This window comes from Bombina bombina, chromosome 3, assembly GCF_027579735.1.
Source record: "Bombina bombina isolate aBomBom1 chromosome 3, aBomBom1.pri, whole genome shotgun sequence".
Lineage (NCBI taxonomy): Eukaryota > Metazoa > Chordata > Amphibia > Anura > Bombinatoridae > Bombina > Bombina bombina.
In genome coordinates this window covers 173647280-173791458 of record NC_069501.1, presented here as the reverse complement: position 1 = coordinate 173791458, position 144179 = coordinate 173647280, and the positions used below count along the sequence as shown (strand labels likewise).

Here is a 144179-nt window from a genome sequence, read left to right as displayed (position 1 = left end):
AAAAAAGTATATATATATATATATATATATATATATATATATATATATATATATATATATATATATATATATATATATATATATATATATATATATATATATATATAAATATAAAACAAGTCAATAAGACATCACATTAATGGTATATAAGGTAATAGTTTTTAAGCATGTTATATTGTTCTGTATAGATTTCTGCTATACTGTGCATTTGAAAAAGGGAACGTAATGTCCCCAAAACTTCATGCATCCTGCTTTTAATTGGTAACATTAAAAGTTATATTTTACTCCGAAATACCAGTGAGTGCCTTTTTTCACCTCTGCTACTTATATATATATATATTTCAGATGTACAAAAAAAGTCAGTGTCTCTTTTTTTAAAATTCAGTTACCAATCAATATTCTTATACAAAGGCATAATGTGGAAACCAAATATTTTAACATAAGGATCAGATATTGGCCGGATTTAGGAATTTGTACCTGCGTTATGCTTAGAAACATATTACAAATGTCATATACAATAGTGCCACTAGAGGTCACTATTGTATCACAGCCATCAGTCCTGATTACAAACCACTGTTATTTTTTATATATACTATTCCCTGAATAAAAAAAAAAAAAAAAAGAATTTAGAGAACAGGCTCATCCATACTAGATTCTAATTACAAAACAAATATTCTGTATCTTGTAGCAATTTGAAGCTAACAATTTGGAGTGGAAACAATAATGATTACTGCAATAACATACTTTACAGTAGTAAAACAACAATAAAAGTGCAAAATAATTGACACATTATACTACATTCCAATTTTTTTTAAAAAAGGGATAATGTGGTTGCTTTTTAAACACTTCAATACAAATACACAAGCTTAACAGTCTAATGAGAAGTGTAGAACTGCTATTTATAAAAAAAACTGGTCAATTCCTCCTCAGTGGTGCTGAGGGTTACACCAAAAATGATTGGAGGACACGTGATCCCAGGCCATATTGGAATGGCTCCACTTTAACCCCTTCAGTGCCAGTGGTGACACAATTTAGTTTTTTATAATTTTGCTGTGTACTCATTTGGCTTTCATTCTTGTCTATATGTGTTTATGTACACAGTAAATATTACAGTATATAGTAATTTTGTTTCTAGATTAATATGTAATGCAAATAAATCAGAAAAAAAACATAAAACTGTGTTTTGACAACTGAATATGTTTTCTGAAAATAAAGAATAGGTTTTTTCAACCATAAAAATACCCATCCACTAATTTAATTTAGTAATAATATTTTTTTTTTCATTTAAATTATTTTTTAAGTCCATTCTTGACATACCGTTGAGTACATAACAGTAAAGACAAAGAAAAAAATAGTAGTTAAGAATATACCACATCTCCAGAGTATACAGATACCAGACCTGTATAAGTTTTCATAGCAAACAGGCTGTAAATAATCTGTATGTAACAGGCTTCTGTATGCAGTCTATTGCTACAAGGGCTTAAAGGGACACTGTACCCAAAATTGATTCAGATAGAGCATTAAAGGACCAGTAAACACAGCAGATTTGCATAATCAACAAATACAAGATAACAAGACAATACAATAGCATTTACTCTGAATTTCAAATTAGTAGTAGATTCTTTTTTAACACATTTTAAAGTTATGTATATTTCCACTCCCCCTGTACCATGTGATAGCAATCAGCCAATCACAAATGCATATACGTATAGTCTGAGTTCTTGCACATGCTCAGTAGGAGCTGGTGACTCAAAAAAAGTGTAAATATAAAAGACTGTGCACATTTTTTCTAATGGAAGTAAATTGGAAAGTTGTTTAAAATTACATACTGTATCTGAATCATGAACATTTAAAAAAACCTGAGTGTCCCTTTAAATTTTAAGAAACTTTCTAATTTACTCCTATTATCACATTTTCTTCATTCTCTTGGTATCTTTATTTGAAATGCAAGAATGTGGGTTGTCCTTGCTGATTGGTGGATAAATTCATCCACCAATAAAAAAGTGCTGTCCAGAGTACTGAAACCAAAAAAAGCTTAGATGCATTCTTTTTCAAATAATGATAGCAAGAGAACGAAGAAAAATTGATAATAGGAGTAAATTAGAAAGTTGCTTAAAATTGCATGCTCTTTCTGAATTACAAAAGAAAAAAATTGGGTTCAGTGTCCCTTTAAGAACCCCCAATGTAATATGAAATGCCATAGGAAACTGTGCACAAATTCACATAATGGCAGGCACCATACTGAGTACATAATCTGTTTTTATGCCCTTAAAGGGACACTGAACCCAAATTTTTGTTTCGTGATTCAGATAGAGCATGCAATTTTAAGCAACTTTCTAAATTACTCCTATTATCAAATTTTCAAAACCTGTATCCAATCTTGAATCTCTTCCAGAGGGGACTCAACAGAACTTAATTCTGACAAAGAATCACAACAAAAAGCCAGCAGATCCTGCTACCACTGCAATGCTTATCATAGGTTGAAAAAGTAGTCCCCCTTGAACAGAGACCCTCCTCAGGACAACCTTCAAGGCTCCTATCCATAGGGTCCTTGAAGGAAGTGCTATCCTCCAAAGGAACGGTGATTCTCTTTGCTAAGGTAGCGATGGCCCCATCTACTTTGGGAACTGTATTCCAGGAGGAGGAGAATGTTTAAATTTTCTCTTGCGTTTCCGCGCAGGTGGCCAAGCTCCCAGCACCGCTGAGACCGCAGATTGAAATTGTAAAGCAAAATCTGGAGGCAGTGCAGCAATGCCGAAAGATAGCGGCAAAACTAACTACAAAAATGTATACACAGTAGCACTCTTCACCATAATTACCACTAAAAAGTAGAATCAATTTGTTTCCCGATAGGAAACAGAGGATATGAAGAAATGTGTGTGCATTAGGAATGTAACATATTGAGTGCCTGATAGATGGGAACACATGGAAGTTAAAAACAAAACGTTATTAGTTAATATTTAAATTTAGAAAGAACAAAATAAAAACAAGATAAATAGCACCGAGATAAACAAGTACTACACTAGTATACTTGCTATAATTATAGTGGGTTAATTGAATTTGGTAATACACTTGAGCATATAGGCTAACCACTTTATTAATAGCTGGTATGAGAAAATTGTAACCTAACAGTCACTATTAATGTGGGTGAAAAACGTGATTATCACTGTAAAGACATCATATACAGTGAATCCCTCTCTAAGTTTACAAATAGCCCCATTGAAATATCAAAAGGCGGTTGTATTGCCAGATTGTAAGCCATATCTAGGTTTAAATATGTGTGCACTATCACAATTTTTCTTCGTTCTCTTGCTATTTTTATTTAAAAAGCAGGAATGTGATGCATAGGAGCCGGCCCATTTTTGGTTGAAAACCTGGGTTATGTTTGCTTATTGGTGGGTAAATGTAAGCCTCCAATAAGAAAGCGCTATCTATGGTGCTGAACCTAAAATGGGCTGGCTGCTAAGATTTACATTCCTGCTTTTAAAATAAAGATAGCAAGAGAACGAAGAACAATTGATAATAGGAGTAAATTAGAAAGTTGATTAAAATGTCATACTCTGTCTGAATCATGAAAGAAAAAAATTGGGTTCAGTGTCCCTTTAAAGTGAATGTCAATAATAAGCTGTCTACTCCTCAATACTAATTCGCTATATGTTTGCAATGTAAACCGCTATGTTTTTTTTTTTAAATAATCATCTTTTGATATTATAATTTATATAATAACTTAGCTACGTCTTAAACTGGAACTCCTCCCATCCTTGACTTCCAGTTTTCGGAGTCCTTTTCTTACAGAGCATTGCCTCCTGCTATCTTACGTATCAGTGAAGCGCGCTCCCGAGGAGAATCAAATTAGCGCATGCGTTTTCAAACACGCCCTATGTAAATAAAAAAACAGAGGGCCCGATCCGATATGCAGCGTCGCCCGCAAATGCCGGCGATGCTGAACTTTGCTCTGGTTTGGTATCCTATATACAGCGTAACCTAGAAGTTACGCTCGTATATTTCTGCCGTCGCCCATAGTTTTTTGGGCCATAGGCAGGTATACCAAACCAGCGCAGTTTGGTATCCAATATACAGCGTAAGGACTTACGTGGCGAAAATGGAGAAATCTTACTCCATTTTCACCTTGCCACAAAAAGCAGCCGTAGTAAGCCTTACGCTGTGTATTGGAGCCCCGTAACTCCCTCCCTACCTTGTATTCACCCAGCCGGGCAGAACTCTTCATCCGATCCGGGCGATGTCTTCAATCAAGCGACAAAGAAGTCTTCTTCCATCCGGCGATGTCTTCAAGCAAGCGGCATAGAGTCTTCTTCCATTCAGCGATGTCTTCAAGCAAAGCGGCATCTTCAATCTTCTTTCTTCGCTCCTCCGCCGCGGAGCATCCATCCGGCACGATGACATCCCGACGAATGAGGTTCCTTTAAATTATGTCATCCAAGATGGCGTCCGTTGAATTCCGATTGGCTGATAGGATTCTATTGAATCTGATTGGCTGATTCAGTCAGCCAATCAGATTTATCTACCTTAATTCCGATTGGCTGATAGAATCCTATCAGCCAATCGGAATTCAACGGACGCCATCTTGGATGACATCATTTAAAGGAACCTCATTCGTCGGGAAGTCGTCTTGCCGGATGGATGCTCCGCGGCGGAGGAGCGAAGAAAGAAGATTGAAGATGCCGCTTTGCTTGAAGACATCGCCAGATGGAAGAAGACTCTCTGCCGCTTGCTTGAAGACATCGCCCGGATGGAAGAAGACTTCACTGCCGCTTGATTGAAGACATCGCCGGATGGAAGAAGACTTCACTGCCGCTTGATTGAAGACATCGCCCTGATCAGATGAAGAGTTCTACCCGGCTGGGTGAATACAAGGTAGGGAGATCTTCAGGGGGGTAGTGTTAGGTTTATTTAAGGGGGGTTTGGGTTAGATTAGGGGTATGTGGGTGGTGGGTTGTAATGTTGGGGGGTGGTATTGTGTGTTTTTTTCAGGCAAAAGAGCAGTTTTCTTTGGGGCATGCCCCGCAAAAGGCCCTATTAAGGGCTGGTAAGGTAAAAGAGCTAACTTTTTAAATTAGAATAGGGTAGGGAATTTTTTTTATTTTGGGGGGCTTTATTATTTTATTAGGGGGCTTAGAATAGGTGTAATTAGCTTAAAAATCTTGTAATCTTTTTTTTTATTTTTTGTAATTTAGTGTTTTTTTTTTGTAATTTAGTTTAGTTTATTTAATTGTATTTTAGTTTAGATATTTGTAGTTTATTTAATTTATTGATAGTGTAGGTGTATTTGTAACTTAGGTTAGGATTTATTTTACAGGTAAATTGGTAATTATTTTAACTAGGTAGCTATTAAATAGTTATTAACTATTTAATAGCTATTGTACCTAGTTAAAATAAATACCAAGTTACCTGTAAAATAAATATAAACCCTAAAATAGCTACAATGTAATTATTAATTACATTGTAGCTATCTTAGGGTTTATTTTATAGGTAAGTATTTAGATTTAAATAGGAATATTTTAATTAATAATATTAATATTAGATTTATTTTAATAAGAGTTTAGTCAGGGATGTTAGAGTTAGATAGGGTTATTATACTTAATATATATATATATATATATATATATATATATTATAATATAATAACGATATTAACTATATTAAGCCTAATATAATTAGGGTTAATATAGTTAATATATATAATATAATAACTATATTAACCCTAATATAATTAGGGTTAATATAGTTAATATAGCTGGCGGCAATGTAGGGGGATTAGATTAGGGTTTAATATAGGTGGCGGCGTGTAGGGGGATTAGATTAGGGGTTAATACATTTATTATAGGTGGCGGCGGTGTAGGGGGATTTAGATTAGATGCAAAAGAGCAGTTTCCTTTGTGACAAAGCCCCGCCAAAAGCCCTTTTAAGGGCTGGTAAAAGAGCAGTTTTCTTTGGGGCATGCCCCGCAAAAAGCCCTTTTAAGGGCTGGCAATAGAGCAGTTTACTTTGGGGTAATGCCACGCAAAAAGCCCTTTTCAGGGCTATTTGTAGGGTTAGACTTAGGTTTAGTGGTAGGGATAGTTTAGTATTTTAGGGGTTAAATAATTTAATATAGCTGGCGGTGGGGTAGGGGGATTAGATTAAGGGTTAATTAATTTAATATAGGTGGCGGCAGGGTAGGGGGATTAGATTAGGGGTTAAATAATTTAATATAGGTGGTGGCGGGGTAGGGGGATTAGATTAGGGGTTAATTAATTTAATATAGCTGGCGGCGGGGTAGGGGGATTAGATTAGGGTTTAAATCATTTAATATAGGTGGCGGCGGGTTAGGGGGATTAGATTAGGGGTTAAATAATTTAATATAGGTGGCGGCGGTGTAGGGGGATTAAATTAGGGGTTAATAATTTTAAAATAGATGGCGGCGGGGTAGGGGCTCACTTTAGGGGGTAGGTAAGGTAGATGGCGGCAGGGTAGGGGCTCACATTAAGGGGTTATAGATTTAATATAGCTGGCGGCGGGGTCCGGGAGCGGCGGTTTAGGGGTTAATAACTTTATTAGGTGGCGGCGGGGTCCGGGAGCAGCGGTTTAGGGGTTAATACATTTTTTATTGTTAGGATAGTGAGGGGGATAGTGGATAGAGGGTTAGACATGTCGGGCTATGTTTGGGAGGCGTGTTAGACAGTACGGGTGATTTCATACTTTAGTCAGGTTTTGTAGGCGCCGGCAGTTTCTAAAGTGCCAGAAATTTGTACTTACGCAGATTTCTGGACATCGCTGGTTTGTCAGACTTACGGCACTTTAGCATCTGATGGCGCCGTATATAGGATAGCTCGAGTTGCGAGCTGAAACTGCGGGCGGCGGGGGTTCCCTCGCTTGCGCCGCAAACTACGTTGCATATCGGATCGCGCCCAGAGTATTCAATGAATGTTTCCATTCATTGAATACTTTGGCAGCAAGCAAAAGAAACATCTTTTTTTCTGATCCCAACATCGATCGTATAAATATATTAAAAGCTTTGCGCATGCGCTAAACGTTGCATCGATACTTACTTTCCGCTTTTACTGAACGCCAATGTAAATATGATAGTAAAAGCTTTGCGCATGCGCTAAACGTGGACGAGCATGGATTATGAATGACAAATTGTTTATTGAACGAATGCGCAGTTTGATCACGTGACGTGTGAGAAAAAGGGGCTGGACACCATGGGGTATGATCTGTTATTAGATATCTTGGGATGTCAATCAAATTAGAAACGAGGGACAAGATGGCGGGCGGAGGATGAAAGTAAGCGAAATAGGTTTATAAATCCTTCGATTCTGATATATTATTCAATTTGAGAAAAATGATGACTTAAACTAACCTTTATTTTATTCAAATAACAAGATGAGTAACAGAGGAGACAGTGACTTTACATCCACTTTAAGTTTAAATATCTGCTTCTGATAGATAAACAATGTTAAATAACTTTTGAGATTGTGTAGCAAATATGTATCAAATCGTTTGCAAGTGCTCTGGGATTTTTCACATTGCTATGAACTGTGATATTAAATTCATTATGTGTAAGTATACAGCTTTGATATTAGTATCTGGCTAGTAAATGAGGGGGGAAATCAGAAACTACAATATTGCAGGTGTCTCAGCGATATTATAGATGTTAAGGCGCTGTTGTTTATGCAAAAGTGTCAGCGTAAGTATGGAGTCTATAAGAGACCAATTAGACAAAATGCCAATGGCGAAAACAGCTGGTAAATTCTAAATAAGATAAACCAGTTTAATATTCTGCTGCCTGACAGTCCATACTAGGATTAACTGTAATGTAAAACGAGTTGTATATATGGCATGCCAATAGCTTGGCTTAAGTTGTTTAGAACAGAAACAGATCTGAAAAGGTGCATAATTGCCCACATTATATGGTGCTAATACTATCTAAATTGTTTCCACACATATAAAAATTAGGATCCCATATTCCTCTGGCTAGCTCCCTGACATGGTTCGCAAATGAACACTTTTTCAAAGGTGCGGCAATGTCAACTGGAGGCACAGGGAGAAGGGTGGGCCTAGCGCCCTGCTTTAGATCAGGTTTAGCCAGTTGAAGGAGTGGGGGAGGAGGAGAGTGGCATTCATGGGAATCCAAATTACTAGGGCCTGCAATCTGTGGTAAAAAGGTGATCCCAAGGAAGGATATAGATAACTGAGGGCTAGACATTACAGAATGTGACTGCAGCACAAAGGAGAGACAGGTAATGCAAAGCTGCTCTGGTGGAAAAACCACATTGGATTTGCAGTAGTTAGCATTTATTTGATTTCCAACAGCTTTTCAACTGAGCCCCCATCCCCTCAGTAAAATCATCAGTTCCACGTTGCTCCATCTCAACCCCACAATTCCACAAAGTAACTCTCTATATAAAAAAACCCCCAAACAGCGTAGGATACTTTAGGGAGCTCATAAAGAGCCAGTGGTATTGTGGAAGTTGGCTGATAATGATCCCCGTGTGATAGAGAAGCTCCGGTCAGAGTGTCTTACCCCCATCCACTGAGTGAACAGAACAACTTCCTGTCACAGCCGAGCACGGGAAGACAGAGGCGAAGTGCGTGCTGTGCACCCTGTAGTGGGAAAAGATTAACTACTCCCCCTACAGGCTGATCCCAAAATGGTGCCAGTATAAGGGTTTGGAAAGTCTGAGAACTATCTCCACTTATCCAACCGAGTCCACAATAGAAGGTGCAAGCTGCGCTGCAGTGTAGCGCTACACAGGGAAAGGCTGACATGCAAGTGACTGGGGAGACAAGGAAACACTTCCGTACAGTGCCAAACACTAAAGCCAATTCCCACTCCTAACTGAAAAGGGCACTAGCCATGGATGTTAGGAAGAAAGAGTGCCATAAATTGAGTAAAGAGAACCCTGCAAGGGATCCACAAGTTCTTTTTTTATAGGAATATTTGAATAAGCGACTGTACATGAAATCAGATATACAGATAATTAAAGGGACATAATACTTATATGCTAGATCACTTGAAAGTGATGCAGCATAACTGTAAAAAGCTGACAGGAAAATATCACCTGAACATCTTTATGTAAAAAACATAATTTATGCTTACCAGATAAATTCCTTTCCTTCCGGATATGGAGAGTCCACGACTTTATTCCTTACTGTTGGGAAATACAACACCTGGCCACCAGGAGCAGGCAAAGACACCCCAGCCAAAGGCTTAAATATCCCTCCCACTTCCTCATTACCACAGTCATTCTGCCAAGGAAAGAAGGAAAAGTAAGAGAAACATTAGGTTATAAATGGTGCCAGAAGAATAAAATAAATAATAGGGGACCGCCCATAGAGAAGAAAATACGGACGGGGGCAGTGGACTCTCCCTATCAGGACGGAAAGTAACTTATCTGGTAAGCATAAATTATGTTTTCCTTCCTAAGATAGGGAGAGTCCAAGGCTTCATTCCTTACTATACCCAAGCTCCAGAGGACACTGAATGAATAACAGGAGGGAACAAAAAGAAAAAGGCGGACCCTATTCTGAGGCCACAGCCTGCAAAATTGTAAAATTTTGAAAAAGTATGAAAGGAGGACCAGGTAGCCACTGCTCTAGTGGAATGAGCCATTATCCTCTCAGGAGAATGATGCCCCGCTGTCTTGTAAGCTAAGCGGATGACACTCCATAACCAAAAAGACAGAGAAGTCGAAGTAGCCTTCTGCCCCTTACGCTTCCCGAATAGACAACAAAGAGGAAGATTGTCTAAACTTCTTAGTAGCCTAAAGATAGAACTTCAAGTTGCAAACCACATCCAAATTGTGAAGTAAGCGTTCCTTCGATGAAAAAGGATTAGGACACAAGTAATCCCAATCTCCTGATTGATATTGCGATTTGACACAACCTTAGGAAGAAAACCTAATTTGGTACGTAAAACTGCCTTATCTGCCTGAAAAATCAGATAAGGGAGCTCACATTGCAAAGAAGAGATCTCAGAAACTCTGTGCACAGAGGCAATAGCCAATAAAAAGAGAACCTTCCAAGATAACAATTTAATGTCAACGGAATGCAGAGGCTTAAACGGAACCTGTTGCGAAACCCGAAGAACAAGATTTAGGCTCCAAGCAGGAGCCCCAGATCTAAACACAGGTCTGATCCTAATCAGAGCCTTAACAAAGGACTGCACGTCCGGAAGCTCAGCCAATCTCTTGTGCAATAAAACCGACAGGGCCGAAATCTGTACCCTCAGGAAACTAGCAGAAAAGCCCTTCTCCAGCCCATCCTGGAGAAAAGATAAGATCCTGGCAACCTTAACTCTGTGCCAGGAAAAACCATGCTCTTCACACCAGAATAAGTAGGTCCTCCACACCTTGTGGTAGATACGCCGAATAACTGGTTTACGAGCTTGAATAAGAGTATCAATGACACTCTAAGAGAAACCTTTCTTGGCTAAGACTAAGCATTCAATTTCCATGCACTCAGCTCTAGATTTTGATGAACAAATGGACCTTGTATCAGCAGGTCTCTGTGACAAGGTAACTTCCACGGAGGAGATGAAGACATCACCACTAGATCTGTGAACCACGTCCTTCGCGGCCACAATGGAGCAATCAGGATTACTGATACCCGCTCCTGATTGATGCGGGCCACCACTCGAGGAAGAAGCGGTAACGAAGGAAAAAGATATGAGTTTGAAGCTCCAGGGCACTGCTAGTGCATCTATTAGATCCGCTTGGGGATCCCTCGACCTTGACCCATATCTGGGGTAGCTTGGTATTGAGACAGGAAGCCATGAGATCTATCTTTGGCGTCCCCCACTTGCTGCATATCTCTGCAAACACCTCAGGATGGAGAGACCATTCCCTTGGATAAAGGATTGCCTGTTGAGAAAATCAGCCTCCCAGTTGTCCACATCCGGAATGTAGATCGCTGACAGCAAACAACTGTGGGCCTCCGCCCACTCCAGAATCTGAGAAACTTCCTTCATCACCAAGGAACTTCTCGTTCCTCCATGATGGTTGATGTAAGCCACAAGGTTATATTATCTGATTGGAATCTGATAAACTGGGATGAACCCAGAAGTGGCCAAGCCTTCAAGGCCTTGAAGCTTGTCCGTAGATCCAAATTATTGATCGGGAGGGAGGACTCCTGAGTCCACAACCCCTGTGCCTTCCTGGCACCCCAAACAGCTCCCCATCCGGATAGACTTGCGTCCATAGTCACAATCTCCCAGGATGGTCTTAAGAAACATGTCCCTCGGGACAGATGATCTGTACAGAGCCACCAAGAGAGCGATTCTCTCGACCGGCTGTCTAATACAATCTGTTGAGACAGGTCTGAATGATTCACTGCCTCAGCATGCACAGTTGTAAAGGTCTGAGACAGAACCTGGCAAAAGGAATGATGTCCATGCAGGACACCATGAGACCAATCACCTAGATACACTGAGCCAAATGGACTCAAGGAGGTCCTGAGGGCAAGAGAGTTGCCAAAGTTAGCTTGCAACGTCTCTGGTCAGTTAGACTTCATATCCATGAGGATATTCCTATTATAGTACCCAGGAATTCCACCCTGGTACTTGGGATAAGAGAACTCTATTCCAAATTTATCTTCCATCCATGTGATCAAAGAAGACTGAGAAGGGACTCCGAGAATTCTTCTGCAAGACGAAAGGATGGTGCTTGCACCAGAATATTGTCCAAGTATGGGGCTACTGCAATATCCTGAGTTTTGGCAATGGCTAGAAAAGCCCCCAGAACCTTTGTAAAGATTCTTGGAGCAGTAGCTAGACCAAACAGAAGGGCAATGAAATGGAAGTGCTGATCCAGGAATGCAAATCTCAGGAACCGAAGTGTTACCTGTGGATTGGAACATGAAGGTAAGCGTCCTTTAGATCTATAGTGGTCATAAACTGGCCTTCCTGAATTAAAGGAAGGATGGACCTTATCGTCTCCATCTTGAAGGAAGGGACACTGAGAAATTTGTTTAAGCACTTTAGGTCCAGAAATGGGTGGAAAGTTCCCTCCTTCTTTAGGACCATGAAAAGGTATGAATAAAACCCCAAACCTCTTTCTTCGATAGGCACCGGGACAACAACTCCTAAGGAGGATAGATCCCGAATGCACCCTAGAAAGGCATTCCTCGTTTCTGGACTGAAAGACAGATTCGAGAGAAGGAATCTGCCCCTTGGCAGATGAGATTTGGAGCCTATCTTGTATCCCTGAGATACCACCTCCAGGACCCACGGACCCTGTATGTCCTTGAACCAGGCGTCTGAAAAAAGAGAGACAGTCTGCACCCTACACGATCCGATCCCGGATCGGGGACCGCCCCTTCATGACTATTTGTTTTTGGTGGGCTTCTTTTTCTGCTTGGATTTATTCCAGACTGAGCCGGCTTCCAAGTATTCTTGGGTTGCTCGGACTTGGAGGATTGTTGTCGTTGGGATTTGTCAGAACTTTTTCTTATCTTGTGGTAGGAAAGCACCCTTGCCTCCTGTAACCATAGAAATAATAGAGTCCAGGCCTGGACCAAATAAAATATTTCCCTTGAAGGGAAGAGAAAGGAGTCTGGACATAGAAGTCATATCCGCAGACCAAGACTTCAACCAGAGCGTCCAGCGGGCTAGGACTGCAAAGTAAGAGGATTTGCATTTATGCAATTAATTTGCATGTTCGCATCACAGATAAAAGAATTAGCAATTCTCAGAGCTCTAATTCTGTCTTGAATATTCTCGAGGGGAGACTCCACCTCAATGCGTTCTGAAAAAGAGTCACACCTGTAGGCAGTCTCTCCAGCAACCTTGGCAACAGCAGCCGCCAGTTGAAACAAAAATCCAGTGTGTTGAGACATCTTTCTCAGAAAGGTTTCTATTTTCGTATTCATCGGCTCTCTAAATGAAGAACTATCCTTAAGAGGTATAGTCGTACATTTAGCAAACGTAGAGATAGCACCATCCACCTTAGGAATGGAGCCCCACAAATCCAGTTGAGAGTCTGGCACCGGGAACAACTTTTTAAAAGTAGACAAGGGGGAAAGGGAAGAACCAATTCTTTCCCATTTGTTCTTAATAATGTTTGCCATCTTAACCGGCACAGAAAAAGTCAAAGGTACTTTCCTGTCTTCGTAAACTCTGTCTAATTTAGGTATCATAGGTTCTTTAGGCAGCGTGGCCTCTGGAACCTTTAACGTAGGCAGAACCTCCTTTAATAAAAAATGCAAGTGCTCAATTTTTAAATCTAAAGGACGGTTCCTCTGCAGCAGGAGGCTTAGACGCTAAGGACTCCGACCCAGAAAGTTCACCCTCTGAGGCAACAGAGGTTAACTCATCATCGGATAACTGGGACATAATAGCTAAATCCGATAAATATTTAGATGACTCCGGGTCAGGAGAGCTATGTTTAACCTTTCTATTGCGTTTGTTAGAGCGAGGTAATGCACTGAGGGCCGCAGACACCCCCGTTTGTAACTGCGTGGCAAAGTGCATGTGGAGTGGATAATGTAACAAGGGTAGTAATCTCATGGGACGCTGGGTCCTGAGAGGTAGACGGCTCAGAGGGACTTTGAGCCTTAGCAGGCTTGTCTCCCTTCTTAGACTTTATAACGGTGTTAAAGCATGTGGAACATAATTGAGTGGGCAGGAAAACCACGGCTTCCTCACAATATAAACAGGTATGATTTAGTACAGGTGTACCTTCTAACATGTAAGAGTCCTACATAGCTCAGGTTATACCAACAGAAGGACACAAATAAAAACGTTTTTTATTATAGAAAACTGCACCTTTATACTCCCAATGGCTGGTGCACTCACCACCTCTTAGACCCAGACAGTTAACAGAGGAAATGCTCTCCTCAGGTTCAAGTCTCAATCGGAATGGAGTAATTGAACATAGACCCACATGGAGTGTAAGACAGGACTTGCCTATTATTACAAGTACAGCAAGTAATAGAAGCTGTGCAACACTTTCAAAAATGAAAGTGAAACCGGTTTGAGGGACTATGATTACGGCGTTCTGTGCCGAAACATGTCAGTCTGTTTAACTTTAGGGGTGTCTTATCCCCTCTCTCTCCATGTTTTAACTTTGTCACAATAAAGTTTATTAATTTTTAAAATTTGAGGTGCCTGGCAAATCTTTTCTCTTTTTGGACTCTCTTTTGCCACTGCTAGGCACCTAACTGCACTGCCTGTTGGAAAAGCGGACCAAGGATATAGCCGATTCAAAGACACAGTGTTTTACCCAAAGGCTAAAGATTCCCTACACCCGGTGCAGTTCACGATCACTTTTTGTATATAACACCGGAGATAAACAGCCGCACTGGATTGCGGAGTCTGCTGTGGAAACTTCCTCCGGATCAGTGGAATCACATCAGAGGCTCGGCTTCCTACAAGGACCAATCCGCAAGGAGGATTGAGACACACCCAAGTCTCAGGCACTGTCAGGCGGTTGGAGACGGCGTTTGTTCCGCAAATGGTGGACGGGCTGGTGCCCGGTAAAGCGCGCTCAAGATTTGGAAACTCCCAGGCTGCCGGAGAAGAAGCTTATTCCGCGGATGGTGGACGGGTCGGTACCCGGTAAAGCACGGCAGCCGGTGAGTGATACTAGCCTTATATGGGGACTGTCTAGTTTGTGTACCTTGCCTCTGATGCTGTACGTTGATATCTGCAAGAGGAGCACCGGGTAACAGGAATATTTGTATATGAGCATATGAGCACCACTTTTGGGTTATATTTACTCAGGACTTTTTGCCTTTACAAACTGGGACTCATATAGGGCATTATATTGGTCTGCCCCCTGGACTGCGAGGAGTTGCAAAGCAACTATATTAATTAGTTAAAGCACACATTTTTAGATGTGAAGAGCATTTGCCCTTGCAGGATATAAAGTGTTATTATTGGCTAATATGAATGTTTTATAGGTGATAACATAGATTGAGACTTTCTCTTTTTCTTTATTTATATACCAACAGAAGGACACAAATAAAAACGTTTTTTATTATAGAAAACTGCACCTTTATACTCCCAATGGCTGGTGCACTCACCACCTCTTAGACCCAGACAGTTAACAGAGGAAATGCTCTCCTCAGGTTCAAGTCTCAACCGGAATGGAGTAATTGAACATAGACCCACATGGAGTGTAAGACAGGACTTGCCTATTATTACAAGTACAGCAAGTAATAGAAGCTGTGCCACACTTTCAAAAATGAAAGTGAAACCGGTTTGTTCCAGCCAAAAACACACAGTATATCAGCCCAGGAAAAAAATCACACAAAGCAGCAGGTAAATAATTAATACACTGATTAATTAACCCCAACTGTTCAATAAACCCCCTTCAGAGGATATTAACCCTGGATCCTATCAAGGTATAAAGGAGCCACACTGTGACCCTGTTATAGCATTTTGTGTAAAAATTTAAACAATTACCTTCAGGATCCATGCTGTGGAACAGAACACAGCCTCTCAAGTGTGACAGTCTTATAGCAGCGCTCCTGACATGGGCTTGAGAGAAAGCAGGTAGTGAAACTCGTCAACACTGATTGCTTAGGAGCTGTTAGCAGTAGTCTGGATGGTTTCACAGAAAAACTTTCCCTGCATCTCCAGACCTTAACTTTCATCAATACTCTTACTGAAAGGTTGACATGACTACTTAAAACTCCAGTCCTATCTTGTAGGGCAGATACCCTTTCAGGACTCTCCAAATCTTCTGACACTGCTCTGCCACCTCCTGTGATGAAAGGCAAAGAATGACTGGGGTAATGAGGAAGTAGGAGGGATATTTAAGCCTATTTCCTAACAGTAAGGAATGAAGCCATGGACTCTCCCTATCTTAGGAAGGAAAAGGAAAATATTTTACCTCATAATTTCTTCAGGACACCAGAGTAAGGGCTGTGTAAAAGTTATTGCAGTTACTGTCCAGCTGCAGGTTAAAAAAAGGAAGAAATTACCAGCAGCCAATCAGCATCAGCAGTGCTGAGGTCATGAACTGTTTTACTGTAAATTGCCTGAGATTTCATAGTAAACTTCTTTAAACTGAATATGAAAATAGCATGAGTGTGCATGAGGCACGCTGCTCCCTTGCAAGTCCTGGGACAGGCATACTGATTGGCAGCTTAAAGTCCTTTACAATGGGGTGTGAATATTTAAGACATTTTAAAAGTAAAATATCTTTCTTTTTTACATAGAGATGTTCAGGTGATATTTTCTAGTCGGCTTTTTACAGCTATGCTGCATCACTTTCAAGTGTTTCAAAATGTGGGTATCATGTCCCTTTAATATCCCTACAGGGCACAATACTAAAGAGCCCCAAAACTATAAAAGTACAGAGGAAACAGTCCATAATATAGAGTTGTTGTTTACAATCAAATTTTAAATCGCAGACCAATATCCGGGACAAAAACTACCACTACCCTCTGCTGCAAAAAACGCTATTGAACATATCTTCATTTATATCAAAATAAGGAAATTATAAACCTTTACATGTTGACAAACTGCTCATTTTAAAAAGATTGGTGTAGCAGGATTTTGCGGTAAGTTGCTCTAATTTTTTTACTTTTTTTTTTAACATTTAAAGGTAATATTTTTCAAAACACTTAACTTCAAAGTACTCAACCAATTTACTTCAAATTTTCATCATATTTGCAAGCACCTGCAAAAAAAACCTGTTACAAAATGAAAAATACAGCAAACAAACTAGATGTAAAACTGTATGGCCATAATACAATGTAATGTTTATGAGCTGGATTCAACATTTATTTATCCAAAGTTAGAATAAAAACTTAATTTATGTAAGAACTTACCTGATAAATTCATGTATTTCATATTGGCAAGAGTCCATGAGCTAGTGACATATGAGATATACAATCCTACCAGGAGGCGCAAAGTTTTCCAAACCTCAAAATGCCTATACATACACCCCTCACCACACCCACAATTCAGTTTAACAAATAGCCAAGAAGTGGGGTGAAAAAAGGAGTAAAAAAGCACACAAAAAGAGGAACTGGGAATAAAATCGTGCTTTTTATACAAAAATCAAAACCACCATAAAAAGGGTGGGCCTCATGGACTCTTGCCAATATGAAAAATGAATTTATCAGGTAAGTTCTTACATAAATTATGTTTTCTTTCATGCAATTGGCAAGAGTCCATGAGCTAGTGACGTATGGGATAGAAATACCCAAGATGTTGAAGACCACAGAAGATTCATTAGAAAGGGAGGGATAAAATAAAAACAGCTATTTGCGCTGAAAAAATTAAATCCACAAAAAAATAAGTCTCTCATAAATTTCACATAAATTTCAAGAAAAAAAAACAAATCATAAGCAGAAGAATCAAACTGAGACAGCTGCCTGAAGAACTTTTCTACCAAAGACTGCTTCAGAAGAAGCAAATATATCAAAATGGTAAAATTTAGTAAATGTATGCAAAGAAGACCAAGTTGCTGCTTTACAAATCTGATCAACCGAAGCTTCATTCTTAAAAGCCCAAGAAGTGGCGAATGATCTAGTAGAATGAGCTGAAATTCTCTGAGACTGTCCCGCCTCTAAATAAGCCTTGTGAATCAAAAACTTTAACCAAGATGCCAAAGAAATGGCAGAGGCTTTCTGACCTTTCCTAGGACCAAAAAAAAAACAACAAATAGACTAGAAGTCTTCCTGAAATCTTTAGTAGCTTCGACATATTTCAAAGCTGTTACAACATCCAAAGAATGTAAAGATCTTTCAAGAGTATTCTTGCGATTAGGACACAAGAAAGGAACAATTTCCCTACTAATGTTGTTAAAATTCACAACCTTATGAAGACATTTAAACGAAGTCCGCAAAACAGCCTTATCCTGATGGAAAATCAGAAAAGGAGACTCACAAGAGAGAGCAGACAATTGCCAAAAGAAACAACTCTTTCCAAGAAAGTAGGTTAATATCCAAAGAATGCATAGGCTCAAAAGGAGGAGCCTGCAAAGCCTTCAAAACCAAATTAAGACTCCAAGGAGGAGAGATTAATTTAACAACAGGTTAAAAGCCTGGACAAAACAGTGAATATCAGGGAGTTTAGCAGACTTACTATGAAATAAAACAGAAAGAGCAGAGATTTGTCCCTTCAAGGCACTTGCAGATAAACCTTTATCCAAACTATCCTGAAGAAACTGCAAAATTCTAGGAATCCTAAAAGAATGCCAAGAGCATTTATGAGAAAAACACCATGAAATATAGGTTTACCAAACTCGATAATAAATCTTCCTTGAAACAGAATTACAAGCCTGTAGCTTAGTATTAATCACTGAATCAGAGAAACCTCTATGACTAAGTACTAAGAATTTCATTTCCATACCTTCAAATTTAGCGATTTGAGATCCTGATGGAAAAACGGCCCTTGAGACAGAAGGTCTGGCCTTAAAGGAAGTGGCCAAGGTTGGCAACTGGATATCTGGACAAGATCTGCATACTAAAACCTGTGAGGCCATGCTGGTGCTATCAGAAACACATGTGATTGTTCCAATATGATCTTGGAGATCACCCTTGGAAGAACTAGAGGCGGAAAAATGTAAGCAGGTTGGTAAAACCAAGGAACTGCTAACGCATCCACCATCTCTGCCTGAGGATCCCTGTACCTGGAAAGGTACCTGGGAAGCTTCTTGTTTAGATGGGAAGCCATCAGATCTATTTTGGGGAGACCCCACATCTGTACAATCTGACAAAATACATCTGGATGGAGAAACCACTCCCCTGGATGTAAAGACTGACGACTGAGACAATCCGCTTCCCAATTGTCTACACCTGGGATATGTATCGCAGAAATTAGACAGGAGTTGGATTCTGCCCAAGAAAGTATCCAAGATACTTCTTTCATCGCTAAAGGACTGCGAGTCTACCCTTGATGATTGACATATGCCACAGTTGTGATATTGTCTGTCTGAAAACGAATTAAATCTTTAGTAGCTTCAGAGTAAGCCTGAAGAGCCCTGAAAATTGCACAGAGTTCTAAAATATTGATTGGTAACCTCACCTCTTGAGGATTCCAAACTCCTTGTGCTGTCAGAGACCCCCAGACAGCACCCCAACCTGTGAGACTTGCATCTGTTGAAATCACAGTCCAGGAAGGACGAACAAAAGAGGCCCCTTGAAGAATCCGATGATGGTCCAACCACCAGGACAGAGAGAGTTGAATGTTGGGATTTAAGTATATCAACTGTGATATCTGAGTATAATCCCTGCACCATTGATTCAGCATGCAAAGCTGCAGAGGTCTCATATGAAAACGAGCAAAGAAGATTGCGTCCGATGCTGCAGTCATGAGACCTAAAACTTCCATGCACATAGCCACTGAAGGGAATGATCAAGACTGAAGGTTTCAACAGGCAGAAACAAATGTAATTTGTCTCTTGTCTGTTAAAGACAGAGTCATGGACACAGAATCTATCTGGAAACCTAAAAAGGTGACTCTTGTCTGAGGAATCAAGGAACTCTTTGGTAAATTGATCCTCCAACCATGTCTTTGAAGAAACAACACAAGTTGATTTGTGTGAGATTCGGCTAAATGAAAAGATTGAGCCAGTACCAAGAAATCGTCCAAATAAGGAAACACCACAATACCCTGCTCTTTGATTACAGATAGAAGGGCACCGAGAACCTTCGAAAAGATTCTTGGAGCTGTTGCTAGGCCAAATGGAAGAGCAACAAATTGGTAATGCTTGTCTAGAAAAGAGAATCTCAGAAACCGATAGTGGTCTGGACGAATCGGAATATGAAGATACGCATCCTGTAAGTCTATTGAGGACATGTAATGACCTTGCTAAACAAAAGGCAAAATAGTCCTTATAGTCACCATCTTGAAAGTTGGGACCCTTACAAATTGATTCAAAAACTTCAGATCCAGAACTGGTCTGAAAGAATTTTCCTTCTTCGGGACAATGAATAGATATGAATAAAAACCCAGACCATGTTCCAGAATTGGAACTGGTACTATTACTCCTGAAAGCTCTAGATCTGAAACACACTTCAGAAAAGCCTGAGCTTTCACAGGATTTCTTGTAACGTGAGAGAAAAAATATCTTCTCACAGGTCTTATTCTGAAACCTATTTGATACCCGTGAGACAATATTCTGAATCCAATGATTCTGAATAGAACTTGCCCAAACGTCTTGAAATAATTTCAATCAGCCCCTACACCAGCAGAACTGGATTGAGGGCCGCACCTTTATGCAGTCTTGGGGGCTGGTTTTGGACTTGGACTTGAGGATGGCTTCCAATTGGAGTCAGATTCTTTAGAGGAAGGAGTGGTTTTCTGTTCTCTATTCTGACGAAAGGAACAAAACCGATTAGAAGCTTTAGATTTGCCCTTAGACCTTAACTTGAGGCAAAAAAAAAACTCCCTTCCCCCCAGCAATAGTGAAAATAATAGAATCCAACTGGGAACCAAACAAATTATTACCCTGGAATGATAGAGATAGTAATCTAGATTTAGATACCATGTCAGCATTCCATGATTTGAGCCATAAAGCTCTTCTAGCCATAGAGTTAACATTAATCTTGATATAAAAAATAGCATCACAGATAAAATGATTTGCATGTTGAAGCAAACAAACAATGCTAAGCAAATCAGAGTCTTTTACCCATTGTGCTAAGCTATCCAACCAAAAAGTTGATGCAGCCACAACATCAGCCATAGAAATGGAAGGTCTGAGAATATAGCCAGAATGCAAATAAGCTTTCCGTAGATAAGATTTGATCTTCCTATCTAAAGAATCCTTAAAAGAAGTACTATCTTCCATAGGAATAGTAGTACGTTTAGCAAGAGTAGAAATAGCCCCATCAACCTTAGGGACTTTTTCCCAAAACTCTAATTTAACCACTGGCAAAGGATACAACTTTTTAAACCTTGAAGGAACAAAATAAGTACCAGACTTAGACCATTCCTTAGCAATCACATCAGAAATAGCATCAGGAACAGGAAAAACCTCAGGAGGTTTATAGACTGAATTTAAACGTTTACTGGATTTATTATCAAGAGGACCAGACTCCTCAATATCCAAAGTTATCAACACTTCTTTTAACAAAGAACGAATATACTCAATATTAAAAAGATAAGTTGATTTATCAGTGTCAATGTCTGAAGTAGGATCTTCTGAGTCAGAGAGATCCTCATCAGAGGAGGATATATCAGTATGTTGTCGGTCATTACAAATTTCTTCAGTAATATGAGAAGTTTTAAAAGACCTTTTACGTTTATTTGAAGGCGGTATACCAGTCATAGCCTTCTGCATTGCATCAGCAATATATTTTTTCATATAAACAGGGATATCATGTACTTTAGATGTTGAAGGAACAACAGATACTGTACTAGCACTAATAAACTTTTGCATGCAGAAAAGGTTTCTATCATGACAACTTTTACACACTACAGCTGGAGATATAATCTCCACTAACTTACAACAGATACAATTAGCTTTGGTAGAACTGTGTTCAGGCAGCATGGTTCCTACAGCAGCTTCTGAGACAGGATCATATTGAGACATCTTGTAAAATGTAAAAAAGAAAAAAAAAACATTTAAACAGAAATATCTTATTTCCACATACAGCAGTTTAAGGAATAGTTAATAATGCAAATGCTAAAATTGGCAAAAAAAAAAAGCAAATAGCATAGCCCTCTGAGCATAACGAAGGCAAGGAGCATATAGGAAGTGAGGTAAAATTAAAACTACATTCTTTGGTGCCAAGTATGACGCACAACGCAAAAGGAAGTTGAGAAATGTTTTTGCGCCAACAAACATCCGGAAACGACGCAACTCACGTCATAAACACAATTTTGCGCCAAACAACCTAGCGTCAACTAAGATGCAGGAAATTACGAACTTGCGACATTACAGACGCACATTCGCGCCAAAAAGATTCTCGTGCCAAGAATGAAGCAATAAATAACAGCATTTTGCGCCCTCACGAGCCTAATTTGCCCACAAGTTTTTCAAAGAAAAAACAAGTCAAATTGAAAAAAAAAAAGACTATACCCAGGTAAGACCAACTTCCTAAAACATGATTCCCATAACGAAACTGCCAGACTGCAAAGGGAAATACACATAGACCTGACTCATAGCAAATATAGGTAAAATACATATATTTAAAACTTTATACATAAAGCACCAAACGATAGCTGAGAGTGTCTTAAATAATGATACATACTTACCGAAAGACACCCATCCACATATAGCAGATAGCCAAACCAGTACTGAAAGCTATCAGCAGAGGTAATGGTATATGAGTATATTGTCGATCCGAAAAGGGAGGTAGGAGATGAATACCTACGACCGATAACAAAGAACCCTTGAAAAGATTTCCCGCGAGGGAAACAAAATCAAATAGGCGATACTCTCTTCACATCTCTCTGACAAACACTGTACTCTGAGAAGAATTGGGCTTCAGAATGCTTAGAATTGCTAATCATAGAAGAAATAATAAAAATCAAGCACAAACTTACTTCACCACCTCCATAGGAGGCAAAGTTTGTAAAACTGAAATGTGGGTGTGGTGAGGGGTGTATTTATAGGCATTTTGAGGTTTGGGAAACTTTGCCCCTCCTGGTAGGATTGTATATCCCATACGTCACTAGCTCATGGACTCTTGCCAATTACATGAAAGAAAGCTAAACAAATTCCATTATAAACACCTAGCGACACTTTATATACACTGATCCTCTAGCATCATTTAAATGAAAATGCATGCAGCTATAAAAAATTATTTTTATTGTTTATCAATTGCATATAACTAGCTACACTTAAAGAAACACTTCTTTATAAAATATGTAGTTCAAAAACATGTTTACACCTTAAAATTCAAGAACCATGAATATTACTAGACAGTTGTACAAAGTTATGATAAGGCTTTTATTTACAAAGGCACACAAATGAGAGGTTTACGTCACATAAAAAGTATATTAAATTAGGATTTTCCATTTGCTTAGTTTGCAAAAAAGCAATTTCAAGCTACTATTTAAAACAAGGGAAATAAAAGCAAACTAATGATGAATGTACTCAGAAGGTATGAAATCTTATTTTCATGTAATGTGCGAAATGGTTTACAGAATTATAAAAAATACCAGTATCCACACATAACCTAATATTTAAACAAATTTAAGATTGCTCCAAGTACCTTTTTCCTATTCAATATACTTTAATTCCACATAATTTTAGAATATTTTAGTCCCAAAATTTTAAATATTCCTAGTCAGTTATTCTATAGTATGAGGATTAAAGATTCTTGATTCTGTGTTATATGAAAAGAAGTTTATACAAAACAAACTTTAATACAAGCAATATTTAATCTCTAATCTATATTGAGTAAGGTGCCATGAATCAATAACTTAAACTGTAAAACAGACTACATAATTGTAAGAGCAGACAGGCAATATTATTTTCCAACAATTATCCCCAAAGAAATGTGTTGATGCAGGAGTCATGCAGTTTAGGAGACCAGGCTAACATGCACATATATTCTATGACACAGAGAAATAAAGTATGCTATCATTTTCTGATCATTTTCTAAACTAGACCATGTTTGTTGTTTTCCTCCCACATCAACTTGTAATTGTAATATTGTTATTATGTATTTATCCACTCTTCACAGCCGATTAGAAATTCTAGGTTCAAGCAGTGCTTCAGATAAAATGCAATTCGAATGCAAAGGTTAGTGTTTTATACACAGAATTTATATCACAGAAACGGTCCATTAGAAAAAAAAAAAATTAAATACACGTGATGATTCTTGTATCTTCTTAAAATATATATCACTCCTTTAAAGCAGGTCCTGAATGGTTTTAGTTGTAGCTATATTCAAGTTCACATAGATTCCACCAGAAGAATATTGGTTATATATACGTATATATACACACACAGACTTGAGAATGAAAAATGTTAATCTACACCCAATGCTTTAAGTTGTCGCTCAATTTCTTCATCTGAAATAGTTGAAGATTTTGAAGCTTGTGCAGATGGTAATCCTTTTGCTGCTGATGGTGCTTTTGCCATCTGTAGAAAAAAAAACCAAAAAAACCCCACAAATATTACGTTAGCATACAAATAAAAAATAAAATAAAAAAAGGGCTTGTTTAAAGGAGCATATAAAAAAAAATAAGTCCATACTGTTTAACAGTGGTTCAAAAATAAGGAAGCAAAGGGAATCAATATTTGACATCAAAAACACTTTATTTAGTATATATTCCACCTTGGATTTATTTGAACAAATGTATATATTTTAAGGTGGACTTTTCTTTTTAGCTGTAACCACCATTTAAGGTGAAATAATGCACTTTTTTTTTTTTTTAAATTAAAGCGGTTTATTTTTTAAACATATACTGTATTTTTATATTTTAACAATTTAAGTAGGATCATATACAATGCATTAAGATGTTTATTGGTGTGTTAGCTATTATTTCTTGCTCTTTTTTTTTTTTAAATTTTGGTTTGCTTAACCTTGAAAAGTTAAAACACACTTGCTAGGGTCTACTGAAACAAACTACATAAAACTAAACAGATGAATTAGTTCAAAAAAATGACACAGGGTTTAGAGAAAAATGTAAAAAACTAATTTGATTTTAAAATTAGTAAAATCTAAATGATTTCACGTTAAAAGTGATGGTAAACTCTCCTCCTTTATAAAAATAGATTGGGAATGTTAGTGATATTTTAGATGGAGTTTAATTAATCAGTTGTAAAGATATGCTATACCTTACTTTTTAATTTAATGTAGATGTGAAATTTAAATACCCCACGCTCTGCCGCAAAATTCAAAAGTCAAGTTTTCTGTGAACTAACGGTTTGAATTGTTGTTCAATTAGTGCTCTCTCCTTATGGCACTTTTGTTGTAGCTTGAGTGCTGATTGGAGAACAGTTGAAAACGTTAGCTCACAGAAAAACGGAAATGTATGCTTACCTGATAAATTAATTTATTTCTTGACACGGTGAGTCCACGGATCAGCAATTACTGTTGGGAATATTACTCCTGGCCATCAGGAGGAGGCAAAGAGCACCACAGCAAAGCTGTTAAGTATCACTTCCTTTCCCACATCCCCCAGTCATTCAACCGAAGGAAAAGTAGAGAAAGGAAGTAACACAAGATGCAGAGGTGTCTGAGGTTTACATAAACAAAAACTGAAAAAAAAAACAGGGAGAGCCGTGGATTCACCATGTCAATAAATAAATTTATCAGGTAAGCATAAATTTTGTTTTCTTTCTTTCTTAAGACACGGTGAGTCCACAGATCAGCGATTACTGTTGGGAATCAATACCCAAGCTAGAGGACACAGATAAGGGAGGGACAAGACAGGTAACCTAAACAGAAGGCATCACAGCTCGCATGAACCTTACTCCCAAAAGAAGCCTCAGCCGAGGCAAATGTGTCAAATTTATAGAATTTAGAAAAAGTGTGCAAAGAAGACCAAGTTGCAGCCTTACAGATCTGTTCTACAGAGGCCTCATTCTTGAAGGCCCAAGAGGAAGACACCGCACTGGTGGAATGAGCTGTAATTCTCTCAGGAGGCTGCAGTCCAGCAGTCTCATATGCCAAATGAATAATACTTCTCAACCAGAGAGAGAAAGAGAAGTGGCAGTAGCTTTCTGACCCTTACGTTTACCAGAAAAACAAACAATGCAGAAGACTGACGAAAGTCCTTTGTAGTCTGCAGATAGATGTTGAGCGGGCTCTTAAATTCTAAGTTGTGCAACAACTGCTCTTTATAAAAAGAAGGATTAGGACAGAGAGAAGGAACAACAATTTCCCGATTAATATTTCTGTCCAAAACAGCCTTTGGAAGAAAACCAAACTTGGTACGGAGAACTGCCTTATCTGCATGAAATATAAGATAAGGAGAATCACATTGCAAAGCGGAGAGTTCAGAAACCCCCCGAGCAGAAGAAATAGCAACAAGAAACAAAACTTTCCAAGATAATAACTTAATATCTAAGGAATGCATAGGCTCAAACGGAGCCTTTTGTAAAACTTTAAGAACCAAACTAAGGTTTCAAGGTGGAGCAACCGATTTAAACACAGGCCTGATTCTGACCAGAGCCTGACAAAAGGATTGGACATCCGGCACGTCCGCCAGACGCTTGTGCAACAGAATGGATAAAGCAGAAATCTAAACCTTTAAGAATACTGATTGATAACCCCTTCTCAAGGCCTTCCTAGAGAAAATACAAGATCCTTGGGATCCTAACCTTGCTCCAAGAATATCCTTTAGACTCACACCAATAAAGATATTTACGCCATATCTTATGGTAAATCTTCCTAGTGACAAGCTTACGAGTCTGAACCATGGTCTCAATGACCGCTTCAGAATATCCGCGCTTGGCTAAAATCAAGCGTTCATCTCCAAGCAGTCAGCTTCAGAGAAACGAGATTCGGATGAAGGAAGGGTCCCTCCTGAGAGGTAGTTTCCATGGAGGAAGGGACGACATCTTTACTAGATCTGCATGCCAGATCCTGTGAGGCCACGCAGGAGCTATAAGAATTACAGATGCCTCTCCTGTTTGATCCAAGCAATGACTCATGGAAGCAGAGCAAATGGAGGAAAGAGATATGCCAGGCTGAAGTTCCAAGGAACTGCCAGGACATCTATCAGAAAAGCTTGAGTATCCCTCGACGTCTAGCCGTACTTTGGGAGCTTGGTGTTCTAACGGGACGCCATCAGATCCAATTCTGGTAACCCCCATTTGGTTGTTAGCCTGGAGAACACTTCCGGATGGAGTCCCCCCGGATGGAAAATCTGCCTGCTCAGAAAATCTGCTTCCCAATTGTCCCCTCCTGGGATGTGAATGGCAGACAGAGAGCAATTGTGAGCTTCTGCACACTGGATGATACGTGCCACCTCCTTCATGGATAGGACACTCCGAATTCTCCCTTGGTGGTTGATGAAGACCACTGAGGTTATGTTGTCCGTCTGGAACCTGATGGCTCGGGCTAAGGCCAGCTGTGGCCAAGCCATCAAGGCATTGAAGATCGCTCTCAACTCCAGAATGTTTATGGGGAGAGAAGATTTCTCCCAAGACCAAAGTCCCTGCGCCTTCAACGAGTCCCAGACTGCTACCCAACCCAACAGGCTGGCATCTGTGGTCACAATTGCCCAAGAGGGTCTCTGAAAACACGTCCCCTAGGACAGATGTTCTTGAGACAGCCACCATGGTAGAGAGTCCCTTGTTGATTGGTCCAGAACTATTCTCTGAGATAGATCTGTATAATCCACGTTCCACTGAGCGAGCATGCATAGCTGCAAAGGTCTCAAATGGAACCAAGCAAACGGAACTATGTCCATGGAATCCACCATCAACCCGATTACCTCCATGCACTGGGCCACAGATGGACGTGTCGCCGACTGTAGGGACAGACAGGCGGACAGAAATTTGGCTCTTTTGACCTCCGTCAGAAAATTTTTAATAGATAGAGAATCTATAAGGGTTCCTAAGAAGGTCACTCTTGTAGTTGGAACAAGAGAACTTTTTCCCAGATTGATCTTCCAACCGTGGGAACAAAGAAACGCCAACAAGATCCTTGTATGAGATTCTGCTAGTTGAAAAGATGGCACCAGAATGTCGTCCAGATAAGGCGCTACTGCAATTCTCCGAGATCAAATTATTGCCAATAGAGCTCCAAGGACCTTTGAGAAAATTATGGGAGCTGTGGCAAGGCCAAACGGAAGCGCTACAAATAGAAAATGTTTGTCTAGATAGACAAACCTTAGATATTTGTGATGATCCTTGTGAATGGGAACATGCAGGTACGCATCCTTCAGATCTATGGTTGTCATGAATTGACCTTCATGAATCAGAGGCAGAATGGAGCAGATAGTCTCCATCTTAAAGGACGATACTCAGAAGAACTTGTTTAGAAGCTTTAAATCTAGAATGGGCCTGAATGTTCCCTCTTTTTTGGGAACCACAAACATGTTTGAGTAAAACCCAAGACCCTGTTCCTGGTTTGAGACAGGCACTATAACTCCCAAGAGGGAAAGGTCCTGTATACATTTCAAGAACGCCTCTCTTTTTATCTACAGATAATCTTGAGAGGTGGAACCTGCCTCTGAGAGGAAAGGTTTTGAACTCTAACCTGTATCCCTGAGAAACAATGTCGACTGCCCACGGGTCTTGGACATCTCGCTCCCAAGCCTGCGCTAACTGAGAGAGCCTGACCCCCCACTTGATGCTTACTTGGATTCAGCTGCGTGTTTCTTGGATTGCTTCCCCCTGTTCCAAGACTGACCAGGTTTCCAACAGGGCTTAGACTGTTCCTGTTTGGAAGAAGCCGGGGAAGCCAGCCCGAACAATGTCTTTCCCTTGTAAGGAATTGCCAAAAGCATAGATTTGGAAGAAACATCAGCAGACTAAGATTTAAGCCATAGCGCTCTATGCGCCAAGATAGCAAAGCCAGATATTTTGTCCCCCAACTTGATGACCTGCAAGGAAGCGTCAGTGATGAAGGAATTAGCTAACTTTAAAGCTCTTATCCTATCCTGAATCTCCTCCAAAGGAGTTTCAGCTTGCAGGGACTCAGACAAAGCGTCAAACCAATAGGCTGCCACACTGGTTACTGTAGCAATGCACACTGCATGTTAAAAAACAACAGGAACCCCCTAAAACAGTCTGATTCTGACTGAGCCACCAAAACATATGTTAAAACAAACGTTTGCGAGTAAGATCCCTTCCACTAACAAACCTCTCAAACAGTTCACACAAAGTGCCCCCCAAGCTGTCTACATCATCCTTCACACAGGAAGATTTTTGTCCCAGAGTAAAATGCAGACCCAAGTCTTAAGTGCCATAAATCTCTGTGCAAGAAATAAAAAACGGCACTTACCTGCAACGTTGCCTGTCTGAAAGGGAGACAGCACCAGGAATGAGAGGAAACCGCTCCTCACAGAGCCCTGAGAATGAGATGATGAACAGAGTAAGCCTACTCTGGCATACTATAGAAGGGCAGCAAAACTGTTAGTAAAGCGCAGTGGAGCACACCCCACAAGTTCCTAACTGTTTTAAAGCTACCACAGCCTTACTGAAGAGACTAACGTGGATGCAGCTAAACCCTAATTGAAGGGGAAGGACAGAGCAAACCTGCTCAGGCTTCCAAAATAACATAATTTATGCTTACCTGATAAATTCCTTTCTTCTGTAGTGTGATCAGTCCATAGGTCATCATTACTTCTGGGATATTACTCCTCCCCAACAGGAAGTGCAAGAGGATTCACCCAGCAGAGCTGCATATAGCTCCTCCCCTCTACGTCACTCCCAGTCATTCGACCAAGGACCAACAAGAAAGGAAAAGCCAAGGGTGAAGTGGTGACTGGAGTATAAATTAAAAAATATTTACCTGCCTTAAAAACAGGGCGGGCCGTGGACTGATCACACTACAGAAGAAAGGAATTTATCAGGTAAGCATAAATTATGTTTTCTTCTGTTAAGTGTGATCAGTCCACGGGTCATCATTACTTCTGGGATACCAATACCAAAGCAAAAGTACACGGATGACGGGAGGGATAGGCAGGTTCTTTATACAGAAGGAACCACTGCCTGAAGAACCTTTCTCCCAAAAATAGCCTCCGATGAAGCAAAAGTGTCAAATTTGTAAAATTTGGAAAAAGTATGAAGCGAAGACCAAGTTGCAGCCTTGCAAATCTGCTCAACAGAGGCCTCATTCTTGAAGGCCCAAGTGGAAGCCACAGCTCTAGTAGAATGAGCTGTAATTCTTTCAGGAGGCTGCTGTCCAGCAGTCTCATAAGCTAAACGAATTATGCTACGAAGCCAAAATGAAAGAGAGGTAGCAGAAGCTTTTTGACCTCTCCTCTGCCCAGAGTAAACGACAAACAGAGAAGACGTTTGTCGAAATTCCTTAGTTGCCTGTAAGTAAAATTTTAGAGCACGGACTACATCCAGGTTGTGCAGTAGACGTTCCTTCTTTGAAGAAGGATTTGGGCATAAGGAAGGAACAACAATCTCTTGATTGATATTCCTGTTAGTAACTACCTTAGGTAAGAACCCAGGTTTAGTACGCAGAACTACCTTATCCGAATGAAAAATCAAATAAGGAGAATCACAATGTAAGGCTGATAATTCAGAGACTCTTCGAGCCGAGGAAATAGCCATTAAAAATAGAACTTTCCAAGATAACAACTTTATATCAATGGAATGAAGGGGTTCAAACGGAACGCCCTGTAAAACATTAAGAACAAGGTTTAAACTCCATGGTGGAGCAACAGTTTTAAACACAGGCTTAATCCTGGCCAAAGCCTGACAAAAAGCCTGGACGTCAGGAACTTCTGACAGACGTTTGTGTAACAGAATGGACAGAGCTGAGATCTGTCCCTTTAATGAACTAGCAGATAAACCCTTTTCTAAACCTTCTTGTAGAAAAGACAATATCCTAGGAATCCTAACCTTACTCCAAGAGTAACCTTTGGATTCACACCAATATAGGTATTTACGCCATATCTTATGGTAAATCTTTCTGGTAACAGGCTTCCTAGCCTGTATTAAGGTATCAATAACTGACTCGGAAAACCCACGTCTTGATAAAATCAAGCGTTCAATTTCCAAGCAGTCAGCTTCAGAGAAGTTAGATTTTGATGTTTGAAGGGACCCTGTATCAGAAGGTCCTGTTTCAGAGGTAGAGACCAAGGTGGACAGGATGACATGTCCACCAGGTCTGCATACCAAGTCCTGCGTGGCCACGCAGGAGCTATTAGAATCACTGATGCTCTCTCTTGTTTGATTCTGGCAATTAATCGAGGAAGCATCGGGAAGGGTGGAAACACGTAAGCCATCCTGAAGTCCCAAGGTGCTGTCAGGGCATCTATCAGGACTGCTCCTGGATCCCTGGATCTGGACCCGTAACGAGGATGCTTGGCGTTCTGTCGAGACGCCATGAGATCTATCTCTGGTTTGCCCCAACGTCGAAGTATTTGGGCAAAGACCTCCGGATGGAGTTCCCACTCCCCCGGATGAAAAGACTGACGACTTAAGAAATCCGCCTCCCAGTTCTCCACTCCCGGGATGTGGATTGCTGACAGGTGGCAAGAGTGAGACTCTGCCCAGCGAATTATCTTTGATACTTCCATCATAGCTAGGGAGCTTCTTGTCCCTCCCTGATGGTTGATGTAAGCTACAGTCGTGATGTTGTCCGACTGAAACCTGATGAACCCCCGAGTTGTCAACTGGGGCCAAGCCAGGAGGGCATTGAGAACTGCTCTCAATTCCAGAATGTTTATTGGCAGGAGACTCTCCTCCTGACTCCATTGTCCCTGAGCCTTCAGAGAATTCCAGACGGCACCCCAACCTAGAAGGCTGGCGTCTGTTGTTACAATTGTCCAGTCTGGTCTGCTGAATGGCATCCCCCTGGACAGATGTGGCCGAGAAAGCCACCATAGAAGAGAATTTCTGGTCTCTTGATCCAGATTCAGAGAAGGGGATAAGTCTGAGTAATCCCCATTCCACTGACTTAGCATGCACAGTTGCAGTGGTCTGAGGTGTAAGCGTGCAAAGGGTACTATGTCCATTGCCGCTACCATTAAGCCGATTACCTCCATGCATTGAGCCACTGACGGGTGTTGAATGGAATGAAGGGTGCGGCAAGCACTTTGAAGTCTTGTTAGCCTGTCCTCTGTCAGGTAAATCTTCATTTCTACAGAATCTATAAGAGTCCCCAGGAAGGGAACTCTTGTGAGTGGAACGAGTGAACTTTTCTTTTCGTTCACCTTCCATCCATGTGACCTTAGAAATGCCAGTACTAACTCTGTATGAGACTTGGCAGTTTGAAAGCTTGAAGCTTGAATTAGAATGTCGTCTAGGTATGGAGCTACCGAGATTCCCCGCGGTCTTAGTACCGCCAGAAGAGCACCCAGAACCTTTGTGAAGATTCTTGGAGCTGTAGCCAATCCGAATGGAAGAGCCACAAACTGGTAATGCCTGTCTAGGAAGGCAAACCTTAGGTACCGGTAATGATCTTTGTGAATCGGTATGTGAAGGTAGGCATCTTTTAAATCTACAGTGGTCATGTACTGACCCTCTTGGATCATAGGTAAAATTGTCCGAATAGTCTCCATCTTGAACGATGGAACTCTTAGGAATTTGTTTAGGATCTTTAAGTCCAGGATTGGTCTGAAAGTTCCCTCTTTTTTGGGAACCACAAACAGATTTGAGTAAAACCCCTGTCCCTGTTCCGATCGTGGAACAGGATGGATTACTCCCATTAACAAGAGCTCTTGTACGCAGCGTAGAAACGCCTCTTTCTTTGTCTGGATTGTTGACAACCTTGACAGATGAAATCTCTCTCTTGGAGGAGAGTATTTGAAGTCCAGAAGGTATCCCTGAGATATTATCTCTAGCGCCCAGGGATCCTGGACATCTCTTGCCCAAGCCTGGGCGAAGAGAGAAAGTCTGCCCCCCACTAGATCCGATCCCGGATCGGGGGCCCTCAATTCATGCTGTTTTAGGGGCAGCAGCAGGTTTCCTGGACTGCTTGCCCTTGTTCCAGGACTGGTTAGGTTTCCAGCCTTGTCTGTAGCGAGCAACAGCTCCTTCCTGTCTTGGTGCAGAGGAAGTTGATGCTGCTCCAGCTTTGAAATTACGAAAGGAACGAAAATTAGACTGTCTAGCCTTAGCTTTGGCTTTGTCCTGAGGCAGGGCATGGCCTTTACCTCCTGTAATGTCAGCGATAATCTCTTTCAACCCGGGCCCGAATAAGGTCTGCCCTTTGAAAGGTATATTAAGCAATTTAGACTTAGAAGTAACATCAGCTGACCAGGATTTTAGCCACAGCGCCCTGCGTTCCTGAATGGCGAATCCTGAATTCTTCGCCGTAAGTTTAGTAAGATGTACTACGGCCTCCGAAATGAATGAATTAGCTAGTTTAAGGACTCTAAGCCTGTCCGTAATGTCGTCCAGAGTAGCTGAACTAATGTTCTCTTCCAGAGACTCAATCCAGAATGCCGCTGCAGCCGTGATCGGCGCAATGCATGCAAGGGGTTGCAATATAAAACCTTGTTGAACAAACATTTTCTTAAGGTAACCCTCTAATTTTTTATCCATTGGATCTGAAAAAGCACAGCTATCCTCCACCGGGATAGTGGTACGCTTAGCTAAAGTAGAAACTGCTCCCTCCACCTTAGGGACCGTTTGCCATAAGTCCCGTGTGGTGGCGTCTATTGGAAACATTTTTCTAAATATCGGAGGGGGTGAGAACGGCACACCGGGTCTATCCCACTCCTTAGTAACAATTTCAGTAAGTCTCTTAGGTATAGGAAAAACCTCAGTACTCGCCGGTACCGCAAAATATTTATCCAACCTACACATTTTCTCTGGTATTGCAACTGTGTTACAATCATTCAGAGCCGCTAACACCTCCCCTAGTAATACACGGAGGTTTTCCAGTTTAAATTTAAAATTTGAAATATCTGAATCCAGTCTGTTTGGATCAGAACCGTCACCCACAGAATGAAGTTCTCCGTCCTCATGTTCTGCCACCTGTGACGCAGTGTCTGACATGGCCCTAATATTATCAGCGCACTCTGTTCTCACCCCAGAGTGATCACGCTTACCTCTTAGTTCTGGTAATTTAGCCAAAACTTCAGTCATAACAGTAGCCATATCCTGTAATGTGATTTGTAATGGCCGCCCAGATGTACTCGGCGCTACAATATCACGCACCTCCCGATCGGGAGATGCAGGTACTGACACGTGAGGCGAGTTAGTCGGCATAACTCTCCCCTCGTTGTTTGGTGAAATTTGTTCAATTTGTACAGATTGACTTTTATTTAAAGTAGCATCAATACAGTTAGTACATAAATTTCTATTGGGCTCCACTTTGGCATTGCAACAAATGACACAGGTATCATCCTCTGAATCAGACATGTTTAACACACTAGCAAATAAACTTGCAACTTGGAATACAATTCAATTAGAATAATATTAAAAACGTACTGTGCCTTTAAGAAGCACAGAAGATCTATGACAGTTGAAAATTAATAAATTGAAAACAGTTATAGTGTAAACAACCCAACTTTAGCAAAGGTTTAATCCCATTAGCAAAGATAACAAATTCTGAGAGCAGGAAACAAATTACAGAATAAACATTTTTTATCTCAGTCAACTATAATTCTCACAGCTCTGCTGAGAGAAATTACCTCCCTCAAAATAAGTTTTGAAGACCCCTGAGCTCTGTAGAGATGAACCGGATCATGCAGGAAATACAATGAGCTGCTGACTGAAATATTTGATGCGTAGCAAAAGCGCCAAAAAACGGCCCCTCCCCCTCACACACAGCAGTGAGAGAGAACAGAAACTGTCAGAAAAAAGATTAAGCAACTGCCAAGTGGAAAAATAGTGCCCAAACATTTATTCACTCAGTACCTCAGCAAATGAAAACGATTTTACATTCCAGCAAAAACGTTAAACATAATTTCTAGTTATTAAACAGCTTTATGTAATTCTTACAGTGTAATTCTAGTGAAGTACCATTCCCCAGAATACTGAAGTGTAAAGTATACATACATGACATTATATCGGTATGGCAGGATTTTCTCATCAATTCCATTGTCAGAAAATAAAAGCTGCTACATACCTCTATGCAGATTCATCTGCCCGCTGTCCCCTGATCTGAAGTTTACCTCTCCTCAGATGGCCGAGAAACAGCAATATGATCTTAACTACTCCGGCTAAAATCATAGCAAAAACTCTGGTAGATTCTTCTTCAAACTCTGCCAGAGAGGTAATAACACACTCCGGTGCTATTTTAAAATAACAAACTTTTGATTGAAGATATAAAACTAAGTATAATCACCATAGTCCTCTCACACATCCTATCTAGTCGTTGGGTGCAAGAGAATGACTGGGAGTGACGTAGAGGGGAGGAGCTATATGCAGCTCTGCTGGGTGAATCCTCTTGCACTTCCTGTTGGGGAGGAGTAATATCCCAGAAGTAATGATGACCCGTGGACTGATCACACTTAACAGAAGAAAATAAAATCTTGATTGAAGAATCTTTAACAGACACCTAAACATTTCACCTTTTCCTTGCACCTAAGGCAAAGAGAATGACTAGGGATTGTGGGAAGGGAAGTAATACTTAACAGCTTTGCTGTGGTGCTCTTTGCCTCCTTCTGCTGGCCAGGAGTGATATTCCCAACAGTAATTGCTGATCCGTGGACTCATCGTGTCTTAAGAAAGAAATTGACTTTTGATTTGGCGGTGGAACTCGGGTAATTAAATTTTATATCTATATTAAAAAGTAAGTTATAGTGCATCTTAATTACAACTGATGAATGAAACTCCATTTAAAATATCACCAAAATTGCAGAACTGTTTTTATAAAAGGGAAAGTTTACCATCACTTTAAGTATTTACATTATTGGGTTAACTATAGTCCTTAGGAAGGCCAAAATAAGGAAAATTACTTTTTAATGGCCATATTTTTTACTTAAAAGTCTAATATGCCAAAAAATAATTTCTATAATAATTTGAGCATTTTTGTCAACAACAATTAGAAGCAACAGTGTGCAGTATATTTTCCAAAATAAAAAACAGGTAGATTTAACAAAGTCAGTATGTACCTTTCCAGAAATTTCAATGCCAATTTCATCCAGTACTTGATTTACAATGTCTTGACTTTCATCTTCATCTTCGGACGCATCAAAAATGTCATCCAATGTATCATTTACTAGAGTAGGAGAAAAAAAATGCTACATTTAGGAATATAATGAAGGATTTTGAAAAAAATATAACAGAACTTTTTATTTTGTGGCAACACCTGACACTTATTATTATCAATAATTATAACCGCCACAAAGATGTTAAACACATAGTTGAAGTCAACTTTTGATCTACTGCAAACTTTTGATCCTGAGCTAAACATGGGCGCCGATCGGTGGCTACGAATATCTGTTGTGCTCTTCATTGGTTAGGTGCCCACATTCAGCATTGGATCGACACCATATAGACTTTTTAATTGTTTAACACTTGTGAAGATTTTTCACACACACAATATCGGTGCTATAATGGTATAAAACACAACAGTGTAATAATAAAATGATTTAGTACATCAGAGCATTTTTATTATTGCTCCTTTTTGTCCCTTCAAACATTAGCTGGAATTATAATAATGTGCAGCACTATCACATTTAGGATCGGTACCTTGCATATTATTACCAGTAGCTGAATTATACCACTGGTGCTGTTAAATGACTAATAAATACTGAATACGTTTGCAGTATATGTTTTAACCACACGAATTGTATAACTGTCCAGCAAACTTCTCAGTAATGGGAGAATAAAAGTAATGGGAGAATAAAAAAAAATGTACTGATGAGGCTATGAATATGAAGCAATTAAAACAGTTCTGTGCAGATATAATGGGAATGTAATGTGCAGACTACATAAAGGAACCGTAAGAGTAGTTAAATGTGATATAATGAATCCAATGTAACTTAATTATACAGAAAACGTAATTTAACAACAAACCCACAGTCACTGTGTACACTGCACAAAACAGGCATAAAAGTCTGTTTATCAAGTATCTACAGTACCTGCAGAAGTAACACCCCATGTATTTGGGTGGGGGGGGAGTTCTGCTAAATTTACCATTTTTATAAAAATCTAAAACTATTTTATAGTTAACTTAAAATAACAATGAATTTGTGATTCTAAAATATTAATAATGATGCCTGAAACAAATGCAGTCTACCCCATGTCATTTGTTAATTTTCAATGCAATATAAATATTTTTCAGAAAACTAAAAGAATTAGCTACTTTAACATTTAAATTAAGTCATGATAATGAATGCAATCAATTATTTTCTGGCATCCATAATAAATGTAACGCATACCCAAGACTGTACAAATCAAACAATCATTTTTTTTCCCCTTCAGCACAACAAAGAGAAAATATGTTGTGCTAAATAAAAAAACATTAGAATTACACACACAAATCATACACTTTTAAAATAAAAATAAAAAAATCATGTTTAACACAATTATTACTTTCTACTAAACTGGAGGAAATATGGAGCTATTTATTACTTATTGTTTCCCTCGCGTCAGATTTATATTTCCTTAACAACAAGCCTGTTAGCCAGCAGGTGGAGGGCTTTAACAGTGTATTTGTATGTACACACACCATTATAACACTGTCACTGATATAATATGAAAAAGCTAAGTCAATTGTTAAATCAGTATTCTTTATGGAGAATCTAAGTAATAATATGGATGACTGTATAGGTTATCTGTGTGTTTGCATATGTTTGAAGATATTTTAACACAAAGTTTCTCTAGCCCTGAACCTAAGATAGTTCTACACATATTTTCAGTACCCCTTTATCTGTCTTGTTTTCACAAAACAACCACAACCACCTCTGAGAATGGGAACACTGTTTGATTTCTTAAATATAACAACATTGGTACAGTGGAAAGGGACCACTACAGGACACTGCAGAATATGCCGAGTGTTTAAAAAAAAACATAAGGTTAATAACCTGCAAAATATAAAACAAAGAAGGTGTCCTATAGACTAATACGGTTTGCCAAGAATATAGATAGTAGAAAGAAAATCCATCACTAACAAGAAAGGCCCTCAGCTGGCAGACCCCAGTTACTCCAATGGAAGCAAGGATACCCAACAGATAAATTCACAGGAATTGTGCAATTATTTGCTGGAAAACACAAAGTGAAAATTATACAATTCCAATGAGTTCACTTGGTATATACCATCTATATTAGTGGCAAACAGATATATGTACGAGGCACCATCTTTGTTTTATATCTTACAGAGAATATGCAATGCTTGCAATCCAGTATTCTTAAAGGGACATTGTACACTAGATTTTTCTTTGCATAAATGTTTTGTAGATTATCCGTTTATATAGCCCATCTGGTAGTGTTTTTGTAAAAAATGTATAGTTTCAGACTCCTAACCAAGCCCCACAGTGTCAGATGTATACATGCGTTTACAGACTTCTGCTGGCTCCTTCTTATGTTATCTGTCTTTTCATATGCAAAGAGGGGGAAGGGGGGAGTGTCTTCTCTTTCTGTTTTCTCAGTCCCTTTCACTGGTTGTCCCAGACTAACCTCATCAACAGTGCTAAACTGGGAGCTTCCAAGTAAGTTTTTAAAAAAAGTTTCATACTGGATGTTTATATCAGTATCTGTGCATATTCTTCTTTATTGTAGTGTCTATTACATGCCGTTATATGAAAATAGGTGTATACTGTCCCTTTTAATAACAGCTCTCAAGGGATGTTTTCTCCGTGAACAGAGTTTGTGGGACTCATGTTTATTACAAGTTACATTTAAGATTATATTTTGATTTGTTTTAGTCAAGTGCACACCTTATATTGTTTGATAAGAAGGATAATAATAATAATAATAAAAACACAACTCCATAGTATGCCCATTGTTTTCCAGGTTAGAGATTAGATTTCAGATCTGCAATCATTACATATGGTCCAGTCAGTCAAACTGACCCATTTTAGCTGCAAATCCACTGGTTGACCCTGAAGACAGGCGTTTTATCAAGCTATGTCTTGCTCACGGCATAGAGGCCAGCAAGGTTTATGACTATTTTAATAAACTATAGCAGAATTTAGCAGGGGAAATGTGTGCACCTATACACTACAATAATAAGATGCAAAGGCAGGATTTTACATGGTTGTAGAAAGTATTGTGTGGAAGGTCGGAATTTCAAAATTTATTTCAAAACTCATGAGCAACTGAGAAGATTAAAACATCAGCAACACTTGTTAGTAGCTTGTGAATGGCTGTACATAGGTAAGTATGCACAAGAATACAAAGGGGCTTCATGTACAAAGCAGTTTAAGCTGCTCCGGAGCCCTTGTGGGGCAGGTTCGCACATGCAAGCCTGTTTCTCGCAATGTAAGAAGCAGCTGTCAAAGACCACTGCTGCTAACACTCTGCGCCACCTCTGAGGTGGCGGAGAGAAATTACCATGAGCTCACTCAGGGTGATTGACATACCCTTCTCTCCTGTGATTGGCTGTGCAAGAGAAAAGGCAGGATTTACACACTCACTTGAATGTGCATAAGGATACATACGGGGCAGCAGACAAACAGAATCCACTGCCCGTATACCACAAAGACGAGCGGACAACTTCTCAAGTTGAGAAGCTTGTCTGCTCACCTTATAATGCATGTGGGCCAAAAATGTTAAGAGCCACAACTAGAATTTTTGGAGCTATAGTTTCCTGATTCCTAATTGTAGCAATAAGTACTTTATGACTTAATTTCCACATAATAAAAACACAAACTTACTCATCTCCTCAGTCATTTCCATTTTCATGTTTTCCTTCTGGAAATTTTGCATTGTTTGAAGGGTTTTCTGTGGATCCATTTTTTTGTTCACTGCTTGCATTGTCTGAGGAATAAAGCATTTAGACAGAATTGTAAAAACTTCTTACCACAACCTGACAAAATAGTTTTAAAAAAGCCTTTACAGAATTAACTGCTTTCATATTTTGTTAAAAAAAAAATGATGTAGAGTTTGCATTATATGAAGGGGTTATAAGTTTTTTTAATTGCTTAAAATATTTATTATTGCAAACGATAGGTAATAAACCATATGTATGCTACCTGTAAAATGCTAGAATTCTAGCACAGACCAATTCTTACCTTTGCTGTAGTGGACATTGCACCTGCCATCTTCATCTGAGAGCTCATGACTTTGGTTTGTGTTGACATGGACGTAACCTTTGAACTTACAGCAAAAGTACGAGTTTTCTGCTTACGAAGTTGCACAAGTTGCTTTGCCAGAACTCTACATGCATCTTTGTTACCCGTCTTTGCCATCTTTTTTATTTCCATTTCCTAATTAAAAACAATATATATTATTGTCTGTAAAATAAAAGTTCACTAATAGATCAATAAATTATGTCCTGTAAAATCACAATGCTTATCCAGGCATGCTGGTCAGGAATATGATCCGTAGATCTTGACATGTTTCACCTTCAACAAAACAAAATCTTAACCATTATGCACATTAAGAGCCCTTTGTGGCAGAATGATGTGTTCACATTGTAACTATTTGTAAAAATGAAATCACATTGATGCAATCCCATGTTTTCAAGACCAGGATTGGATCATGGAGGACTGTTTACACTGCTAGGCACACACCTCAGGCCAATCCTTACCTATGTCAAAGGGGGAAGCTGCAGGACGTCATATATGGTACAACGTTCCATGCCCTCCTAACGGTATTAAAGCCCAGGGCAAGGTGCAAAGGGGGTAATATATACAGGCATGTGGCCCGCCAAGTATTTACAGTTAAACTGTGTGCAATGAATTCCAGATTTTATAAACCTGGATACAGAACATTTAACTAATTTTCTAAGGTGAAACAGATAGGCCTACCAGGGCCTTCATGCAAACAACTCAAAAAAGTCTAGTTGTTAACTTAACTTGTACAGTTATTTTTATTAAAATGTGTGCACTTGCATATGCTCTGAAGCCAGCAGTAACCACTTATAACTCTAAATGGAATTTGAAATCCAATATTGTAAATTTCAAATTCCCTTTTATTTGCCTTTTAAGTACATTTTGCATAAGCCAGATCATTATAGCTTCACACCAGTTTGTCCTGTTTTGGAACATAATTGAGAAACAATTTGGTTATTGGGATGCCCCACATTGACACCACCTGCTCCCTGCAAAGTTTTTAAATACAGTGGCACTTATTTATTAATGTGCAAGCAAACAAGGTTCTCAACTTGAGAGCTTGTCCACACGGCTTTGTGGCATATGGGCAGTGGACCCTGTTTGTCCGCTGCCCATATGTACTGTTACACGCTCAAGTGAGTGTAAGGTCGTCCCCTTCCCTCGCAAGAGCAATCGCTCGAGAGAAGGGTCTGTTAATCACCCCAAGCAAGCAAGCTCAGGGCGATTTCTCTCCACCAACCCAGAGGTGGCGGTGATTGTAAGAAGCAGCAGTCTAATAACCGCTGCTTCTTACACAACGGGAAGCAGGCTAACACGTGCGAATCTGCCTCACAAGGGTTCCAAAGCAGCTTACGCTGCTTAGTACATGGAGCCTGCTCTTGCCTTTCCTGTCCTTGTTCCTTTTCTTAAAAACCATGTACAAAAATGTTTTAAGAACTTCTTACAAAAAAAAAAAAAAAATACTAATATTATGTCAGTAGAATACTAAAATTAAGCCACTGTATCTTTATGTAAATACAGTTAGTCTAGTTTAAAGTCAGTCCTGTCAGTTTTATGCAGATCTATCAGACTAATTTAAGGGACATGTAAGACAATTTTACTTTCTTAATTCAGATAGTTTTCTCTTTGTATCCTTCTTTGAAGGGTATATTTAGGTAAAATTCTGAAATGCTATATAGCAGGAGTTTTGCAACAAGTACATACACTACTTTCATATAGCATTGTTCTCCCCAGGAATCGTGCAGTAAATCCTTCTTGGCGCCCATAGGAGCCGGATTTACTGCACTGCTACTGGCTAAGAGGTGAAAACGTCACCTCTTAGCAAACAATTTTGTAAGCCGTGTGCTGCTGTAGCAGCTAAGAACGGAGATCAGTTAAAACAAATAAATCTACATGAAGTATCTTATACTTCATGAATGAAAGTCCCCTTTATTTGTTTCAAAAGTGAATCCTAGCGTTTGTAAAACGCTAGGATTTATTTTCACTTTAAGTACATTTATGTTAAATTATGCAATTAATTTTTGCTTTGGATAGCTGGAAATTATATAATATTAGAAAATATTACTGCCCCCACCCGGCTACTTCATAACACCAACCGGCTACTTCATAAACCACCCAGCAGGCAAAATGTTCAGTGGAGAACACTTTACAGAGCTGAAAAGTGTATAGCAACCATCGATGCCTAGTGCTACAGTCTCGTGCATGTTCCTAAGCCTACCTACCTGCATTTTTTCATAAGAGAAGTACAATTGGAAAGTTGTCTTTTTCTTTTTTAATTAAACGTTTAATTTGTATAATGAAAAAATCATTTTAAATAAAGCTGAAACAAAGTGGCATTTTATATAACAATTACTCAAAGAAAATTATTTTAGTGATTTAATAAAAATAGCAGAAGAGAAAGAGATTAGTGGTGGCTGGGGAAAAAATTAAGCCATGGAAATAATTAGTAAAACTCAAGGTATTTTAGCCTGTGCTTACTCTATTACATCAGATTAAATGTATTCCATAATGACCATTAAAACAACCCAAATGAATATTGTAAAAATAATTCTGATGCCCTTCACACAGTGGAATAAGATATCCTTAGCCCTTTTGTTTAGAAGCCACCCTTGATTTAACACACGTCTCATCTCTAACAAAAGGTGAACTACCTATTAAAGTAGACAGTTTTTCTACTTCACTTACCATCTGTTTTTCTTGTTTCTCCAAGGCTGCTCGATCTCTGGTTATAGCTCGTTGTGTGCCTCTCAACTCTTTATTCTGCTCCCTTATTATATCTGGGGGGGATGAAATTTGTGAAATGGCTTAGAAAATGATTCCTTTCTGAACGGTTGCTTTATTACACTATGCAGAGTAAAATGTTATAGCTTACTATAGCTACACTGACAAAAAATAAAGTGATATCTGTTATAAAACAGTAGCATTAGCAGAATACAGTTCTGCATGTAAAACGCATTAAATAAGGTACTTACAAAATCATTACAAATAATTGTTTTGAAGAGAGTTTTTCGGTCAATAACACACTCCCCCCAAAAAAATCATGTTTAAAGTACATGTAGTTATTCTAATAGCCAATCACATTTGCTTAGGCTGGTTAATTGGTGCTGCAAACGCACATTCATGAACAGATGTGCCCATATCTTGTTTACTGTATGGATGCTGTGATTTTACCATACACTCTGCTTTAATAACCCTTATTCTCTTACATAACAATATATTCTCTCTCAGTGATTTATAAAAAAAAAAAAAAACACAACACTGACATGCTAACACTGCAATGTAGAATATCCCAAGGTTATGTCCCCGGTGAGATCACCACTTAAAGGGAAACTGTACGTAAAAATGAAACCAAAATTTAAACACCTTTTTTCATGAAAAAAAAAAAAAACAAATTAAAAAGAGGGACAGTAAAAACACTTTGCATAGTGAATAAATTCACAATACTCTTCAGTTATTTATTTTGCCCCTTTCCTCTATTTAACACTGAAAATGAAGAGTATTGGAAGCGCACAACAGGCTTCACAAGCCTAACCCTCCTACAAATATCGCTGACCTCAGTAAATATTGTTAGATAAACTGCAAAACAATAGAACTATTGTTAACAAAATGACAGTGGCTTGATTTTTCTACTATAATAAGTCCTGATTGGCTCTTCCAAATAATGCATGCAGTGGGTGGAGTTAGGCTATTGAAAAGCAATTGCAGAAAACAAGGTGATAATGTATTCAAATATTTCCACACTCACCTAGTATGTGAATTTATTTCAAGAATAATATTGTAATTAGAAGAGGTTTGCTACCCCCTTAAAGCTGTAACAACGTTTCATGCTGTCCTAACAGCGCTGGGCTGTTCCGATATGAACACTATAGTTACGCCCTGAAGGTGTTAAGTAGACATGTGCATTTGTCTCCTTTGTGAGTAACCCAATGCCGAATATTGCGGCTGCCAGCGGCATTCGGCTATTTTCAGAGACAGATTTCTTCTTCTGAAAATGCAACACACTAGGTTATGTGCAAATCCCGTTATTAGTCTGCTGCACTTTCACAGGAAGAAATCCAGCTCTGAAAAAAGCTGAATGCCACTGGTGGCCATCATCTTCAGCATTGGTTTACTTACAAAGGAGACAAATGCACATGTCTACTGTTAAAGGGATACTAAACACAATTTTTTTTTTCTTTCGTGATTCGAATAGAGCATGCAATTTTAAGCAACTTTCTAATTTACTCCTCTTATCAATTTTTCTTTGTTCTCTTGCTATCTTTATTTTTAAAAAAGCAGGAATCTAAGCTAAGGAGCAGGCTCATTTTTGGTTCAGAACCCTGGATAGCGCTTGCTGATTGGTGGCTACATTTAGCCACCAATAAGCAAGTGCAACCCAAGTGCTAAACCAAAAATGTTCCGGCTCCTAAACTTACATTCTTGTTATAAAGATAATGATAGCAAGAAAACAAAGACATTTTGATAATAGGAGTAAATTAGAAAGTTGATCAAAATTGCATGCTCTATCCGAATCACAAATGTGTTTAGTATCCCTTTAAGTATAAGCTGTTTAAATTGAAACTGAAACCAATATAGCAGTATCAGTTGTCGCTAATGCACACTGGGCTTATAAGGACAACTCCTTCAGCTGCATTGGTTGAGAGGGACATGCCACTACAATCCTAGCAAGAAAATGTTGATTAATTCAGGACAAAAACACATTTTTCCAAGAACAAAAAAACTTTGATAGATGCTGAAACACACTATTGTAGATTATACATAGAGAACAACTACAATGCCCTTTAAGCAATGATCAAATCTATCTACACACAGTCTAGGGCTTAAAACATGTATTTCACTTTTAAAGGTTAGAAGTAACATTCTAGGACTGATTGTAAGGATTTACCAAGCCCCTATTTATTCTAAATGTATTAATACAATTAAAATCAGGATGTTGTTACTATGAACATTTTTTTCTTCATTTTTTTATACCACCAGCAGACGCTTAACGTTTTGGAACACTTTAAAATCTTTGCTGTTTTCAGTTTCTGAAATAAAATGATGTAAAGCTGGAACATTTTAGAAAAAAATCCTAATTACAGGCTTTACAAGCATTACCATAGTTTCAAGGGCATTCAGCTACTACATTAATACTGTTCATTGCATTTATTACACAGAAATGTACTTATAACTACCACTACTGATAATCAATTCTGCCCTGCAGATATAAAACATTAAAAAGAGATCAGAACATAGAGAAATAAAACAAATCAGTAGTAGTCATTATTATTTAAAGGGACAAAGTCACATTTGAAAAGTACATTTGCAAAAATGCTTCTGAGTTGTTATTCTCAGGTTTTGTGACAAATTAGCACACTACCCTCTTATAGTACACAGGTAAGACTTGTTGCATACATATCAGAAAATGATACCAATTTCTTATACTGATCAAAGCTCAATTTAAGGGAACATGAAACCCAACATTTTCCTTCCATTCAGATAGAGAATTAAATTTTAAACAATTTTCAATTTAATTCTATTATGTAATTTGCTTTGTTCTCTTGGTATCCACTGTTAAAAAGTATACCTATGTAGGCTTGGGAGCAGCAAAGTACTACTGGGAGCTGTTAATTGGTTGCTGTACATACAGTATATGTCTTATCTTATTGGCTTCCCCAGTGTTCAGCTAGCTCCCAGTAGTGCATTGAGGCTCCTTCATCAAAGGATACCAAGATAATTAAGCATATTAGATAGTAGAAGTAAATTGGAAAGTTATTTAAAATCAAATGGTTTATCGGAATAATTAAAAAAAAAAAAATTGGATTTCATAACCCTTTAAAAATATTTTTTTAAATCAATAAAAAAAAATGGTTTGTCATTCCCTTTAAATTCTGAACATTTTTTTTTTTTTTTTAAACAAAATAAGTTTTGGGTATAAAACTCATTTCTTTTGCTTTGTCTAACAGAGGAGTAGATTTAGATAGACAAGTTCACTGAATCTGGAGATAAGAGATCTAGGGCTCTATTTAACAAGCTCCGGATGGAGCTTGATGGCCCCGTGTTTCTGGCGAGTCTTCAGTCAGTCAGCAGTTATGAAGCAGCGGTCACAAAGACCGCTGCTCCATAACCTGTCTGCCTGCTCTGAGCAGGCGGACAGACATCGTCGGAAATCAACCTGATAGAGTACGATCGGGTTGATTGACACCCCCTGCTGGCGGCCTATTGGCCACGAGTCTGCAGGGGGTGGCGTTGCACCAGCAGCTCTTGTGAGCTCTGTAGGACCTGATCCGCACTGTCGGATCAGGTCCGACAGACCTTGATAAATAGAGCCCTTAAAGTGGTTGTGATGTTAATAGCACAAGTGCAAAGGTTTTTTAAAACATCTCTGTTAATACTAATTGTACTAACTGTCACTTGCATAATAGGATGGGTTACCCTCTTTCGAGTAACAACTGTTCTTTAAGCAGTGGATGGGGTGAGATAAGGTTGTCCATGGTTACCATCTTGGTGTCTTGTGCAAACTATTCCTACAGTAAAATACTTCTATCAAATGAGGGACCATTAACCCCTTTGCTACTGGGAATTTCAGAGAAAAAAATATGACAAAAGTACCAGAGAATGTGTAGCATTTTTGCTGTCACCTAGTTAACCCTTTAAGGACACAGCTTTCAGTTTGCTCAATTGTTTTATGACGGAAAAATTCCGTCATATGTCCTTAAGAGGTTAAAACAGAAATAGAGCCTCTGTTTTTTTTTGCTTTACATATCAAAAACTATATATATATATATATATATATATATATATATATATATATATATATATATATATATATATATATATATATATATATATATATTTTAATTTTTTTATTTTATTGAGGTTTGTAGCGAAATGTACATTACAAAGATAATCTGCCACAGCACAATATGAACAGGTATAACAACAATTTTTGTACCTTAATAGGAAGAAAATATACAACAATGAGTTACATAAGTACTCTAATTTAAACAGATTTAAGTAACAACCTATAAACCTAGGAATTACAGGCAAATATATCCTAAACCTCTTTTTATATATTTATAGAGACCTCCTTAGCTATTCATTGGCCACTCTCTGGACCCTAACGTACTCATCAGTATAGACGGAGGTATGCAAGTATGGTATAAAATGTTATATACCTCCCGAGTAATATATAGGCTACTAAAGAACCAATGGACTATATCTTGGGTGGCTGGATGTAAAAAGTCTATAGTGATATACGGTCACTTTCGGACCACAGCACATAATCTGTATTCTGTAGTATAGCATAAAATTCCTCTTTTTATATATTTATATCTTATAGTAGGTATAACATCAGGGAAGTACTGCTTGGTATCAAACATTAGCAGTAGTAAATGCAAATGATACAGCATACTAAACTGGGGAGCTACGGAGAGGCTGAGTGCACAGTGTGATACTAAATACAAATATCGCTGAAATTCGAATACTACATGACAAATAGTTGCCGCCGTTCATAGCAAAATAACTAGTGACTGAAAAGTTAAATAATGTAAAGGTGCACACAGCTAGTCCTCTTCCCCCTATCAAACAAACAAAGGGTACGTGTCATATAGTAGTAAGAATAACTATTTATAAGGAATTAACTGAAGTAGAGACACTTAGTGTGGAAAATGTACCTAGACCAGTTTCTGTAATCCTAGTTAAAGGGATTTTCCTTCCATGTTACTATAAAACTATAAAATAATGTTAAAGTGCCTCTGTTTTGTATCACCCTTTGCATTACCCTGTATTATAAGCACAAACATTATGTATATATATATATATATATATATATATATATATATATATATATATATACAGTTAAAATCTAACAGGCCATATGACTTCATGTAATACAGCAATAACAGAAAGAAAAGACCTGTACAGTGAAAAACAAATCCTAAGTATGCTTCCAAATAGCGCCTAAGACATATGCTGTGTTTATGAAATATATAACTTAGGTGTAAAGTAGAAAGGGAAAGTACAATATAAATATAGGACTGATCTAGGCAGACCCTCTTATAAAGCGCCGATGCAGTTAGGCCATCCATTTTAATCATAGGGAAAGGATCACTAAGTCCTGTATCACAAACTCTTATATTGGCAACTGATATTATTAACTGTATAAATGCAAATATGAAAGAATCCAAGAGTTCAATATTATTAGCAGTACTTTGTCATGTATCCTCCTAGGAACAATCATTTGGCTAATAATCACACAGATCCATTTACCCCCTAGCGATCCTCCAAATGTTCGATAAAAATATCCACATACATGAGCACTATACACTTTATGGCATCTCATTTCCCTCAGCAGGAGAATACCCTACACCGGTCTTAGGGTTTGATTGACCTCCCAAGGAACATCTTACTCCATGATGCGGCACCAGCAGAGCCCTGAAAAGCCTTAGATAGGAGGAAGAATAAATCACACAGTCACTCCGCTCCAACAAGAGCAATGACAAACCAAGAGAAAACTCCATTGTGAAGTTAAAGACTCCAAGCTGCTCCTTCCCCCTTACTGCTATACGATGCACCTCACTCGGGGGACTCCAACACTTCTGGACACGATCGTCCCTAGCCTCACTCTGCTACCCGCTCGACATGGTTGAGGTAATGTTCACATAGCCAACTTGAGCAGGAGTCTTAAGCGCAGCTACCTCCCGCGCCAGCTGATTCGAGGTTATATTCGGCTCAGGAGAATTTCCAGGTTGTAAGCTGTCATCAGCTGAAGGCAATGAAAGTAAGTCGCCATCTTGAAAATTGTGATCAGACTTCGCAGTGCTGACATAATCCACCACATATTGAGATAGCTGAGCAAAGCGAGTATCCATCAAATCATGTAATAATGATAGTAAAGCAATCTCCATGTTTCTCAAATCACAAACTGCGTGGTGGGTCGCTGCAGTTAAAGTACACTTGCAGACAAGAGCTGCTTTTACCCAGCCCGAACTCCGACCGGGGGGGGGGGGGGGGGTTTCGGGGTATTGATGAACTGGTGTAGGCCGCCACCAGCGGTCTCAGTAAATTATTCTGAGGGCTGGAACAAGGCAGAAAGAGGTGTCCTCTGGCTCCAGAGCTTCTTCTTAGCCTATACCTCCAGTTATATTATTGTATAAAGCGTTAGCTTAGAAATATTTAGCATAAAACTAAAGTCTCATATGGAGCTGCTAAAATTCATGACTGCTCGTGGCGACGGCTTGGCCACTCCCCCCAACTATATTTTTAAAGTAGATAACCCAAGGTATTTTTCATGGCACTATTTGGTCGCCATTCCATAAAAACTTTCTCACTAAAGTTGTTTATACACAACTACTGTAGTCTTAGGAAAAAATGGTTGTAAAAGCTTCTCTGGGGATCAATTTGTTCAAAAATTGCAGACATGCATGGCTTTGGTAACCATTCTAAAACTCCCCGGCAGGAAACGGGTTAATCAGTTAGCTTGTAAGGTTACATTCTTGCTGTAGTGTAGTGATTACCCTCCCACATGACACCTCCCACCTCTGATCCCTACCTGACGCCTTCCAAACAGCTCTCTCCTGGTCACCTCCATCTTAGGTACTTAGGGCTTCTTTTTTTTAAAAAATATATATATTTTTTAATTTTTGTAGTGTAAGGATCCCTCTTCACCCTCCCACCTCCATGATAAAGTATTGTCACATGATAGCTGTATTTTGACTACAATATCAATAATGATCATGTTCAAATCCCTTAAAAAAAAAAAACACATATACAGGGAGTGCAGAATTATTAGGCAAGTTGTATTTTTGAGGATTAATTTTATTATTGAACAACAACCATGTTCTCAATTAACCCAAAAAACTCATTAATATCAAAGCTGAATATTTTTGGAAGTAGTTTTTAGTTTGTTTTTAGTTTTAGCTATTTTAGGGGGATATCTGTGTGTGCAGGTGACTATTACTGTGCATAATTATTAGGCAACTTAACAAAAAACAAATATATACCCATTTCAATTATTTATTTTTACCAGTGAAACCAATATAACATCTCAACATTCACAAATATACATTTCTGACATTCAAAAACAAAACAAAAACAAATCAGTGACCAATATAGCCACCTTTCTTTGCAAGGACACTCAAAAGCCTGCCATCCATGGATTCTGTCAGTGTTTTGATCTGTTCACCATCAACATTGCGTGCAGCAGCAACCACAGTCTCCTAGACACTGTTCAGAGAGGTGTACTGTTTAACCTCCTTGTAAATCTCACATTTGATGATGGACCACAGGTTCTCAATGGGGTTCAGATCAGGTGAACAAGGAGGCCATGTCATTAGATTTTCTTCTTTTATACCCTTTCTTGCCAGCCACGCTGTGGAGTACTTGGACGTGTGTGATGGAGAATTGTCCTGCATGAAAATCATGTTTTTCTTGAAGGATGCAGACTTCTTCCTGTACCACTGCTTGAAGAAGGTGTCTTCCAGAAACTGGCAGTAGGACTGGGAGTTGAGCTTGACTCCATCCTCAACCCGAAAAGGCCCCACAAGCTCATCTTTGATGATACCAGCCCAAACCAGTACTCCACCTCCACCTTGCTGGAGTCTGAGTCGGACTGGAGCTCTCTGCCCTTTACCAATCCAGCCACGGGCCCATCCATCTGGCCCATCAAGACTCACTCTCATTTCATCAGTCCATAAAACCTTAGAAAAATCAGTCTTGAGATATTTCTTGGCCCAGTCTTGACGTTTCAGCTTGTGTGTCTTGTTCAGTGGTGGTCGTCTTTCAGCCTTTCTTACCTTGGCCATGTCTCTGAGTATTGCACACCTTGTGCTTTTGGGCACTCCAGTGATGTTGCAGCTCTGAAATATGGCCAAACTGGTGGCAAGTGGCATCTTGGCAGCTGCACGCTTGACTTTTCTCAGTTCATGGGAAGTTATTTTGAGTCTTGGTTTTTCCACACGCTTCCTGCGACCCTGTTGACTATTTTGAATGAAACGCTTGATTGTTCGATGATCACGCTTCAGAAGCTCTGCAATTTTAAAAGTGCTGAATCCCTCTGCAAGATATCTCACTATTTTTTACTTTTCTGAGCCTGTCAAGTCCTTCTTTTGACCCATTTTGCCAAAGGAAAGGAAGTTGCCTAATAATTATGCACACCTGATATAGGGTGTTGAAGTCATTAGACCACACCCCTTCTCATTACAGAGATGCACATCACCTAATATGCTTAATTGGTAGTAGGCTTTCGAGCCTATACAGCTTGGAGTAAGACAACATGCATAAAGAGGATGATGTGGTCAAAATACTCATTTGCCTAATAATTCTGCACTCCCTGTATATCGCTCTATGGTGTAGAGCAGTGTTGCTTAATTGCGGCCCTAAAGTACCCCTAACAGGCCAAGTTTTTATTATAGCTGAACTAGAGCACAAGTGAAATAATCAGCTGATGGGTGAGAGCAGGTTAGTTACCATGGTTACTGATCAGCTGATCATTTCACCTGTGTTTTAGTTCAGCTGTAATGAAAACCTGGCCTGCTGGAGGTGCATGAGGACCTTGGTTGAGAAATATTTCGCCTACAGAATCACTACACACTATAAAAAAAATAGATAACATACAGGTCTCTGACTTAAAAAGTCAAAAGGCACATAAGGATTTCATACTGTTTTGGGCAGTAACAATTTCATGCTTGTGGGTTATTAATATCAGAAGCATTTAAGGATTGTGATATCTGAAACAGACTTACAAAACCAGCCAAAGTTTAATATTTGTTATGTACCGAAAAAAAGAGCAGCCCCATAATTAAAGTCAGCATAAGAGCAGCAATGCACTACTGGACCTAGCTAAACACACCTTGTGAACCAATGACAAGAGGCATGTGTGCATAGCCGCCTATCATCAGATAGCTTCCAGTAATGCACTGCTGGACCTAGCTAAACACAGTGAACAAATGACAAGAGGCATGTGTGCATAGCAGCTTATCATCAGATAGCTTCCAGTAATGCACTGCTAGACCTAGCTAAACACACCTTGTGAACCAATGACAAGAGGCATGTGTGCATAGCCGCCTATCAACAGATAGCTTCCAGTAATGCACTGCTAGACCTAGCTAAACACACGTGGTGAACAAATGACAAGAGGCATGTGTGCATAGCCGCCTATCAACAGATAGCTTCCAGTAATGCACTGCTGGACCTAGCTAAACACAGTGAACAAATGACAAGAGGCATGTGTGCATAGTCGCCTATCATCAGATAGCTTCCAGTAATGCACTGCTAGACCTAGCTAAACACACCTTGTGAACAAGTGACAAGAGGCATGTGTACATAGCCGCCTATCAACAGATAACTTCCAGTAATGCACTGCTAGACCTAGCTAAACACACCTGGTGAACAAATGACAAGAGGCATGTGTGCATAGCCGCCTATCATCAGATAGCTTCCAGTAATGCACTGCTGGACCTAGCTAAACACACCTGGTGAACAAATGACAAGAGGCGTGTGTGCATAGCAGCCTATCATCAGATAGCTTCCAGTAATGCACTGCTGGACCTAGCTAAACACACCTGGTGAACAAATGACAAGAGGCATGTGTGCATAGCCGCCTATCATCAGATAGCTTCCAGTCATGCACTGCTAGACCTAGCTAAACACACCTGGTGAACAAATGACAAGAGGCGTGTGTGCATAGTCGCCTATCATCAGATAGCTTCCAGTAATGCACTGCTGGACCTAGCTAAACACACCTTGTGAACAAATGACAAGAGGCGTGTGTGCATAGCCGCCTATCAACAGATAGCTTCCAGTAATGCACTGCTAGACCTAGCTAAACACACCTTGTGAACAAATGACAAGAGGCATGTGTGCATAGCCGCCTATCAACAGATAGCTTCCAGTCATGCACTGCTAGACCTAGCTAAACACACCTGGTGAACAAATGACAAGAGGCATGTGTACATAGCCGCCTATCATCAGATAGCTTCCAGTAATGCACTGCTGGACCTAGCTAAACACACCTGGTGAACCAATGACAAGAGGCATGTGTGCATAGCCGCCTATCATCAGATAGCTTCCAGTAATGCACTGCTGGACCTAGCTAAACACAGTGAACAAATGACAAGAGGCATGTGTGCATAGCCGCCTATCATCAGATAGCTTCCAGTAATGCACTGCTGGACCTAGCTAAACACAGTGAACAAATGACAAGAGGCATGTGTGCATAGCCGCCTATCAACAGATAGCTTCCAGTAATGCACTGCTAGACCTAGCTAAACACACCTGGTGAACAAATGACAAGAGGCATGTGTGCATAGCCGCCTATCATCAGATAGCTTCCAGTAATGCACTGCTAGACCTAGCTAAACACACCTTGTGAACCAATGACAAGAGGCATGTGTGCATAGCCGCCTATCATCAGATAGCTTCCAGTAATGCACTGCTGGACCTAGCTAAAGACACGTGGTGAACAAATGACAAGAGGCATGTGTGCATAGCCGCCTATCAACAGATAGCTTCCAGTAATGCACTGCTAGACCTAGCTAAACACAGTGAACAAATGACAAGAGGCGTGTGTGCATAGCCGCCTATCAACAGATAGCTTCCAGTAATGCACTGCTAGACCTAGCTAAACACACGTGGTGAACAAATGACAAGAGGCATGTGTGCATAGCCGCCTATCAACAGATAGCTTCCAGTAATGCACTGCTAGACCTAGCTAAACACACCTGGTGAACAAATGACAAGAGGCGTGTGTGGATAGCCGCCTATCATCAGATAGCTTCCAGTAATGCACTGCTAGACCTAGCTAAACACAGTGAACAAATGACAAGAGGCATGTGTGCATAGCCGCCTATCAACAGATAGCTTCCAGTAATGCACTGCTAGACCTAGCTAAACACACCTTGTGAACAAATGACAAGAGGCATGTGTACATAGCCGCCTATTATCAGATAGCTTCCAGTAATGCACTGCTGGACCTAGCTAAACACACCTGGTGAACCAATGACAAGAGGCATGTGTGCATAGCCACCTATCATCAGATAGCTTCCAGTAATGCACTGCTGGACCTAGCTAAACACAGTGAACAAATGACAAGAGGCATGTGTGCATAGCAGCCTATCATCAGATAGCTTCCAGTAATGCACTGCTAGACCTAGCTAAACACACCTGGTGAACAAATGACAAGAGGCATGTGTGCATAGCCGCCTATCAACAGATAGCTTCCAGTAATGCACTGCTAGACCTAGCTAAACACACCTGGTGAACAAATGACAAGAGGCGTGTGTGCATAGCCACCTATCATCAGATAGCTTCCAGTAATGCACTGCTGGAACTAGCTAAACACACCTGGTGAACAAATGACAAGAGGCATGTGTGCATAGCCGCCTATCATCAGATAGCTTCCAGTCATGCACTGCTGGACCTAGCTAAACACACCTTGTGAACCAATGACAAGAGGCATGTGTGCATAGCCGCCTATCATCAGATAGCTTCCAGTAATGCACTGCTAGACCTAGCTAAACACACCTTGTGAACCAATGACAAGAGGCATGTGTGCATAGCCGCCTATCATCAGATAGCTTCCAGTAATGCACTGCTAGACCTAGCTAAACACACGTGGTGAACAAATGACAAGAGGCATGTGTGCATAGCCGCCTATCATCAGATAGCTTCCAGTAATGCACTGCTAGACCTAGCTAAACACAGTGAACAAATGACAAGAGGCGTGTGTGCATAGCCGCCTATCATCAGATAGCTTCCAGTAATGCACTGCTAGACCTAGCTAAACACAGTGAACAAATGACAAGAGGCGTGTGTGCATAGCCGCCTATCAACAGATAGCTTCCAGTAATGCACTGCTAGACCTAGCTAAACACACGTGGTGAACAAATGACAAGAGGCATGTGTGCATAGCCGCCTATCAACAGATAGCTTCCAGTAATGCACTGCTAGACCTAGCTAAACACACCTGGTGAACAAATGACAAGAGGCGTGTGTGCATAGCCGCCTATCATCAGATAGCTTCCAGTAATGCACTGCTAGACCTAGCTAAACACAGTGAACAAATGACAAGAGGCATGTGTGCATAGCCGCCTATCAACAGATAGCTTCCAGTAATGCACTGCTAGACCTAGCTAAACACACCTGGTGAACAAATGACAAGAGGCATGTGTGCATAGCCGCCTATCATCAGATAGCTTCCAGTAATGCACTGCTAGACCTAGCTAAACACACCTTGTGAACCAATGACAAGAGGCATGTGTGCATAGCCGCCTATCATCAGATAGCTTCCAGTAATGCACTGCTGGACCTAGCTAAAGACACGTGGTGAACAAATGACAAGAGGCATGTGTGCATAGCCGCCTATCAACAGATAGCTTCCAGTAATGCACTGCTAGACCTAGCTAAACACAGTGAACAAATGACAAGAGGCGTGTGTGCATAGCCGCCTATCAACAGATAGCTTCCAGTAATGCACTGCTAGACCTAGCTAAACACACGTGGTGAACAAATGACAAGAGGCATGTGTGCATAGCCGCCTATCAACAGATAGCTTCCAGTAATGCACTGCTAGACCTAGCTAAACACACCTGGTGAACAAATGACAAGAGGCGTGTGTGGATAGCCGCCTATCATCAGATAGCTTCCAGTAATGCACTGCTAGACCTAGCTAAACACAGTGAACAAATGACAAGAGGCATGTGTGCATAGCCGCCTATCAACAGATAGCTTCCAGTAATGCACTGCTAGACCTAGCTAAACACACCTTGTGAACAAATGACAAGAGGCATGTGTACATAGCCGCCTATTATCAGATAGCTTCCAGTAATGCACTGCTGGACCTAGCTAAACACACCTGGTGAACCAATGACAAGAGGCATGTGTGCATAGCCACCTATCATCAGATAGCTTCCAGTAATGCACTGCTGGACCTAGCTAAACACAGTGAACAAATGACAAGAGGCATGTGTGCATAGCAGCCTATCATCAGATAGCTTCCAGTAATGCACTGCTAGACCTAGCTAAACACACCTGGTGAACAAATGACAAGAGGCATGTGTGCATAGCCGCCTATCAACAGATAGCTTCCAGTAATGCACTGCTAGACCTAGCTAAACACACCTGGTGAACAAATGACAAGAGGCGTGTGTGCATAGCCACCTATCATCAGATAGCTTCCAGTAATGCACTGCTGGAACTAGCTAAACACACCTGGTGAACAAATGACAAGAGGCATGTGTGCATAGCCGCCTATCATCAGATAGCTTCCAGTCATGCACTGCTGGACCTAGCTAAACACACCTTGTGAACCAATGACAAGAGGCATGTGTGCATAGCCGCCTATCATCAGATAGCTTCCAGTAATGCACTGCTAGACCTAGCTAAACACACCTTGTGAACCAATGACAAGAGGCATGTGTGCATAGCCGCCTATCATCAGATAGCTTCCAGTAATGCACTGCTGGACCTAGCTAAACACACGTGGTGAACAAATGACAAGAGGCATGTGTGCATAGCCGCCTATCATCAGATAGCTTCCAGTAATGCACTGCTAGACCTAGCTAAACACAGTGAACAAATGACAAGAGGCGTGTGTGCATAGCCGCCTATCATCAGATAGCTTCCAGTAATGCACTGCTAGACCTAGCTAAACACAGTGAACAAATGACAAGAGGCGTGTGTGCATAGCCGCCTATCAACAGATAGCTTCCAGTAATGCACTGCTAGACCTAGCTAAACACACGTGGTGAACAAATGACAAGAGGCATGTGTGCATAGCCGCCTATCAACAGATAGCTTCCAGTAATGCACTGCTAGACCTAGCTAAACACACCTGGTGAACAAATGACAAGAGGCGTGTGTGCATAGCCGCCTATCATCAGATAGCTTCCAGTAATGCACTGCTAGACCTAGCTAAACACAGTGAACAAATGACAAGAGGCATGTGTGCATAGCCGCCTATCAACAGATAGCTTCCAGTAATGCACTGCTAGACCTAGCTAAACACAGTGAACAAATGACAAGAGGCGTGTGTGCATAGCAGCCTATCATCAGATAGCTTCCAGTAATGCACTGCTAGACCTAGCTAAACACACGTGGTGAACAAATGACAAGAGGCATGTGTGCATAGCCGCCTATCATCAGATAGCTTCCAGTAATGCACTGCTAGACCTAGCTAAACACACGTGGTGAACAAATGACAAGAGGCATATGTGCATAGCCGCCTATCATCAGATAGCTTCCAGTAATGCACTGCTAGACCTAGCTAAACACACGTGGTGAACAAATGACAAGAGGCATGTGTGCATAGCAGCCTATCATCAGATAGCTTCCAGTAATGCACTGCTAGACCTAGCTAAACACACGTGGTGAACAAATGACAAGAGGCATGTGTGCATAGCCGCCTATCAACAGATAGCTTCCAGTAATGCACTGCTAGACCTAGCTAAACACACGTGGTGAACAAATGACAAGAGGCATGTGTGCATAGCCGCCTATCATCAGATAGCTTCCAGTAATGCACTGCTGGACCTAGCTAAACACAGTGAACAAATGACAAGAGGCATGTGTACATAGCCGCCTATCAACAGATAACTTCCAGTAATGCACTGCTGGACCTAGCAGTGCATGCCGATTTGTGTCTAAATGATCCTAAGCTTACATTCTTGCTTTTTCAAATAAAGATACCAATGGAACAAAGAAACATTGACAATAGGAGTGAATTATAAAGTTGCTGCTCTATCTGAATCATGAAAGTTTAATTTTGACTAGACTATCCCTTTAAAATGTATTACCATATAATTAGATTGTTATTATTTAGTGACATTAGGGCAAGGCAGATAATTGGCTCATTTGTTGTGACGATTTGTTTATCGTTGGTAAATTGACCTATGGATGTAAATAGAAAATCAATCTGAACAAGGGATGAAAAGTCCTCAAAAGGGAAATGTTTTCTCACATAAGTGTTTCAATGTCACAATAGGGGAGTAGAACTTGTAAACTTGTGATCACAGTACTGAAAATTAGATTTGTACAACTAGTAGGCTTGTTAAGGAAGAGATATTTTTAAGTGATCTTGCAAAAAAGGACATTGGTTGGTAAAAAAAAAAAAAAAAAAATTAGAATACACACGTCCCACACAGTAAAAAGTAATTTGATCTGATATAAAATGCTAAGCATGTTACGGTCAGACACACCTTACATGTGGTCTAAGTCGAATGAGAAAAGGAATGAATGGGGATTGTGTTTGCCCATAATAAAGTACATTGAACTGAATATTTAAACTTAATAAATAAAAACATATTAAAAAAAACAGCACAGATTTTACATCCATGAAGAATAGGAAAGAGTATTAACCGTTTGTTTTAATACAAACCAGCTTGTATGAGTCACTAATTGTGATCTCTTTTGAAAAAAAACCTCTTTAGTCACCTGATGACTGAAGACAGTGATGTCATAGTTTCCCAATGAAATAGTCAATAAAACTATGGAAATATCTAACTATAGAAACAAACTGTTGCATTTATATGGGTCAAGGTTTACATCATATGTATGTGTCAATAATTAAAGGGATAGGAATGTCAAAATTAAACATGCATGATTCCAATAGAACATGGAATTTTAAGACACTCAATTTATATTTTCAAATTTACTTTGTTCTCTTAGTATACCTTGTTGAAAAAGAATATGCAAATATCTTACACTACTTAGAGCTAGCTGTTGAGTAGTGCCTCAGTGGTGGAAAATTGTATGTTCTTTCTGAATCATGAAAGAAATGTGAGGTTTCCCGTTTCTCTAAGCTATACACTGAAAAAGATCTGTACATAAATTAAACTTTAAAAAAAAAAAAAAAAAAGTTTACAGTTTTTAAAGGTAAATTGAAAGGGTTTTGCAAAGTCAAAGCATGTCAGATTACACATCTCTTGAAAAACCTTTTGATTGTATTTACTCTTTTTCCTTTGCTGTGGCAAAATGTAAATAAACTTCACTGAGCTACAAAATTACCACTTTGCATTCAGCTGGGTTTGGCAAACTAATGAATATGCTTAAAGGGACATTTTGGTCAAAATTTAAATGCACATAGATTAATTATATCTTTAAATAGAAACATATTTAAAGATATAATTTAGTGTTAACATTTCGCACGGAAAGTGCATGGCGCATACTTAAATACACTTTTAAAAACAGCTATACCTTTTATTAGAAGCATTTTTGCTAATACGTGTATATTATAAAAAAGCTTCTATTCAAAACTGAAATGCATCCATGTGGATTCCAATTTTGGCTGGAATATCCCTTTACGTATGCAATACAACCTCTTAGAGGTACATCATGTTATATTAATACACTTTTTACCTCTGTGATTGCCTTGTAATTCTCTGAAGACTGCCCCTATCCAACTGCTTTATACAAACTTGCATTTTAGCCAATTAGTGCTGACTTATGCATAACTCCACGGGAGTGAGCACAATGTTATCTTTATGGCACACATGAGCCAGCACACTGTAAAAGCTAATAAAATGCACTGAGATAAGAGGCGGCCTTCAAGGGCTTAGAAATCAGCCTATGAGCCTACCGAGGTTAAAGGGACAGTCTAGGCCAAAATAAACTTTCATGATTCAGCTAGAGCATGTAATTTTAAACAATTTTCCAATTTACTTTTATCACCAATTTTGCTTTGTTCTCTTGGTATTCTTAGTTGAAAGCTTAACCTAGGAGGTTCATATGCTAATTTCTTAGACCTTAAAGCCCACCTCTTTCAGATTGCATTTTAACAGTTTTTCACCACTAGAGGGTGTTAGTTCACATATTTCATATAGATAACACTGTGCTCGTGCACGTGAAGTAATCTGGGAGCAGGCACTGATTGGCTAGACTGCAAGTCTGTCAAAAGAACTGAAAAAAGGGTCAGTTTGCAGAGGCTTAGATACAAGATAATCACAGAGGTTAAAAGTATATTAATATAACTGTGTTGGTTATGCAAAACTGGGGAATGGGTAATAAAGGGATTATCTATCTTTTAAAACAATAAAAATTCTGGTGTAGACTGTCCCTTTAAGCCTTCAATAAAGAATACCAAGAGGACAAAGCAAATTTGATGATTGACGTATGCATTCCCTATCTGAATCATGAAAGTTTCATTTTGACGTAACTGTCCCTTCAAGGCTGGTAGCTTCTGTTGCACTCACCTCCTTACTTTCTTAACAGGAACAAAAAATTCCCTGGTGCCCAATAGTGTTGGTGACCTCCTACATATTAGACAGCATTTAAACCCTTATCCTTAAGAGAAAAGTTCTCTCACTAATTCAGGTGAGGGTACATAAGGGGTTTTGAAAAAATAGTTCAGGATTCTGAGCAGGCCACTCGAGTTCAATGACATTCACACCAAACCTATCAACCCATGTTTTTATGGACCTTGCTTTGTGCATAATCATGCTTGAAGAGGATGTTGCCACAAAGTTGGAAGCACCCAATTATCTAAAATGTCTTTCTATCTTGTAGTATTAAGATGACCCTTCACTGAAACTAAGAAGCCTTGCCTAAACCCAAAAAAACAGCCCCAGACAATTAGCCCTCCTCCACCAAATTTTACCGTAGGCACCATGTGTTCCAATAGGTACCGTTTTCCTGGAATCTGCCACATCCCGATTCTTCCACCTGACTGCCAGAAAGTGAAGCGTGACTTTTCACTCCAGAGAATACGTTTTCACAGCGCCAGAGTCCAGTGGCAGTCGAAACGTTGCTAATACTTGTTAAAGGGACAGTACACTGTAAAATTGTTTTTCCATAAATGTATTTTAAATGACTTGTTATACCAACTGCAGAGTATAAAATATTTGAGAAATTGCATTTTCGGGTTTATTTGTGTATCTGAAGTAGCTGGTTTTGTGCTTTGAAACCACAGCCTATTACAATGGGTTGAGCTTCAGGTAATATCAGATCTCATTATGTTATCACTTTCATGTACACAGACTTGCTTCCTTATCTTATATTTGTCTGGAACACCAAAGCTCAATACATAGAGAGAACAATGGAAAATTATCATTTTATTACTTAACTATCATGCCCCCACTTAGGGTGTAATCTCTTCTGCTGGCTGTGTTTACTTAGGCTTGTCAATAGCGTATACGCCAGTATCAAAACTTTCAGTATAGGTTGGGAAACCACAAGCTAAATCAGCTATTTCAAATGCTGAAATATGAGTAAAGGAGCTACTTGCAACCAATTTAATACACACTAGCAGGTAAATAGGATCATTGGGAATAATTTAAAGGGGAGAAAGTTTTTGGGTGAACTGTCCCTTTAAATAAAATTGCCTTTTAAATCATTGGAGTGCTGGAGACCTTTGTTGTTATGCATCCTGGTGCACAGTTCTTGTGCTGATGTTGCTTCCAGAGGCAGTCTGGAACTCTGCAGTGAATGGTGCAACAGATAATACGCAATAAGAGCCCCAGTGTTTGATCAGGCTGCCACTATATGGCTAAGCTGCTGTTTTCTCTTAATCACTTACACTTTACAATAATAGCACTTACACTTGATCTAGATCTAGTAATTTTACAGACTGACTTGTGGCAAAGGATGCATCCTATGACACTGCCAAGTTTAAAGTCACTGAGCTCATAAGTACAACCAGACTGCTAATGTTAGTCTATAAAATGTAATAACTATGTGCTGGAATGTATGCACCTGCTAGCAATAGATGTGGCTGAAACACCTAAACACAATCAGTAGGGGTGTCCACACACCTTCAAGTCACTCTTGTCTCCAGTCAGGGAAATAAATAACTCTGATCAGCTAGTACACAGAAATCAGTAGGCTCAAATTAATTTAATTATTGCACTATTGCTTGTAAAAAGATATTAAACAAATAGTTAAAAGTCAGCTCCAGAACAGCACCACATTACTGTGAGCTAGCTGAATATACTTGGTGCGCCAAAGACAACAAATATGTGGCCACCAATCATGAGCTAGCTCCCAGTAGTGAAGGATATGTATATATTCAACAACAAAAAAAGTAAATTGCATGACAGACATGCATTAAAATAACAACATACTGTACCTAAATCATGCAAGTTTCATGTTGACTTTCTTATCCCTTTGAGTACAGGGGTCAGATCATACCAGAATTGAATAACGGTTATTAAAAGGGACACTGAACCCAATTTTTTTCTTTCATGATTCAGATAGAGCATGCAATTTTAAGCAAATTTCTAATTTACTTCTATTATCAATTTTAATTAGTTCTCTTGCTATCTTTATTTGAAAAAAGGCATCTCAGCTAAGGAGCCAGCAAATGTTTGATTCAGGACCATGGACAGCACTTGTGTATTGGTGCTGACCAATCAGCAAGGACAACCCAGGTTGTTCACCAAAAATGGGCCGGCATCTAAACTTACATTCTTGCTTTTCAAATAAACATACCAAGAGAATGAAGAACATTTGATAATAGGAGTAAATTAGAAAGTTGCTTAAAAATGCATGCTCTATGTGAATCACGAAAGAACATTTTTGAGTACAGTGTCCCTTTAAGGTAAAAAATATTTAACATTACTATAAAAATACAAAACTGTACATTACAGATAAACAAACAGACTCATGTATCTTTAAAAGGGCAATGTAAAGCAAAAATGGCATTCTCTATTATAGCACGTCATTGTTACCATGCTAACCCTAGATTACTCTGGGGTTCATCACAACCCTTTAGAAAAACATATCAGACTTCAATGGATATTTTTTATTTCATACCATTAGATAATTTTTTCTAAAGAATTGTGACCCTTCTGGATTTAACCCCCACTGTAAAGTTAAACACATAGGTTAAGTACCTCATGAGAATCGCAAACATTGTAGCTTCAAGAAGAACAAAGGGGTAAGCCAATCAATAGACACAGTTGCACGTATCCACCAATCATCATCTGTTTCCTTCTCAGGAGCAGCTTGCAGCTCTGAGTGGACTCTATATTTTGAAACATTTTAAACACCTTTTGGGTGTTAAACCCATAGTAAGCTATGATAATAAAAAGAAATAATATGGTCTAACAAATCAAAGAATGTAATTTTTGCTTTACAACATTTCTTTAACAAGGAAAAATATAGAAAAACGATGCAATCTGGATACAGAATGTTTAAGACTAATTTGATAAGTTGCACAAATGTTGTAATTTGCAAACAATATTTAAAAAATGTATTTTATGATTTAGACACAGCATGCATTTTTTAAAATGTTTCAAATTTACTTCTATTATCAAACTTGCTTTTCCCCCCATAGTATTCTGTTGAAGAGATACCTAGGTATGTGTCTGGATCACTACTTGGCAGGAAATAGTGCTGCCATTTAGTGCTCTTGCAAACTGATAACATTCTTGCAAGATTACTGCCATATAGTGATCTAGATATGTGTACACTCACTGGCTTACGTCCCTATTACTGCCATATAGTGATCTAGATATGTGCATGCTCACGGGCTTACGTCCCTGCGTTTGAACAAAAGATACTGAGAATGAGGAAAATTTGATAACTATAAAGTTGTTTAAAAAAAAAAAAAATGTATGCTCTATCTAAATCATAAAAGAAAAGTTTTGGATTCCATGTCCCCTTTAAGTTAAAGAAAAAAGCGATTTCTGAGATCAGAATAATAAAATACAGGAACAAGTACCAAAATCTGGAATTACAAAATCCACACTATTTCATTAATATATTATTAAAAATGACCATCTTCTATGCCTATGTCCTTGTTATTGATTTTCTTAAATGCAAATGCTAGTCTACATTTATTTAAAACATCAACTATTACCTTTGTTATTACAGTACTGTATTATCTTTATGATAGTGCTATGTATACTAAACATTATATAAAACTACCTTTAGGTTTCATGTAAGCTGAATTGTGACATAACTATTGCATGAATTAAATAAGATATTGTTGTTTACATTTGGTCCCACCCCTCTCCAAGCTTTCCACTTTTACAGACGTAAATATATAAATAGTCCAAATAATTATTAATAAATATATATATATATATAAACAATATAGGATTTGCACTCTCACCTACAATACAGCATGCAAGGAGCATAGGAGAGAGATAATCACAAAACAAAGGATCTGCACTCTCTGGACTTGTATTAAGTAAGTAATTTAATATGTGAAGTTCCAGGGATCAAAACCTTCACTTCATCAGAGATATATATATATATATATATATATATATATATATATATATATATATATATATATATATATATATATATATATATATATATATATATATATATATATATATATATATATATATATATATAATCTCCATAGAAACATTTTATAAACATAAAATGAATACAGTTCTATTTAAACGTTACTGAAAGGTTCATTACAGAAGATCACTATTTATTATGATAGTAGATGTATAATGTGACACATACAAAAATAGCAATAATAGGAAGTTGCATTTTTAACAAAGTGATAAACAAGTTTTGTATGACAATAAAATGTAGTGCCCCAACCTTACAGAAATATATTATTTAAGAGCTAAGAACCTCAAACCAAAATCTTAAAGAATGAATGAGGTTAATTCTAACAGGCATCTTCCAGTGGTAGCAAAAAAAGCAAATAAACACATGTACCAGCAAGGCAACAATGAAAGTAGATGCTAAAGTGACATGCAGAGTAATGACAGGAGGGGTTGGAACACTGACAGAAAAAAGCAGACACAGAAGTGCAAGTCTCTGGCAGCCAGACACAAAGGTGTATGGTCGCATAAACATCAGCGGAACATAGTGAAGAACAGAATGGTATGAAGAGGCATTATTTGACACATTACAGATGTAGGGAGAGACCCCAAGAGACACACTGAAATAGGGAGAGACCAGTGAAAGACACTAAATAGTGAGAGGAACCCGTATTAACACAAACTAAAGCTGGAGGGGGGAAGAATGAGAATTCAGTGAGACACACTAAATTTTGTAGGCAGCCCCATGAGACACACTAAATGTGATGGTGGGAGGGGCCCTATAAGACACACTAGAAGTAGTGGGGAAGCCCAGTGACTGACGCCGCATTTGAGGGGAACCCACTGAAAGACAACACAGGTAAAGGAAAGAGCCCAGTGACAAAAAATGCAGAAGCAGGGGGAGGACCCTTGTGAGCCACGAGCGCATGTGTGGGGGGAGAGAAGCCTTGAGAGAAACACCGTAGGTGAGGGAAGGAGTAAAACGTGGCGGAGCACAGGTACACAACCTTCATTGGAGTGAGAGTACATTGGAGGGCATGGTAAAAAGCACACATGGGGGCACAGTGAAACGCACACACCGAAAAGGGACAACAAAGTGACACACACACAGAGATAGTGGATGAGGGCCAATAAAGTGACACACACAGATAGAGGATGGGGAGCACAGAGACACACACAAGTATAGGACACAGAGACACACACACACACAAAAAGGTATGAGGTAAAACACACAGGAAGAGGGGCATAGAGGCGCACACGCACAGGAAGAGGGGGTGAGTGACAGACACACACACACAGAAGAAGGGGGTGACAAAGACAGACACACACAGGACAAGGGGCTCACAGAGACAGACACACACAGGAGAGGGGGTCACAGAGACACACACACACAGGAGAGGGGGTCACAGAGACATACACACAGGAGAGGGGGTCACAGAGACACACACACACAGGAGAGGGGGTCACAGAGACACACACACACAGGAGAGGGGGTCACAGAGACATACACACAGGAGAGGGGGTCACAGAGACACACACACACAGGAAAGGGGGTCACAGAGACACACACACACAGGAAAGGGGGTCACAGAGACACACACACACAGGAAAGGGGGTCACAGAGACACACACACACAGGAAAGGGGGTCACAGAGACACACACACACAGGAAAGGGGGTCACAGAGACACACACACACAGGAAAGGGGGTCAAAGAGACACACACACACATGAAAGAGGGTCACAGAGACACAGACACAGGAAAGAGGGTCACAAAGACACACACACACAGGAGAGGGGGTCACAGAGACACACACACAGGAGAGGGGGTCACAGAGACACACACACAGGAGAGGGGGTCACAGAGACACACATACAGGAGGGGGGTTACAGTGACACACATACAGGAGGGGGGTTACAGTGACACACATACAGGAGGGGGGTTACAGTGACACACATACAGGAGGGGGGTGACAGTGACACACAGACAGGAGGGGGGTTACAGTGACACACATACAGGAGGGGGGTTACAGTGACACACATACAGGAGGGGGGTTACAGTGACACACATACAGGAGGGGGGTTACAGTGACACACATACAGGAGGGGGGTTACAGTGACACACATACAGGAGGGGGGTTACAGTGACACACATACAGGAGGGGGGTTACAGTGACACACATACAGGAGGGGGGTTACAGTGACACACATACAGGAGGGGGGTTACAGTGACACACATACAGGAGGGGGGTTACAGTGACACACATACAGGAGGGGGGTTACAGTGACACACATACAGGAGGGGGGTTACAGTGACACACATACAGGAGGGGGGTTACAGTGACACACATACAGGAGGGGGGTTACAGTGACACACATACAGGAGGGGGTTACAGTGACACACACACAGGAGGGGGTTACAGTGACACACATACAGGACAGAGGGTCACAGAGACACACATACAGGACAGAGGGTCACAGAGACACACACAGGAGGAGGGTCACAGAGACACACACAGGAGGAGGGGGTTACGGTGACACACATACAGGACAGAGGGTCACAGAGACACACATACAGGACAGAGGGTCACAGAGACACACATACAGGACAGAGGGTCACAGAGACACACACACAGGACAGAGGGTCACAGAGACACACACAGGAGGAGGGTCACAGAGACACACACAGGAGGAGGGGGTTACAGTGACACACATACATGAGAGAGGTTACAGTGACACACATACAGGCAGGAGAGGAGTTACAGTGACACACATACAGGAGAGAGGGTCACAGAGACACACACACAAACAGGAGAGGGGATCAAAGACATACAATCACACATGAGAGGGGGTAACAGAGGCACACACACAGGAGAGGAGATCTTCTTAGAGACACACACACAGGAGGAAGGCACAGACAAAACACACAGGAAGGGGAACATAGTGACACACATACAAGACAGTAGTAGAACATGAGAGAGGGAGTATATAAAACACAATGATGGCTCTGTCTGTGGCAGACACACAAGTGAGCACAACAGCAGTTAGTACAAACATACTGTAGTGGGGCACAGTGGCACATAGAAAGGGGTGGGTACTAACAATGACATATAGAAAGGGGACAGTGGCAATAAAAAAAAAAATTACATGTACAAGATTGACACCAAGTTAAAACAGGGCAGTGAGTGTCCCGGTTGTTACTCTGCCGAGTGTAACGTTCTAAGTCAGGTTGGTATGAGGCGCATCATTGACTTTAACTAGAATATTTGTTGTAAACAGACAGAACGTTAAAAAAAGGTTTCACCGACAACTTACCATCCACAGTCTTCTTCTTGAACAGTGACGCCATTTCTTGCTACTATACGACCCCCTCTGCACCTGCCAGAGACCCCACACTAGCTATTTCCTGAAAGCTTCTGAAACCAGGAACCGGTTGCACCACTGCGCCCTCTCACGTGACCAGCTCTCCGTCAAACACCTCCCTGCTCGTGACGTCATGTTATCATAGGATTCAAGCCCTGCCCCTGTCGCCCTATGTAAACTCTGCTTTAGCTCGTGTCTGTCTTCAAGTGCTTAACCCCTTGGTTACCAAATAGGAATGAACACACCGATATGAACAGTTCGTTGGTATCGTACGGATTATTCATTACGGAATTTTGTTTTAAAAGGTTTACAAAATGGACAAATGGTTTGCAGGATGTGTTAAGATTCTATTTTCTTTCAACCTATTTTTTTATTTTTATTTTATTTTCCCTAACAGCGGATAAGGAGCTATGGTTTTCTTGGTGATCAAAACATCTTATTGGGGTTACAGTGTAGCTGATTCTACATTTTCCAATAAAAGCAATAGCAGAAAAAAAGTTATATACAGGAGAGAACTGAAAAAGTTGTCAATGAAAAGGTCATTGTGAGTTGGCTTTAGTGACGCTTGTGATATTGCTGTTGAGAAAAACATTGTATGACATTTTCGGAGGATGTAATGTTTTTGCCCAAGTGATTGTGGGCAGGTTTTATAAAGAAAAACATTGTATGTGAAAATCTATGTGCAGAAGATAAAGCTTATATCTGTCCGAAGTGTGTACGAGATGCTCTTCCAACAACAATATTATGCCCACCTCATATTCAGCACTGCCATATTTTTTATAATGTACTAGGTGATAAGAATGCCCAGAGGGCAGTCTAAATAAAGAATCCAAACCCAAGCTAATTTTACTAAAAATAAAAAATGTAAAATTACAAAAAAAAAAACAAAGCTATCCAAAATAAAAAATAAAAAATGTAAAGCTAAAATAAAATCCCTATAAAAATAAAAAATCCCCCCCAAAATAAAAACACCCCCTAATCTAATATTAAACTACCTATATCCCTTAAAAGGGCCTTTGTAGGGCATTGCCCTAAGTTAAACAGCTCTTTTACTTACAAAAATTACCAATTAACCCCTAACAATAAAACCCCCCACCCAACCAACCCCCCCAAATAAAAAAACCTAACACTAAAAAAACCTTAACTACCCATTGCCCCTAAGGGCATTCAGCTCTTTTACTGCCCTTAAAAGGGCAATTAGCTCTTTTACAGCCCATTAAATCCCTAATCTTAAAAATAAAAAAAATCCTAAAACTAAGTCCCAAATAGGTACTCACCGTTTCTGAAGTCCAGTGGAGAAGGTCTTCTTAAAGGCAGCTCCGTCATCTTCTATCTTCATCCTGTGCGAAGGAGGCAAGGAGCGGTCTTCCCTGATGCGCGGATCCGGAGCGGCGGTCCTCAGCGGCGGTCTTCAGCGACAGCGATCCTTAGCGACGTGGAGGCCCCTCTTCATCCGATCTCCAACGTACCGAAAGTTTTACTTAGAAGTACAGTAATGTCCAAATTAAACTAAAGAATGCAATTTTAGGCAACTTTACACCTTATATTTGCAAGTCATTTCTGTTGTTGTGCTATAGAATACCATACCACCCAAGTCTAAACATTTTAAATCAAACAACACCTTGTTTGCAGCAGTTGTTTTTTTAATAGACAAACTCCACCTGCCACTTTCTTTATTTGGAGAAGCCAATCCATGTTTAACTCTGGAGAAGACAAGGCTAGTCACAGTCATTATGTTAGTATTAAAGGTACAGTCTCCCTCCAGATTTTTTTTATTGTTTAAAAGACAGACAATCCCTCCCATTCCCCAGTTTTGCATAACCAACACAGTGATATTAATATAATTTTTACCTCTGTGATTACCTTGTATCTTAGCCTCTGCCCCCTTATTTCAGTTATTTTGACAGACTTGCATTTTAGCCAGTCAGTGCTGACTCATAAAAAACTCCATGGGAGTGAGCACACATCTATCTACAGTATATGGCACACATGAACTAGCGCTGTCTAGCTGTAATTTTTTTTTTTTAAATGCACTGAGATAAGAGGCAGCCTTCAAGGGCACCTTAGTGATCTTAAAGTCTTACTTTAGATTAAGCTGCAAATATCTTCCTGCACCCTTACTATATTGTGCAGCAGCAAAAGTAAAAGGTTATTTTGAAATGACTATTGTTTCTGGTCATTTTGAAATGGCTGCCAAGCTCTGCCCACTGATGGTATCACGATCTGGGCTGCATCTATGCTATAACTATTTTACATCACGATCTGGGCTGCATCTATGCTATAACTTTTTTTACATCACAATCTGGGCTGCATCTATGCTATAACTATTTTACATCACGATCTGGGCTGCATCTATGCTATAACTTTTTTTACATCACAATCTGGGCTGCATCTATGCTATAACTTTTTTACATCACGATCTGGGCTGCATCTATGCTATAACTTTTTTTACATCACAATCTGGGCTGCATCTATGCTATAACTTTTTTTACATCACAATCTGGGCTGCATCTATGCTATAACTTTTTTAACATCACAATCTGGGCTGCATCTATGCTATAACTTTTTTAACATCACAATCTGGGCTGCATCTATGCTATAACTTTTTTACATCACAATCTGGGCTGCATCTATGCTATAACTTTTTTAACATCACAATCTGGGCTGCATCTATGCTATAACTTTTTTACATCACGATCTGGGCTGCATCTATGCTATAACTTTTTTTACATCACAATCTGGGCTGCATCTATGCTATAACTTTTTTACATCACAATCTGGGCTGCATCTATGCTATAACTTTTTTACATCACAATCTGGGCTGCATCTATGCTATAACTTTTTTAACATCACGATCTGGGCTGCATCTATACTATAACTTTTTTAACATCACAATCTGGGCTGCATCTATGCTATAACTTTTTTACATCATGATCTGGGCTGCATCTATGCTATAACTTTTTTACATCACAATCTGGGCTGCATCTATGCTATAACTTTTTTACATCACAATCTGGGCTGCATCTATGCTATAACTTTTTTAACATCACAATCTGGGCTGCATCTATGCTATAACTTTTTTACATCACGATCTGGGCTGCATCTATGCTATAACTTTTTTAACATCACGATCTGGGCTGCATCTATGCTATAACTTTTTTTACATCACAATCTGGGCTGCATTTATGCTATAACTTTTTTACATCACGATCTGGGCTGCATCTATGCTATAACTTTTTTACATCACGATCTGGGCTGCATCTATGCTATAACTTTTTTTACATCACGATCTGGGCTGCGTCTATGCTATAACTTTTTTTACATCACGATCTGGGCTGCATCTATGCTATAACTTTTTAACATCACAATCTGGGCTGCATCTATGCTATAACTTTTTTACATCACAATCTGGGCTGCATCTATGCTATAACTTTTTTTACATCACGATCTGGGCTGCATCTATGCTATAACTTTTTTAACATCACGATCTGGGCTGCATCTATGCTATAACTTTTTTTACATCACAATCTGGGCTGCATCTATGCTATAACTTTTTTACATCACAATCTGGGCTGCATCTATGCTATAACTTTTTTTATATCACGATCTGGGCTGCATCTATTATTATTATTATTATTATCAGGTATTTGTAGAGCGCCAACAGATTCCGCAGCGCTGTAAACATAGATGGTGTACAGGATAGATTTTGTAGGGATCAAGTTGGTAGAGGGCCCTGCCGAGAGTTTCACTGTTGTAGTCGGCTCTTATAAGGGCGATCTTCAAAAAGCTGGGCTCAAGGGCTTACATTCTAAGGGGTTCAAGGGGAAAGCAATGGAGTTAGGAAAGGTTAGTGTTGATTGTATGCATCCCTGAATAGTAGAGTTTTTAGGGAGTGCTATAACTTTTTTGACATCGTGATTTGGGCTGCATCTATGCTATAACTTTTTTACTGTTACTGCTGCATGATATAGAAAGGGTGCAGGAGGATATTTTTCAGCTTAAAGGGACACTAAAGTCAAAATTAAACTTTCATGATTAAGATAGAGCATGCTATTTTAGGTAACTTTCTAATTTACTCCTATTATCAATTTTTATTTCTTCTCTTGCTATCTTTATTTGAAAAGCAGGATTATATGCTTAAGAGCCGGCCCATTTTTGGTTCACAACATGGGTTGCACTTGCTTATTGATGGCTAAAAGTAGCCACCAATCAGCAAGCGCTAGCCAGGGTGCTGAACCAAAAATGGGCTCGCTACTTAGCTTACACTGCTACTTTTTCAAACAAAGATACCAAGAGAACAAAGAAAACTTGATAATAGAAGTAAATTAGAAAGTTGCTTTAAATTGCACACTCTATCTGAACCATGAAAGAAAAAATTTGGGTTTACTATTCCTTTAAAGGAAACCCAAAATTTTTCTTTCATAATGTCGATAGAATATACAGTTTTAAAAAAACTTTCCAATGTACTTATATTATCAAATTTGGTTCATTATCTTTTTATCCTTTGCTGAAAAAACATCAATGCACTTCTGACAGCTAGCTGAACACATATATTTAGCCAATCACAAGGGACAAATGTGTGCAGGCACCAATCAGCAACTAACTCCCTCCCACTAGTTTAGGATGTGTGCCTATTCTTTTTCAACAAGAGATACCAAGAGAACGATGCACATTTGAAAATAGAAGTTCATTTAAAAGTGTCTTAAAATTACTTGATCTTTCTGAATCTTTCTGAATCATTCAAGTTTAATTTTGAGTTTCCTATTCCTTTCCTTAAAGTAATACTTTGAGATAACTAAAGGTGTAGACTGTCCCTTTATCTGCTGAAGCCAATGAGGGAAAGATATGTAGTTTCGCCTTGAGAAGTCTCCAGCATGCATTTCCAGTTATGAGAATTAACATTACTAATATACACAATGCAAGTGTCAAGAAGATAAAATTGTGTATAAGTAAAACTTTAGACTAGGTACCAATTTCTTAGCACAATGAATCATTTTTTGGAACAAATTAAATGGATGGTGAAATCCTTAAGATTTTAATATACAATAAATTGTTAATTGTAATAAAAAATTTTGCAATATACTGTCATTAATCTCCCCCTTTATCGTGTGCTTAAGCTATGGAATTTGGGTAATTTCTAATTCTTTGTTACTATTATTTTTGTTTTGTTTTGTTTTGTTAAATTATTCTGATTCTTGTTAAATAGTTTTATTTTTTAGTTTATTTTTTTTCTTGGTACCTATATATTGTATTAGTAATATGATAGCTCTGATAAAGTGAAGGTAAAGTTAAGCGGTTGCGAATACACCAAAGCATTTATCAATATTAGTTTTATTCAGTCGCTAACTTTTTTTTATGTTCAGGCTACCGGTTTTATAAAACATCTATTTAAAATGTCTTAGCGTTTACTTGCCGACTCCTCCCAGAAGCTACTTCCGTGTTGTCCTGGTTTCTCTCCTTGAGCAGTCCCACCCGCTCTCTACGCTGGTTGAAAGCACGTTCAAGATGCTAATTTGAACTGCGCATGTGCTAAAATATTAATTAATGTTGTGTAATGTTGTGAACTTTACCTTTACTTTAATATTGATTTTTTTTTATTTTAAAATTATTCTGATACTTGTTAAACAGTTATTAAGATGTCTTTATGTTTAGTGTGTTAGAAATTATAAAATATATTGTACTTACCTTTATTGTGCAAAAGTTTATTGCAGGTGTGAGAAAATGCTGAAAAGTAAGAATGCTTCCAAAAATAGAAATGGTAATAGTTTATTTTTCAATTAACAAATATTAAACACACACACACAGACACACACACACAGACACACACACACATATATATATATATATATATATATATATATATATAGTCCATATAGAAAACAAGGTAACAGCACCACAGTACAAAAAATCTTCTTTTATAGGTGAAAAATCTTTATTAGAGGTATAGCAACCAATAAAAAGTGACGTTTCGGACCTACATAGTCCTTAATCATGCATAAGTTAAAAACAAACAAACAGACTTTAAAAGGGTATCTGGACCAATCAAGCTTCAATTCTCAATGTTAATTGATTTAACCCATACCTGTCCAGGTTTATAAATTTCATCTACACAGTGACCTCTAGTGGTACCAGAATATATTCCATCATTTAAAACCATTATAAAAACAAATACAAATCATAATCTCTATTCAGACCATATGGATGTAATGTATTAAGGCGTTTAATCCACCATACTTCTTTCTGTTTTAATTTTAATTCCCTATTACCCCCTCTTCTGTGATGGGGGATATGGTCAATTACTTGAAAGCGAAGCTGACTTACTGTGTGACCCATATTTATAAAATGTGCAGAAACTGGAAGTGACATGTCCTTTGATTTAATGGATGCTTTGTCTTGACTGAACCTATCCCTGGCGGCTTGGGTGGTCTCGCCAATATAGCACAGGCCACATGGGCATTTAAGTAGGTAAATTGCATAGTTGGTTTGGCTTGTATATAGCCCATTAATTGGATATTGCTTTCTTTTGTCATTTTGTGCTAATTATTTCCCTTTTATGACTGAATTACATTGAGCACAGTGTAGACAGGGGTAACAGCCTTTATTTGGAGTAGTCAAATAATTTATGTCAGAGATTTTAGTTGTACCTACATCGGCTTTTACTATGTGGTCCCTAAGATTTTTTACCCTTCTATATGATGGCATAGGGGGTAGTTTAAATGATTCTATCTCTGGGTTGAACTTTGACAAAAGGTGCCAATACTTTCTCACTATTCTAAAGATGTCTTTACTCTTATCACTGTATTCCATTGAAAGCACAAATCTATCTGTTCCTTTCTCTGTTTGTTTTTTATCATGTATTCTATCCAATTCCTGAATATTTTTGATGATGTTTTCTTTTGGGTAGCCTCTTTGGATAAATTTATTGCCAATAGATTTTAATCTTTCTGGCAATATTTTCTGATCTCTGACTATTCTTTTGGTACGCAAAAGTTGACTCCTTGGTATAGATTTAAAAACAGTGTCAGGGTGAAAACTTTCATATCGTAATAAAGTATTTCTATCCGTTGGCTTTGCATATAAGTCTGTACTTAGTATATTTCCATATCTATACACAGTTGTGTCCAAGAAGTTAATCTTTTGGGTAGAGTAGGTAAGGGTAAATCCTAGGCCTGTCATAGAGGCATTAATATCCTCAACAAACTGTTTCAGGGACTCCAATGAGCCCATTAGAGTCCCTGAAACAGTTTGTTGAGGATATTAATGCCTCTATGACAGGCCTAAGATTTACCCTTACCTACTCTACCCAAAAGATTAACTTCTTGGACACAACTGTGTATAGATTTGGAAATATACTAAGTACAGACTTATATGCAAAGCCAACGGATAGAAATACTTTATTGCGATATGAAAGTTTTCACCCTGACACTGTTTTTAAATCTATACCAAGGAGTCAACTTTTGCGTACCAAATGAATAGTCAGAGATCAGAAAATATTGCCAGAAAGATTAAAATCTATGGGCAATACATTTATCCAAAGAGGCTACCCAAAAGAAAACATCATCAAAAATATTCAGGAATTGGATAGAATACATGATAAAAAACAAACAGAGAAAGGATCAGATAGATTGTTGCTTTCAATGGAATACAGTGATAAGAGTAAAGACATCTTTAGAATAGTGAGAAAGTATTGGCACCTTTTGTCAAAGTACAACCCAGAGATAGAATCATTTAAACTACCCCCTATGCCATCATATAGAAGGGTAAAAAATCTTAGGGACCACATAGTAAAAGCCGATGTAGGTACAACCAAAATCTCTGCCATAAATTATTTGACTACTCCAAATAAAGGCTGTTACCCCTGTCTACACTGTGCTCAATGTAATTCAGTCATAAAAGGGAAATAATTAGCACAAAATGACAAAAGACAGCAATATCCAATTAATGGGCTATATACAAGCCAAACCAACTATGCAATTTACCTACTTAAATGCCCATGTGGCCTGTGCTATATTGGCGAGACCACCCAAGCCGCCAGGGATAGGTTCAGTCAACACAAAGCATCCATTAAATCAAAGGACATGTCACTTCCAGTTTCTGCACATTTTACAAATATGGGTCACACAGTAAGTCAGCTTCGCTTTCAAGTAATTGACCATATCCCCCATCACAGAAGAGGGGGTAATAGGGAATTAAAATTAAAACAGAAAGAAGTATGGTGAATTAAACGCCTTAATACATTACATCCATATGGTCTGAATAGAGATTATGATTTGTATTTGTTTTTATAATGGTTTTAAATGATGGAATATATTCTGGTACCACTAGAGGTCACTGTGTAGATGAAATTTATAAACCTGGACAGGTATGGGTTAAATCAATTAACATTGAGAATTGAAGCTTGATTGGTCCAGATACCCTTTTTAAAGTCTGTTTGTTTCTTTTTAACTTATGCATGATTAAGGACTATGTAGGTCCGAAACGTCGCTTTTTATTGGTTGCTATACCTCTAATAAAGATTTTTCACCTATAAAAGAAGATTTTTTGTACTGTGGTGCTGTTACCTTGTTTTCTATATGGACTGTATAGAAATTTTACAAAACCTATGGTGCTGGACTCAACTCACTTACTTTTTATATATATATATATATATATATATATATATATATATATATATATATATATATATATATATATATATATATATATATATATATATACAGTTCGTTCCTGTGAGTGCATTTCTCTCTGTGTGTATTTAGTCTCCCTATGGGAAAAAGGGGCAACCAGACGTGGACTCCTTGCTCAGTGTGCTTAGAGGAATATGGCTACACCTCACTGACGAGGCCCAATGAAGGCCGAAACGGTCGTCTGGGGTTGCTGCGTTCCTTGTTCAGAGAGGAATTGCCTGGTATTTTGGCGCTGGACTGACCGTAATAGGCGGGATCAGACTGATATACTACAGAAAAGTTCTACTCTGTGAAAAGCATTACTGGGCTAAAAGAAGTTGCACCCAGGTGGTAAATTGCCATAGAACAGGCTAACAATGGTATTGAGCTGGTTGTTTGTTCCTGTGAGTGCATTTCTCTCTCTGTATATATATATATATATATATATATATATATATATATATATATATATATATATATATATATACACACACATTTTCATCTTTTAAATTACTCTGAAAACATATGGGGAATTTTTTTTAATCTTACATGCGCCTAATAAGTTACCTACAACATCCTAGCCTGTAATACTGAACTGAAGAAAAAGGAAACAGAATATTGTCTATATTTGGCATGCATACAAATTTCAAAATATCAATTTTCTTATAAGAAATGTAAAGCAATTGCATCAATTTACATTTTCAGGTGCACTTTAAGTGTTCAGGATATATACAAAAAAACTGAGGGATTTAAATAATTTCTTCATTTAGCTTGCTAAATATGTTATAATGATCTCCTACGTAGAGGTATACCTTTTTGTCAATCACCACATCCATCACTAGCTTGGCAGTAGACACTACGTGTTTTGGTGCCAAATGTTTGAGGCTGCTCTTTTGTTTTTTTCTGTACAGAAAGTAAATGCATTTTTATAATTGGGTATTATCATTATAGTTACTTTTTAAATTCACAAATAGAAATTTCATACAGTGCTTAACTATATATTTCTTTTGTTTAAACTATTTAGTGATTTTGTTCTTCATTGGTGCGTTGTCTCAAGTTAATAGTACTAATGCTCCTCAATGTGGGGATATCACCACCTTACAGAAAAAATCAATATATACAGGTATATAAGGAAATACAGATTATCAGGGGCAATTACTTTTTAAGTCACACTTTTTATTGTGCATCTGAATATGTTTTAAATATTAGAAAATATAAGCTGTCAAAATTAGAATTCCTAAGTAAATACAGCCTTTAAAAAGGTCTAAGACCTGCTGCTGGCAAACTCATAAGATGGATACAGCTTGCTATGTAGCCCGCCTACCTCACTGAATGCAGATCATTTAGTCCAGATGACTTTCCGAGGTCTCAGTTGCAAGCCTGTGGTATGGATGCCAGGCCCTGCATGCTAAGGGTTATTTGCAAATACATATTTATTGCCTTGGTTGCCTCTTGCATTTAGAAATATTCTACCCCTCTTTACAATTTTGTTTGCATGGTGAGGATCTCGAGCGGTCGTAGGAGTCCACATCAAACAATGAAACTGCCATTTGCACTTGTTTAAATCATTATTTGTTTTGACAACAAAATTCACAGACGTGCTTGAACATCTATGTGCAATGTGTATTGTCAAGATGCGATGCAAAATGGGATGAAATAGATATAAACAGGGTGGATACAAATCCATTCTTCTTATTTTTTTTTTAAATCAATTTTTTTAATCAGATTTTTAAAATGTAAATGCTTTTTGAGCAAAATTTGTCTAAAGATAGTTTCTATTTAGCATACATTATAATCCAAAGGTTACTCATCCTGAATTAAGGATTAGTTTTTAATCATGTAGCATGAAGCTGTTAATTCATGGCAGTAATGTTTAATATGTTTTTAAGTACATTAATTCCATGCCATGCTCCCCCAGAGGTTTCTGTACGATTATTTTGGACATTTTTTGTATCTTAAAGATATTATCACATATTCTTGGTTTTGTAGTTCTCATAACTGTGAATTTGTGTCTGCAGAAATAACATGCCTCTTCTTCACAAATGGTACAAAGGAAACGCACAAAGTTGAGAAATAAATCTTAAAGGAACATAAGACCATTTTTTTTCTTTTCATGATTCAGTAGTGCATTCCTACTGATCCTATCTATGTATGCTTTTCAACAATGGATTCCAAGAGAACAAAGCAAATGATATGAGAGAAGTTAATTGGAAAGTTGTTTAAAATGTGCATCTGAATCATGAAAGTTTAATTGTGTTTTTACTGTCCCTGTAATGCTACTGCTCCCCGGCAAATCTATATACATAGAATCAAAGCTTATTAAGTTTCAGGAAGATCAATGAATAGAAGATTGTTTGTAGTGGAATAGATTGGCACAAGGAACTAAGTGTGAGGAGGGAGGGACAAGCATTAAAAATGAAATATAGTGTTATTGTTTTATACAACTATTTAAATTGTTATTATGAAGGTAATTGTTATTTCTCCTTCCAAAAAAGTACAGTTGCAAAGTTGATCAAATACGAATATATATATATATATATATATATATATATATATATATATATATATATATATATATATATAAAACACACAGGGAAAACCCTGCACTCATTAGCAAGCTCTCAGCTAAGATTAAAAGCAAAAATGGAAAGGTTAGTTACCGCATCTGGCCAAATGGGACAAGCCCAGGTACCACGTCAAGGTCCTTTCCAAAAACCTGGGACCCTAAAACAGCCACACAATGCAAGCTCTCAATCCAAACAAACTGGGAACAAGTGAAGGGTGCACAGGCTTATGTAATCACCCCAGAGTCACAGGCAGCAGGGGACAGCACAACTTCTTGTGAGTGCCACTGAGCACCCAGGGTTGAGCATGTTGCAGGGTCATGGGATGTGTACCTGGTCCGGTCTAGGAGTGCAGTCCCCTTCCGTGTTTTGTATATGACTGGGGTGATTACAAAAAAGACGATCAATTTAGAAGTCACTCCTATGTATATATGTATAAGTCTTGTCCGTCGAGTATACTTTTACTTTGTGTACTTTCCATCAATATGTTAAAGTTTTCTTCGTGGTGTATAAAGGCAAGCTTGTGCTTTTGAGTGGCTATATCTGTAGTATAAATGTGTATACAGAGTACTTCATGTAACAAACAGACATTGCCGCTATGTGACTCAACCCTCAGAGGACTGTAACTTCGTCCGATTTACTTAAAGGATTAACCTTACTAGGGCTTCCATAGCCACTCCGATCCTTTCCATCGACTCTCAAGTTGCCGGGCTCACTCCAGGAGCCACCTATGCCCCCGCTACTCACGCAGCTCGTGTGCCCGGCTCCTCTTGGTGACGTCACTCTTCGGCGTGTTCCAACCTCTGTTACGCTACATATCTCTACGCACAGCTCCGTAGCCACTCAATCCACTTGCCTTGCCGCTGCCAACCACCACTCGAACTCCCACATCTGGGCCAACTCTCCGGCTCAAGGATCCGCCTGCTGAACCAAGGTAGGGTCTGTGTAGAAGGAAAAAAGGAGCTTCCCACTCCTTTTAAAGCTTGTAGAAAAATAGTTTCCAAAAAAGGCCACGACCCTCAATTCAATAATAATAAAACGTCCATTTATTGTGTACACATAGTACAAACAATTAAAATCTGTAGAGCAGCATAAAAAAATGTACAAAGTGTAGGTAAGATCACAGTCTTACGCGTTTCAGCATGGATTTGCCGTAATCATAGACTCATTGTGAAGTTAATTACTACATACATTTAAAGAACCAACTCTCACCTGATTGGTACTCTAAAAACATACAACTACCACTTTGATTAGAGGCAACATCTAGGTCCTAAAGACCTCCCTATCTCCTACTCATATTATGTGTGATACTGTTTATATTAGTCTCTTGTAATTATTTTTCCTTTTATTTAGAGAATCAAACTTCTATATCTTATCCCTTGCATATACTCTAACCTAATAATATATCTCTACCTTAATAGCCATACTGAACATGTAGAAAAGATCTCTAAAAATCTATTATTATTCTTCTATATAGCTCTAGGTGAGTTGCTGGAGGGAGGATGTAGATAAGTTTATTAAAGGAAATAATACTAAAGTGTTATTTGAAATGTCCCAAAGACATCAAAAGACATAATGACAGTAGTATTGAAAAGACTAGTTCATGTGGATCATTGTCATTATAATAAAATTATTAGTTAGACCTATTTCATTGGTTGATAGACAATAATATCAATAATATCAATTTGTATGTTGATACATAATTTATAAATAAGAAGTTGCAAATTCATACCACCAAGTATCTCTTGAGACGTCACATAAAGAAGAGGCTCTAAAACTAAAATTATAACTAAACATAAGAGGTTGGGCACGTATAGTAAAGAGGTTATTACCACCTTTACTCCCAAAAATTGATTACGTAAGCCTGTGCACCCTTCCCTTGTTCCCAGTTTGTTTGGATTTGAGAGCTTGCATTGTGTGGCTGTTTTACGGTCCCAGGTTTTTGGAAAGGACCTTGACGTGGTACCTGGGCTTGTCCCATTTGGCCAGATGCGGTAACTAACCTTTCCATTTTTGCTTTTAATCTTAGCTGAGAGCTTGCTAGTGAGTGCAGGGTTTTCTCTGTGTGTTGTATTAATTTGTTTTGTAATTTCCCCTATGGTTCTTGCACCCAGACCTGTCTGGGGTTAACTGCCTGTGACTCTGGGGACAGCACAGCTTCTTGTGAGTGCCACTGAGCACCCAGGGTTGAGCAAGTTGCATGGTCATGGGATGTGTACCTGGTTCGGTCTAGGAGTGCAGTCCCCTTCCGTGTTTTGTGTATATATATATATATATATATATATATATATATATATATATAATCCTCCATTACATAAAAGTAAGAGATATAAAATTATTGAATAGACAATTAGCAGATCTAGGCAAGTATCCCCGCTTGCTTTCCCCCAGAATTATCTTGTATACACTATTACCAATGCATCAGGGACATCTGGGTAGGATATGCAAATTAGGTATTCAATATAACAGTTTTTGCTTCCAAGTACTGTTATAAACTCAGCAACCACCATTTATGGGTTAGGGTGCAGCAAGTAAAACCACTAAAACAGAAGGTAGGTTTATATTATTTCCTTTAATAAACTTATCTACATCCTCCCTCCAGCAACTCACCTAGAGCTATATAGAAGAATAATAATAGATTTTTAGAGATCTTTTCTACATGTTCAGTATGGCTATTAAGGTAGAGATATATTATTAGGTTAGAGTATATGCAAGGGATAAGATATAGAAGTTTGATTCTCTAAATAAAAGGAAAACTAATTACAAGAGACTAATATAAACAGACATAAACATGTCTGCTCGCACCATAATAAATAAGCCCCTATGTCTGGTAAGACATTAAAAACCAAGCAGATACTCGCGAGGGACTGCCCTCAGGGAATTCTTTAAAAAAGGCTCTGTATCTGCTAAATTTGCCTTTCTAAAGGAGCCGTTTATGTTAATATATACAGGGAGTGCAGAATTATTAGGCAAATGAGTATTTTGACCACATCATCCTCTTTATGCATGTTGTCTTACTCCAAGCTGTATAGGCTCGAAAGCCTACTACCAATTAAGCATATTAGGTGATGTGCATCTCTGTAATGAGAAGGGGTGTGGTCTAATGACATCAACACCCTATATCAGGTGTGCATAATTATTAGGCAACTTCCTTTCCTTTGGCAAAATGGGTCAAAAGAAGGACTTGACAGGCTCAGAAAAGTCAAAAATAGTGAGATATCTTGCAGAGGGATGCAGCACTCTTAAAATTGCAAAGCTTCTGAAGCGTGAGCATCGAACAATCAAGCGTTTCATTCAAACTAGTCAACAGGGTCGCAAGAAGCGTGTGGAAAAACCAAGGCGCAAAATAACTGCCCATGAACTGAGAAAAGTCAAGCGTGCAGCTGCCAAGATGCCACTTGCCACCAGTTTGGCCATATTTCAGAGCTGCAACATCACTGGAGTGCCCAAAAGCACAAGGTGTGCAATACTCAGAGACATGGCCAAGGTAAGAAAGGCTGAAAGACGACCACCACTGAACAAGACACACAAGCTGAAACGTCAAGACTGGGCCAAGAAATATCTCAAGACTAATTTTTCTAAGGTTTTATGGACTGATGAAATGAGAGTGAGTCTTGATGGGCCAGATGGATGGGCCCGTGGCTGGATTGTAAAGGGCAGAGAGCTCCAGTCCGACTCAGACGCCAGCAAGGTGGAGGTGGAGTACTGGTTTGGGCTGGTATCATCAAAGATGAGCTTGTGGGGCCTTTTCGGGTTGAGGATGGAGTCAAGCTCAACTCCCAGTCCTACTGCCAGTTTCTGGAAGACACCTTCTTCAAGCAGTGGTACAGGAAGAAGTCTGCATCGTTCAAGAAAAACATGATTTTCATGCAGGACAATGCTCCATCACACGCGTCCAAGTCTCCACAGCATGGCTGGCAAGAAAGGGTATAAAAGAAGAAAATCTAATGACATGGCCTCCTTGTTCACCTGATCTGAACCCCATTGAGAACCTGTGGTCCATCATCAAATGTGAGATTTACAAGGAGGGAAAACAGTACACCTCTCTGAACAGTGTCTGGGAGGCTGTGGTTGCTGCTGCATGCAATGTTGATGGTGAACAGATCAAAAAACTCACAGAATCCATGGATGGCAGGCTTTTGAGTGTCCTTGCAAAGAAAGGTGGCTATATTGGTCACTGATTTGTTTTTGTTTTGTTTTTGAATGTCAGAAATGTATATTTGTGAATGTTGAGATGTTATATTGGTTTCACTGGTAAAAATAAATAATTGAAATGGGTATATATTTGTTTTTTGTTAAGTTGCCTAATAATTATGCACAGTAATAGTCACCTGCACACACAGATATCCCCCTATAATAGCTATAACTAAAAACAAACTAAAAACTACTTCCAAAACTATTCAGCTTTGATATTAATGAGTTTTTTGGGTTCATTGAGAACATGGTTGTTGTTCAATAATAAAATTAATCCTCAAAAATACAACTTGCCTAATAATTCTGCACTCCCTGTAGGTTCGGGATCGGAATAAGAGGCACCTACATTACAATTTAATCTTAAAAGAAAACCCCCAAAGATTTTGTAGGATTTCTCTCCATGCTGGCAAAATTTTGATCATTAGGCCCTTAGTATTTGGCTTGATATCTTATTTCTATCATATCATTCAGTATGCGAGTGTCACATTCCCATTAAAAAGTTGATTTATCTAAGCAGTCTGCCAAAAGTTCATTGAAACATAGGGGGGGAGTTATCAAGCCGTCAACCTCAAATACGCTGGAATTCCGCAGCGTATTTGTGGCGAGGCTGATTCGCCTTAGTTATCAAAGGCTAGAGACCGGCAAAAGTAGAATTTTCTGACGTAAGCTTCGATCCGCCGGACTCAGTCCGACACAGATCGATTCTTACGTCACTCCAGATGTTCCGCACACAAGTGCGGCACAATCTGACTACTTTTGCTAGTTATCAAAAAACTAGCAGGTACGCTCGGCACTTTTCCGGCCCAGCGTACCTGGTTTTCAATCCGCCGCCCTGGAGGCGGCGGATCCCATAGGAATCAATGGGAGTCTGACCATAGCGAAAGTACAAGTTCGCTGCTGCCAGACATCCCATTGATTCCTATGGGAGCTGTCTGCACCTAACACCCTAACATGTACCCCGAGTCTAAACACCCCTAATCTGTCCCCCCTACACCGCCGCAACTAAATAAAGTTATTACCCGCTAAACCGCCGCTCCCGGAGCCCACCGCAAGCTGCTCTATACATATTAACCCCTAAACCGCCGCTCCCTGACCCCGCCGCAACTATAATATATGTATTAACCCCTAAACCGCCGCTCCCAGACCCCGCCGCCACCTACATGATACCTATTAACCCCTATCCTGCCCCCCCTATACCGCCGCCCTCTATAATAAAGTTATTAACCCCTATCCTGCTGATCCCGCACCTCGCCGCAACTAAATAAATAGTTTAACCCCTAAACCGCCGCTCCCGGACTCCGCCGCAACCTATATTAAACTTATTAACCCCTAATCTGCCCCCCCTACACCGTCGCCACCTATAATAAATTTATTAACCCCTATCCTGCCCCCCACTACACCGCCGCCACTGTAATAAATTTATTAACCCCTAAACATAAGTCTAACACTAACCCTAAAACCCCCCTAACTTAAATATTAATTAAATAAATCTAAATAATATTTCTATTATTAACTAAATTAATCCTATTTAAAACTAAATACTTACCTTTAAAATAAACCCTAATATAGCTACAATATAAATAATAATTATATTGTAGCTATCTTAGGATTTATTTTTATTTTACAGGTAACTTTCAATTTATTTTAACTAGGTACAATAGCTATTAAATATTAATTAACTATTTAATAGCTACCTAGCTAAAATAAAGAGAAATTTAACTGTAAAATAAAAACTAACCTAAGTTACAATTACACCTAACACTACACTATACTTGAATAAATTATTCCTATTTAAAACTAAATACTTACCTGTAAAATAAACCCTAAGATAGCTACAATGTAATTAATAATTACATTGTAGCTATTTTAGGATTTATATTTATTTTACAGGTAACTTTGTATTTATTTTAGCTAGTTAGAATAGTTATTAAATAGTTATTAACTATTTAATAACTACCTAGCTAAAAGAAATACAAAATTACCTGTAAAATAAATCCTAACCTAAGTTACAATTAAAACTAACACTACACTATCATTAAATTAATTAAATAAATTAAGTACAAATAACTACAATTAAATACAATTACATAAACTCAAGTACAAAAAATAAAAAAGCTAAGTTACAAAAAATAAAAAAAATAAGTTACAAACATTAAAAAAATATTACAACAATTTTAAGCTAATTACACCTAATCTAAGCCCCCTAATAAAATAACAAAGCCCCCCAAAATAAAAAAATTCCCTACCATATTCTAAATTAAAAAAGTTCAAAGCTCTTTTACCTTACCAGCCCTTAAAAGGGCCTTTTGCGGGGCATGCCCCAAAGAAAACTGCTCTTTTGCCTGTAAAAGAAAAATACAACCCTCCCCCAACATTAAAACCCACCACCCACATACCCCTAATCTAACCCAAACCCCCCTTAAATAAACCTAACACTACCCCCTGAAGCTCATCCTACCTTGAGTTGTCTTTAGCCAGCCGACCCACCGATGGAACCGCCGAAGAGGAGATCCGGAGCGGCAGAAGTGATCCTCCAAGGGGCGCTGAAGAAGTCTTCCATCCAAAGAAGTAATCCTCCAGGCGGCGCTGAAGAAGACTTCCATCCGGGCGATGTCATCTTCCAAGCGGCGCTGAAGAAGTCTTCCATCCAGGCGATGTCATCTTCCAAGCTGGGTCTTCAATCTTCTTTCTTCAGGATCCATCTTCATCCCGCCGACGCGGAACATCCTTCTTTCCAGACGGACTACCGACGAATGAAGGCTCCTTTAAGGGACGTCATCCAAGATGGCGTCCCTTCAATTCCGATTGGCTGATAGGATTCTATCAGCCAATCGGAATTAAGGTAGGAAAAATCTGATTGGCTGATTGAATCAGCCAATCAGATTGAAGTTCAATCCGATTGGCTGATCCAATCAACCAATCAGATTGAGCTTGCATTCTATTGGCTGTTCCGATAAGCCAATAGAATGCAAGCTCAATCTGATTGGCTGATTCAATCAGCCAATCAGATTTTTCCTACCTTAATTCCGATTGGCTGATAGAATCCTATCAGCCAATCGGAATTGAAGGGACGCCATCTTGGATGACGTCCCTTAAAGGAGCCTTCATTCGTCGATAGTCCGTCGGGAAAAAAGGATGTTCCGCCTCGGCGGGATGAAGATGGATCCTGAAGAAAGAAGATTGAAGACCCCGCTTGGAAGATGACATCGCCCGGATGGAAGACTTCTTCAGCGCCGCTTGGAAGATGACATCGCCCGGATGGAAGACTTCTTCAGCGCCGCCTGGAGGATCACTTCATCGGATGGAAGACTTCTTCAGCGCCCCTTGGAGGATCACTTCTGTCGCTCCGGATCTCCTCTTTGGTTCCATCGGTGGGTCGGCTGGCTGAAGACAACTCAAGGTAGGATGATCTTCAGGGGGGTAGTGTTAGGTTTATTTAAGGGGGGTTTGGGTTAGATTAGGGGTATGTGGGTGGTGGGTTTTAATGTTGGGGGGGTTGTATTTTTCTTTTACAGGCAAAAGAGCAGTTTTCTTTGTGGTATGCCCCGCAAAAGGCCCTTTTAAGGGCTGGTAAGGTAAAAGAGCTTTGAACTTTTTTAATTTAGAATAGGGTAGGGAATTTTTTATTTTGGGGGGCTTTGTTATTTTATTAGGGGGCTTAGATTAGGTGTAATTAGCTTAAAATTGTTGTAATATTTTTTTAATGTTTGTAACTTATTTTTTTATTTTTGTAACTTAGCTTTTTTTATTTTTTGTACTTTAGTTAGTTTATGTAATTGTATTTAATTGTAGTTATTTGTACTTAATTTATTTAATGATAGTGTAGTGTTAGTTTTAATTGTAACTTAGGTTAGGATTTATTTTACAGGTAATTTTGTATTTCTTTTAGCTAGGTAGCTATTAAATAGTTAATAACTATTTAATAGCTATTGTACCTAGTTGAAATAAATTGAAAGTTACCTGTAAAATAAAAATAAATCCTAAGATTGCTACAATATAATTATTATTTATATTGTAGCTATATTAGGGTTTATTTTAAAGGTAAGTATTTAGTTTTAAATAGGATTAATTTAGTTAATAATAGAAATATTATTTAGATTTATTTAATTAATATTTAAGTTAGGGGGGTTTTAGGGTTAATGTTAGACTCAGGTTTAGGGGTTAATACATTTATTACAGTGGTGGCGGTGTAGTGGGGGGCAGGATAGGGGTTAATAAATTTATTATAGGTGGCGACGGTGTAGGTGGGGCAAATTAGGGGTTAATAAGTTTAATATAGGTTGCGGCGGGGTCCGGGAGCGGCGGTTTAGGGGTTAAACTATTTATTTAGTTGCGGAAAGGTGCGGGATCAGCAGGATAGGGGTTAATAACTTTATTATAGAGGGCGACGGTATAGGGGGGGCAGGATAGGGGTTACTAGGTATAATGTAGGTTGCGGCAGTGTCCGGGAGTGGCAGTTTAGGGGTTAATACATTTATAAGAGTTGCGGCGGGGTCTAGGAGCGGCGGTTTAGGGGTTACTAAGTTTATTTAGTTGCGGGAGGCTCCGGGGGCGCCGGTATAGGGGGTAAAACAGTGTAGTTAGTGTGGGTGCTTAGTGACAGGCTAGCAATAAAGCTGTCAAAAAGCCGAAGAGCAGCAAGATCGGATGAGTGATAACTCTCACAGTCCGCTGCTCATCGCCCCGTACTTGGTGCGCGGCTTTTTGACAGCTTTTTTGATAACTTAGGCAAAATTTTGCAGGTCTGCGGTGGCGAAGGTAGGCGAGCTTAGGCGGGCGTATTGGACCGGCAAAGGCAGGTAAAGTAGACACGTTGATAACTAGGCCTCATTGAGTGTGTAGTGAGACTGGAAGGAAATCCATGTCACCATTATTATCCTAAAGATACTCTTTCTGCATTCTTAAAAAAAAGTTCTACTTAGAGACAAAATTAGAAGTGATCAGATTTTGAAAATGAAAGTTTAATACTTTTAAAGAGATTTGTAACTCCAAAGTTTTCTTTCATGATTTAGAAACCGTGAAATTTGAAAAAAAAAATCTTATTTACTTCTATAATCAAATTTTCTTTGTTCTTTTGGCATCTTTTGTTGGATAGCAGGGGCATAAGCTCAGGCACGAGCACGTTTTGCAAGAATGTTATCCATTTGCAAGAGCACTAGATGGTAGCACTAATTCATGCCATGCAGTGCTCTAGACACCTACCTTGGTATCTCATCAAAAAAGAGTACCATGCGAACTAAGCAAATTTGATACTTAGGGCTAGATTTATTATGCCCCTACGGCAGCAAGTTCTCTCAAGAACTTGCTCGCCTGGATTTATCAAGCAGCAGTCACCAGACCGCTGCTTCCCTAACATCTACGCCACATCTATTGTGGCGAAATTCAATCTCCTCGGCCGAGTCCAAACGAGGAGATTGACAGCTCCTGCCAGCGCGTGATTGGCTGTGCGCGGGCAGGTGGCGGGATTGCACGCGAGTGCAAAATTGCGCTCATGTGCAATGTTAATTACCTGCGGGTAATTTCGCCCCGCCACAGGCGAGCTGAGGCATACAGGGGCGCGTATACGCGCCCCTGTACGCCTCAGCGTTGATAAATCTAGCCCTAGAAGTCATTTGGACTTTTTTTAAAAAAAAAATAATAGTGTGCTGTGTCTGAATCACAAAATAAAATGTTAATCTTAATATCCTTTTAAATGCAGAGATTAGCAGCATCACATTCCTCCGTCTTAAAGGGATACTCAAGCCAAATGTAAACTTTCATAATTCAGATAGAGCATGCAATTTTATACAACTTTTTAATTTACATTCCATTAACAAAACGTGCACAGTCTTTTTATATTTACACACTTTTTGATTCACCAGCTCCTACTTAGCATGTGCAACAATTCACAGAATATACGTATATGCATTTGTGATTGGCTGATGGCTGTCACATGATACAGTAGGAGTGGAAATAGACATAACTGAAATTTGTCAGAAAAAAATCTACTCATTTAAACTAAGTGCTATTGCATTGTCTTTTTATCATGCATTTGTTGATTATGCAAATCTTCTGTATTTACTGTTAATTTATATATGATTCAGTCAAATTTTATGACATTGATCTTGAGAAGTTTTAATTTAGAGAGAGGAAGGTTGTAATCCAGTGGCTTCATCACATCTTGTATCCCTCTTCAATTTTAAGGAATTTGCAGTTGTTCTGCTTCTCTATACTTGTGAAATGAACCTTTTAACATTTTAATGTTTAGGCAATAAAGGCATCACATTTTGTTTGTTAGAAAAACAACAGCGCAAGGGAACGGATGACAGAAATAAATGAAATTACCTTTGTGTGAGTGAAACTTGATACAGATGAGCAAGACTTGGCAGGAGCAGATTTAAGTCATTTGGGTCTTACACAGTGGTATGAAATTTACTCGTGTACAAAGTCATTGCACTTACCGTAGCCCTGGGACGACTAAGATTAGTAATACATTTTTCAAAAATGCAGTGAGCAGAACGAATAGAGTATGATGCCAGATCACTAGTGTAGGTTATTTCTCTAAGCAAGCTGCTCGTCTAATTCCATTAAACTTTATTATAGTAATATAAAGAAGCTGTTTATCTTTAGAATTTTAATTTTCAATATTTTTTAGGTTATTGGGAAAATAGTTATATACATAACAAAATGTATGTAAACTGTACAAATTAGATTGTCAAGGACAATCTGCAGCAAATATTAATCAGAATAATTATTTTCCAGTGAAATTAAAGGGCTAGATTAGCACGCTCACTTTTGCGTGCAAACGATATCGGGCAAGCACATTTAGGCCTAGATTTGGAGTTCGGCGGTAGCCGTCAAAACCAGCGTTAGAGGCTCCTAACGCTGGTTTTGGCCGCCCGCTGGTATTTGGAGTCAGTGATTAAAGGGTCTAACGCTCACTTTTCAGCCGCGACTTTTCCATACCGCAGATCCCCCTACGCCATTTGCGTATCCTATCTTTTCAATGGGATCTTTCTAACGCTGGTATTTAGAGTCGTTTCTGAAGTGAGCGTTAGAGCTCTAACGACAAAATTACAGCCGCCTGAAAATAGCAGGAGTTAAGAGCTTTCTGGCTAACGCCGGTTCATAAAGCTCTTGACTACTGTACCCTAAAGTACACTAACACCCATAAACTACCTATGTACCCCTAAACCGAGCTCCCCCCACATCGCCGCCACTCGATTAAAATTTTTAACCCCTAATCTGCCGACCGCCACCTACGTTATACTTATGTACCCCTAATCTGCTGCCCCTAACCCCGCCGACCCCTGTATTACATTTAGTAACCCCTAACCTGCCCCCCACAACGTCGCCGCCAGCTACTTAAAATAATTAACCCCTAATCTTCCGACCGCAAAGCGCCGCCACCTACGTTATCCCTATGTACCCCTAATCTGCTACCCCTAACACCGCCGACCCCTATATTATATTTATTAACCCCTAATCTGCCCCCCTCAACGTCGCCTCCACCTGCCTACACTTATTAACCCCTAATCTGCCGAGCGGACCTGAGCGCTACTATAATAAAGTTATTAACCCCTAACCCGCCTCACTAACCCTATCATAAATAGTATTAACCCCTAATCTGCCCTCCCTAACATCGCCGACACCTACCTTCAATTATTAACCCCTAATCTGCCGAGCGGACCTCACCGCTACTATAATAAATGTATTAACCCCTAAAGCTAAGTCTAACCCTAATACTAACACCCCCCTAAGTTAAATATAATTTTTATCTAACGAAATAAATTAACTCTTATTAAATAACTTATTCCTATTTAAAGCTAAATACTTACCTGTAAAATAAACCCTAATATAGCTACAATATAAATTATAATTATATTATAGCTATTTTAGGATTAATATTTATTTTACAGGCAACTTTTTAATTATTTTAACCAGGTACAATAGCTATTAAATAGTTAAGAACTATTTAATAGTTACCTAGTTAAAATAATAACAAATTTACCTGTAAAATAAATCCTAACCTAAGATATAATTAAACCTAACACTACCCTATCAATAAATTAATTAAATAAACTACCTACAATTACCTACAATTAACCTAACACTACACTATCAATAAATTAATTAAACACAATTGCTACAAATAAATACAATTAAATAAACTAGCTAAAGTACAAAAAATAAAAAAGAACTAAGTTACAAAAAATAATAAAATATTTACAAACATAAGAAAAATATTACAACAATTTTAAACTAATTACACCTACTCTAAGCCCCCTAATAAAATAACAAAGCCCCCCAAAATAAAAAATTCCCTACCCTATTCTAAATTTAAAAAGTTACAAGCTCTTTTACCTTACCAGCCCTGAACAGGGCCCTTTGCGGGGCATGCCCCAAGGATTTCAGCTCTTTTGCCTGTAAAAAAAAACATACAATACCCCCCCCAACATTACAACCCACCACCCACATACCCCTAATCTAACCCAAACCCCCCTTAAATAAACCTAACACTAAGCCCCTGAAGATCTTCCTACCTTGTCTTCACCATACCAGGTTCACCGATCCGTCCTGGCTCCAACATCTTCATCCAACCCAAGCGGGGGTTGGCGATCCATCATCCGGTGCTGAAGAGGTCCAGAAGAGGCTCCAAAGTCTTCCTCCTATCCGGCAAGAAGAGGACATCCGGACCGGCAAACATCTTCTCCAAGCGGCATCTTCAATCTTCTTCCATCCGGTGCGGAGCGGGTCCATCTTGAAGCAGGCGACGCGGATCCATCCTCTTCTTCCGTTGTCTCCCGACGAATGACGGTTCCTTTAAGGGACGTCATCCAAGATGGCGTCCCTCGAATTCCGATTGGCTGATAGGATTCTATCAGCCAATTGGAATTAAGGTAGGAATTTTCTGATTGGCTGATGGAATCAGCCAATCAGAATCAAGTTCAATCCGATTGGCTGATCCAATCAGCCAATCAGATTGAGCTCGCATTCTATTGGCTGATCGGAAAAGCCAATAGAATGCGAGCTCAATCTGATTGGCTGATTGGATCAGCCAATCGGATTGAACTTGATTCTGATTGGCTGATTCCATCAGCCAATCAGAAAATTCCTACCTTAATTCCGATTGGCTGATAGAATCCTATCAGCCAATCGGAATTCGAGGGACGCCATCTTGGATGACGTCCCTTAAAGGAACCGTCATTCGTCGGGAGACAACGGAAGAAGAGGATGGATCCGCGTCGCCTGCTTCAAGATGGACCCGCTCCGCACCGGATGGAAGAAGATTGAAGATGCCGCTTGGAGAAGATGTTTGCCGGTCCGGATGTCCTCTTCTTGCCGGATAGGAGGAAGACTTTGGAGCCTCTTCTGGACCTCTTCAGCACCGGATGATGGATCGCCAACCCCCGCTTGGGTTGGATGAAGATGTTGGAGCCAGGACGGATCGGTGAACCTGGTATGGAATTAAGGTAGGAATTTTCTGATTGGCTGATGGAATCAGCCAATCAGAATTAAGTTCAATCCGATTGGCTGATCCAATCAGCCAATCAGATTGAGCTTGCATTCTATTGGCTGATCGGAAAAGCCAATAGAATGCGAGCTCAATCTGATTGGCTGATTGGATCAGCCAATCGGATTGAACTTGATTCTGATTGGCTGATTCCATCAGCCAATCAGAAAATTCCTACCTTAATTCCGATTGGCTGATAGAATCCTATCAGCCAATCGGAATTCGAGGGACGCCATCTTGGATGACGTCCCTTAAAGGAACCGTCATTCGTCGGGAGACAACGGAAGAAGAGGATGGATCCGCGTCGCCTGCTTCAAGATGGACCCGCTGCGCACCGGATGGAAGAAGATTGAAGATGCCGCTTGGAGAAGATGTTTGCCGGTCCGGATGTCCTCTTCTTGCCGGATAGGAGGAAGACTTTGGAGCCTCTTCTGGACCTCTTCAGCACCGGATGATGGATCGCCAACCCCCGCTTGGGTTGGATGAAGATGTTGGAGCCAGGACGGATCGGTGAACCTGGTATGGTGAAGACAAGGTAGGAAGATCTTCAGGGGCTTAGTGTTAGGTTTATTTAAGGGGGGTTTGGGTTAGATTAGGGGTATGTGGGTGGTGGGTTGTAATGTTGGGGGGGGGGTATTGTATGTGTTTTTTTTACAGGCAAAAGAGCTGAAATTCTTGGGGCATGCCCCGCACAGGGCCCTGTTCAGGGCTGGTAAGGTAAAAGAGCTTGTAACTTTTTTAATTTAGAATAGGGTAGGGAATTTTTTATTTTGGGGGGCTTTGTTATTTTATTAGGGGGCTTAGAGTAGGTGTAATTAGTTTAAAATTGTTGTAATATTTTTCTTATGTTTGTAAATATTTTATTATTTTTTGTAACTTAGTTCTTTTTTATTTTTTGTACTTTAGCTAGTTTATTTAATTGTATTTATTTGTAGCAATTGTGTTTAATTAATTTATTGATAGTGTAGTGTTAGGTTAATTGTAGGTAATTGTAGGTAGTTTATTTAATTAATTTATTGATAGGGTAGTGTTAGGTTTAATTATATCTTAGGTTAGGATTTATTTTACAGGTAAATTTGTTATTATTTTAACTAGGTAACTATTAAATAGTTCTTAACTATTTAATAGCTATTGTACCTGGTTAAAATAATTACAAAGTTGCCTGTAAAATAAATATTAATCCTAAAATAGCTATAATATAATTATAATTTATATTGTAGCTATATTAGGATTTATTTTACAGGTAAGTATTTAGCTTTAAATAGGAATAAGTTATTTAATAAGAGTTAATTTATTTCGTTAGATAAAAATTATATTTAACTTAGGGGGGTGTTAGTATTAGGGTTAGACTTAGCTTTAGGGGTTAATACATTTATTACAGTAGCGGTGAGGTCCGCTCGGCAGATTAGGGGTTAATAATTGAAGGTAGGTGTCGGCGATGTTAGGGAGGGCAGATTAGGGGTTAATACTATTTATGATAGGGTTAGTGATGCGGATTAGGGGTTAATAACTTTATTATAGTAGCGCTCAGGTCCGCTCGGCAGATTAGGGGTTAATAAGTGTAGGCAGGTGTCGGCGACGTTGAGGGGGGCAGATTAGGGGTTAATAAATATAATATAGGGGTCGGCGATGTTAGGGCAGCAGATTAGGGGTACATAGGGATAACGTAGGTTGCGGCGGTTTACGGAGCGGCAGATTAGGGGTTAAAAAAAATATGCAGGTGTCAGCGATAGCGGGGGCGGCAGATTAGGGGTTAATAAGTGTAAGGTTAGGGGTGTTTAGACTCGGGGTACATGTTAGGGTGTTAGGTGCAGACGTAGGAAGTGTTTCCCCATAGGAAACAATGGGGCTGCGTTAGGAGCTGAACGCTGCTTTTTTGCAGGTGTTAGGTTTTTTTTCAGCTCAAACAGCCCCATTGTTTCCTATGGGAGAATCGTGCACGAGCACGTTTTTGAGGCCGGCCGCGTCCGTAAGCAACTCTGGTATCGAGAGTTGCATTTGCGGTAAAAATGCTCTACGCTCCTTTTTTGGAGCCTAACGCAGCATTTGTTTAAACTCTCGATACCAGAGTTAAATTTATGGTGCGGCCAGAAAAAAGCCCGCGGAGCGTTAACAGCCCTTTTACCGCCAAACTCCAAATCTAGGCCTTAGTGTGCAAGTGATATCAGGTTTTTTCAGCTTTTTATACTAAACGGAAAGAGCGCTCATGTTACAAGTTGATACTAAACTCAAACACAAAAGCACAATCGCGATTTATGATTGTCGGATTAATGCGACTTGAAAGCTTGTGTAAAGGGTAGTGATTTAAAAAAAGTTGCACCAAACACAACATAAATACAAGTAAAATTACAGTTACACTCATATATACACTATCTAATAAACATTTTTCACATAAATATGGGAGTGACTTTTGCGTGTTTGAAAGAAGATGGGAATGAGCCGGTAGAAAGAGATAGGTTGAAGATGTGGGTAAGAGCAGGAGTGAGGGTGGAAAATAGGGAGGGTATTAGATGGGAAGGGATAGGGTTGAGCAGGCAGGTAGTGAGGCGTGAAGAATATAGTAAGGAGGAAACTTTATTCTCAGTGGCTGGATGGAAGATGCAGACGGTGGCAGAGGGAGTAACTGAGCCTGTTGATGGAATATTGCAGGTTGGTGTTGGGATGTTGCTCCACATAGAATGTGTTTTGTTTAAAAAGTAGTCTGCCAGGTCTTGAGCACTAAAGACAGATGAGGGAGGTGGAGCAGGAGGGTAGATGAGAGAGTTAAAGGTGGAGAAGAGTCATTTAGGGTTTGAGGAAAGAGTAGATAAAAGAGAAGAGAAGTAGGTTTGCTTGGCAAAGTGAAGGGCAGAAGTGTATGAATGAAGAATAAACTTATAGTGTATGAATTCAGGTTCAGAGTGAGTTTTTCTCCAGACACGCTCAGCAGTATGGGAGCATTTTTGCAAATAGCGTGTTTGCTGAGAGTGCCAGGGCTGCAACTGACGGCATGATGTTTTGCGCAGCTGGGGAGGGGCAAGTGTGTCTAGTGCAGAGGAGAGAGTTTTGTTATAGTGGGTTGTTGCGAGATCAGGACAGGTTATAGTGGAAGTGTGAGGGATGAGATCTTAAATAATTTTTGAAAATTGGAGCGGATCCACAGCATGTAGATTTCTACAGCTGTGGGGGCGGGATGGAGGAGTGGGTTTAGCTGTTGCATTAATATTATAGGTGACCAGGTGATGGTCTGAAATGGGAAAAGGGTGACAGGTGAGGTCAGATATAGAACAGAGGTAGGAAAATACCAGGTTGATGGAGTGTCCATCACGGTGGGTTGGGAATAGGGTGGATTGTGAGAGACTAAAGGAGTATGTGAGTGAAAGAAGTTTAGAGGAAGCAGGGGCAGACAGGTTGTCAATGGGAATGCTGAAGTCCCCAAGAATTAGGGTTGGTATATTTGTAGAGAGAAAGTGAGGAAGCCAGGTGGCAAAGTTGTCAAGGAAATGGGAGGTAGGTCCAGGAGGGCGATAAATGACTGCCACTTTTAGGGAAAGGGGAGAGAACAGGCGAATACAGTGGACTTCAAAGGAAGAGAAGGAGAGAGATGGGATTGGAGGTAGGTACTAATAAGTGCAGGAGGGGGAGAGCAGGATCCCAACACCGCCGCCACGTTTCCCACTTGGCCTAGGGGTATGGCTAAAGTGAAGACAACAATGTGTGAGAGCAGCAGTGGAAATGGTGTCGGAAGGAGATAACCAGGTTTCAGTAATTGCTAAAAGGGTGAAAGCATTTGAAATAAACAGGTCATGAATGGTTGTAAGTTTATTGCAGATAGAGCGAGAGTTCCATAGTGTGCAAGTGAAAGGATTGTGTGCTTATGGGATGCATTTGATGGAAATGAGGTTATGTGTGTTGCTTTTATTAAAGTTACTAAAAGGAGTGCGTGATTGGGTAATGGTGGGAATGAGAGTGGGCCCAGGATTTGGAGAGATGTCACCTGATGCTAATAGCAGCAAGATGGAAAGTAAGAGTAGATGAGAATGAGATTTATAGCAGTGGGGGCATTTCTGTGAGGTGGTGCAGTTTAGTGACAATTGGCTAGATTTAGAGTATTGTCGGTAACGACCCGCGTAGCTAACGCTGTTTTTTTTCTCCCCCGCACCTTTTAAATACCGCTGGTATTTAGAGTTCACAGAATGACTGCGTTAGGCTCCAAAAAAGGAGCGTAGAGCATAATTTACCGCCACTGCAACTCTCAATACCAGTGGTGCTTACGGACGCGACCAGCTTCAAAAACGTGCTTGTGCACGATTCCCCCATAAGAAACAATGGGGCAGTTTGAGCTGAAAAAAAATCTAACACCTGCAAAAAAGCAGCGTTCAGCTCCAAACGCAGCCCCATTGTTTCCTATGGGAAAACACTTCCTATGTCTGCACCTAACACCCTAACATGTACCCCGAGTCTAAACACCCCTAACCTTACACTTATTAACCCCTAATCTGCCGCCACCGCTATCGCTGACACCTGCATATTTTTTTAACCCCTAATCTGCCGCTCCGTACACCGCCGCAACCTACATTATACCTATGTACCCCTAATCTACTGCCCCCAACACCGCCGACCCCTATATTATATTTTTTAACCCCTAATCTGCCCCCACAACGTCGCCGCCAGCTACCTACAAAAATTAACCCCTAATCTGCCGACCGGACCTCACCGCTACTATAATAAATGTATTAACCCCTAAAAGTAACTCTAACCCGAACCCTAACACCCCCCTAAGTTAAATATAATTTAAATCTAACGAAATGAATTAACTCTTATTAAATAAATTATTCCTATTTAAAGCTAAATACTTATCTGTAAAATAAACCCTAATGTAGCTACAATATAAATAATAATTATATTGTATCTATTTTAGGATTAATATTTATTTTACAGGCAACTTTGTATTTATTTTAATCAGGTACAATAGCTATTAAATAGTTAATAACTATTTAATAGCTACCTAGTTAAAATAATTACAAAATTACCTGTAAAATAAATCCTAACCTAAGTTACAATTAAACCTAACACTACACTATCAATAAATTAATTAAATAAAATACCTACAATTATCTACAATTAAACCTAACACTGCACTATCAATAAATTAATTACATTAAATACCTACAAATAAATACAATTAAATAAACTAACTAAAGTACAAAAAATAAAAAAAGCTAAGTTACAAAAAAAAAATAATAATTTACAAACATAATAAAAATATTACAACAATTTTAAACTAATTACACCTACTCTAAGCCCCCTAATAAAATAACAAAGCCCCCCAAAATAAAAAAATGCCCTACCCTATTCTAAAATTAAAATTGAAAAGCTCTTTTACCTTACCAGCCCTTAAAAGGGCCTTTTGCGGGGCATGCCCCAAAGAAATCAGCTCTTTTGCCTGTAAAAAAAAACACAATACCACCCCCCAACATTACAACCCACCACCCACATACCCCTAATCTAACCCAAACCCCCCTTAAATAAACCTAACACTAAGCCCCTGAAGATCTTCCTACCTTGTCTTCACCACGCCGGGTATCACCGATCGGTCCTCCAGAGGGTCCCGAAGTCTTCATCCTATCGGCAAGAAGAAGTCCAGAAGAGGCTCCAAAGTCTTCATCCTATCCGGGCAGAAGAGGAGATCCGGACCGGCAAACATCTTCATCCAAGCGGCATCTTCTATCTTCATCCATCCAACGACGAGCGGCTCCATCTTCAAGACCTCGGGTGTGGATCCATCCTCTTCTTCCGACGTCCTAACACAGAATGAAGGCTCCTTTAAGGGACGTCATCCAAGATGGCGTCCCTCGAATTCCGATTGGCTGATAGGATACTATCAGCCAATCGGAATTAAGGTAGGAAAAATCTGATTGGATGATGGAATCAGCCAATCAGATTCAAGTTCAATCCGATTGGCTGATCCAATCAGCTAATCAGATTGAGCTTGCATTCTATTGGCTGTTCCGATCAGCCAATAGAATGCGAGCTCAATCTGATTGGCTGATTGGATCAGCCAATCGGATTGAACTTGAATCTGGGTTAGATTAGGGGTATGTGGGTGGTTGGTTGTAATGTTGGAGGGTGGTATTGTGTTTTTTTTACAGGCAAAAGAGCTGATTTCTTTGGGGCATGCCCCGCAAAAGGCCCTTTTAAGGGCTGGTAAGGTAAAAGAGCTTTTCAATTTTAATTTTAGAATAGGGTAGGGCATTTTTTTATTTTGGGGGGCTTTGTTATTTTATTAGGGGGCTTAGAGTAGGTGTAATTAGTTTAAAATTGTTGTAATATTTTTATTATGTTTGTAAATTATTTTTTTATTTTTTGTAACTTAGCTTTTTTTATTTTTTGTACTTTAGTTAGTTTATTTAATTGTATTTATTTGTAGGTATTTGTAGGTAATTTATTTAATGTATTTATTGATAGTGTAGTGTTAGGTTTAATTGTAGATAATTGTAGGTAATTTATTTAATTAATTTATTGATAGTGTAGTGTTAGGTTTAATTGTAACTTAGGTTAGGATTTATTTTACAGGTAATTTTGTTATTATTTTAACTAGGTAGCTATTAAATAGTTATTAACTATTTAATAGCTATTGTACCTGGTTAAAATAAATACAAAGTTGCCTGTAAAATAAATATAAATCCTAAAATAGCTACAATATAATTATAATTTATATTGTAGCTATATTAGGGTTTATTTTACAGGTAAGTATTTAGCTTTAAATAGTAATAATTTAATAAAATTTATTTTATTTCGTTAGATTTAAATTATATTTAATTTAGGGGGGTGTTAGGGTTAGGGTTAGACTTAGCTTTAGGGGTTAATAAATTTAATAGAGTAGCGGTGAGGTCCGGTCGGCAGATTAGGGGTTAATACTTGAAGTTAGGTGTTGGTGATGTTAGGGAGGGCAGATTAGGGGTTAATACTATTTATTATAGGGTTATTGAGGCGGGAGTGAGGTGGATTAGGGGTTAATAACTTTATTATAGTGTCGGAGAGGTCCGGTTGGCAGATTAGGGTTTAATAATTGTAGGTAGGTAGCGGCGACATTGGGGGGGCAGATTAGGGGTTAATAAATATAATATAGGGGTCGGCGGTGTTAGGGGCAGCAGATTAGGGGTACATAGGGATAACGTAGGTTGCGGCAGTGTGCAGTCGGCAGATTAGGGGTTAAAAAATGTTATTAGAGTGGCGGTGGTGTAGGGGGGCCTCAGTTTAGGGGTACATAGGTAGTTTATGGGTGTTAGTGTACTTTAGAGCACAGTAGTTAAGAGCTTTATGAACCGGCGTTAGCCCAGAAAGCTCTTAACTCCTGGCTTTTTGCTGCGGCTGGAGTTTTGTCGTTAGATTTCTAACGCTCACTTCAGCCAAGACTCTAAATACCAGCGTTAGAAAGATCCCATTGAAAAGATAGGATACGCAAATGGCGTAGGGGGATCTGTGGTATGGAAAAGTCACGGCTAGAAAGTGAGCGTTAGACCCTTTCCTGACTCTAAATACCAGCGGTAGCCCAAAACCAGCGCCCCTAACGCTGGTTTTGACGGCTAACGCCAAACTCTAAATCTAGGCGATAGATTTTAAAATAGAAAGTAGTTCATGAGAGCTAAGGTAAGGAGAGGAAAGGAGAGAGGGGATTATATAAACTGCATGTGGAGAAGGGTAAGGTGTGAGCATGCCTGTGGAATAGACGTGAGACTGTTAAAAGGAAAAGCAGTTCTGAAAACATAGCAGAATTTTAAGTGCAAATTTTTTGTTTTAAATTGAAAATATTTAGCTTGCCTCAAATCTTCTTCAAATCTTGTTCAATTCTTGACTAATTCTTAGCAGTGTTAAAAAAGAGCCAGGAAGAGACAACAGTTTAGATGAGAGACATACCATAGAATAAGTTATAAAGCAGTGTTAAAAAAAGATCCAGGAAGAGACAGCAGTTTAGATGGGGGACATACCATAGAATAAGTTATATAGCAGTGTTAAAAAAAGATCCAGGAAGAGACAACAGTTTAGATGAGGGACATACCATAGAATAAGTTATAAAGCAGTGTTAAAAAAAGATCCAGGAAGAGACAACAGTTTAGATGAGGGACATACCATAGAATAAGTTATATAGCAGTGTTAAAAAAAGATCCAGGAAGAGACAACAGTTTAGATGGGGGACATACCATAGAATAAGTTATAAAGCAGTGATAAAAAAGATCCAGGAAGAGACAACAGTTTAGATGAGGGACATACCATAGAATAAGTTATAAAGCAGTGTTAAAAAAGATCCAGGAAGAGACAGCAGTTTAGATGGGGGACATCCCATAGAATAAGTTATAAAGCAGTGTTAAAAAAAGATCCAGGAAGAGACAACAGTTTAGATGAGAGACATACCATAGAATAAGTTATAAAGCAGTGTTAAAAAAGATCCAGGAAGAGACAACAGTTTAAATGAGGGACATACCATAGAATAAGTTATAAAGCAGTGTTAAAAAAAGATCCAGGAAGAGACAACAGTTTAGATGAGAGACATACCATAGAATAAGTTATAAAGCAGTGTTAAAAAAGATCCAGGAAGAGACAACAGTTTAGATGAGGGACATACCATAGAATAAGTTATAAAGCAGTATTAAAAAAGATCCAGGAAGAGACAACAGTTTAGATGAGGGACATACCATAGAATAAGTTATAAAGCAGTGTTAAAAAAAGATCCAGGAAGAGACAACAGTTTAGATGAGGGACATACCATAGAATAAGTTATAAAGCAGTGATAAAAAAGATCCAGGAAGAGACAGCAGTTTGGATAGGGGACATACCATAGAATAAGTTATAAAGCAGTGTTAAAAAAAGATCCAGGAAGAGACAATAGTTTAGATGAGGGACATAGCATAGAATAAGTTATAAAGCAGTGTTAAAAAAAGATCCAGAAAGAGACAGCAGTTTGGATAGGGGACATACCATAGAATAAGTTATAAAGCAGTGTTAAAAAAGATCCAGGAAGAGACAACAGTTTAGATGAGGGACATACCATAGAATAAGTTATAAAGCAGTGTTAAAAAAGATCCAGGAAGAGACAGCAGATTAGATGAGGGACATACCATAGAATAAGTTATAAAGCAGTGATAAAAAAAGATCCAGGAAGAGACAGCAGTTTAGATGGGGGACATACCATAGAATAAGTTATAAAGCAGTGTTAAAAAAGATCCCAGGAAGAGACAACAGTTTAGATGAGGGACATACCATAGAATAAGTTATAAAGCGTGTTAAAAAAAGATCCGGGAAGAGACAGCAGTTTAGATGAGGGACATACCATAGAATAAGTTATAAAGCAGTGATAAAAAAAGATCCAGGAAGAGACAGCAGTTTAGATGAGGGACATACCATAGAATAAGTTATAAAGCCGTGATAAAAAAGATCCAGGAAGAGACAGCAGTTTGGATAGGGGACATACCATAGAATAAGTTATAAAGCAGTGATAAAAAAGAGCCAGGAAGAGACAACAGTTTAGATGAGGGACATACCATAGAATAAGTTATAAAGCAGTGTTAAAAAACATCCAGGAAGAGACAGCAGTTTAGATGAGGGACATACCATAGAATAAGTTATAAAGCAGTGTTAAAAAAGATCCAGGAAGAGACAACAGTTTAGATGAGGGACATACCATAGAATTAGTTATAAAGCAGTGTTAAAAAAGATCCAGGAAGAGACAGCAGTTTAGATGGGGGACATACCATAGAATAAGTTATAAAGCCGTGATAAAAAAGATCCAGGAAGAGACAGCAGTTTGGATAGGGGACATAACATAGAATAAGTTATAAAGCAGTGTTAAAAAAGATCCAGGAAGAGACAACAGTTTAGATGAGGGACATACCATAGAATAAGTTATAAAGCAGTGTTAAAAAACATCCAGGAAGAGACAGCAGTTTAGATGGGGGACATACCATTGAATAAGTTATAAAGCAGTGTTAAAAAACATCCAGGAAGAGACAGCAGTTTGGATAGGGGACATACCATAGAATAAGTTATAAAGCAGTGTTAAAAAACATCCAGGAAGAGACAGCAGTTTAGATGGGGGACATAACATAGAATAAGTTATAAAGCAGTGTTAAAAAACATCCAGGAAGAGACAGCAGTTTAGATGAGGGACATACCTGGTGTTCTCTGCAAATGCTAATTGCTAAACCCAGAAAAAAAAAAAATATATATATATATATGTGTGTGAACATATCTATTTATATGTGTATATATGTATACACATACATATATACACATATATATATGTGTCACCGGAAACAGAAGTTATGAAGCAGCGGTCGAAAGACCGCTGCTCCACAACCTGTCTGCCTGATCTTATATGGCGGAAAGAAATCAACCCGATCGAATACAAAGTTTACTCTTGAGCTGGAGTGCTAAATAATGCGCCACTTGTAATCTATCCCAAAGAGTTTATTATGGAAAGTCCCTGGGGAATTGCAACGTAAATAAATATATTGCAGGAGTTATCAAAACTTTCAAAAACATTCTATAATACAAAAGTGAAATAATGCCAAAATAGAGCCATTATAAATATATTTGCTTTATTCAGTGTAAATTCAGAGCTTTGTCCTACCACAATAATAAGGTATTTATTATTATCATTGCTGTAGTCTGTCACACACTATCTGATATTCCAACCCGTTGACTTGAATCAATTTATCTCACACTTCAGAACAGATTCAATGAATTTGCATCTCTATTACATTATATAGTATGATGACAAACTGCAGCATCTGAGTGGGTAACAAAGCATGATTATCTGTCACATGATATATAACAACCATAAAAGAAATGCATTTCACCCAAAGCAGAAGATTTTCTGCCTGTGTAAAAATATTGCAAAATGTTTCAGTAATATGATTATTCTTTTAATAATTTAATAATGCTAATGTTAGATTTGTACTGCTACAGTGTAAATTTTCCTATGCAAAATATGGTTTAAAGTGTAATATTTTTTTTTTTTTAAATAAAATGTGAATATCTCTGAAAACTTTTACACATTTGCTGCTGTTTTTAAAAATGAAATGATAGTGACTACCTTCTCAACAGTCTCGGTATAAGGAAACCGCAGGTTTGTAATGGTTACAGCTGATTTGTAATTAGACTTTTAATTATATTTTTACTGGTCACTGATTAGATATTATTTGTGTTATCATGGAGGAATCACATAATAATAATTATATTACTTAGATACTGAGATCGGTTTGTCAGCCTGACATAACAATATTTATTTAAGGGACATTTACTGCTTAACAACTACAATAACATGGTCGCTACTAATATGCTACTGTTTTTCTTACTGTGACTGCAACTCTTTTAAAAGCAGTTATCTTATTTTAATCCCTACAAGTGCTGGTTAGAGAAGTTCCACTTCTTCACCCTTGTTCTATCAGGATTAGTTATGTATTTGAAATAGCTCATTAAATCCAACAGCCATTTTAAATGGGCTGAGTAAGAGCAAACATGCTCATGACATCTCTCTATAGACACAAAGGCCACATGTTAGGTATTAAAATATTATTATTATAATTTATTTGTATAGCCCCACAAAATTCTGTAGCATTGGAATATTAACCCCTTAAGAACCTGTGCATTTCAGACTAAAACTTGCCCAAAAAGACCAGAGCATTTTTACCATCACTCCATTTAAACAGAAATAGAGCCTTGTTTTTTATTTACCTATCAAAACTATTGTAGACAACCCAAGGTATTGATCTATACCCATTTTGGTATATTTCATGCAACCATTTCACTGCCAAATGCGATCAAATAAAAAAAAAAAAACTTTAACTTTTTCACAAACTTTGTTTCACACTGAAATTATTTACATACCACTTGTGCAATCATGGCACAAATGGTTGTAAAAGCTTCTCTGGGTTCCCCTTTGTTTAGAAATAGAAGGCATATATGGCTTTGCCATTGCTTTTTGGTAATTTGTTTTTTTATTTTTTGTATTATTACTATTTTCTTCAGTGTATGATTATCCCCTTACCTTCTCACCTCCCTTATCCCTCCCAAAAAGCTCTCTAACCGTCCCCCTTTAATTAGTTTCTGCCATCTTAGTTACTGGCAGCTGTCTGCCAGTACCCAGTTTTCTGTAATTTTTCTTTCTAATTGCATTTTTTCTGTAGTGTAGCTGCCCCCCTCATTTACCCAACCTCCCCTCCAAGATCTTTTTCCCTAACCTCTATTCCCCCCTCTCTATTCTAGGACTCCCCTACCCTCTGTTCCCCCTCCTTCCCCCTCCCTCCCACTCTCTGCATTTATTTTTTCTGCAGTCTAGCGGTCCCACCCATTCCAGCCCCTCCCTCCCCTTCCAGTGATTGGCCGCCCACCAGCTTCCCTGCTAATGCTTCCACACCACCAACTATTGGCACTACTGCTACTTGATGCTGAGAGGAAAATAGAGTTTCCCTCTCTGCATCGGTAACTCTGCAAGTCTATCTCTGATCTGCCCCACTCGTGGGGCATGCAGAAATAGCATACTCTCACCACTTTTAGCGAGATTGTGGCAGAGAGAGGCCCAGGGCAGCAGTGGTGTACAGGGTACAGCGCTGGTCCTTAAGGGCTTAACGACCAGCACCCTACAGGGTTTTCAATGATGAAAAACAGCTATTTTATATACAAAACTCTTTCCACCCCCTTTCACACTGGGAAGTTGATTTTCATTTTAATTGGTGGTTTCAACAGGCAAACAAAGCTGTCACATGATATAATAAAGGAAAGTAATCGTTTGTAAATAATTTAATGCACTCCATTATGTGAAATGCATTATTGTCTATATATTAAAGAAGAAAAATGTTATAGAACAGTGTCCCTTGTATAATGAAAATATTAATAAGCTTAAACATAATATCTTTTTGAAAAATAAGATAGTTTTGAAGAATGAGTGAGATTATAAATTAGTCCAATTTATGGCTTTGCCCAGCGTACTGTGTTGATGTAGTACCTACGTCCAGCAACAAGGGGGATGAAGGCATCACTGTCTGTAACAATCTTGCAGTAGTGCCGTTGAGTTGTGGGAGGGAAGAAGGGAGGTAGGTGGGTTTGGCACATTGTGGGAATGGAGCGGAAGGGAGTAGGGACCCTACACTTAGAAAACAGGTGAGTGGGTGGTATGTCTTCCAACACAGTAAAAAATCTGATAGCTAGGAGGAGGTAGATGAAAAAATAAAACATAGATGGCCACTTGAAGTTGGGGAGGATGAAGAGGGATACCTAAACTACAAAAAATAAAATAAAAAATATATAAATATAAAAAAAGCCCTAAAGTACATGCTGGCAGTGCCTAAGATCATGATGAGCAGTTTTTAGTGGTGGTTCGGGAAGAACTGTTTGGAGGGATCAGATAGAGATCAATGAAGTGGGAGGTGTCAGGTAGGAGGGTAGTCCCAACACTACAGCAAAAGTTAAATGAGTAACCTCTTCACTGCCAGGAATTTCAAAAATGTAGTGCACAGCTGCAATTAGGGGATCTACTAATTACCAAAAGCTATGAATGTCTGCTTTTTCTGAACAAAGGAGATCCCAGAGAAGCTTTTACAACCATTTGCCTTTAGACTGCAGTAGTTGTGTCTAAATAATTTCAGTGAGAAACCCAACGTTTGTGAAAAAGTTAACATGTATTTTTTTATATAATCACATCTAACAGCAGAACGGTGGCATGAAATATACCAAAATGGACCAAGATCAACACATTGGGTTTTTCTGATTTAAATATATACGTATAGTTTTGGAGATCAACTTTGAAAAATAGATGACCGCTTGCAGGTGGGGAGGGTGAAGAGTGAAACCTATAATACAGAAAATAAAAAATAATGAAATTTAAAGCAAACAAAAAACCTAAACTGCATGCTGGAAGACAGGCAGCCAGTGCCTTAGTGGTGTTCAGTTATTAGTTGGGGGGTGGAGCTGTTTGGGAGGGATCAGATAAAGATCAGGTAAGTGGGAGGTCTCAGGTAGGAGGGTAATCCCAACAGTAAAGCAAAAGTTAACTGTTCAACCTCTTCACTGCCAGGAATTTCAGAAATGTAGTGCACATTCACAACTGCAATTAGGGTATCTACTAATTACCAAAAACTTATGGCAAAGCCATGCATGTGTGCTATTTCTAAACAAAGGGGCTCCCAGAGAAGCTTTTACAACCATTTGCCTTTGGACTGCAGTAGTTGTGTCTAAATAATGTCAGTGAGAAACCCAAAGTTTGTAAAAAATTTAACATATATTTGTTTTATATAATCACATCTAACGGCCAAACGGTGGCATGAAATATACAAAATAGACCTAGATCAGCAAACTGTTTTTTTTTTTGCTTTAAATATATATGTATAGTTTTGGAGGTCAACTTTGAACATTTGGGCAGTTCTACTTTACTAAATGAGAGTTACCCCATTGAATCATTTAGACATAGCTGCAGATAAAGATCTTTAATAATTAAATATTTTCATTAATAATTAAAGGGGAATGAAACACAATTTTTATTCTTCTTTTATGATTCAGATATACAATGTGATTTTTTAACAACTTTCTAATTTACTTCTAATATAACATTTTGTTTATCTTTTGTTTAAAAGGTTGGATGTAACCTCATGAGCATACATAATATATTGTTGGAATTTAATTTTGAACCTTTTATATTGGTAATAGATTATCCCTTTGTCATATATTGTTACGGTTTTGTATTTATCATGGAAATTATATGTTGCATATTCTGTATAATCTGTATATAATAAATAAACCTCAGGAGCATACACATGTCTGGAGCACTATATGGCAGAGTCCCTGTCAATCTGCAAAGTATTCACTGCATTTTGGTGTTTTTTCCTCTCCTATAACTCTCTTATGGTACATGAATAGAGTCCCTGTCAATCTGCAAAGTGTTCACTGCATTTTGGTGTTTTTCCTCTCCTGTAACTCTCCTATGGTACGTGAATAGAGTCCCTGTCAATCTGCAAAGTATTCACTGCACTCTGGTGTTTTTTCCTCTCCTGTAGCTCTCTTTTGGTACGTGAATAGAGTCCCTGTCAATCTGCAAAGTATTCACTGCACTCTGGTGTTTTCCCTCTCCTGTAACTCTCTTTTGGTACGTGAATATAATCCCTGTCAATCTGCAAAGTATTCACTACACTCTGGTGTTTTTCCCTCTCCTGTAACTCTCTTTTGGTATGTGTATATTTATATAGAGCAAATGATTTTAGGTTGTTAATTTAGTCCTACATTTGTTGTACTGTTATCAAATGTCTTACTTCTAATGTTTTTTTAATTGCCGTGATGTTCAATCCTTATCAATACTTGCTATTATTCTAAAATGTATAGCTGTCTTATGCATTAGTTTTAACCTCTTCCAAATTTTATTGTCCAGACCAGAATCTAACTTTCAAATTGGCCCTTCATTTGTCTCTGATTTATCTATCAAGTAATTTAGTGGACACAGCTGACTTCCCTGCCTATATATTTTAACATCAGCTTTGGGAAATGCATTGCACTGGAATGTGCATTGCTGCAACAACATATGTTCATATTTTTTAAGTGAACATTTTATAAGTGAGGCATTAACAAAAGAATTATACAAGAATTCAACAAGGATTGGGCAAGGGGCAAGACACAAGGCAAGTACTTCTGTAATATTATGTTTTATGTACCTCATTATTTCCTTATGCAATTGCTACTGCAATACTGTGTCTTATGTGTTTAATTGGTTCCAACTTTTTAAAAAATGCTTAATATATTCACATTCATTTTTGCTGCCTCTTGTCTCTATAACAAACTACATTATTCAATTACTCCTTCTCCCTCTCCACCTGCACTGTTCATTAGCCCATCTCTCTTAAACTCCCCTTACTTTTGTACTCATGAACTTTACCTATTTCTAAACACTCTCTCCACTGCACCTCGTCTCAAAAGCAGTCTCATTACTGCAAATCTGTATCTCATCCCATGTCACTCTCCCTCTTGCTTTAACTAACTGCTAGTGACATCTCCCCTAATCCTGGTCCCCAACAACTACCTAGACATGCACATCCATGTGTACCGTCCCATAGACTCAGAAAACAAAAGTCAGCCAACCTTATTCATATTCCTCTTGCATAAAAAGCCACTACCCCTTTCACTTGTGCACTCTGGAACTCTCGCTCTGTTTGCAACAAGCTCACTTCTATACATGACCTCTTTATCTCTCGCTCCCTCAACCTTCTGGCCCTAACATAAACCTGGCTCTCTCCCCTAGACACAGCATCCACTGCTGCACTTTCACATGGGGGCTCCACTTCAGCCACACTCCTAGGTCTAGTAATAGACAAGGAAGTGGTGTAGGTATTTTACTTTCCTCTCGTTGCACCTTTCAACAAATACAACCCATCTCTTCCCTCACATTTTCCTCATTCGAAACCCACATGATTCGCTTATTCTCTCCTCTCTCTATACGTGTTGCAGTCATATACCGAACCCTGGCTCCTCAACTCAATTTCTAGATCACTTGGCAGCCTGGCTACCTTATTTCCTTTCCTCAGACACCTCTGCCCTCATTCTTGGTGACTTCAACATCCCTCTTGACAATCCCACTGTCTCATCTGCAAAAACACTTCTGCAACTCACTTCCTCTTTCAGTTTGTCACAATGGACTGATTCACTCACACAGATGGTCAATCCCTTGACCTGATCTTTAGCTATCGATGCACTCTCTCAAACTTCACAAACTCTCCCTTTCCTCTTTCTGACAACCATCTCCTTATTTGCAACTTATCATCCCTCCCTACAACTCTCCCTCCTTCTACTTCTCACCAAACTTCACAGAAGCATTATGTCATTAGATCAGCAACAGCTTGCTAATTCCCTCAAACCTCTCCTCTCATCCTTCCCCTCCTTTTCCTGCCCTGATCAATCTATCTGCCACTATAATTCCACCCTTACATCCGTCCATGACAATCTGGCCCCTCTTACCATAGCTTAAAAATCACACACTCATCCTCAGCCCTGGCCTACTCCTCTGACACGGTACCTACGCAGATGTTCCCGTACTGCTGAGCGTCACTGGAGAAAATCTCGGATTTCAGCTGATTTTCTTCATTACAAATTCATCTTGAACTCCTACTATTCTGCCCTTAATCTCCATAAGCAACACTACTTCTCTACTCTTATCTCTAATCTTTCTTCAAACCCAAAACATCTGTTCTCTACTTTCAATACTCTTCTCTGCCCTCCACCACCTCCTACTACAACTTCTCTGTCAGCTCAAGACTTTGCCAGCCACTTCATTAAACAAAATTGACTCCATCAGAAGCAAAATGAGCTCTCAACATAATTCCATTCTCTCACCCCCTCAAGTGCTCTCAATCAACCACAAACCACATAACCTTAAACTTAGTTCATTCTCCCCTGTTACTGAGGAAGAAGTTTCGGCACTCATACTGCCCTCTCGCCTCACTACCTGAACCCTTGACCCTATCCCCTCACAACTACTTCCCTTCCTCTCTGCTACCCTTACCCCTATACTCACACACATTTTCAACCTCTCCCTCAGCACCGGTATATTTCCCTCATCTCTGAAACATGCACTGGTCACACCTATCCTCAAAAAACCTTCCCTTGATCCTACCTCCCCATCCAACTACCGCCCTATTTCCCTCCTCCCTCTTGCCTCAAAGCTTCTCGAAAAACTAGTATATGCACGCCCATCCCATTTCCTTACAGTAATCTCCCTCCTTGACCCACTGCAATCTGGATTTCATCCCCATCACTACACATAGACAGCAATTGTAAAGGTTACCAACTACCTACTTACAGCAAAATAAAAAAGCCCACTTCTCTCTGCTTATCCTCCTTGATCTGTCTGCAGCCTGTGACACTGTTGACCACCCTCTTTTGCTCCAAACCCTCCAATCCTTCGGCATCTGTGACACAGCCCTCTCGTGGCTCTCTTCCTACCTGTCAAACTGTACCATTAGTGTAGCCTTCTCTGGGGCCTCCTCTGCCCCATAACCACTTTCTGTCAGAGTACCGCAAGGCTCTGTCCTCGGTCCCCTTCTCTTCTGAATCTACACATCATCACTAGGTTCCTTAATAAAGTCCCACGGTTTCCAATATCATTTGTATGCCAACAAAACCAGACATATCTCCTTCCTTGCTAACCCGTGTCACTAACTGTCTTTCTCACATCTCTTTCTGGATGTCTTCTCACTACCTCAAGGTAAATCTCTCCAAAATTGAACTCCTTATTTCCCCCCCTTCTTCCAAAATCTCCACCCCATTCTCTCTATAACTGTTGACAACTCCATCATTACCCCTACCCCGCATGCCCGATGTATTGGGGTCACATTTGACTCAGATCTTTCTTTCACTCCTCACATTCAGTCCTTGGCTAAAGCCTGCCGCTTCCACCTTAAAAACATCTCTAAAATTAGACACTTCCTTACACAAGACACAACTAAGATTTGAATCCACTCTCTCATCCTTTCTCACCTTGATTACTGCAACTCTGTCCTCTCTGGTCTCCCCACCTGTAGCCTAGCTCCTTTACAATCCATAATGAGTGCCTCTGCCAGGCTCATCTTCCATACACGTCGCTCTTCATCTGCTGCACTCCTCTGCCAATCTCTTCACTGGCTTTCTCTTGCCTCTAGGATCAAACAAAATAGTCTCACTCTGACATACAAAGCCCTCAACTGCACTGCTCCCCCCTATATCTCAGACCTTGTCTCCAGATACTCTCCCTCCCATCCCCTTCGCTCTGCTCATGACCTCCTAATCTCCCCCTCTCTTGTTACCTCATCACACTTCTCCAGACTGGCTCCCATCTTGTGGAACTATCTGCCTCGCTCCACAAGACTCTCCCCTAGTTTTGAAAGCTTCAAGCGCTCCCTAAAGACTGTTCAGGGATGCATACAACCTACGCTAACCTTTCTTTATACCAGTTCCTCTCCTCCATTGCTATCCCCTGAACCCCCTTAGCATGTAAGCCTAAGAGTCCAGCTGTTTGTAGATCACCTTCTTAAAAGCTGACTACAACAGTTCAACTCTTGGCAGGGCCCTCTACCCATTTGATCCCTATAATTGTTTTGTTTTGTACTCCGCATTTGTTTATAGCACTGTGGAATCTGTTGGCGCTCTACAAATAACTAATAATAATAATAATTTGTTAACACTATTTTTGCAAACTGAAACAATGTTGCTGTCTTTCTTTGGGGCGAACAGTCTCTGCTTTATAACGCACACCCCATGGAAGTATCTGAAAGGTCTGATTTGATGGAGTAATGACTGGAGGTTAGGAGAAGAGCTAGTTAAGGATGCTTCTGTCCTCACCCGCTTTTTTCCAAGTATAAAGCGTTGTAAAGTTTCTACCATATGAGATACTGGTCCTCTGAGTACATGATCTGCTCTGCTGCCTCTTATGTGTTTTATACTCTGCTTAGATAGTTTTCATAAATGTTATTTTCATCATTTATATATCTTGTTGTTTTTCTGAGTTTCAAAAATGGTTTATTATTATTAAACCCACCAGTCTGTTTAGTCAGTGTGTGGATAGTTTTCTGATATTGTTGTATATATGTTAATAATTGCTGGCTTCCTGAGTTAGGTATGTTCCTATCTTTGCTTTTAGTCTCATTACCTGACATGATGCTTATCTGTTGCCTGTCTACTGACTTTGGGTTGTCTTTTGATTTTGCTCTTGGATCAAACCCATTGCTGCCTTTGCTACAATTTTGATGCCTACCTGCTACTTCAGTTTCCTGACATTGGATTGCCTAATTCCCTTAGCCCATATACTTCCTCTAAATATAGATAGGGCAAAAAACCCTTCCCATAGGGATTGTGCAGTGTTGGTTGAGCATTTTAGTTAATCTCACCAGAGCTGAGAGCTTTAGCGAATCAGGACCTTATTTTTGTGGTCATCTATCTGCATGTCTAAATTATATTGTCTAGGACCATGCTTGCTTGTTTCTATGCCATATAGGTGTTATCACCCAGTGTACCTAACTTCAATTAACTCTAATTTTGCCCTTGCCCATGACACAGCCCCTCCCCCCAACAATAATTAAAGGGACACTAAATCCCAGATGAAAACTACAATAGGAAGTGCTAATCTTACCTTGCTTTTGCTCTCCATGCTTTTTCTGTGGCACAATATTAAGCCAGTGCCAAACTGTGCTTTGACAAAGGACTCCAGCATTATTATATTCAAGTATGCATCCAGGCATTGTACATAAACACACAAGCCAGCAACTTTACTGATGATGTCACCAGCACTTTGATAGCTGTACTGTACATGGTCAAATTGTGATCAGTCACACATAATAGCAACAGGCTTGAAACACTTTTATATTATAGCAGCTCCCATGAAAAGTAATATCTATTTCAATTAGCGTTGTCACTATAATTTTGTCCTGCTAAATTTTGGTTGCATATATAAATGGTTGTTGTTATATAGTGAATATTTTGGTATTAAATATGCTTAGCAGTTATTTAGTCTACTGTGGATTTCCTTGGGAAAACCAGCCTCCTGTCTTGCATGGATCTGTAAACGTGCTGCGCAATTCATTTTTCACAGTCAGAAAAGTTGGATTTAACATTTAACTTCCACTGGGAAAGATATTATTGCTGCAACTTACACTTGTTCAATGCCATTTTTGGATAACCAACCTAGTTGCATAACTTGCATATTGTATCACCTTTAACATATTTAATGTTATTTATGCTGTCATATTTTTTGATGTATTCAAGTCATAATAAGTCAATATTCAAAACCCATCTACAAATTACATTAGACAGCACCAGTGGTTTACAAACTACCAAAATGCCAACAAGCATTTCATAAAACAACAGATTTCCCCTCACATATCAGCGTGTTGCCTCTGTAAGATGTAAATTGTGTAACAGAAACAAGAAAGGCAATTAATGTAAATCAAACATACCCAGTGAAAATGTACAATTTCCAGCTAATAAATAAAACAGAAAAAAATAACAGTGATTTTGTTTATTCAGCTGGAAATATGAATACACAGTAATACTATCTTATGGTTTTTTTTTTTAGTTTGATATATTTTACGCATAATGCACCTGATAGGATTAAACAGTAATAACTTGTAAAGAAAATAATTATTTGGCGAACATAAGCATGCATGTGACAGAAAATACAATAAACAAATTAAGACCTACATAATTCTTGTTATGAGGTTTTGTTATAAAAGCTTCACACCCCTGACTCATGTCTTGATGAACTAAGAAATTAATTGCAAAATATATGCTTGATATCTACCCTATATGAATAACTACCACAAAATTTGAAATATAGGTATACTGTATTTGGCACGTTCTTAAGTATCCACATAAAATTATGATGAATTATATTTTAGTGGGAGAAATCATGTTAAAAATACAAAGAATCCAGCTATAGTTAATTAAGCAACATGAATGCTTAAAATTATTGTTGGTATCATGTACACCTAAGTACTGACTGCTTAAAATAATTTTATACATGTCAAAATTAGTCTTTGAATTAGCTACAAAAATAACATAAAATACAATAATTAGACAAACAAAATAAATAAGCAAAAACAAATTTGTCACATAAATTTGGTCTAATAAAAGTATACCCAACCAAAACCAATTTACTCTTTGGAGAACTTGTATGACAATCTGTCGGACACATCACTACTGGGAATAAAATGTTATTGAATTGTGTTCAATGAGGCATGTCACAGAGAGCCATGACCCTGCTGTTAGTTTTAACCCTCGAGCTATACATATCCCTTATAAAAAAAAAAAATATTGCAAAAATACATTAATTATCATAAGAAAGGAGGTTGTCAGAAGTATTTTAGATATAAATTAAGAAACAGAGAGTGTTCACTTTCATATAACATTTAAAAAAAATGTTTTTCAAAATAGTATCAGCTTTCAAAACAGGATATAAGAAGCTTATTTGCACATAATATTATTTGTAAAATTAAATATTTATATAATAAGGTAATAGCATAGTTACTATGTGATCACAATCTTTATTTACAAGATAATTCTTTCAATTGTTTTGGTTTTAGCCATAGATATTTCTTTGTAATTTTATGAAAATCATTATTTAATTATTTATTTGTTTTTTAGAAGTGTAAATACATTTTCTAAAAATGAAGCAAAAAAAAGTATAAAAGTATAAAAAGTATATTAATATAACCGTGTTGGTTATGCCAAACTGGGAAATAGGTAATAAAGGAATTCTCTATGGCCTAGATTTGGAGTTTGGCGGTAGAAGGGCTGTTAACGCTCCGCAGGCTTTTTTCTGGCCGCACCATAAATTTAACTCTGGTATCGAGAGTTCAAACAAATGCTGCGTTAGGCTCCAAAAAAGGAGCGTAGAGCATTTTTACCGCAAATGCAACTCTCGATACCAGAGTTGCTTACGGACGCGGCCAGCCTCAAAAACGTGCTCATGCACGATTCTCCCATAGGAAACAATGGGACTGTTTGAGCTGAAAAAAAACCTAACACCTGCAAAAAAGCAGCGTTCAGCTCCTAACGCAGCCCCATTGTTTCCTATGGGGAAACACTTCCTACGTCTGCACCTAACACTCTAACATGTACCCCGAGTCTAAACACCCCTAACCTTACACTTATTAACCCCTAATCTGCCGCCCCCGCTATCGCTGACCCCTGCATATTTTTTTTAACCCCTAATCTGCCGCTCCGTAAACCGCCGCAACCTACGTTATCCCTATGTACCCCTAATCTGCTGCCCTAACATCGCAGACCCCTATATTATATTTATTAACCCCTAATCTGCCCCCCTCAACGTCGCCGACACCTGCCTACACTTATTAACCCCTAATCTGCCGAGCGGACCTGAGCGCTACTATAATAAAGTTATTAACCCCTAATCCGCCTCACTAACCCTATCATAAATAGTATTAACCCCTACTCTGCCCTCCCTAACATCGCCGACACCTACCTTCAATTATTAGCCCCTAATCTGCCGAGCGGACCTCACCGCTATTCTAATAAATGTATTAACCCCTAAAGCTAAGTCTAACCCTAACACTAACACCCCCCTAACTTAAATATAATTTACATCTAACGAAATAAATTAACTCTTATTAAATAAATTATTCCTATTTAAAGCTAAATACTTACCTGTAAAATAAATCCTAATATAGCTACAATATAAATTATAATTATATTATAGCTATTTTAGGATTAATATTTATTTTACAGGCAACTTTGTAATTATTTTAACCAGGTACAATAGCTATTAAATAGTTAAGAACTATTTAATAGTTACCTAGTTAAAATAATAACAAATTTACCTGTAAAATAAATCCTAACCTAAGATATAATTAAACCTAACACTACCCTATCAATACATTAATTAAATAAACTACCTACAATTACCTACAATTAACCTAACACTACACTATCAATAAATTAATTAAACACAATTCCTACAAATAAATACAATTAAATAAACTAGCTAAAGTACAAAAAATAAAAAAGAACTAAGTTACAAAAAATAAAAAAATATTTACAAACATAAGAAAAATATTACAACAATTTTAAACTAATTACACCTACTCTAAGCCCCCTAATAAAATAACAAAGCCCCCCAAAATAAAAAATTCCCTACCCTATTCTAAATTAAAAAAGTTACAAGCTCTTTTACCTTACCAGCCCTGAACAGGGCCCTTTGCGGGGCATGCCCCAAGAATTTCAGCTCTTTTGCCTGTAAAAAAAAACATACCATACCCCCCCCAACATTACAACCCACCACCCACATACCCCTAATCTAACCTAAACCCCCCTTAAAGAAACCTAACACTAAGCCCCTGAAGATCTTCCTACCTTGTCTTCACCATCCAGGTATCACCGATCCGTCCTGGCTCCAACATCTTCATCCAACCCAAGCGGGGGTTGGCGATCCATCATCCGGTGGCTGAAGAGGTCCAGAAGAGGCTCCAAAGTCTTCCTCCTATCCGGCAAGAAGAGGACATCCGGACCGGCAAACATCTTCTCCAAGCGGCATCTTCGATCTTCTTCCATCCGGTGCGGAGCGGGTCCATCTTGAAGCAGGCGACGCGGATCCATCCTCTTCTTCCGTTGTCTCCCGACGAATGACGGTTCCTTTAAGGGACGTCATCCAAGATGGCGTCCCTCGAATTCCGATTGGCTGATAGGATTCTATCAGCCAATCGGAATTAAGGTAGGAATTTTCTGATTGGCTGATGGAATCAGCCAATCAGAATCAAGTTCAATCCGATTGGCTGATCCAATCAGCCAATCAGATTGAGCTTGCATTCTATTGGCTGTTCCGATCAGAAAGCTCTTAACTCCTGCTATTTTCAGGCGGCTGGAGTTTTGTCGTTAGAGCTCTAACGCTCACTTCAGAAACGACTCTAAATACCGGAGTTAGAAAGATCCCATTGAAAAGATAGGATACGCAAATGGCGTAGGGGGATCTGCGGTATGGAAAAGTCGCGTCTGAAAAGTGAGCGTTAGACCCTTTAATCACTGACTCCAAATACCGGCGGGCGGCCAAAACCAGCATTAGGAGCCTCTAACGCTGGTTTTGACGGCTACCGCCGAACTCCAAATCTAGGCCTATATTTTTAAACAATACAAATTCTGGAGTTGACTGTCCCTTTAAGAGGGACGCATGAAACAGGCTGATCCATTTTCTAGTTCAAAATGACCATATTTTTAAAAAAACACACTGCAGGTCAGAGGAATCACTAGAAGATTGGAATACAGAATTACAGCACAACCTGCGTTAGAAACCTGGATTAGACACGCCACTGAAGCAAATCATTACAAACAATACTACAATGAATTAACCCTCTTGCGACCTGTACTACCTGCTATTGCATTTTCTTGTATGTTTGTCATACAACACCGCACATATTTACCTATTGACACATTTGTTGTAACTGTACAAAACATAAAAAACTATACACCATCCTAAATGTATGGTCTTCTAGGATCATGATTATGCATTATTTCTATCATGTAGCTGCATCATGATACTATTATATGCATATCTGATCACACAAATTGCATACATATGACCAGCACATCTGTGTCTGTACTTATTTCTTAATGTAACTTGTCTTTACATTTAAAGCACTCGTGTTCTTCATCAGTCTTTCTGTCAACATTAGTAATCAAGCGAGGTGGCAGCTCCAACTGATCCATAAAGTTTATGACTGAATTTTTAAATCCTAATGAGGTCAATGAGAAATATGTCACGTGCAACGTGTTGTAAATAGTGTCCATGAGTAGATGAACATGTGTCGTGATGTCAAGGATTAAACAGGCGTGGAATGAAATGAGAGCAGTTAGTGGCTGAGCGATGAGTATTGTAAATTAATGCATGTATACAAAACTTTTACCTACAGGGAAAGCATCAGTGTTTTAATGGAACATTGTAGATCATTTTATTTTTGTCTGAGATAAAATAAATGTCCATATGTACTATAGTTCCCCCCCCACCAGATGTATTTTGCTGTCTTTAAAACATCATTTTCTTTTTAGCTTTGCAGAGGTGTGTCCCTCAACACTAAAAGAATTGCAAGAGCCGTACCTATTAGACAATAAGGATTCATTTTAAATCCTTTTTAGCCAACGGTCATTTATATAAAGTAAGTAAAAGCCAATGGTCAGTGATTACTAGTAGAAGTACACAACTGATACAACTTATTTTTTTTAAATTACAATTCATATCATATTTTTTTCAGGAAAAAATAAACATTATAACGCTGCTATTTCATATGGATAATGTATCAATTTGAGTACAGTGGGGACAGTCAAGTCCAAAAAAAACTTTCATGACTCAAATAGGGCATGTAATTTTAAAGAACTTTCCAATTTACTTTTATCACCAATTTTGCTTTGTTCTCTTGGTATTCTTAGTTGAAAGCCAAACCTAGGAGGTTCATATGCTAATTTCTTTGACCTTCAAGGCCACCTCTGCATTTGACAGTTTTTCACCTCTAGAGGGCGTTAGTTCATGTGTTTCATATAGATAACATTGAGCTCATGCACGTGAATTTACCGAGGAGTGAGCACTGATTGGCTAAAATGCAAGTCTGTCAAAAGAACTGAAATAAAGGGGCAGTCTGCAGAGGCTTAGATACAAGATAATCACAGAGGTAAAAAATATATTAATATAACTGTGTTGGTTATGCAAAACTGGGGAATGAGTCATTAAGGGATTATCTATCTTTTAAAACAACAAGAATTCTGGTGTCGACTGTCCCTTTAAATTTTGTTGTTTCCCAGTACAGTTTATTATATGTATTATTATGAAGGCTGAACGTATTGCAATTCTGCATTCCCAACATCCTCCAACTCAGTTCTTTTGTGGCATGTAATTAAAGGGACAGTCTAGTCAAATTAAACCTTCACGATTCAGATAGAACATGCAGTTTTTTGGGTTTTTTTGGGGTTTTTTTTTAAATAATTTTTTATTGAGGTTATCAGAATTATTGACAGCAACAACTGAAATAACATCAGTGTAGAAATATTATATTACAAATACATCCAATGCAGTGTAAGCAAAACTACATACGAGCATTCCTTGTCTGTTACATACTAATAATCTCTGTACAAGAGAGCAGTAGCATTAGTAGGTATACATGGTGGTAGTACATGAAAAAGAGAACGTACCACAAATGATTAGAAATTAAATGAAACCTCTTTTTTTTATCAGAAACAATAACAGCAAAAGTGTCTGCCCGTTTTTTCTTCACTAGTTCTCTATTCCAGATTCAGTCTTCCCAGCCTGGTGCAGGTCTACAATTTTGTTTCTGGTGTCCTTCGACAGCTCTTTGGTCTTCACCATAGTGGAGTTTGGAGTGTGACTGTTTGAGGTTGTGGACAGGTGTCTTTTATACTGATAACAAGTTCAAACAGGTGCCATTAATACAGGTAATGAGTGGAGGACAGAGGAGCCTCTTAAAGAAGAAGATACTGGTCTGTGAGAGCCAGAAGTGTTGCTTGTTTGTAGGTGACCAAATACTTATTTTCCACCATAATTTGCAAAAAAAAGTATTTCCAAATCAGACAATATGATTGTCTGGATTTGTTTCCACATTTTGTCTCTCATAGTTGAGGTATACCTATGATGAAAATTACAGGCCTCTCTCATCTTCCTAAGTGGGAGAACTTGCACAATTGGTGGCTGACTAAATACTTTTTTGCCCCACTGTATATATATGTGTGTGTGTGTGTGTGTTATGTCATAAAATCTTTTGCAAACATATTAACATGTCCCTAAGTTCCTTTTATTGTTCTAAACAATGTTGTCTGTCATAACTCTGTGTTTATTTATATCAGTATATGTATATATTGTAAATGTATTATTATTCTGAGCAGGAATAATTGCGAATATAACATGTAATCAGAGTATAATATGTATTTATTTGCAATCAATGGATATTTTAAAGGGATAGGAAAGTCAAAATTGAAGTTGCATGATTCAGAGAGACCATGTCATTTTAAAACACTTATTCACTTCTATTTTCAAATGTGCTTTGTTCTCTCTGTATCCCTTGTTGGAAAATAATACCCACATATCCTACACTAGTGGAAGCTAGCTGCTAATTGGTGCCTGCACACATTTGTCTCTTGTGATTGGCTAAATAGATGTTCAGCTAGCTGCCAGTAGTGCAATGCTGTTCCTTTAGCAAAAGGATAACAAGAGAATGAAGCAAATTTGATAATAGAAGTAAATTAGAAAGTTGTTTAGAATTGTATGTTCTATCCAAATCATGAAATAATATGTTGGGGTTTCCTGTCCCTTTAAGAGCTGGGCCAGTTTTCTCTCTGCACCTGTGTAACCCCTCCTGAATGCAATCTATTTTTAAAAACACCCCTTCACAGGTGTTATAAAATGGGCTGGCATATAAGATGACATTTCTTACTGAAAAATAAATTCAAGAGAAGGAAGAAATACACTGAAAATAGCATGCCAGTAAAGAGGTGATTTTAATTTCTGCTGCATCTGAATCATGACAGTTTAAAGTTAGTTGGGCTATCCCTTTGAGCTATCTTAAAATTCTATTGAATCAAACATCAATTTGAATTTTAAAATCCTTGTCTAAAAAATTACACTGTGTGTCCTAATGTCAGCATCAATGTTTATCTTTAATACTAATTTCACATATACATACTTTCAAAGTATAATGCACAATGTAACAATACACAATGTAATCTGATGAGTGATCAATGACACAAGTATTGAACAATTTGATTAGTTAGTGATAGTTTATAATGTGTATTTGAATCAGATTGGCTGATGTCATAAATCATGTGATTATGCATATTCCAATGAAAAGTGGTGGAAAAATTCACTAGTGTGTGGGTTGTTTAGGAGTTTGTGTCATAATTGGTGTGAAAAGTGTTGAGTCAAATACCTGTATTACATGGCTTAAACATGGTGCACATAGATTTTCCCAACAAATTAAAAGGAATTTAGCTATATTTTATGTTGTGTATTTATTTTATTTTTATCTCTATATTAGTGCAACAAATTTAGGGCAAATCTTTGCACCAAATATGTAGAAATAATATTGTCCCCTTGCTTTGTAATGAGAGACAAAGTTGTAGCATAATTCATAAGTAGTAATTTATTTTTAATTTTTAACCTTATGAGGCCCATTTATAAAGCTCCGAATGGAGCTTGTGGGCCCGTGTTTCTGGCGAGTCTTCAGACTCGCCAGAAACAGCAGTTATGAAGCAGCGGTCTAAAGACCGCTGCTTCATATCCCTGTCTGCCTGCTCTGATGAGGCGGACAGGAATCGCCACAATTCAACCCGATCGAGTATGATCGGGTTGATTGACACCTCCTTGCTGGTGGCCAATTGGCCGTGAGTCTGCAGGGGCGGCGTTGCACCAGCAGCTCTTGTGAGCTGCTGGTGCAATGTTAAATGCGGAGAGCGTATTGCTCTCCGCATTCAGAGAGGTCTTGGGGACCTGATCCGCACTGTCGGATCAGGTCCGCAAGACCTTTGATACATAGGTCTCTATATATACTAGTGCACCAAATGTGGAGCAATAATATTGTTTGATTTAGAAAGGGTATACAATTTAAATAAAGTTTCTAATTTTCTTTTATTATATAATATTCTTCATTCTCTTGCAGCATCGAACATAAGCTTTCTGTGTTTTACGATGCCCATTGAGTTCTATGCATCCGCGACCTCAAGGGTGGCGAATCGAGAACTAGGTACGCTGAGTCGGAAAAGATGCAAGCATAACTGTAGAATTTTTGATAACTTTGTTAAAGCTTCAAATAGTGTCGATTAGGAGGGTGAATGAACACGATTCCACTCGAATACCACGGTTTTATACTTGCATCGATCTGTGTCGGATTGAGATTGCGGGATCGTATTTACGTCACAAATTTCAACATTTGCCAATCTTAAAGCTTTGATAACTACCCCTGTTTCTGTGTATAACTGACAGATCTTCAGTGCAGCTATCTCATAGGCTCATGTCCCATGTTGAACCACTGAAAGTAACATTGCCTGCATGTAAATATCCTAATTGCTAACTATGTATCTATTGCTTTCTAAGGCCTAGATTTAGAGTTCGGCGGTAAAAGGGCTGTTAACGCCACGCGTGTTTTATGTCTAACGCACGGCATTGTTTGACTCCGGTATTTAGAGTTAAAATAAGACCATCTAACGATGCTCCTAACGCGTGTATGTCACACGCGTAATACTGCCCGCGTAAGACAGTCTCCCATAGAGATCAATGGGAAAGCAAAAAAATAGCTTTTTTCACCTAACACTCGATCTCGCGAGAATACGCACAGCTCAGTCATATGACGCATACCACATCATGCACAACAATAACACGCCGCAAATGTCACAACAACAATCAATCAACAAATCACACAAGCATTACACATTCACAAGCGGGGGATGTTTTAATACAATTTTTATACGGGGAATACGCATATACTTTAAGATGCGGAAAATCGCTACATAACAACAAGGATTAAAAATGATATACATACACTAGAAAAAAGATCGTATTCAATATCACTATATATTAGGACAAACATACATATACAACACTTCACTAATAACACACCATCGCAAATTCACATTTAAAATGAATACTATTGGACAATGTTAGAGAAAACGACCACTATGACATCATCGCATTCTGCACATTCCACAAATACCAACTCAAAATGAGCATGCGCAAATTCACACACCTAATACACATTGCAATAATATTAATTGCTAATAAAGCACACCTGAACACTATTTACAACGCAAATAGGTACATCATTAAACATTTACACAGGGTATATAAGCACCACACAAGCATGGCTTCTTTGACTGTGTTGCTGTTGGGTCTTTGGAGATTGGAGGTTTAAGAATAGAGAGTTTGCGAATTTTTGAGAGTTAGTGTTAGCGTGAGAGAGTCAGTTGGTAGTGTTAGCGTGAGAGAGTGAGTGAGTTAGTGGTAGTTAGTGGGAGTGGGAGAGAGTCTGTTAGTGGGAGCGTGAGTGAGTTAGTGGGAGTTATTAGTGAGAGTTGTTAGTGTGAGCGTCAGTTAGTGGTAGTTAGTGAGCGTTAGTGGGAGTGTTTGTTAGTGAGAATTAGAAGTAGTGTGTTAGCGAGCGAGTGATTTTTCTGTACACTTAACACATTTACACGCAAACACATTCAATACATACATACACTTATCAATAACACTACATACACTCCATACCCCCTACCCCCTCATACTACACTCCATACCCCATTCCTTGTAGTCCCATTCCCTTTCATCCCATTTACTCTTATCCCATACCCCATACCCATCCCATACCCATCCCCTAGTTACATTTAGTTTACATATCCTCCTTTTAGTCTTATTCTTTTCGTTTATTTAAAGACTCCTTACCCTCTTTGTTTTTTACATCCCTCTCACACTTTAAGCACCTTTTTTGTCTTTTTAGTTCTTTATTTTGACCCCCTTTAATTTCATCACACTCACTTTTTGTTTGATTATTTGGGGTTTAGTTTAGGGAAGAGATGGAGGCAAGGCAGGGGACAGGTAGAGGGGGGAGTAGAGGGAGGGGGAGAGGAACAGGGCAGGAAGGGGGGCAGGAAGCGGGGGTGGAAGCGGTGGGTGGACCCAGCCACTTGGTTCAAGATGACCAAGTGGCTGGGCCCAGTGGCGGTCAGAGTAGGGCTTCACAGTCCGGGAAACAGAGGGCATCATCACAGGGGAAGGCCAAGGCGACCAGGGAGGCGAGGTTTTCGATGGAGGAGAAGGAGGCCCTCGTAGAGGCCTATATGGCCAGGCATAGGATGCTGCAGCACCAAAAGACCACCCCGACTGACAGGAGGAGGCTCTGGAACGAGATTAGGAATGCAGTCAATGCAGTGGGTGGCCGGAACCGCGATATGGATTCTATCAAACATCGGTACCGGGACTGTAAACTTGAACTGAAAAAAAAGTTAAGCCTGGAGGCCCGACATGCCACAGGGACCGGTGGCGGCCCTGCCATTGAAATGGACTACTGCCGATGGGAGGAAATGTTGCGTCCCAGCATCTCCGAGGTGGAAGTAGTCGGTATCGGAGGAATCGATACCGGGAACCTGCCACTCTCATCTGACGGTAAGCTTATTGAACAATAATTTCACATACAAATGTATTTCAAGGGACACTATACGCAAACATTTACTTTCATGATTGAGGTAGCGAATACAATTTGTCAAAACATTCAAATGTACTTATATTACCTCATTTGATTCATTCTTGAGATATATTTTAATGAAGAAATAGCCATGCACACGGTGAAACAATCACAGGAGGCAGCTATATTCAGCTAACAATCAGCATCTTATAAGCATATTTAGATATGCTTTTCAGCAAAGAATATCCAGAGAATGAAGCGAATTAGATAAGAAAAGTACATTCGAAAGTTGATACAAAATGTATGCTTCTAAATCATGAAAGATAAAACATTGGGTTTCATGTGTTAAGTATCCGATTAATGCTATAACGTTGTTTACACGCATTCAATTACTTTGCGGTTACATCAGTATCTAGGCTATAGGTTAGGTGTGCATTTAAACAGACTGAAAAAAAACGCAAAAACATTCACATTGACCAGATATCAGAAACACGGTTTATGAAAAAGATGAAATCGTATTGATTGTTTGTTAGATTTCAAAGTGGATTAATGATTCTGCATTTGTAATTGTATCGTAAGCTAAGTCATTTAAACCTTTATTTGCAAATATGCTAATATATACATTTTTTTTTTTCTTTTTTTTTTTTTATATACAGAGTCTGGGGACGAGGCAGCACAGCCTCCTGCATCTCCCCGGGATGAGAGTGGTGGTGAGGAATTTCCACTTCGGAGGGAAGAGGCCCCCCGTGACGAACAGCGCACGGGAGATGATCAAGAGGCCCCGGAAGCACAGGAGGAACCCGCGGAACCCGAGGTCCCTCAAAGACCCGCACTCCGCCGTGCACGGGCACCCCGCCGTGCACGGGTTCAACATGCACAACAAGAGGAAATAGCGGAGGTGCGGGTTCTACTGGAGTACATAGACCAGATGCGTACCTCCCGGATAGAAAATATAGAAGGATGACACAGAATACTTGATGGCCAAAATCAGATTATTCAAGGCCAAAATGAAATCATAAACATACTGAATAGAATAGAAGAAGGCCAAACAAGAATATTTAATCTTCATCAACAAATGTTCACTTTTTTCCGGGAGGCGCATGCTGGTCTACCTCCTGTTGCTGTGCCTCTTGTTGCTGGGCCTCTTGCTGCTGGGCCATCTCCTCCTGCCGGCCCATCTCATCCTCCTCAGCCATCTACTCCTCCTACTCAGCCATCTACTCCTCCTCCTCCTCAGCCATCTACTCATCCTCCTCCTCAGCCATCTTCTCCTCCTCATCCATCTTCTCCTCCCCAGCCATCTACTCCTCACCTTGGTCGTCCCAGTACTCTTCCTTCCACTCCTCCCACAACAGCTCCAAGGAGGACTCTTCGGAGTCGGCAGTTGCCTCTCCCAGAGCCTCAGCCCCGTGGGAAGAGGGGAAGGAAGAGGAAGTAAGTATTTTTTTCATCTTCACTGCTTTTTTTAATTTAATGTGTAATGGATAGGTATGTGATGATGTGGTTTTCATACACTTGTGGACCACACTCTGTATATAATCGACTTCTATGGGGCCGGGTCCATGGAGGCAGATTGTTTGCAGAGTGTGGGTTATAAGTGTGTGAAAACCACATCATCACATACCTATCCTTGTTCATGATATTGATTGGTTTCTGTGATGTGATGTCCAAACTGTTTCCCCAATCGCTAACTCAATTACCATAACAATTTTCCATGATGGCATATTACTGTTTGAATGCCAATAACACAGCTTAAAGGGACAGTCAGAAAATTATTGATTACAAAGAAAACACTGTATTACGCATTATAAAGTTTGAAACAACAAAACATGGAGAAATACATGTGTGACTTATGTGCTTACCCTTGTATCTATGACTATGAAAAATGACCACTTATTTGTTGTTCTGACATAACAACATTTTAGATATCAATGATCAATACATGGTCAATAATATGCTGTATGAGCCCAAGGTTTTACATATACAAATGCTATCAAAATGCCCTCTAGTGCTCAAATTGTATAATGATTACAAGCACTCTTCAAGATGGAAGAAATGAGCACACCAACCTCATAAGTTTAGATAGCAAATTTAAATAAACCCAGACAAATGTTCAATTGTTGAGAAACATTTGATATCCTTGATATTACAGAATTGACTTTTAGAATAATGACAAACATTATATATTTTCTAAACTGTCCCTTTAACAACATTACATATGCTAACACATATTTTAAACTTGTTGGTATATCTACATGTACTTTGTCAAATTAAAAAAAATTGAAATCACATTTATATTGACGTGTTAAATAAAGTCTATTTTCTTTAAGAGACATTATTGTGTTAATATTTTATTGTAAAGACATTTTTATTTAACAATGAATATGGTTTAAAGTCCTTTTAGGAGGGGGGGGGAGAAAATATGCTAACAATAATATATTTGAAGATTAAACTATGTGGATCTCATACATGATACAAAAAACAACATTTGCATTCAAGGGACAGTATCCTATATTTTTAACATAACTGTATGTAATAGACACTACTACAAACAACAAGATTAACATATACTGATATCAATCTTAAAAAGCTTCAAACAATTGAAAATAAAATAGGGTTAGCTATATTGAAAATATAGACGAAACCCCCATTACAACCGTAAAACAACACAATACACCATCATTAACATATGAAAAGACCCTTTACACAAACTGGAGAAAGCTGGAGAATGTACTCACATGAAACTCAGAGGCTTTGCGAGGAGTAAGAAAATTACTTACATTTTCTTAGAACAGAAGAAAAAATAAACGTATTGGTTAAACAATGGACTATCTAACTAGAGACAAAATCCAAGCTTTTGATTTATAATGTGAGTGTCTAATGAACCTTTAATAAAATATTCAACGAAATTACATTTAGAAGAAGTCGGCATCATATATTTAGCATATGATAAAGATAAATGCATATTGATTAATTTATTCAAACACAATAGCGCTTATTTATTAATTAGATATATTCAACATTAAACACAACATTAATTTTTTAAGAAAAAGGAACATATTGTTGACAAACATATTAAACATGGACTGTAGAGATTTGCACTTGCCTATAAATATCCTATGCATGAAAACATTTTTCTTTAGTTCGTTGATTCAACCAGACATACAGCAAAAGAGAATGTGGTGGTCTTTATCAGCTACGGGTCAACAATGTAACATGATGCAAATAATACATATTCGCAAGCTTTTTAAAATTGGATGCAGTCACAAACGTTTTTAACGTGCACAAATATTGCGGGACTACGTAATCCAATCAGACGTTTTTTTAACTTTACATGTGCCGTCTTAACATCGCGCTTCCTTGATCACGTAAGAACGCCATCCAATGAAAGGCACATTATTGATCACGTAAGAACGCCCAAAATAAAAGGCGCATCCTTGATCGCGTCAAAACGCAATCCAATAAAAGGCATATTCCTGATCACGTAAGAACGTCAGTCAATACAAGGAATCATTGGACAGCCTGGCAGGTGACGTCTTAAGCAACATGGCGCATCCGAGATCGCTGAAAAACCGCTGACAATACAAGGACTCAGTGACAGCTTGGCATATCACTAAGAAACGTATTTATATTTTAGGAACTAGTATGTGTGTAGATTGCTATCTAGGAATGACAACAAATCCTGATTCATCTTTTCGGACTTGACTGTACCTTGAACTATAGCTATGGTGTATATCTTTAACATTTAAAAGATACACATGAGAAATACATATGCCATTGATGTTTTAAGATATGTTTGGATTGTTGTTGAATAACAATAGTTATACATGTATTGATTAAACGTGTCATTTATTCAGGTTTAATTATTGTCAGCCTACCTATAGCCATATATGGGAGGAGATGTATTTTGTTAACATATTAGTTAACTAATATTCATCATCTAAATTATTTGCATTACACACAGAGATTTATTTGGTTACACCTTTACACTAATATAGATTTGAAAATGAAATACAGGTGCTGTCAACATTACTATAAGATTGTTTATTAATAAAATTATATGTCTTTGTTCTTGTAAAAAGGACAAAAACGCTTTACAAATGGAAAAACATTCATTAACAATTGTGATCAACATCACTTAAAGGGACATTATTTTGTTTTTAAAAAGAGCATACACATAGTCAATACTATTTCAATAAAATGAAGACTTTACAGGGATTATATCATTTTATCAATACTCAGATCATTTGGTAAAGGTGCATCAATTCATGCAGACTTTCTAAATACACACATGGATCTGAACATTTAAATATACATATATACACAAATACCAATCTATATATACATATATAAAGAAATTACTCTGCTAATCATAATCAGGCAATGATAGAGCTAAGAGAAAATAATATAAAGACAAATAATAAGATTACATTGGAGATGTTAATCTTAAAGTCATTTACTATTGTCTTACATATATGATTTCAGTATAACAAATATATTTGGTAGGTCCCTTTAAGGATCAACAACATAAACTAGAGCTTTCAAAAAATAACAGGAAGAATGAGGACAATTATTTGTGAAATAAAATGTATTTTATTAGTATGTAAGAAAACATACACAACGTTTATAAATAATCTTGTAAAAATAAGGAATCTATGAGCCATATGACAAGGTAACACAGTGCATCACAGTCCATGAAGAGAGTTGCCAAGGGCCAGCATAGCCCCATTGGAGACACATGACAAGGTAACACAGTGCATCACAGTCCATGAAGAGAGTTGCCAAGGGCCAGCATAGCCCCATTGGAGACACATGACAAGGTAACACAGTGCATCACAGTCCATGAAGAGAGTTGCCAAGGGCCAGCATAGCCCCATTGGAGACACATGGCAAGGTAACACAGTGCATCACAGTCCATGAAGAGAGTTGCCAAGGGCCAGCATAGCCCCATTGGAGACACATGACAAGGTAACACAGTGCATCACAGTCCATGAAGAGAGTTGCCAAGGGCCAGCATAGCCCCATTGGAGACACATGACAAGGTAACACAGTGCATCACAGTCCATGAAGAGAGTTGCCAAGGGCCAGCATAGCCCCATTGGAGACACATGGCAAGGTAACACAGTGCATCACAGTCCATGAAGAGAGTTGCCAAGGGCCAGCATAGCCCCATTGGAGACACATGACAAGGTAACACAGTGCATCACAGTCCATGAAGAGAGTTGCCAAGGGCCAGCATAGCCCCATTGGAGACACATGGCAAGGTAACACAGTGCATCACAGTCCATGAAGAGAGTTGCCAAGGGCCAGCATAGCCCCATTGGAGACACATGACAAGGTAACACAGTGCATCACAGTCCATGAAGAGAGTTGCCAAGGGCCAGCATAGCCCCATTGGAGACACATGGCAAGGTAACACAGTGCATCACAGTCCATGAAGAGAGTTGCCAAGGGCCAGCATAGCCCCATTGGAGACACATGACAAGGTAACACAGTGCATCACAGTCCATGAAGAGAGTTGCCAAGGGCCAGCATAGCCCCATTGGAGACACATGACAAGGTAACACAGTGCATCACAGTCCATGAAGAGAGTTGCCAAGGGCCAGCATAGCCCCATTGGAGACACATGGCAAGGTAACACAGTGCATCACAGTCCATGAAGAGAGTTGCCAAGGGCCAGCATAGCCCCATTGGAGACACATGACAAGGTAACACAGTGCATCACAGTCCATGAAGAGAGTTGCCAAGGGCCAGCATAGCCCCATTGGAGACACATGGCAAGGTAACACAGTGCATCACAGTCCATGAAGAGAGTTGCCAAGGGCCAGCATAGCCCCATTGGAGACACATGACAAGGTAACACAGTGCATCACAGTCCATGAAGAGAGTTGCCAAGGGCCAGCATAGCCCCATTGGAGACACATGGCAAGGTAACACAGTGCATCACAGTCCATGAAGAGAGTTGCCAAGGGCCAGCATAGCCCCATTGGAGACACATGACAAGGTAACACAGTGCATCACAGTCCATGAAGAGAGTTGCCAAGGGCCAGCATAGCCCCATTGGAGACACATGGCAAGGTAACACAGTGCATCACAGTCCATGAAGAGAGTTGCCAAGGGCCAGCATAGCCCCATTGGAGACACATGACAAGGTAACACAGTGCATCACAGTCCATGAAGAGAGTTGCCAAGGGCCAGCATAGCCCCATTGGAGACACATGACAAGGTAACACAGTGCATCACAGTCCATGAAGAGAGTTGCCAAGGGCCAGCATAGCCCCATTGGAGACACATGGCAAGGTAACACAGTGCATCACAGTCCATGAAGAGAGTTGCCAAGGGCCAGCATAGCCCCATTGGAGACACATGACAAGGTAACACAGTGCATCACAGTCCATGAAGAGAGTTGCCAAGGGCCAGCATAGCCCCATTGGAGACACATGGCAAGGTAACACAGTGCATCACAGTCCATGAAGAGAGTTGCCAAGGGCCAGCATAGCCCCATTGGAGACACATGACAAGGTAACACAGTGCATCACAGTCCATGAAGAGAGTTGCCAAGGGCCAGCATAGCCCCATTGGAGACACATGACAAGGTAACACAGTGCATCACAGTCCATGAAGAGAGTTGCCAAGGGCCAGCATAGCCCCATTGGAGACACATGGCAAGGTAACACAGTGCATCACAGTCCATGAAGAGAGTTGCCAAGGGCCAGCATAGCCCCATTGGAGACACATGGCAAGGTAACACAGTGCATCACAGTCCATGAAGAGAGTTGCCAAGGGCCAGCATAGCCCCATTGGAGACACATGGCAAGGTAACACAGTGCATCACAGTCCATGAAGAGAGTTGCCAAGGGCCAGCATAGCCCCATTGGAGACACATGACAAGGTAACACAGTGCATCACAGTCCATGAAGAGAGTTGCCAAGGGCCAGCATAGCCCCATTGGAGACACATGGCAAGGTAACACAGTGCATCACAGTCCATGAAGAGAGTTGCCAAGGGCCAGCATAGCCCCATTGGAGACACATGACAAGGTAACACAGTGCATCACAGTCCATGAAGAGAGTTGCCAAGGGCCAGCATAGCCCCATTGGAGACACATGACAAGGTAACACAGTGCATCACAGTCCATGAAGAGAGTTGCCAAGGGCCAGCATAGCCCCATTGGAGACACATGGCAAGGTAACACAGTGCATCACAGTCCATGAAGAGAGTTGCCAAGGGCCAGCATAGCCCCATTGGAGACACATGACAAGGTAACACAGTGCATCACAGTCCATGAAGAGAGTTGCCAAGGGCCAGCATAGCCCCATTGGAGACACATGGCAAGGTAACACAGTGCATCACAGTCCATGAAGAGAGTTGCCAAGGGCCAGCATAGCCCCATTGGAGACACATGACAAGGTAACACAGTGCATCACAGTCCATGAAGAGAGTTGCCAAGGGCCAGCATAGCCCCATTGGAGACACATGACAAGGTAACACAGTGCATCACAGTCCATGAAGAGAGTTGCCAAGGGCCAGCATAGCCCCATTGGAGACACATGACAAGGTAACACAGTGCATCACAGTCCATGAAGAGAGTTGCCAAGGGCCAGCATAGCCCCATTGGAGACACATGACAAGGTAACACAGTGCATCACAGTCCATGAAGAGAGTTGCCAAGGGCCAGCATAGCCCCATTGGAGACACATGACAAGGTAACACAGTGCATCACAGTCCATGAAGAGAGTTGCCAAGGGCCAGCATAGCCCCATTGGAGACACATGGCAAGGTAACACAGTGCATCACAGTCCATGAAGAGAGTTGGCAAGGGCCAGCATAGCCCCATTGGAGACATATGACAAGGTAAAAGAGTGCAACAGGCACAACAATAAACAGAAAAAAAGGCCAAATGGCAACACTAACAATAAAAATTCAACATGTGGACGGAGGATTCTTATCTGCCACCATGGAGCATATCCAGATCCTCCACTTACTGGTCATCCTCTTCATTGTCCTGTGCATGTCCAGCTCCAGATTCAGGCCTTGAACGTAATTGCATAATTTCACGCAGAGTCAAGTCCTGAACCCGGAGCTGGGCCTGCATGGTGTCGTTCATCCCTCTCAGGACAGCTGCGTTCCTCAACACGGCCTGCTCTACTCTTGCTATCCCTTCTAGCATGAGCCATGCTGAGTCACAGCCTAAAATAAAATAAAATTAAAGATTAAGGATAATTACACAACAGACTAAAAATTTTAATACATACATTGTCATCATAAAGACAAATAATTATTTACATTAATTAGTTTACATTTATTCTTTACACATGAATTAGGTTATTCAGACAGACAGAAATCATTAAAGGGACATGTTACTCAAACATGTTGTCCCCTTTAATTGGTTTTAGATGATCCACTTATACAGCTTGAGTGTATCAAATCTTGTTAAAGGATTTACATTGTACTTACATCAGAAATTTAAAAATTTAATTTAGACTGTGGTAGGCACACCTATCCTTAAACATTTTTGCATTGAGGACAAGCTGTGTAAACATAGCAACCAGAAGAAATTACATTCCCACTGGGTTAGACAAGAGATAATGTATCCACATTTGTACATAAAATTTTGGATCCAAGTAGTGGTGATTGGTATATGTAGTGATATCCAATTAAAGGGACACTGAACCTAAATATTTAATGGACTCATTCAGATAGAGCATGACATGACAAATCTTTATAAATTACACATATTCATTATATGTTTTAATTCTCAAGCTATATTTTGAAAGCAAGAATGTTGCTTTTTATGGAAGCAAATATTTGTTTATCAACTTTGTTTGTGCATGCTGGTTGATGGATACATTCATCCAACAATAAAGAAATGATGGCCAGATTTATTTTATTGTTTAAACTAATTATAGTAATTACTTTTTTTACAAAAATATATCAAGAGAATGACGAATAATTAATAAGAGTATGAAATTATAAATTTGATTAACATTGCATGCTGGATTTGATTCACAATTTAACTTCACTGTACCTTTAAGTATCTTATAAAGTGTATTTAGAATGATACTTACAGCTGTGCCTGGGAAGGACAATCTGACACCCAGGACAATGAAGGTTGAGACAGGGGGGAGGGATGGGATTGGCTTGGGGAGGGATGTGAATGGCTTGGGGAGGGGTGAGCTGCCGCTCCGGGGTAGGCCGTACAGCTGGGGAGTGGGGAGTTTGGGTCTGGGCAGCTGTACGGGCCAGAATACGGGGAGAGCGGCGAAGGGGGGTGTATGGGCGTTTTTTGGGAGGGACAGGATATGAAATATGGGAAGGGCTGGCAGTGGTCTGGGCATGGTCATGAGTTTGGTCATGGGAAGGGCTCTGGGTCTGTGCAGGGGTGTGGCCATGGTCATGGGTGTGTGCATGGGGAGGGGTCTGTGACTGGGCAGGGGCGGAAACCAGATGACCAGAAGTGGTGGATCCATCTGAAAATGTAAAGAAAATATATTAACATCTCATACATCCTGACATCAAATCAACGCATTTCAAATTGATTATGTTTTCAATATACTTCGAAGTGTGTTTGAATTTTTAAACAATTCTGAAATGAGGATATGGTATGTATATAGGCACTCAGATGAATATCAATGACTGTCTGTACAATTTGAACCTTATTATTGTTTTTTGGCATGGAATATGCATGTGACATAATGATGGCATGAATTAGAAATATTTCAAAATAAATATACATGCAGAATTTCATGCTGCCTGATATAGAAAGGGGGCAGTAGTGTATTTGAACAGACAAATAATATTCCTTTTTAAAGGGAAAAAGCTGTAGACTTTTAAGGTCTTCAATAAAATGATTTCCAAAAAAAAAACATGTTGGAAACATGATAGATATATTTCACATACCATCAGACTCCAAGGCAGCCTCTTCCTCCTCCGTCCCACATGTGACAGCAATCTCTGTAAAACATAACATGTTGTGTACACGTTAAGATCAGATATTATAACATATGTTACTGTTGCTCAAATACGCACATCAATGTTGCATTAAAGATATACACACACAAAGTTATGATTTACATCATTTTGATGGAGCATACAAATGACAATAGATTTGTTATTGTCAATGAATATTAATTTTAATGTATTGTTTGTATTAATGTTAAATTCATAAAAGCATAGTACATAGAACATTTAAGATTTCTCATGTGTGTATAACTTGATGACTGTTGTCAAAAAATCTAATGGAAACAAACATATGTTATACATCTTATGAATAACAAATGTGTAGACTAATAAAGTAGAAATTATTAATCGTTCAATATGAAAAATAAATTAATATATAATCAGAAGATAAATATTTTGAATTTTTATAATGTTATGCTTCATCAGAATCATGATCATAATATTGATTAGCAATACACCTTCAATTACATATAAATGAGTCAATGGACTTACCAGGAGACCGCAAAGGCGTCTCTATGTCACTGCTGGATTCCTGTGGGCTCACCACACCAACTCTCTCTATGAATGATATAGATATATATTATTAAACACATTTTGGATATCACTAAATCACATCTGTCTAGAATTTTAACATTAATCAACTTTAAAATGTGAAGAATAGAGCAGTCATTACACAAGAAAATGCTTGATTGAATCAAGGGGATTCTGTAAAAATATCTGTATTGAACATATGTTTAATGTCAGACTACATTAGACATCAAAGTCATCTCAGATGCTGCTATTGCATATCTAAATATACCCAATGATCAATGTTCTTAACCCTTTAAGGACACGCCTTTCACTTTGCTCAATTGTTTTATGACGGAATAATTCCGTCATATGTCCTTAAGAAGTTACAAGAATACACACAAACCACATATTGAGTAGCATCTGTTGACAAATCTAAACAAACACATGTGTCACATCGAGCCATTTTTGCAATGTACAGTAATCTTGTTTAGGACACAACACATATTTATCACAATACAAAACAAAATTGATTATTACAAATATGTAATCATGGTGCTGTTAGAGTATGCAGATATCTATAAAGTAACTCCAACAGAGAATGTGATTTATATATCAATAGTTTTTAATAAAAAGAATGTAAAGATGAATGAATCTATTTTGTCTTAAAGGGACACTGACATGATTAATTTAAATAATTGATTTCTATGTTCAAACTGTAAAAAATGATTTAACATTGACTCCTATTATAATTAGAATGTTGCTCGATATTAATCTTAAAGGCAGATAAGGAATATTGGATTCAATAAATATTGTTTGTTGAAGGTATCCACCAATCATCAATAAAAACCCAGGTTGGTCAACCAAAATTTAGATGCACATCAACGTACTTTCTTTATTTTACAATACATTTAGCAATAGAATATGTCACATATGATGATAGTATTATATTTTTGTGTTTATTAATATTGCATACTGTATCTGAATGACAATATTAATAATTGTAGCTCAGTATCCCTTTAATGTAAAATTAAATTGATTCCACAATGTTGTTGTTAATGAATTATCTACTCCATATGTTGATGTCATGAATGGTATTGAGCATGCAATTAAAATGTAATATGTTATTTAAGGATATCCGAATAATTATTTAATTTTCATCTATTAAATAGACATTACATCTAAATATTGAACAATGTGTATTTAGTATGTAATGTTCAGTCCATGTTTCTAAGACAAATGTCAATTAAAAAGAGACATACCATACTGTGACAAGCCCTGGCTTGAGGATCCAGCAGCCACATCCATATCTGTAATATATTAAATGAGGATTGCATATCATTAATACTAATCATGCCATGTTTAAAAAATTTACATTAATAACAAATCAATTGAAAAATATTAATCCTTTGGTAGTCCCATGAGTTAATAGTTTCCTCAATTAAATTAATTAAAAATATATCCTGGACTCTTATTTTCAATCAGTTGTGTTGTTTACTGTATCTTTAAGAATATCTGCTTGTTATTACATAATCATCAATTGATGGCCATATGTTATAATTGTTTTGTATTATTGGTTTTTTATTAGCTATAATATTGAAAATAAGAATACTGTATTCTTCACTAATCTAAGAATTCCCATTTAATTTTTAACAACATGTATAAAGCAATGCCACTTTCCGCAAACCCATGTTAACGTGGATGAGAAATGCCATTTTCGCGATCATTGCGCAATGATTCCAAGCGGAATTACGCATCCGTCATTTCACCAATATGTATAAAGCAATGCCACTTTCCGCAAACCCATGTTAACGTGGATGAGAAATGCCATTTTCGCGATCATTGCGCAATGATTCCAAGCGGAATTACGCATCCGTCATTTCACCAATATGTATAAAGCAATGCCACTTTCCGCAAACCCATGTTAACGTGGATGAGAAATTACATTTCCGCTCTGTGACGCATATTCTGTAGAGCGCAAGAAACATCATTCCTATTTCATGTGTCAATAATCTAAAATCAGATATCTAAACATCATATGTAGTGTATGTTGTGAGATCTGTATAGGTTTAGTATCTGACTATATGCACATTTTCTAAAAGTCTAATAAAATATTAACATATTATATGAAGTTGGATAATTACCTGGTTCAGATTCTCTATCATCTCCTCCCAGGCCACCGGACGGAGAAGCATCTGCCCTGTCCCCCGCGTCAGGACTTTCAGATCCCGCAGCTGGGAGGGAAGAAGAGGAGGCCGAGGATGGCGAGGATCTAAATCTTTTGGGGACCCGGAGATTGAGGAGCTCGCATAAAGTCACCTCATAAGGGAGTAGGTACAGTTTCCGCGGGGCCTCTCTTTTGCCACCTCTTTTACGGGCTGGTACCCAGTCCCTTATGAGGTTTACTTTTTTCGATAAACGCAACCTCATATCTCCGAATCTCCTCATGATCTGATCCTGGGTCCTCTGGACGTCACACACCAATCTAACCGCATTGGTGATAGACTCCCAGAGGGCCTTCTTAACGTGCGCATCTGTCAACCTCCTCTTGTTCCCAAACAGCTGGGGATAAAAGTCCTTGACGGCGTGGACCAGTGCAGCGCTCTCCTCCTTGGTGAACCTGGGAACTGACATGCCTGCTGGGTTGTCTTCTCAAATATATATATATATATAAAAATATATCTAGTACGCCTGCAGGCATTAGAGAACTGACAAAGATGGCAACGTGTAATGGACTTTTATATGGTGAAGTAAACATGAGATGCACCATGGGACAAGTTATCTGTACATCTGATTGGATAAAAGTTTGAAATATTGTTAGAATGTGTGTGAGACCATCCTGACTCAAGTTGTGTTTGTGTGATGAACTCTGATTGGCCGTTCCTTAATGTTTCATATCTTAGTAACTTCCTTACACATACCTCATGGTGGTGCTGTAACTTCATTTTTCATGTATACTTATTTGTAACTCATGGGCCTGTCATGCGGATATGTGTGACGCAGATTTAATATCCGTGATACGTTAAATATTAATGATTAAATACTCTTTAAAATCTAATACTGTCACATTATTAATGTTGTCGACATTTCTCGGTTTAATAACGGTCTGTTTCTTTAATACAAATACACATTTCATATTGTATGTCTTTATTGTTCTTTAAATACATTTATTGTGAAGTATTGACATTGCTCTATTAAATGCATTTCATAATGCACATTGATTGTGTGCTATTGCGTGACATTAGACTCTAATGTTTAAAGATGCTAATCTGGTGTTTCAAGATGCGTTTCCCACGCAATATTTATTAATGTTAAAATTCAGGTTAGAATGTCAGTAACTTGGATAATCTGTTTATAAATATTAAACTACAGCTTTGTTATTCGCAAATAAACCTCGAGCTTGTATTTGTCTGAAGTGCTCATATATGTTATTGTGCAATGGCGTCTTTAGTTTTAAAGAGACATTACAAACAATTGTATCAAATGATCTGTAGAGATAGAAGATTGTTTAGACTTTAAAATGTAAATCAATTTCTCTTAGTATTTAGATATCCTCAACATAAGAAATTTAAATGCACATGGTTGAGCCAATCACATAAGGCATCTCTGTGCATCCACCAATCTTCATCTACTGAGCCGATCTCGATATGCTTTTCAAGCAAAGTATGTGAAGATATCAAGATAAGTAAATACACTCTTTAAATCTCTTAAAGGGACACTGTCCCAACAAATTTAGCATTGGTGATTGAGCATGAAATGTTAATCAACTTTATTCTTTAATCAGATTATCAAATTTTAACAGTTATCTTGTTATGTTTCTTTGCAAATCAATAATGATATTTTATATTACGGACAATTGTTTAATAAAAACCTGGGTTGTCCTTGACGATTGTTGCATCAATTATTCCAAACAATCAAGTTCTGTCCAGAGTACTGAAGCAAATAAATTAGCTATTTACTGCCTTAATTTTAAAGTAATGATAGCAACATCACAATGAGCATTCATAATATGAGACAAGTTTTAAAGTTGATTCCAATAGAATACTCATTCAGAATGTATAAATCATTAATTTTTTAACTGTCTACCTTTAAGTATATTTTGAGTTCATGTCCCTTTAAATAAACATTTCACAATAATGCTTAAAATATCATAAACCTAGGCACCTTCCTTTTGCTAAATGAGTCTAACATATGAGTAAAGCAAATTAAGATTAAATTCTAGATTGTTTTACACACTGACTGAAATATATTTATTAAATGATGTCTTTTTTAGCCTTCAGTGTAGAGGGACATTAAGCTATATGTTATGTATGCATTTTGTATAATATTCTTATATTTGAACAACTTAATATGTTTTGTTATTCAATCATTATATTGTAATTATATATATTCTTGGATTAAATACATCTCTACATAGGCTATTTTGATGCTGATTGTTGTTTGCATATAGATGCCTTATATCTTTGACTAAGATATGTGCATTTTTTTTTAGAAAACAAGTATATTTAAAGACTGAATGTAATTCTATAGTACTTTCTAAATATGTTTAAATTCTTGTATGATATTTTTTAGAATCTATACAAAATATACTTTGTGATTGTCCCTTTAAGGACCCAAACATTTGGTATTTTTATTTAACATTGACAAAATAAACAAAAGGGGAATTTACATTCTATATAGATATTTGATGTCGAACCCAAGAGGTAAGATTGTAATAAATACATAATATTACTAAGTATAGTTAAATGACTCCACTAGAAAATTACATAGATTAACCTGGCATCCAATTACTAATTTTTAAAAATTATCAAGTTAAATGACCTACCATTCATAAATGTAATAATTTAAATAATTTCTATTAATTTTTTTAGATACCTAAGGAAGATACATGATCTTATACAATTATTTTTACATTCAACAACACTGTCACTTTCATGTAATTGAACCACTTCACCTTATTATATGTTAAACAAAAAATTATTTTACTACATATCCTAAATAATTGTAATATATACATTTTCAATATAAAAGCATTGAAGAATCTGACTCCCCAATTAATGTTATAAAATATATATTTATATTCTCGGAAGCATTTTATTTTCTAATATTAAAGCATTATTTTATCTTATGCATGTGCTTGTCAAATAGCCAACTACCAGTCATGGGAGTCCAAGTTTGATTTATTTACAGATTATATTGATATTTAGTAGAATCTGTTCAAAATAATGTATTTAATAATAAAATGTTTAGTATTAACATGTCAAAATATAATTAATCAAAAAAAATTAAATATTCCTGGAAGTCATCAGATGCCAATCTGAAAAGAAAAATAATAAAAATGGAACAAAGTTAATACACACGTTGTCAAATATTCATAAAATACATTTAAAATCATATGGTGTCTATGCTCTAACTTTGATCAACATTTTTTAAAGATAATCATTAAATTGATTTAAAATTCATGAAATACATACACCATTATATTGTTGATTAAAAATTCAATTTAAATATCCAAATTTCAAATTATACATAATAATGTATATCACATTTCAACAATATATGTATGCTGAACATAAATCTAATATTTCATGTCCATTCAAATACCTCTATATCAACTATAATATGTATTCCTTTTTCTGATTGTGATCCCTAAATATCTAATGATGAAATAAGTATGACTAATGTATGTAAGCTAACAATAATCAACATTCTTCATGTGATTCTTAACTAGCATGCACCAACCTGGATAATGCATGGTCTTTGAAAGTCAATTCAGGGGTAAACAGTTGATCTTCAATAGGTGTCTTATTCATCAGTTCATTAAATAGAGGACTGGGAAATACCATCTACAAAATAGAAAATCATCTAAGTGTCTCCAATAGGATGTCTCCACAGCCTTATTCTATCAAATAGTTTGCACTTACCATGTGAACATGTCTTTGTATGGTTTTCAAGGTCAGCAGAATTGAAAGATAATGCCAGACATGATCCCATTGGTATACTTCAATTTCAATCTTGGCTTTTTCCCCACTGTCAGTCTGGGCAATCTTGACTGTCAGGCTTCAAATTGTTCCCTTTCAGTCTTTAGATTAAGTCATCTCCCTAATGTAATAAATTTAATAAAAAAAAAATCATACAAGTGTGTGAATCAGTTCAGTACCCCTCTCCCACCCCCCATTTCATAATAAATATCTGTCACTAGCTTACTAAGCCTGTGTATGAACCTGTGTTATTTTCTAGCAAGTGTGAAGATGAGTCATATTGAGCATAAAAAACCTCTGTGTGACATTGAACCATAGTCATTCTAGAGTATCCCTTTCTGATTATGTTCATTTTAAGTAATGTGTAAACCAAAATCTATTTATTACAATGTATGCCATATGATGTTTTTGTGTACAAATCATGCCAGCAACAGTCCAAACATTTCTACTTACCATCTGATGTCCTCTTTAAAAACCAGGTGGCAAAGACTCGCTATAGGACCCAATGCCCAGAGCATCACCTATATTATGAAAATTTAAATTTATTCTAACATTTGATCAATACTAACATGTTTGCACAATTCTCTACTTGTCATTTCCCTAGAGTTCACATCTATTGAAAATACTACACAGTCTAACTTCTATTCTTTACCGTCTAAAGTGGCGGTTGATGACGTCTGCTCTGACATCAAGTCCCTCGTCCTGGAATTCCCCCTCTAGAACAGGATCATCCTCCTCATCTCTGAGGAGGTCTCTGTCCACCGGGACGGCCTGCAGCATCCCAGCCCGCTGTGCAATATTATGCAGGACGCTACAGGCTACAACGATCTTCGCCACCTTCTTTGGGTTGTACTGGAGTGCTCCTCCAGAACGGTCCAGGCACCTGAATCTCATCTTCAGGAGCCCGAACATCCTTTCAACCACCGCCCTGGTTCTCTTATGAGCCCTATTGTAGCGCTCCTCAGACACATCAGTCGGGCTACGCAAGGGGGTAATGAGCCAAGGCCGGCTCATATACCCAGAATCACCTATAAATTTTGAACAGAACATAATTCAAACAGAATACTTAAACTAGTATATTGTTGTATAATTTTTTTTTAGTTAAAAACCATAATCCATATTAAAACTTGTCAGAAACATACCAATAAAAAAATTTCTATATTATTTTGTATCTTCCCATTTCAGCTAAGACATGCTACATATGCGTATTGTTCTGAAAACAAACCTTGTGTAAAATGCTAAATACATGGTTACATTGCATTCTCTATCTGAACACTTAAGGTAAGACATGCTACATATCTGCATTTAAATAAAACTAGACATTAGCAGAAAGAGACAATGACAGGGTTAAATTGCATGAGATAATAGCTTCCCATTTCAGCTAAGACATGCTACATATGCGTATTGTTCTGAAAACAAACCTTGTGTAAAATGCTAAATACATGGTTACATTGCATTCTCTATCTGAACACTTAAGGTAAGACATGCTACATATCTGCATTTAAATAAAAATAGACATTAGCGTCGGTAAATAACAAATGGTTAAATTTAATCCTATAGCTGAACATGAGGCTAACAGTTAAAAAATACAGGGCCAATTGTCAACATTATTAACCATGTTGAGCACAAATACTCACCAACGAGATAACCAGGGGGCATTTGTCTTTCCTCAAACTGGCTCCACAGGGACGACAGAGAGAGGATGCGGGCATCATGACAAGCCCCTCCAAAATTCGCATACACATGCATAATCCTCATCCGTGCGTCACAAACATACTGCACGTTGAGGCTATGAAAATGTTTGCGATTTCTGAAGGGCAAGTCATCAATTGGAGCACGCAGCGCAATGTGGGTACAATCTATGGCTCCCAAGACATTGGGCAATTGAGCAATATCAAAGAATTCCCGCTTCAGGCGCCTCCAATCACCATCATTCTGTGGGAATCCTATGTATTGCTTACTGATACGTACCATGGCGTTCAGAAAGTTATCAAACACCCCAGAGAATGTACCTTGAGCCAGGCCATGCATGTACAGTTCTCCGGATTGAAAACTCCCGGAGGCCAGGACGTATAGACAGCTTAGCATCTTACTCATGGGGGGAACAGCAGTCCTTATTTGTATACGTGGCTCCAAATGAGGTTTAAGAAGCTCGTAAAGGCCAATGAGCTGTTCGCGATCGAGCCGATACTTATCAAAAACCTCAAAGTCACTCATGTTTTCCAAGGTGGGTCTCACCCTGTAGACACGAGGACCTCGAACCAGACGACCCCTTCGTCTCGGTCTGAGCCGCCGAGGCTGCCTGATTCGACCAACAGCTAGTTCGCCAATAGCAGCACCAGCAGTGTCTACCATGTCATCGTCATCCATCTTTCAAAACAGCGTAACAAGGTATGCACTTGATCTGATGTGGATCACAAGTGATGCATTGGCCATGTTGTTTGTGGGATTTATAGTACAATTAGTCCAATGGTATTGAGTTTGTAATGATTGCTGATTGTATTCACTTGTTTGTATGTGAGCGGCGCGAATGCTTTCACAGTGGGCGTTTATTTGTTGTTTGCTGAAATGTTAGTTTCAAACAATGATTCTCAATGTGAAAGTGTCAAATATCACACATACAGTGCATGTTTGTAATGTTTGTTCATATTCGTAATCAATATTTCTTAAACGCGATCTTATAGTAACAAGCACACGTCCAGGCTAACATGAATGAAAGTGCATAGTTGTGTATAATGTGCATCGAATGTGATCGATCAATGTTGCTGCAACATTGTTTGTAAACGATAAAGTAACATCTGTAGTATTGTATATATAAGTGATTTCAGAGCTGTCAATATTGTATGCGTCCCTTTAAAATCGCAAGAAGAATTCCGAACTTCCCGTCTGCCATCTGTAGTATTGTATATATAAGTGATTGCAGAGCTGTCAATATTGTATGCGTCCCTTTAAAATCGCAAGAAGAATTCCGAACTTCCCGTCTGCCATCTGTAGTATTGTATATATAAGTGATTGCCGAGCTGTCAATATTGTATGCGTCCCTTTAAAATCACAATAATAATTCCGAACTTCCCGTCTGCCATCTGTAGTATTGTATATATAAGTGATTGCCGAGCTGTCAATATTGTATGCGTCCCTTTAAAATCGCAATAATAATTCCGAACTTCCCGTCTGCCATCTGTAGTATTGTATATATAAGTGATTGCCGAGCTGTCAATATTGTATGCGTCCCTTTAAAATCGCAATAATAATTCCGAACTTCCCGTCTGCCATCTGTAGTATTGTATATATAAGTGATTGCCGAGCAGTCAATATTGTATGCGTCCCTTTAAAATGGCACTAATACTGAATAACTTCCGGCTGTCATCTGTAGTATTGTATATATAAGTGATTGCCGAGCTGTCAATATTGTATGCGTCCCTTTCAAATCGCACTAATACTGAATAACTTCCGGCTGTCATCTGTAGTATTGTATATATAAGTGATTGCCGAGCTGTCAATATTGTATGCGTCCCTTTCAAATCGCACTAATACTGAATAACTTCCGGCTGTCATCTGTAGTATTGTATATATAAGTGATTGCCGAGCTGTCAATATTGTATGCGTCCCTTTCAAATCGCACTAATACTGAATAACTTCCGGCTGTCATCTGTAGTATTGTATATATAAGTGATTGCCGAGCTGTCAATATTGTACTCGTCCATTTAAAATGGCACTAATACTGAATAACTTCCGGCTGTCATCTGTAGTATTGTATATATAAGTGATTTGCGATCTGACAATATTTCTTAATTGTCCCATTGAAATCTCCCTAATAATGCTGTTCCAAACTGTTGTTTACGTATATGTTGTATTGTAGTATTGAGTGTTAAAGTTCCTAAAGGGGCGGTACAGTGATGAATCTGTGATGTGTATGGTTGAATCTTGTAATGACGTCAT

The 144179-nt window shown here is 38.7% G+C and overlaps 1 protein-coding gene across 1 annotated transcript; it reads right to left on the bottom strand.

The window, feature by feature from the left end:
• Positions 1–22692: 22692 nt before the first annotated feature.
• Positions 22693–67336, bottom strand: CHMP2B (charged multivesicular body protein 2B). Its single transcript, XM_053704562.1, has 6 exons — positions 67176–67336; positions 42344–42435; positions 39617–39811; positions 39260–39362; positions 35552–35658; positions 22693–23990 (listed from the first exon to the last, which is right to left on the bottom strand). The coding sequence occupies exons 1-6, from the start codon at positions 67207–67209 to the stop codon at positions 23877–23879; spliced, it is 645 nt and encodes a 214-aa protein (XP_053560537.1). The 5' UTR covers positions 67210–67336; the 3' UTR covers positions 22693–23876.
• Positions 67337–144179: the final 76843 nt, after the last annotated feature.

Excerpts from the sequence above, each read along its gene's own strand:
- CHMP2B (XM_053704562.1), bottom strand. The coding sequence starts at position 67,209 with ATGGCGTCACTGTTCAAGAAGAAGACTGTGGATG. Across the intron at positions 39,363-39,616 it reads CAATGTCCACTACAGCAAAG|ACAATGCAAGCAGTGAACAA; the intron begins GTAAGAATTGGT and ends TTTATTCCTCAG. Across the intron at positions 23,991-35,551 it reads GCATTGAAATTTCTGGAAAG|ATGGCAAAAGCACCATCAGC; the intron begins GTACATACTGAC and ends TTTTTTCTACAG.